At 44.7% G+C, this 143,834-nt stretch overlaps 3 protein-coding genes across 6 annotated transcripts in view; 2 read left to right on the forward strand and 1 right to left on the reverse strand.

Annotated features, from left to right (window-relative positions):
• The first annotated feature begins 6,420 nt into the window (after nt 1-6,420).
• On the forward strand, nt 6,421-96,504 carry Gcnt2 (glucosaminyl (N-acetyl) transferase 2 (I blood group)). 4 transcript variants are annotated; one of them, XM_057787576.1, is made up of 4 exons: nt 6,421-6,448; nt 7,537-8,999; nt 88,831-88,923; nt 92,498-96,504. In XM_057787576.1, exons 2-4 carry the CDS (start codon nt 8,078-8,080, stop codon nt 92,686-92,688), a joined length of 1,206 nt encoding a protein of 401 aa, XP_057643559.1. In that variant the 5' UTR covers nt 6,421-6,448; nt 7,537-8,077; the 3' UTR covers nt 92,689-96,504. The 4 variants fall into 4 exon arrangements, with proteins under 4 accessions (XP_057643559.1, XP_057643558.1, XP_057643560.1 ...); XM_057787575.1 differs by lacking the exon at nt 6,421-6,448 and adding an exon at nt 6,456-6,518; XM_057787577.1 differs by lacking the exons at nt 6,421-6,448; nt 7,537-8,999 and adding an exon at nt 30,794-32,030.
• Nucleotides 96,505-123,072: 26,568 nt separating this feature from the next.
• C13H6orf52 (chromosome 13 C6orf52 homolog) lies at nt 123,073-132,006 on the reverse strand. Its single transcript, XM_057787071.1, has 3 exons — nt 131,992-132,006; nt 128,264-128,531; nt 123,073-123,233 (listed from the first exon to the last, which is right to left on the reverse strand). The coding sequence occupies exons 1-3, from the start codon at nt 132,004-132,006 to the stop codon at nt 123,073-123,075; spliced, it is 444 nt and encodes a 147-aa protein (XP_057643054.1).
• Nucleotides 132,007-135,063: 3,057 nt separating this feature from the next.
• The window catches only part of Pak1ip1 (PAK1 interacting protein 1), a 10,103-nt gene continuing 1,332 nt past the window's right edge, over nt 135,064-143,834 (forward strand). Inside the window, exons 1-8 of the mRNA XM_057787538.1 lie at nt 135,064-135,421; nt 138,404-138,566; nt 139,013-139,133; nt 139,208-139,282; nt 139,866-139,918; nt 140,816-140,961; nt 141,043-141,140; nt 143,104-143,203. Of these exons, the coding sequence (XP_057643521.1) occupies nt 135,338-135,421; nt 138,404-138,566; nt 139,013-139,133; nt 139,208-139,282; nt 139,866-139,918; nt 140,816-140,961; nt 141,043-141,140; nt 143,104-143,203 (840 nt within the window). The 5' untranslated portion in view covers nt 135,064-135,337. The remainder of the gene's footprint in view (nt 135,422-138,403; nt 138,567-139,012; nt 139,134-139,207; nt 139,283-139,865; nt 139,919-140,815; nt 140,962-141,042; nt 141,141-143,103; nt 143,204-143,834) is intronic.

Raw genomic sequence — 143,834 nt, forward strand, 5'->3', positions numbered from 1 at the left:
GTTCCTGGCCTTGCAGGCATTGTCAGGCAGGGGCTCCCTCTCCCAGTATATCAATTCAAACCAGTCATTGGTTGACCACTCCCCCAGGTTCTGCACCACCTTCAACCCCAGCACATTTGGCAGGCAGGACCAATTATAGGTCGGAGGTTTTGTGGCTGACTTAGTTTCCCTATCCCTCCACTGGAAGCCTTGTCTGGTTACAGAAGATGGCCAGATCACCTTCCATGTCTCCTGTTACTGGGGGTCTTTGCTAGGGTCACCCTCATGGATTCCTGGGAGTTTCTGTTGCATTTGGAAATGCCCCCCCCAATTATCTGAGAACTCTCTCCCTCTATCCCACCCCAACCTATTCCTTCCTGTCCCCAGTTAACCCGCAAGGGACATTATTTATTATCTGTCTTACTATGCCATTAGTACCCATTGATATCCTCAGTATGACATTTGACAATTTATGAAGAAGAATGCTTATATTATGTTCCCCAGTTCCCATTTTTGAAAATAAGTTTAAAAAAATTCTAGAAACTAGTAAACAGCCATCTTCCATTTTTCTAACATCAAAGTCAGATTGTGGACTCGATGAGTACCGGAACTTGCCCATATAATACGATGATGGCATGTAAGATATATCCCCATAACAAAACACCAGTGTATAGATATATCTGATGTATAAAATCTATCCAACCTTTAAAACACTTGTGACAGCTAAACCTGGTTAATCAACTTGACATATCTAGAACAGAGAAACCTCAGTTGAAGAATGGTCAGATTGACCGGTGGGCATGTTTATGGCATTTTTCTCTATTGCTAATGATGCAGGAGGGCCTGAATTACTGTGGGTGGTACCACTCTCAGGCAGGTGGGCCTAGATGGTATAAGAAAGGCAAGGCACCAAGGAACACACCTCCGTAGGCTGTGCTTCAGTTTCTGTCTCCGGGTTCTCTTGCTTGAGTTCCTGCCTTGCCTTGCCTTCATGATGGACTGTGTTAGACCTGAGGGAGAAAACATTTCCTTGGCTGTCTGATTAAAACAAGCTGTATTTAGAAGTGCACAAGGAACTGGCCAGACTGCCTCCCCCTAAGTTGGGGTTTTAGAAAGCAGTCCCTCACTGGCTTTTGAGGCCTCTTTTATGAGAAGGGTTAGGTTTGAGATTAATTGGCTAGTAATAACGTGGACAAAAGAATGGGAGACTCAGGGCTCCAGGATGCCTTTGTGGTGGATAAGTTGCTGTGGGATAATGCTCCTGTACACTGGAAAGATTTGTCACTCGTATTAGTTTAATAAAACACTGACTAGACAGTAGCCAGGCAGCAAGTATGCACAGGGCAACCAGACTAAGAGAATTCTAGGAAGAGAAAAGGCAGAGAGTCAGTCCCCAGCCAGATGCAGAGGAAAAAGATGAGAAAGCCTCACTGAGAAAAGGTACCAAGCCATGTGGCTAAACACGGATAAGAATTATGGGTGAATTAATTTAAGTCATAAGAGCTAGTTAGTAATAAACCTGAGCATTAGGCCAAACAGTTGATGATTAACATAAGCCTCTGTGTGTTTATTTGGGACTGAATGGCTGCGGGACTGGGTGGGACAGAAACTTTTCTCTACAATAAGTGCAAGAATATATCATGTAGAAGAATATATATCATGTACAATAATATATCATGTACAATAAGTGCGAGAATATTTCATGTAGAAGGAGGGTAATCACACGTGTTCATGAGTGTAGCAAAGCAAAGGGGGTGGGCATACATCATGGGGTCACAAGTTCAATACAGTGAAAAACATGGTTTGCAGGATACATTAGGCTTAGGTATGGAGAATGAATATCATGGCTAACAATGTGACTCCCGAACAACCATGTGGCTCCTGTTCTGGTTTCACAGAAGCTGTCAGATGAAGTAAACGCTTTCCTCACCACGTTGCTTTTGATCGTGGCATTTATAAACAGCAATTGAAAACTAGAGCAACAGCCAATCTAAAGATAGAAATATACCCAAGTCAAACCTGATTATTTTCTGCAATGAAGTGGGGCTGTCGAAGCTCCTGTGGTTTGGGGCTCACCTCCTTCCTCAGCACTCAGCACATGAAGCCTGCAGAGGAAGACAGGACTCTCACAAGCGCAGAAGACCATGGGTCTTTTGGCTCCAGTTCCAGCCTTGTTTACCTCAGTGACATTTCTTGACTGAACTTGACAAGATGAACTGACTTCTCTCCTCCTTCCCCATTGCTCTGTTTCCAGTCACTTTAAGTTAAATCATGGAACCTGATCATTTTCTGCCCATTATCCTTTTCTTCCCCGTGGCTTGTCTTCAAGGTCTAAAATTAGCTTGGACATCACTGGCCAGCCATGAGCGGGTTGGGGGTGGGGTGGTGTTATAGTCGCCTCGCGGCCACGGTCTTCCCAGTACTGCAGGACATCAGTGTCGGTTAGGTTATTTTAGAACTGAAAGAAAAGAAAAAGAAAAACTGAGACTCGTGGCTGACCTAACTCTGAAGGGAAACCAAATCCCGAAGCAGATAACTGGAGAGTCTTCTCCAGTCTGAGACAGAGCGGGTAGGAAGGGGCTTGCTTGTCTTCTCAAGTTCCACCCAGACGAAGCTTGGGAGCAAGAGAACACATGACTATCGGAGGCTCCAAGCCTGTGGAGAGAGCCACCTCTTTTCACCGAACCCAGGGAACTTTTTAACCAGGCTTCCTGGCTATTTTAAAACCCTGGTGCTTCAGGCTGTTTCCTGTGGCTGCAAACCCCAGGAGAATAAGATAGACAGGGCTCAGAGCTCAGCTGTAGTGGCAAAGTAAGTAACTGAAGAGGAAGGAGAAAGGAGAGCAGGGAATGAGCCCAGCAAGATGCCCACAAACTTCACATTAAAACACGAGTTTAATCTAGGTTCTTATCTTTCTGAAGCCTCACAGGCTTTCCTAGATTCAGAAGTTCCAAGCAGTTTATTTAGCTGCAGATTTAAGCTCAGAGATGATGTCATGATGAAATGAATTGTGGGAAAGCTACCTGGGGTGGCATAGGTGAGCCGGATGAAATCCCCTCCCACAGGCACTGGTATAAATTCAGCTTTCAGTAAAGTCGCCTTGGTGTAATAAAAATTGGTTAATGTCCTTCAGTGAGAGTTTGTGATTATGCCCTAAGGATGTAGCAATCTGTTCTGCTGACCTCTGAAACACCTGAGACCTGAGATTTAGTGAAAGGTTAACAGGTCTATACTGGTTCCTAACTTCTTTATTGTGCTTAGTCACCTCCTGAACTTGGACCGTGGGGTGTCGACTTTAATCTAATGTTCAAGCTGGATTGAACTGTCTCTGATCCTTTGGGTCACTTATTTCCCCGCCCTAATGGGGAGAGCTTCGAAGTCAGAATGGCTGCCTCCGGGGCAATGAATGGCTCCAGATATGACCTGGCTGTAGAGACGGTTCAGGAGGCTAAGGGCACTAGCTGTGCTCACAGAAGACTTGGGTTTCATTGCCAGCACCCATGGGGCAGTGCGCAGCTGGTCTGTAGCTCCAGTCTCAGGGAATTCAACAAGGCCTTCTCCAGCCTCAGGCACACACATGTTACACATTACATAAATGTGGGTGAAATATTATACACATAAAGTAAAAATAAATATAAAAGATGAGAAAGAAAAATACAATCATCTTCATTTTTAATATTTATAAGTATGTGTGCATGCATGAGTATGTACCTCTGTGTACATTTGGAGGTCAAAGGACAACCTATGGACGGACGCCTTCTCTCCTTCTGTCCTGTGGGCTTCCGGGATTGAACTGAGGTGGTCCGGCTGGTTGGCAAGTGCCTTTCCTGGATAGCCATCTTACTGGCCCCTACTCATTCTTCTTGAAGTGACAAGTATTATTCAAAATTATACTGTAAATAATCACAGACATTTCTGGAAGGAGCCTTGTGGCGTTTCAGGTGAGGCATAAGATACCACTGCAACCAAGTACCAACTACTATATCTATGGCTTCGCTAGCCAAACCTAGTGAGCTGAAAAGTCAAGGAACGGCCAGGCGATTGCAGATGTGGCTGTGGCTGTAATCTCTGAAGGGGTAGAATTGAGGTACGTGCCAGAACAAAGGTGACGTCATCGTCTGGCTAAATCAGGAGGCTAGACCGTGAGAATGGTTACCCCAGTTCAGACAAGCACAGTGAGACAATGATGTCTTCATTTCCCCTTCCCTACAGTCAAGTTCATTTAGTGTGTGCAATGTCGGTCTAGAGGGCTACGAAACTTGAAGTACAAAGTAGAGAAATTGTTTTCCTCTTCGGAAAGATTTTTTTTCTGTATCGAGGAAGTGATGTGTTCCAAAGTGGTGGAGGCTGTGGACTCCCAGACCCTGAATTTCTTGTAAACAACTTATTAGACTTACAGATGCTCTGAGCAAAACAACTTGTTTTCTTGTGTTTGCAGCTGCTCTGAGCACAAGACCCTCAGGAGTTCCTGATGGCAGAGGAGTGGTTTCTGGTGGGTTTGGATGGGGCACGGCTATCAGTTAAGGATCGCTATATAAGGTGCCCCTGCCCACAATAAAGGAGGCATTCTTGTTTCAAGGGTGACCAGTGTCTCTCTGTCTCTGTGTGTTTAAATCTCCAGGCCCTTGCCCGAGACTCACTAACCGTCTCGTAGTGCAAGCACCGCACCACAGGCATAGGTCTGTAGTGCATGTAGTACAGGCAGAGAGTACACCAAACATCTGGATGGACACCAGAAAGGCCCTGAAGGAAAGAGCGTAAGTGTTGGAGTCCTGTACAGCTGCATCACAGGAGGCAACAACTAGTTCCTGGAGCAACTAGAGACTGTCACCGTCCTCAGGGTTTGCCCACAGCTCCTTTTCATTCCCTAGGTCCCTGATGCATGTGACACAGAACCAGGAAGGATCTGAATCACATTGCTTCCAGCTGCTGTGGGAAATCAAGCCATCAGTGACCCTGGCCTTGTCTTCTAAAATAGTGTATTCTGAAGTCAGTGACAAGAGCCACTTTGAAGGGTGATGGCCTGGCATCCCTGGTTTAAACAACAGGATAGAAACGTGCACACTCACTTGGTTCGTCATTTCCTTATCTTTTAGTTGAGTTTCTTTATTGCATTTATTTGTTAATTGTGCATGTGTGTGCATACACACAAGTCTACCCAGATGAGCGAATAACTTTCGTTTTTTGTTTTTTTGGGGGTTTTTTTTTGTTGTTGTTTTTCGTTTGTTTGTTTTTGAGACAGGGTTTCTCTAGCTTTGGAGCCTGTCCTGGAAGTAGCTCTGTAGACCAGGCTGGCCTCAAACTCACAGATATCTGCCTGTCTCTATGAGTGCTGGGATTAAAAGGCATGCGCCATCACCGCCTGGCCAAAAATAACTTTCAAGAGTCAATTTTCTCCTACTACTACGTAGGTCCCAGGCACTGAATGCCAGTCGTCAGGTTTGGCAGCAAGCGCCTTCACCGGCTGAGTCACCTCACCAGCCCTTGATATTTTTTTCTTAAGTTGGGAATGAACCAGTGCTAAATGAGTGGTCTACCAATGAGCTACATTGGGGATCCTCTCTGTGTTTTTAATCAAAATGTGTATGTCTGTGAGTGTGTGTGTGTGTGGGGGGGGTCAGATGAAAGTACAAAGTATGAAAACTTAAATTATGAATATTATCATGTTGCCTCTATAATTAAGACACATTGGAAAAGCAGGGATGTTTAGTGCGACATATTTACAGGGACCAAATCTATCTCTCACAAACCAACATTGCCTGGAATCCCTCACTAAAGTGAGCAGGGAAACTGGGACATGAAAGTGTAAGCGTTCAGTCTGTATCTATCTGATTGCTGTGTGCAAAAGATGTGGAGAGTGATAGACAGATGAGGACACAAGTGTGCAAGTCCCTAGAGACGCCCTTTCACACATATGCCGCCGGCTAACCTACGATATATCGCACTCATCAGTGGATTCTAGCATGTAACACACTTGGCTGAGGCTCAAGGAGGAGGTGTATGGGAGGAGGAAGATTTCAAACGAAAGTTAGCAACGATGTCATTTTCTGGAAGTATGGGTGTTAGGGGATCTCCCCCGACCTCTGCTGTGTGTGTGTGTGTGTGTGTGTGTGTGTGTTTCCTGTTCAGTGTGGTATGCTGCTCTTTCCCCTGCCTCAACTTCATTTGGTAAAGAATTCTTTTATACATTATCTAAAGTTTATTCTTATGTTTGACCTACGGTGATAAAAAAATCGTTCCTCCCCCCCCTATGCTCAAAGACACACCCTTTAAACTGTTTACAAATCTGAACTGGGAGTAGTGTCTCCGGCTTGGAGTCCCAGCTCTTGGTGACAGAGGAGGAACTAAACCAAACTCCACCGAGATTAACATGTGAAAGAAGTCGGTTTGTGGAGGAAGACCGAAGACCTGTCAGCGTGTGAATAGCGCATGCGTAGAAACAAAACTCTCAAACTACAACCCAGAGAAGGTGGGGTCTGAAAATGACCATTTGCTGTCAGGATTCTTTCCTCAGCTCCCTAACCCACATCTATCCTTGGGTGAGCAATCCCTTTTTCTGTTTTACCCACCCTGCGCCTAACTTAAAAGGTAATATTCCCCCGCCCGCCACTCCGTGCGCCTCCGCTGTTCCCTCCTCCCCGCCACTGCCCGCGTTTTCACTTGAGCTGTATTATAACCTGCACTGTCCTCTTCTTTTAAACGCTAGCGAAGTAGTCCTGGTGTTTCTTTCCGAGTCTTTTTGTTTTGTTTTGTTGTTTTTGGAGTCCGGGCGAGGCGCGGCGGGCGGTGGGGGGGGGGGGGTTGCAGCCCTCACTATCCTGGAACTCACTCTGTAGACCAGGCTGGCCTCAAGCTCGCAGAGATCCGTCTCCTGAGTGCTGAATTAAAAGCATGTGCCACCACCGTCCGGCTCAGAGTCCATTTCTAAATTCTTGTATGAGTGAGACTAAGAACCTTAAAAGGGAGCCCCAGTTTCCCTAGTAAAACTGAAGAGTCCCAGGAGGAAAAAAAACCAACTGAGGTCTGTCATTAGAAGTCAGCCTGGACAATAAGTAAAATAACTAAAGCTTCAGGACCTGAAAGTCTTTACGCCTGTACTATTTAAAATTGACTTGGCTCCTCCCCCTTCTCTGAGCATCAGAACATTCCGCCCTTATCCTGTGCAGGGAAAACACAGACAAACTTGACATTTAGTAACGTTAGCTTCCATGGAATTTGACAGTGATGGGAAGCTGTTGGTTCTAAACGTTTTCCTGTTTGTTTGTTTGTTTGTTTTGTTTTGTTTTTAAACATTTAGCCTTTATTCCGAATGTCCAGGAGCTTCCTGGGAGTTAGATGGTGAGGTCTGCATAGTAGTTAATATGCCTTTTTAAGGACCTTCTCTAGCAGCACAGAAAATTAAGCCCCAGAAAGAATTTGGCTCAACAGTCAGTCGTCCTCTGCCTTGCTTTAAAGCACACCCAGCCAGAGAGGAAAGGGGCGGGGAGTAAGGGTGGGAAAAGGCTGGGTTAAGCAATTTATTGTCAAGCATGACTTTTTTTTTTTTTTAATTGACAGAGTCTCTCTCCAGGCAGTGTTCACATGCTCAGAACTTTAGCTGGGCAGAGCTGGTTAAGCAAACAAACCCAGTCATTTGAATGCAATGATTAACAGGAAGCCGGGGAAGCAGGCACAGTTACCACCAGCCGTCCACTGGGAGAAGAGGCTTGGCTCAGCGCTCCAGAGCGATGTATCGCCGGAAGGTCACCAATAGTGATTTCCCTGTGGGGACGCGTAGGGTCCCTGACCCCAGTATTCTCCCTGGGGTGGGGCATTTTTGTGTAGTAATTAATTGGATTTTTGTGTAGTAGTTGGTTGTAAGTTGGTTGGAGGCTGGGCAACGGAGCTGCTAAGGAAGTCTGTCAACAAAAAATGAAATTATAAGCAAGCTAAGAAGAGGGAAGAGGAGAGGAGAAAGGACCAAGAAGACATTACACGCTGCTCATTAGAGCCACATCCAGGAGGGACCATGTCTGGACTTGGAGAAAATGTAAGTTAAAAGACACGCCTCTCCAATCCCGTCTGTAAAGACATTTTGCTCGTTTCCTGGCTTTAGACGATGGGCTCCTGGAACTACCGGCGTCTTTTTAGTCTGTCTGTTTTTGTGGCCTTGATGTTTGTATTTATTTACAACAGCAAATTGTGGGAGAACAATCACTTCCCAAGGGTGATTCCCAATGCTTCTGTCTTAGCAGAAGTCTGTTTTCAGATAGTGAGTGAGGAGAATTTTTACCCAGCATACAGCCCGAGGACAACGACCCTGGAAAACTTCACCTGTTCCCAGTACAGGGTTCAAAACCACTACATAACAGAAACTCTCTCCGAAGAAGAAGCTGGCTTTCCTTTGGCTTTCATAATGACTGTCCACAAAGATTTTGACACCTTTGAAAGGCTCTTCAGGGCGATTTACATGCCCCAGAACGTCTACTGTGTGCACGTGGATAAGAAGGCGTCAGAGACTTTTAAAGATGCCGTCCAGCAGTTACTAAGCTGCTTCCCCAATGCCTTCCTGGCCTCTAAGACAGAGGCCGTGGTTTATGCTGGCTTCTCCCGGCTCCAGGCAGACCTGAACTGCATGGAAGATCTGGTGGCTTCTGAGGTCCCCTGGAAGTTTGTCCTCAACACCTGTGGGCAGGACTTCCCCCTGAAAACCAACAGGGAAATAGTTCAGTACCTGAAAGGGTTTATTGGGAAGAATCTCACCCCAGGGGTGCTACCTCCTGCTCATGCCATCGGTAGGACCAAGTACATCCACCAGGAACAATTAAATGCTAAAAATCCCTACGTGCGCTTTACACCAAAATTAAAAACTCCTGCTCCTCACAATATGACTATTTATTTTGGCACTGCCTATGTGGCTCTCACCCGTGAGTTTGCTAACTTTGTCCTCAAAGATCAGCGTTCACTGAACTTACTCTCCTGGTCCAAGGACACCTACAGTCCCGACGAGCATTTCTGGGTGACACTCAATAGGATTCCCGGTATGTATATTCTGTTTCCTCTCACCTTCCTCTCAATGGTGTTATTTATTTATAGTTCAGTTTGCTGTGTTTAGCCCAGGCTGGCCTGGGACTCATGAACTGTCATGACTTCCTGAGTATCTGGGCAATTTTGGTTATAAGTCATTGTATGTATCTGTCTTCATGATCAATCATTGCTGAATAAGCTTCTCAAAAGATGGTAGAAACAAACAACAAAGCAAAACAAAAAGCATGGAGGAGGTAGAATTTCAAGACTGGGTTTCTCTGTGCAGCTCTGGCTGTCCTCGGAACTCACTCCACAGAATTGGCTGGCTGACCTTGAGTTCAGAAATCCACCTGCTAGGATCAAAGGCAGGTGTGCCACGGGGCCCAGAGGTAAATAATTTAAAATAACAAACCTGACAGTTTTCAAATGTTTTTGAGCATGGACGATTTGTAATTTTTTAATTCCTAATTTTATTTGCAAATCGTGATGTTACACATTGATACGAACGAACACTGTGAGATGAACCACAAGCTGCTTGGGATATCTTGCTTGCCTGTCGTTCGTGCGGGGAGGACATGACTCTTGGAGGCTGCTGTCTTAGTTGGTGTCCAGTCATCAGTAGTTACCCTGCTACGCTGCCTTGTCTAGCCTATTCCTCTGTCGGGGATTCCGTACCCTTTGACCAGCAACTCTCTATTATTCCCTTCCTACAGCCATCATTCTGCTCTCCTGTCAATTTCTTTTTTTTTCCTTTAGGGTCCACATATCTGTAAAATCATATAGTATTTTGTCTTTCAGTTTCTGACTTTGATCAGTTTGCATAATATTTTCCTAGCATAAAGGTTTTTCCCCATGAAGTTACAAATGACTGGATTCCCCATTCAAAAGATTTTCTGTCCCATTTCATTCACACACACACACACACACACACACACACACACACACACATCATTGCTGTTAATGTAAATAAAAAATTCTTTACAGGCGTTCTTCTCACAGGCTGGAAGATACGACTCAAGCCTGTTTTATAAATGAACAAATGGACTAGCAGAGCCAAGGTGCAAACTTGATTGCATGGTTTGGTTTTGCCGACCTCCCCAGCCCTGGGCCCGTAGACCCATCCTAGATGTGTATTTTCTCTTGACACAGGCAGGAGATTGAGCAAATACTTAACTACTCAAAAGGAAAAAATTAAAATTACTTCCTATTTTAGTAACAGCACGCTGAGGCAGCCAGAGGGTACGCGTGTCATTAATCTCAGCATTTAGGAAACAAAGGTCATCTGAGGTCTGTAAATTCGAGGACAGCCTGGTTTACATAATGAGTACCTGGCCAACCAGGACTACATTGAGATGGTGGGGGGGGGGAGAGAAAGAGAAAGAAAGGCATTATAGTGTTGGAGAGATGTCTCAACAATTAAGAGCTTGTACTACTCCTTTTTAATTTAAATGTTTAAATAACATTTTTTCATTTATTTTACATACTGGCAGAAGTTTCACCTCCTCCTCCCAGTGCCCCCCACTCCCACCCCCACCCCTACTCCTCCACACCTCCACTCCCAAAACCCTCCCCTTCCACTCCTCCATCTCCATTCAGTAAATGGCAGGTCTTCCGTGGGTTCAAGTTGAGGCAGGACTGAGTTCCTGCCCTTGCCTCAAGACTGGGAAAGGCAAAATCCAGCACGGGGAACAGGTTCCCAAAAGCCAGCCAAGCATCAGGGACAGGTCCTTATCTCACTGCTAGGAGTCCCACAAAGAGACATGGACTCTGAGCTTGTACTACTCTTGCAGAGGACCCAAGTTGAGACCCCAGCACCCACATCAGGCAGCTCACATCTACCTATAACTGAAGCTCCAGTTGATCTGATGCCCTCTTCTGGTACCCAAGAACACCTTAGTCTCATGCAGCGACCCACAGAGAACACACCCACACATACAATAGAGTGAAAACAAAATAGCTTGTTTGAAAAAAGAATAAATTAAGATTAAATAATATAAAAACAATTTGAACAGTGACTTGAATATTTTTACCCCCGTTACCTCATGGTTAAATTCCCATCCTTTTAAATGGGAAGTAACTTGATCACCATGGTCTATGATGCCAGCATTTGGGAGATGGAAGGCTCAGGAATTCAAGGTCATTCTGAGTGACAAGGGGAGTTCAAGGCCAGGCTAGGCTACTTGAGTGCCAGCCTCTAAAACCTGAAACTTAAAAGACAAAGTGGGAGAGGGGATCAGGGGGCTGGAGAGATGGCTCAGCAGTTAAGGGTACTGGCTGCTCTTTCAGAAGTCCAGAGTTCAATTCCCAGCAACCACATGGTGGTTCACAACCATCTATAATGAGATCTGGTGATCTGGTACCCACTTCTGGCCTGCAGGCAGAACAGCATAGAAAATAAATTAACCTTTAAAAAGTGGGAGAAAGAGATAACCTTTCTTTATTTCTCTTCTTTTCTATCCATTCGTTCTCATTCTCTCTCTCTCTCTCTCTCTCTCTCTCTCTCTCTCTCTCTCTCTCGTTCCTTCTTGGAATTGAATTAGAAACATAAATGACCCCAAGGAGTTCCAGATCACTGCCTTAACAGAAACAAAGACATTTCAAAACTGTTAGATCATATACTCATCTCTCAGTAGTGAAGACACAGTGATAAGCCACAGTCTCCTAAACTTCATCTTTTAAAGCTGATTTTTGTTTGTTTGTTTGTTTGTTTGTTTTTCAAGACAAGGTTTCTCCTTGTAGCCCTGGCTATCCTAAAACTCACTTAGTAGACCAGGCTGGCCTTAAACTCAGAAATCTGGCAGCCTATGCCTCCCGAGTGCTGGGGTTAAAGGCGTGTGTCACCACCGCCCAACTAAATCTTTTCTATTTTCTATTGTCTATCAGTTGCTCCTGAATTAACTCTACCTTCCTTGACAAAAGTTCCAAATTATTTGAGTGATCTCAAGTTCCTTATGGTGATTTCAGTCAGTGCTGTTTGAACTCAACCCTAAATAACAGTTCATGAAGAGCAGCTAGAGGTGGACTTGGTGGTACACATCTTTAATCCCAGTGCTCAGGAGGCAGAGGCAGTTGGATTACTGTGAGGCCAACCTAATCTACATAGTGAGAACTTGTCTCTGTGGGTAAATGTAGCTACCATCAAGGTTCTGGTCAGATTAGAGTTTTTTTTTTTAGTTTGGAAATTCAACACATATTAAGAATGTTACTATCACCTGGAGCTTAAGAAGACTGCCCCTCTGAGGTTGGAATGAGTGGGCAGAACTCCCCTGTTGGGTTATGAATCATTGAGAAGGCTTGTTTTAGATCTTTGCCCACAAAGCTTCCTAGATATAGGAAGTGTTCAAAGTCTGAATTTCTCAGAACAGGAAGCAGGCAATGTACTGGGTTAAAAGACTCAGGCTTCAAAGACAGGTTGGAACCCCTAAATATATTTCTCCCCCTTTCTCTCTCTTTTCTCTTCCCTCCCTCCCTCCCTCCCTCCCTCCCTCCCTCCCTCCCTCCCTCCCTCCCTCCCTCTCTCTGGTTTGTCGGAACAGGGTTTTGCATGTAGTCCAGGCTAGCCTCAACCTCTAAGCAGTCTTCCTGCCTCAGTGTCCTCAGCACTGATGGAGGTGTACCTTTGTGCCCAGCCCTCCCTACTTTCAGTGACCAGAATAGGAAAGGTGAAATCCCCACTTCTTCCTCCCACGGTACTTAGACTGTGACATGGGTTCAGGCACACCACCAAACTCTAAAGCATTGTTCCTGGGAGAACAGCCAAGCATTAAAAAAACACCTCATTTCTGGTTTTCTCAGAAAGGACTAAGATAAACAAAAAAAGTACTGTCTGGAAAAAACCTGAAGTTTCTTAATGAAAAACCTTGTCACTAAAGGAAGAACAATCGCTGCAGTGTGGGAAAAAGAATCTGGGGTCAGGTAGACAGAAGATGGTAGAAGCAGAGACGCTGGGAACACAGTGGGCAGCCGTGTGACCCAAACCTAAGCAAGGGGGGTAACAGGCTGAGGAATGTTGTGGGGGAACCCCCTATGTTGGACACATATATGGCCCGGAGACTCTTCCATCCCAACTTGAGAGTCCATAGTTGTTACCGGCTGGTTGAACAGAAACTATTGGCAACATCCTGCTTCTCTGCATGATCCATGCTTTGGACCTGGACTTCTATTTGAACTCTCGTGGGCAGTGGTATCAGCAAAGAAAGGGAAACCAAAGACGCCAATTCAACTTTGCACAGCCCCTGGGTTAAGTAGGTAGACCTTCCTTCCTTGCTGCAGAACAGAGTCTGGTCTTGCCAACTCTTATCCTACTTAAGGGAGGCCTGTAGATAGGTCTGGATCAAGAGAGTAGAGGTGAACCAAAGATCTAGGTATTTGTCTTGTTCAACTGTTAGTCTGCCAATGTGGGAAACGGCAGCATTTTTGTGGCAAGGGCTCTTCTAGTGATGGGTGCAGCTTTGGGCAAGAGGATAAATTATTATTGTTAGGAATATTTCCTAATGCGAGCTCTCTGCTGACTCAAAAATCCTAATCAAGCCAAATCACAACAAGCCAAATTAGGAAATATCCAGGTTTAATGGGATTCGTGTGGTCCCGAGGGGGAACCGGAAGGTCGCAAATGCGACCACCACCAGGAGAAAGGAAAAGAGACCACGTGTTCCTCTTTGGGGAGTTTGTTTAAATACTTTGTGTGTGGGAGTGGGGGGGGTGGTGGTCAGGACCTGGCATCCTGGAATTTGGAGTCCAGACTAATACAACTCTCAAGCCTGGGATAGATGCGAGGGGCTGGGGTCTACGCTCCCAGCTTAACATTTATGTTGGTCATAGTGATCAGAGATTTATAATGAAGATTCTCAGTGATGGCAAAGACAGAGGAAAAGATGTCACAACTGGAAAGGACCAGGGCAAGTGAGTCTAAAGGGCGTAGCCCTTTGGCCGTGGATAGCTATGAGTGTGGCCCAGCGCGTTTGTAGATGACGAGGTCATGCATGTCATGATGTCAAAAGATTGAACACTGTTGAACTGGAGTAGACAAAAAGAATATTCAATTTGAATAGGGCTTGAAGAATCTTAAAGATTTGTTGTTTGAGGAGTCAGAGGCTAGAAGATCAGGAGTTCAAGGCCAGTCTTTGCTATACAGCAAGTTCAAGGCCTATATGAGACTCCAGTTCAAAAATAAAAGTCTGGAGTAGGAGTATGTCTAGGTTTATAAAGTATTTACCATGCAAGCATGAGGACCCGAGCTTGGTCCCTGCCAGCTACATAAAAAAGCTAGGCATGGCTGTGCACACCCAGAATTTCACTGCTTGGGGTTTTCTGGCTGGTTTAGCCAGCCTAGCCAAACCAGGAACTCAAGGTTCAGGCAGAGACCCTGTCTCAAAAAAATAAGGCTCAACTAGCAATTGAAGAAGACAGCATTGACTTCTGGCCTCTACACGCATGTGCTTACGCATGCACACAAACATGTGAGCATAGAAACACACAGTTTGACCAGGCGGTGGTGGCGCACGCCTTTACTGCCAGTACTTGGGAGGCAGTGACAGGTGGATTTCTGAATATGAGACCAGCCTGATCTACAGAGCGAGTTCTAGGACAGGCTCTAAAGCTAACAGAGAAACCCTGTCTCAAACAACAGAAAAAAAACAACAACAAAAAGAAATACACAAATTTTTAAAATTTAGATTAGAATAAATTAAGATTCTCTAATAAATGAAAAATGGAACCAGCCCCAGTTTGGGAAGAAGAATCCAGGATAACAGAGTCTTGAAGCTCGCTTTCATGAAGAACGAGAACACTGCCCAGGAAAAGTGAATGCTGACCACTTGTCTACTTTTAAAGTTCACAGGAGCCACACTAACCCAAACAAAAGGAAACTGAGAAGTTGATATAAATAACATCATAAAGTGTGTTAGTAACATAAATAAGTGTATGAACCAGAAATATCACTTCTCCATGTGGCCAGTGGGTGGGGACTGTCACAGACGGATCACGCTGTCTACATACCAGTTCTCTCTCTCTTTTTTTTTTTGGTTTTTTGAGACAGGGTTCCCTATACCAGTTCTTGCTGCCATGAAGGAACAGTCAGTTTGTCTCTCTCTGCTTGTCTGGTTTTGCCGATTTTCCTCGAATTCCAGAGTTCGTCCCTACTGGGGCAATGCACTAACCTGTGACTCTGAATCTCTTCCCTTCCCTCTAGTGTATGTCTGATTCCATGCCCAGCCATCTCTGAATGCCACCTGCTTTAGATCCTGTAGCAGGAGTGTAGCGAGATGGACGTTAACTTCCTTGCATGCAGCTACCTAAACCTATGTTCCAAGTGGGGCATCTCCTATAAGCCACGTGGTGGTGTCCTGTGCTTTACAAGGAGGAAGCAAAAACATAAACATGGCTACCCGCACACACAACCTTTGAGAAGCTCTTTCCTTGTGTCTACTCAGGTAGACGGGATACCTGATTAGCAGACAGGGAATTCACACCAGGTTTTAGGGCATTACCAAATAAGCTTTGGTCACCATTGTGAAATGGGAATCCCTGAAAACGAAACAGGAGCCATGTTGTTATACACTGTTATTAAACCTCCCTACAAGAGTAAGTTTCTGTTTCCTAAGCCTAATGTATCCAGCAAAGCATGTTTTCCAACCTACACTAAACTTGTGACCCCGTGATGTATGCCCCCCAATTTGTCTTGCTGAACTCTTGAACTCTGAGACATGACTGCCCTTTTGCCCTACTAAAGTGTGTCTTCCCAGGCACCTTGATGACTCTGCTTCCCTGAGATGTATTCCTGTCCTTACCTACCGCACAGACAGCCTTGAGCCCTGAGTACCCGACTCTTCTGTCCGCTTATCTCGACAGCTGATTTCTATCAACCCTAACCCTTCCTCATAAAAGGGACCTAAAAAATAACAAAAACAAACACAAAACAAAAACCAGTAAGGGGCTCCTCCTCTCTGAAACCCTGACTGTTAGGAGAGGCAGCTGGCTGTGGAACTGTGTTTTTCCTCAGATCTAACAGCCTCCTCCACTTCTTCCAGTCCTCTCTAATCCAGTCACAAGATGCTGTTTCACTTTGAGTCCACCACACTACTGGATTGTGAGTGATTTCCACCTGCTGTTTTCCCCTGGGCGACTGCTCATCATCTAAGCTGAATGACTTCACTCCCGATTAGGAAATCATGGTGGGTTAGTTTCTTTGGTCCTGTATCCTTTAGTATTAATGGCTTCCAAACTGGTCAGTGGTTTCTACTTCCTTTGGTACAAATTAGTATTTTGAACCATAGCTTGTTTCAAATTTATGTTAAACTATGAATGAATGAATGAGAGAAGAGCCTTTAGAAACAAATCTTTATGAGAGGCAGGAGGGAAAGAAAAAGAATGCCAAAGTCTTCATCTTAGTCAGCTTTCTGCTGCTGTAACAAAAAATCTTTATTTTTATTGTTTTGTTGTTGTTTGCTTTGGGGACAGGGTCTCCCTATGCAACCCTGGCTGATCTAGAACTATGTAGACCAGGCTGGCCTGAACTCACAGCTGTCAACCTGCCCCAGCCTCCCAGGTGCTGGGATCAAAAGCACGCATCACCAAACACAGTCAAAACTGATGTCTAAACAATGATTGCACAGAATAATTGTTTTTCTGATGTCCCCTTCACACATGGACTTCATGAGCTTTGCTCATTTACCCAGTCACCCATTCTTGTCCTCTCCTCCATCTTCCCACTTGTCCTTGTTCGCCTTCTGTGGCTGCCAGACAAACACTGACCAGAATCAACTTGGGGAAGGGAATGCGTTTATTTGGCTTGCAGACTGCAGTCCACCAGCAAGGGAGCCAAGGCAGGAAACTGAAGGCAGGAACCAAAGCAGAGAGCAAAGAGGAACATTAAACGTCAATCAAGAAAATGCCCCCAAAGACTTGTTTTTGGGCCAATCTGATGGAGACATTTTCTCAGTTGATGCTCCCTCTCTGGAGCAAGATGACTCAAGTTTGTGTCCAGTTGACAAGCAACTAACCCAGCACACCATCAATCCCTCTCACTCCTTTTATACCTTCATGCCTTACATATTTGAAATACATATACACCCATGTGTGTATATGTATATATGTACATACACACACACATATATATTCATTCCCCACATGAGAGAAAACACATAATATTTGTCTTCTAGAGTGTGACATCACTTGGCATAATGATCTCCAGTTCCGTCCATTTTCCTACAAATGACACAACAGATTATCATCCATTCATCTGTTGGTAGACACCTAGGCTGACTTTGTACGTCGGCCCTGGTGAACCACACAGTAATAAACAGATGTGTGCACATCTCTGTTGTATGCTGACTTAGATTCCCTTCCTGTATGGGCCAAAGGTCATATAGCTGGATCACATGATGGTTTTAGTTTTTTGAGGAACTTCCATGCTGATTTGCATAGAGGCTGGACCTTCTCACCCTCTCCAGCAGGGGCAAAGGCTCTTCTTCACCCACGTCTTTACCAGCTTCAGCTTTCCCAATGATTGGCATTCTGACTGGGGGAAATGAAATAGCCATGTAGACTTGATTTGCATTTCCCCAGGAGCATCTATGTAAAGTAGCCAAGATTTAATTCGGCTTGCAGTTTCGGAGGTTTTAGCCCACGGTTGCTTGGCTCTGTTTTTAGATCTGAGGTGAGGCAGAGAGAGTATCATGGCCAGAGGCACACAGTGGAGCAGAGTTGTTTGGCTCGAGGTTACTGGGAAGCAAACTATAGGAGAGAATGGATCCTGGACAAATCATACCCTCCGGTGTGGGGTTCCACCTCCTGACATTTCTACAGTCTTCCAGCCTCCCATTAAACTGTGAAACCATTGATGAGGTCAGAGCCCTCATGACCCCGATCTGTTCCCGAAGGCCTGACCTATGATCATTACTGGCTGAGGGGCAAAGCCTGAAACTTGTGAACTTTTGCGAAGATGCTTCACTTCAAACTAGCACAGTGCCAAAAAGGGAAGGACTAGAGGAAGGAAGAAAGTGGCGATGGTGAGCCCGGGAAACAGACTCCTCTGTTTCTGCGTTCCGTTGCCCTTGAATCTGGGCTCAGAACCAGCACTGCTTCACCCCATAGCAAGTATGTTTCCTAAACCCTGGACATGGCAGGCTTACTGCATTTTCATTTTTAGTGCTGTCTGTTGTAACCAGTTGAGACTGGTGTGTTCCTTGAGCCCAGGTACCAGGACCTGAGATTTAAGTAGTGGAAGCATCTTGCCTCCAAAAAAAACAAGTAGACAGCAATGACAGTCAAGATTGTCCTCTTGCCTCCACAGGCATGCACACACACATACACATATACACATATGTGCACACACCTACACGCACGCATGCACACACACACACACCTGTGTACTCTCACCCACATGACACACAAAGAAAAGGAAAGAAAACATATTGAATAATACAGATTATGCTGTCCCAGGGCTGAAAAGATGGCTCAGTGATTAAGAACATATATTGTTCTCGCAGGGCAGGGGTGGGTCCCGAGTTCAATTCCCAGCATCTACATCAGGCAGCTTACAACTGCTTGTGACTCTAACTCCAGGGGAAGATACTAACCTCAGGTGCGTGCACATGTACAGACATATACAGACACACAGCTTTGGAGCCTGTCCTGGAACTAGCTCTTTTTTTTTTTTTTTTTTTTTTTTTTTTGGTTTTTTTTTTTTTTGGTTTTTTTCGAGACAGGGTTTCTCTGTGGCTTTGGAGCCTGTCCTGGAACTAGCTCTGTAGACCAGGCTGGTCTCGAACTCACAGAGATCTGCCTGCCTCTGCCTCCCGAGTGCTGGGATTAAAGGCGTGCGAACTCTTGAGCAGTTCACATCACTCTTCTAAAACTCCTGTGTAAGGTTAAGAAAAAGAAAACAAAGCCCATGCATGTCTGGTTTGGAAGGCATCAGGTGAAGTTTGTGATTAGGAGGCAGAGGGAATGTGGCCACAGGAGGTCTCAGGGATTTTGTTTTCTCCCTGGGTCACCTGTGTCTGTCTGGTCTTTACTTTCTTAAAGAAGTAACACTCTGGGACTGGTTAAAAGTCTCTCCTAAGAGCTTAGGTCACTTTAGGTTGTTGCTCCCAAGATAAATATTCTGCCCGCCCTCGTACCTGCCCTCCCTTTGTTCTGGAATGTTCTTGACCTTATTCTTCCTTCTTATCAGCTGCCCTTGGGAGCCAACCAGAGTGTCACCACTCCATTCCCTTCTCCTCCCCCAGAACCAGGCCCCACATACTTCCCTTTTGATACCTCTGTGGCATCCAGTGGATCGCAGGTCTGCCTATAGCACATTCCTCTGTCCTCTGGCAATACCAGACGTGAGGAAGTGAAGGGAAAGACTGCAAGCACAGTCTGTATTCACCTAACCTCGTCACGCAGACGGGTGCCAAGAGCTTGTGGAATGAGGAACACGACTAGGGCAGAAAAGATCCATCATTCCTCTAGACAGGCTCGCTTTCCATCCTAGGATTCAACTAATCTCAGGTGGAAAATAGGAAAGAAACAAAAACAGCATCCTGGTCTTTTTCTTCTCATTAATCCCTAAAGGCTAGGCCCTAGACAATGTGGTCTAATCGTATAAGCACTCCTAACACTGTTTTTACCTTGTGTTAGGTATTTAAAGTCATCTAGAATTGGACAGTGGTGGCTCAAGCCTTTAATCCCAGCACTCAGGAGGCAGAGGCAGGTGGATCTCTGAGTTCAAGGCCAGTCTGGTCTACAAAGTGAGTTCTAGGATGGCCAGAACTGTTACACAGAGAGACCCTGTTTTGGAAAACCCTAAATACATACATAATACATACATACATACATACATACATACATACATGTATGTCATCTAGAGCTGATTTAAAATCTACAAAGGATGTTAGGCTCTGTGCAGGCACTGTGCCATGGTATAGAAGGGACCAGAGCCTCTTCAGACCCTGGTTCCATAGAGGGGTCAGAACTAAGCCTCACAGGTACCCAGAGACTGTTGTTCTCTTACACTCGTCTCGAAAAATATTGTCTACAAACACGTTTTTCCCTTCTCTTGCATAAAGTTTATCTAATGATTTTTCAGCCCCTGACTCAAGTTTTTAAGCAGTTCTTAGGGAAGAATTCTATGCTACTGTGCCTACGCCCACGGGCTTCTTCAAAGGCCATACCCTTTGCCACCTCTGTGACACCATTCAGAAGACACTCTCGGGCGGCGCGTGGGTGATCTATGGGGTGGGGGTGACGGGTTCTCAGTCTTCAGACTGCTCAGTATAAACAACCCTCTTTATGAGTCTGAAGATTAAAGTTGTGTGGTTTTTGTTGCTGTCTAGAAAAATGAGGGAATAAAAAAAAGCATTTATGGAATTTTGCTTGAGTGATTTGGGTCCTGCAAGGCTTTGGTTTATAATATCCAGAAAATGTAGTCGAAGTGGGTTGTTTGGCTCTGACTTGGAATCTTGAGTAACTGCTGTTCCCAGATAGACCTTTATGCCAGCTTTTCCCTTAGTCCTTTGCTTAGAAAAAAAAAGCCAATTATTTTTGATGATTATTAAAATCATGAGTTATTTTGTGCTGGTGACTGAGCCCACATGAACTGCTCTGGTGAGCTACCCTCTTTACCCTCTTTATCTCGCTGCCTCTGCTCTTTCCCCACTGAGGGGGCACCACCTTGTTCCCTCTGCCCCTCCCCAAGTTCACATATCCTCCCTACAGGGCTGTGGTTTAGGACTCTGTTAGATACAGGGATTTTCTCTGTGTGAGTTTCCTTATGTTGCAAGAGAATGACCATGAATTCAAAGCTAGCCTGGTCTGCCTGGCAAGTTTCACGACAGTCAGGGTTACACAGTGTGACCCTGCCTCGAAGCGAATCAGTGCTGCTTCCAAGGGAAACCTAGCCAGGTAAGATGGTTCATGCCTGTAATCCCATTCACTGACAGCCACTTCCCACTCTAATCCTAACTTAGGATCACGTTTTCTGGAAGTTGTGTGTGAGTAGAAGCACACAGTTGGGGCTCCTTTGTGCGGTAACAATTTTACTCAGGCATGGTTTTGAGTTCATTGTTGTTGGGGCTTAAATCTGTATCTTGCTCCTCATCTGCTTTGCAGTACTGTTTCATGCAGGAGTGCAGGGCTGCAAGGATGCATGGCTGCAGGGCTGCACGAGTGCAGAGATGCAATGGTGCAGGGATACAGGGGTTCAGGGCTGCAAGGATGCAGGGCTACAGGGGTGTAAGGATGCAGGGTTGCAGGGCTGCACGAGTGCAGAGTTACAAGGGTGCAGGGATGCAGGAGTGCAGGGCTGCAGGGGTGCAGGGCTGCATGAGTGCAGAGATCAAGGGTACAGGGATGGAGGGGTGCAGGAATGTAAGGGTGCAGGGGTGCAGGGCTTTGTGCATCCCTTAGGTTACTGACAGATACTTATGCTGTTCCTGTTTTTATCTCTGAGGAATGCTGCTGTTTTGGACATTGGTGAATAACTTTTGGGGACACATGCTGTCATGTCTCCCTAGCAAATGACAGGAGTGGAGATGCTGATCCATGTTGTACCATTATGCTCAGTGTTTTCAAAATTTTGCAATGGAACCCAGGACCTCACACACAGAAGATAGGGAATCTACTGCCAAGCTTGGGGTCCCCAGATCCTAAGTTAGTCATTCTTCTGTGTCGAATGGCTGCATTTCTGCTCAGTGAGATCCACGAAGGAATGGTCATGCTGGATGGTGGCACCAACTGCAATCCCAGCTATTTTACAGACAAAAGCAGAAAGACAGAACTCAGTGCCAGCCTGGACGGCTTGGAAAGGGAGGAGGGAGAAGGGAAAAAGAGATTAACTGTCCGACGTAATATAGTTAAGGGTGAATCCAAGTTTCTGCCTGACCAGGCAATTAAACAAAAATAAATTAAAGGAAAAAAAAAACAAAGCAGGTCATTTGATGTGAACAGAGCATGTGGCTATAGGAATCAGGTGGTCTGTTCCTTCTTTTCAGGAGGTCCTGTCTCCAGTCTCTTCTGTCTGTCTGTCCCCTCTCCCAGCTCCCTGGCCTGCAGCTCTCAGCCTGTCCTAATATTCTAGGGAGTGTTTGCGACTTTTGCATTTGGTTTCTTTCATCTCACAGTCTGTCCTCTGACTACATTCTGTTGTAGGGGGAAGGCGCTGTCTGAATCTGTCTTATTGTGGAGCTGAAATCCTTTTCTGTCCAGAAGTGCTTTTAAAAATGCTAAGCTGCGTCCTGACTAGAACTGAGGCTGCTTTGCCTTTTGGCTCCGCCCAGTCCAATATGTTGGAGGTCTGGTCATTGCCTCTGAGAGCCATTCTCTCCGCCCCAGATCCAGGGTGGGGTCACAGCAGGTCTGTGTTGCCATTAAGCCAGTTGTAGCACTCTGTTCACAAACCCCATTTATATGCTCCATAGTTGGACCTCCCAAAAGAGTCAGAGTTTGTGCTAGCAGCACTGCCCCAGAAGCCGCTGTTCCAAAACTGCACTTTTGATGATGTTGTTGCTGTTACTGTTGAAACAGAAAGACCTCTCTTAAAGGAGCTGCGGTGCTCCTGCTCACCGCCAGCAAACAGAGCAAGAAGCTGAGGTAGACTCTTGGTGTGTGTGTGTCTAGAATTTCTTTTCAGATATTTTAAAGTGGATTTAGTCAACCCACATTGGTGCACCAATCTGTAGTACTTCCTATACCAACATTTTTTTTCTGTGCATTTATAGTTGGTTTGATTTTTTTTTTTTTTTGAGACAGGCTCCCAGGCTGGCCTCGAGCTCACTATGTGATTAAGGTTGGCCCTAATCTTCTGATGTTCCTGTTATATGCGTGGATAACAGATGTGTGTCCCAATACCCAGCTATGCTTTCTTATGGGTTCTTGCTGCTTTGAAGATTCTTCTGTTACTTAGCTTGTCAAATCTGGGAGAGTGTCTGACAGCATTCCACACACATTTGCATCACTTTGGATAGTCACCAATGTGTTTCTTCCCAGTTTTCTTATTAGGAATGAAACCAGCTTCCTACCATGATTGCAATTCTAACCTTCTAGGGCCACTAGGGTGGTGGTGGCATGTGCCTTTAATCTCAGTACGCAGGAGGCAGAGGGAAGTAGAGTCTGAGCCCAGCCTGGTCTACAGAGAAAATTCCAGAACAGTCAGGGCTACCCAGAGAGGAAAAATGAATTCTAATCTTTTTTTGATGTGGGATGTCCTTTTATTGTGTTACTTTTATTGGTTAATGAATAAAGCTGCTTTGGCCAATGACTTAGCAGAGCAAAATCAGGAGGGAAATCTGAAAAGAGATATAAACAGAGAGTAGGTGGAGTAAAGGAGACACCATGTAGCTGCCGAAGAAGAGAAACGCCAGAACCTTACCCGATAAGCCACAGCCTCCTAGCGATGAACAGATTAATAGAAAGGGCTTAGTTTAAGATATTAGTGCTAGGTAGGAATATGCGTAAGCCATTGACCAGTCTTGTAATTAATATGGTTTCTATGTGATTATTCGGGTCTGAGTGGCCAGAAAATGAACGAGCAGTCTCCATTTACAAAATTATGCCCACACCAGTGGTCAGATTCCAAAGGAGAGAAAGACAGGGACAACTGTGGGGACCTGGAAAGGAAAGCATGAGACAGAAGGTGTGCCTGACCTGCTCACGGAATCAGGAATCTTCAGGCCAAAGTTGCCCACAAAGATGGCTGTGTCTTCCAAAAGACACCTTGTCAAGGGCAATAGCTAACCCGGGCTTACATAGTGCCAGGCTGGTACATCATCTCAATTTTCCAGTACTCCTATCTCATTCTTCAACCTAAACCCTATCCTCATAAATCCACCTGACAGCTTTGTTTGCACAAGAAAAATTCCTGAACTTTTACCATTGCTGTAAACTACATCTCGGAGCAATTTTAAAGTGTGTGTGTGTGTGTGTGGTGCTTTTAGCAACTTTTAGGCAAGTAACTTGGCAGCCACCTAAATCCTATCCTAAAGAAACCTAATTCAGACTCCCTGCTGTGAAGCACACACCACAGGTAGAATTTTTATTCTCTCCTTGACCATCTCTCTCTTCACTTTTGTGCTTAAGACATATCTTAAAATATCTTTTAATAAACAGAGGGACCCGGGTATGCTAACTCTGCCCTCCTGGTCTGGGGTTGGGGTCAGGCTGATAATGCTCCCTGGTCTGGTTCTGTAAGGTGGCCTGAAGAAGTCTTTATCACCGTGGCTGTCATCAGCTGAGGACATCATTCTGATTCTCAAGAGAAGGTTCTTTCCGCTCCAGGGTGCAACCTTATCGTGGGGGACAGTTGCCCTCATCTGGCATGGAGATGTCTGTTTCTGGTATTCAGGGAATCTGAGGTGCCTCAGGAACAGTTCTGGACAATGATTTACATCTGTGCCTCAGCCGAAGGAAAAGAGACAGGCATGAAATGGAGGCAGAAGTGCCAGGCTGTCGTCCTGCACTGAGCTACTTGTGGGCCTGTGCGGGGGGTGGGGGGGGGGTGGGGGGGGTCGATGCTCTTCAGTTCTGTCTGTTTCAGAACAGGGTCACTCACTCATTCATTCCTGTCTGATAAATGCACATGTGTTCAGTGTGATGCGCTCTCATAATACCGCACACACCTATGAGCCGCACTCCAGTGGAAACGTTCATGTTTAACTGACATTCACCTATTTGCGTCCTTATAGAAATAGAGATATACAATATGGCAGGCACTTTTGCCTCAATATTGTGTTCGGAAGATTTCCTTTTTCTTATGACAAGCAGTTGAATTTTTTTTTTTTTTTTTTTTTTGAGACAGGATTTCTCTGTAGCTTTTTGGTTCCTGTCCTGGAACTAGCTCTTGTAGACCAGGCTGGCCTCAAATTTACAGAGATCCGCCTGCCTCTGCCTCCGGAGTGCTGGGATTAAAGGCGTGCGCCACCCAACCGCCCGGCTAAGCAGTTGAATTTTATTCAAGATTTCTCATTACCAAATACAGAGAAGGAACAGGACCTGGAAACCTTTGTGGTGGTCACAGCTGGAGGCTGAGGCAGAGTATGCTACTGGAATCTAGAGGATGGAGGACAAGATTGCTCCTAGGCATCCTACGTTGCACACAAGAGGCCCTTAAGAGGCATTTCAGCCCAGGGTATCAACAGTGCTGGGGTTAAGCAATGAATGCTTTGTGAAGTAGCTGTTAACAGACATTTGGTTGTTTTATTTTAGGTCAAGTATGAGTCACACGTTTGTATAAATGACTGAATTATATGTCATTTGATAAATAAGTATCTTTCTCCTGAATGAGTTCCTGGCATGGGGAGGCGGGACCGAGATGACTGCAGGGTTACTGTCAGCTTTTCTAAGAGGTACTAAATACCCTTCCTTCCCAGCAGGTTCTCAGTGTCTTCGTTAATGCTGGCATTCCCGCCCCCCACTCTCTCTATGTGTATGTGGTGTTCAAGCTTGTGTATGCGTGCTCACATGTGTGTGGGTACATGGGCAGGCCAGCGGCCAACACTGAAGGCTCCCCACTTTATTTGCTGAGCCAGGGTCTCTCTGAACGTGCAGCTCTAAGATGCAGCCAGTTTACCCTACTCTGGCATCGAAGACAGGCTGCCATGCCCACCAGGTTTTTGTGTGCTGGTGCCAGGGAGCTGAACTCCTGTCCTCACACTTGTGTGGTAAGCATTCTGTCCACTGAGTCACAACCTACGGCTCTCAGGCTAGCCTGCAGGACAGCTTTGAACTTGAGATCCTCCTGCCTCCATTGTCTGAGTGCTAGGATTAGAGGAATGGATTACCAGTACTTGGCTTATGTGGAGCTGGGGGTGGAACTAAGGACTTCCTGTGTACCCTACAAGTGCGCTCTAAACTGAACTCCACACCAGCCGTTTTTGGGTTTCACGCTAATTCCCCCAGTCATGCTGGTTGAGTTCTCCTTCCCAGCAGCTTGTGAAGGATGGATTACACACAAGGGTAGCCGCTGTGCATCGTAATCGGAGACGCATCGGGGGATGAGTGGCTGGTAACAAGGGTTCTCTCATTTCAGTGGCAGTGGCCACATGTCTACGTGCTCAGCTTCTCACGTTGTTTGTGTAGTTTGGCCTGTCATATCACGGCTCTGAATCCATGGATTCAACAAACCTCAGATAGGAAATATTCTCTCAAGAGAATATTACATCTGGTAGTTCCTGTGGTGGTGTGTGCCTGTACTCCTAGTATTTGGGAGGTTGAGGCAGGAAGACTAGAAGTTCAAGGTCAACCTCAGCTATGTAGTGAGTTCAAGGCCAGCCAGGGCTATATGAGCTCTTGTCTTAAAAATAATTGTACCTGTACTATGCAAGTACAGACTTTTTCCTTATCATTATTCCCTACATAACAAAGCATGACAACTCTTTATATGACAATTACATTGCATTAGGTATTTGAAGTTATCTAGCGGTGATCTTAAAATATACATGAGGATATACATAGGGTATATGCAAATATTGTCTTTTTCTATAAGTGACTTGGGCATCCCAGATTTTGGTATTCTGGTAGGGAGCAAAGGGTGCCCTACATCACTGATGCTCTGGAACAACCACCTCCATTCATTTTCCATGATAAATTGTGTTGCAAAGATGAGGTTATCTGTCATCTTAGTTCATGATGATTTTTTTCTACATTGCGAGGTAGTTTTTAATCACAAAAGATTTTTTTTTTCTTAGAGCACATTACTCAGTGAAGGAAGTCTGGTGTGACCATGGAGGAAGGGGGGAAATCAAGGAGTTTTGGACTCTGATCCATGGGTTCTCAAACTTTGCTCCAGAGATCTGAACTACCATCATTATGTAGGACTGAAATCCAGGTCATCTGACTCCCCTGGTACCTACTGAACACCTGGAATGAGAATCCTGATCCTTGCATTTTTGCACCCCCACCCCAATCCCAGGAAATGGAAAGAAATTTTGGCAAGCCACTGATTCGTTCTGTCCTCACCCCACAGCTACAGGCAAACCCAGTTTGGCAGAATGCTTGTTTTGGTAACATAGTTAAGAAGTTGCTACCTTCCCAGGGTTAAACAATTAATCTACCTTCCCAGGGTTAAACAATTAATCTCTGCAAGCAAATGAAAGTGATGTCTTGAAATATGATTCAGGAAATATTACCAAGCCTTGCACCAAGACTGAGTGAGCTCCAAGTCAGCCAGCCTGGACTACAGCCCAAGACCCTGTCATTCTCTAAGGCCCCAAAGCCAAAATGGTGTTATTTCTGACTGCTAAATGCTACACTGTTCCTGCATGCCCCTTAACATGAGTTCATCTGGACGCACTGTAAACTGTGTTTTGCAAGTATTTGCTTCAAACCGTCTTGCAGTCAGAAGGTCTTTGCGGTTGACTTTTGCCTCAGCAACATTAGGTTCAGCTCCCTCTAGCTCATGCGTGATGCCATGGACTGGTGACCACTGGGGCCTTTGAAGTTCTGCATGTTAGCTCTGCCCCCACCCACACTTTGACAAGAATTTAAAATAAAATAATGCTTTGGGTTTCTCAGATGAGAGATAACAACTTGTTCTGTTGTTAATTAGATAAAAGGGATAGAAAGCAAAACTGATTGGCCCCAGGAGGATGCTTTTCCCTAGAGGACTTCATTGGAAGATGTTTGAGTTGTGAAAGAATTGTTGTTTTGGTTAAAGATGGGCTTTGGAGAGGTCTTCTTCCTTCTCTTTAGAGCCATGATCATCACAATTGAAACATAAACCAAAAGCATCTTTTCTAAACCATCAGTCAGCCTGGAATGGAGTTACCTAATTGATTAGACAGAGCAATTAGGGACGTCAAAGTCCTCTGCTTTCTCAGCTTCAAAGTGAAAACCCAATCCCTACATTTTAAGTTAAGAAGGAATCCCTGAGTCATTGTTTTCCTTGCATAACAAAGGAGCCAAGCATGGGGGCACGTGTCTGTCATTCCGGCAGTCGGGAGGCTAATGCTAGAGCATCTAGGGTTCTAGGCTGGACTAGGCTCCTCCTAATGGCCCTGCCACAAAATCAAACCAAACCAAACCACCTAAACACGTCCTTCCAAAGAGAAACCCAGGACCTGATTCAAGTTCACCTCATTTTGTGAGCCCTTTCTGCCTGGGTAACTCGACACCCTCAATGCAACTGCATTAAATTTTCAGTCAGTTCTCCCCCAGCCACGCTTCCTGTGCCCCTTTTTGCTATTATTTAACTTTATAATCTGGTGTTTCTGTATGAACCTGCGCCTTCTCTAGCTCTTCCCTGAGTAAAGAATAATGATTAATTGGGGATGAAAAACAAGTCCCAGAACAATTATGAAAGCACAATGAAGCGTGCCTCAGAACTGCAGCTCAGCAGAGGGAAGGTGCGGGAAAGCCTGAAATCTTCCACTAGTTGCCTCAGCTTGCCTGGAGGTGTTCCTGCACTTGATCCTTTGTGTATTTCTGGGCAACAGGATTAAGCCCAAACTGTTTGTTTTGCTTTTGCATAACACCCCGCTCTTTTCTCCCTTACAGTTGATTGGGTGGGGCAAGCAGCAATTTTCTGAGCGATAGGCCTTTATCTTGTTTTTCTCTGCAGCTCATTTCTCTTTTTAAAACCTTTTATTTCTATTTCGAGATAGGGTCTCATTAATTGCCCAGCCTGGCCTTGAACTTGTTATCCTCCCTGCTTTAATCTCTAAAGTGCTGGGATAACAGGACTGTAGTAGGTTCCAAGTCTTGCATGTGTGCTCTCCGTGTTGTACTAGGCATTGAACCCAAGGCCTTATGAGTACTGGACAGATGCTGTACCACTGAGCTCCATACCCAACCCTCAAAAAGACTTGTTGGCTAGTGTTCCCCACATAAGGGGTTCTGTCTGCAGCAGAGAGAATGTCTTTAAGGTGGCCCCAGGGAAGGGCAGGCATGTCTAGCCTGATTCATTGACTAGTTCAGGAGTAATTGCTCTCAAAGAGAGGACCAAGGGCATGGTTGCTAAGCCTGCGGGTATCAACTTTGTTCTTGACTCTAGGAAGGCTGAGACCTCCCTGCTCAACAGCCAAAAGCTCACAGTGTCCACTCTGGATAAACACACTGACTGCAGTCTGTTCAGAAGGAAAAGAAACAGGCAGCTAGCAGCCTCTAATACAATAACCAGGTTCATCAAACATTCTCCTACAAGGTTTTTTAGTTCAGGACCCAAGAATGGGGAATTGGTCCAAGAGCAGACAAAAGAGGAACAACAGCTGTATTTTTAAATACATGAACAGCCCCACTGGTGTGGCACTGGATTAAATTCAGAAGCATTATGTGACTTTTTATTTTGGTCAGTGTCTGTACTTCTTAATAGAGTAATGCCATTAATGTTTATCTCTTCAGTCTGTGTAAATCTGAACTTCCATGTTATTGGCCAGTTGGAGAGGGGAATGAGAACAGATTTACTTACCCTAGTTATGTATCTGTATACTTTGTCAGGCTGCAGCGGTTTCACTGTTCATTCTAAGCCACAAGGCTTCGCCAAAACGAAATTACTGATGCCAAAATTACACTCTGTGTTAGACACAGCAGACGAAATAACCTAATATTTAACAGGGTTATTTTTGGAAAGGGGATGAAGCTGGAGATTGAACTGTCCCTTGCCATGGACCAGAGAAAACACTGGAAGAAATGGGAGCCGCTTTTTGAAAAGGCTGCATTTTCTTTTGCTGCTGACCTAAAGACCCAGGGGAGGACTCCTTAGAACATTTGTTTGAGGCAGGTGCAGAAAGAGGGTAATAAGGGGGAAGAAAAATAATCTGCAAGCAGAAAAACAAAACATGTAAATAATAAAAGCTGGAAGAGTGAAACTCCATCTCAGGACAGGGCACGCCATTGGGCTGGAGTCTGGGTGCTTTGAATCTCAAGTCCTTGTAGGAAGGGATCCGCTGGCTGGTCTGGTCTACCAGCAGACTCTGCAGAGGGACACTGAGAACTGAAGGGCTCTCTTTCTTCACAGGCTGGCATAGAAGCTCATTTTCCACTGGGAGTCAATGCACAGGGCAAAGACTCTGACTTGTGAAGTGCAGACACATAGATTAGGAAAATGGAAAGGCAATCGGCAGCCTAGAGGATGCTTAAAACTGCCTCTAAAGTGTGTCGTGCAAAGTTGGGTATGGGTGAAAGCCAGCACTTGGGAGCTAGAGTCAGGAGGATCAGGAGTTCAAAGCTAACCTCTGCTACCTAGTGAGTTCCAGGCCAGTCTGGCTTGCTTGAGACCCTGTTTTGTTTTGTTTTGTTTTAACGTAAAGTCATGGAAAAGTCCAAGAATGGAGATCGTTAAGCCCTTAACGCTGTTTAGATGCAAATCCGTAACGTTGTTTGTAGCCAGGAGCTCCCGTTCTGCAAAGCCTTCAGGTTTCATCCAAATGAGAGGGTATAGCTTACCACCTGCTCACTAGACCCCAACATTCTGTAACACCAGAGCAGATGCCTGAGTAAGAGGAGAGGGGTTCATGTCAAAGTCGCCCCCCCACCTCTGCCGTGTCAAATCCCCTAGGACCGGAACTCCTCCCCCTGGGAGCTCTTGTTTTGGAAACTGGTGGGGTGGGGCTAGAAAACATTACAATGGAGTGGGGCTGGAGGAGGTGTGCTTTTATTTCAGATTGTGTCATTTGAGCGGACTCTCCCGAAACTGCAGCTCACAGAACGGAGGCTGTGTTAGATCCCCTGGGTTGTTAAGCTGGCACATCCCGGAGAGTAGGCAACAGAGCAGGCGAGAGAGGCAGTAGAGGAGGGCAGGAAGCCGCACGCCTAGCCCGGCTCATCCCTTCAACTTTGGCTTTTGCTGTGCTGATTGTAACAGGAGGAGGAAGGACTAGGAGAAACCCCCTGAGGAAATAGAATTGAAAAAGAGGTAGCAGTGCCAGTAAAACAGCCCGCAGACGCAAACGGGGAGGCCCAAGGAAGAGGAGGAAAAGGCTGGGCTCCGGCAACCTGCTGCTGGATTTTAGACAAAGGAGGTTTGAGAGAGGCGGGATCAGATTCTAATATCAGCTTGAGGCGAGAGCCAGCCGCTGAGCTCGGGAAGATGAAACGGCAGGAATTCACAGTGACTGGAGCATGTACCACAGCGAGAGCTCCCAGGAAAAAGTAAGTCTGGGAAGGGATTGGCGGAGCTTGACGGGAGCTCTGACATCTCGCCCCTCTCGAAGGCATGCCTCCGTCCCTGCGTTACCTCTTCGTAGCCTCTGTGACTACTGTCATCGTTTTTATTGTGCTGTACGTGTTAAGTTTTGGGGGACATCAAAGCTACCAGAAGCTGAACGTCTCGGACTCCGTGATGCTGTCTCAGGTGTGCGCATCCTTTATCAACGGGAAAACCCCTTTCCCATGGAGAAACAAACTGATGATCCATGAGAAGCCTTCTTGCACGGACTATGTGACCCAAAGCCACTATATCACAGCCCCTTTATCTCAGGAAGAAGTCGCGTTTCCTTTGGCCTATGTCATGGTCATTCATCACAATTTTGACACCTTTGCAAGGCTCTTCAGGGCTATCTTCATGCCTCAAAATATCTACTGTATTCATGTGGACGAAAAGGCAACCCCTGAATTCAAAGGTGCGGTGGAACAGTTGGTGAGTTGTTTCCCCAACGCCTTTATGGCTTCTAAGATGGAGCCCGTGGTCTATGGTGGAATATCCCGGCTCCAGGCTGACCTGAACTGCATCAAAGATCTGTCCACCTCCGAGGTCCCCTGGAAATATGCCATCAACACCTGTGGGCAGGACTTCCCCCTAAAAACCAACAAGGAAATAGTTCAGTACCTGAAAGGGCTTAAGGGGCAGAATCTCACCCCAGGGGTGCTGCCTCCAGCACACGCCATAGGAAGGACCAAGTATGTCCACCGGGAACACCTGAGCAAAGAGCTTTCCTATGTGATCAGAACCACTGCACTGAAGCCTCCACCTCCCCACAACCTCACCATTTACTTTGGCTCTGCCTATGTCGCTCTATCAAGAGAGTTTGCCAACTTTGTTCTCCATGACCCCCGGGCAGTTGATTTGCTCCATTGGTCCAAAGACACTTTCAGTCCCGATGAGCATTTCTGGGTGACGCTCAATAGGATTCCAGGTATGTGAGAGTCCGTGTTGCATGCATAGGAATGCCTGCAGGTCATCCTAGGCTGCATTTCAGGGGTCAACCTATTTTGGATGGAAAATATTCATTGAAAAAAAGAATGTGTCTGTGTTGAGTTCATGTAAACTTCCTTCTTATGAGTCCTTAAGGGGCCGGGCGGTGGTGGCGCACGCCTTTAATCCCAGCACTTGGGAGGCAGAGGCTGGCGGATCTCTGTGAGTTCGAGGCCAGCCTGGTCTACAGAGCTAGTTCCAGGACAGGCTCCAAAGCTACAGAGAAACCCTGTCTCGAAAAACCAAAAAAAAAAAAAAAAAAAACCAAAAAAAAAAAAAAAACTTCCTTCTTATGAGTCCTTAAACAATGCAATTTAACAATTATCATGTGGCACTTCCACTGAGTTAGGGGTTACAAGTCATGCGGAGAGCATGCCAATCAATATACAGGAGGTTGTGTGTGCATAGGTCATATGAAAATGTGGCACCATTTGATGTAAAGGACTTATATCCACAGGCTTCCATTACTCCAAGGAGCCCTGGAACCAGTCCCCTAGGGATGCTGAGGGGTGGCTGTGTTTAAAGGACTTTTGAAGTATCTGCTTCTTTAAAAAACAAAAAAAGGAGATAGAGAGAAAGACAAGAAAGAAAGAAAGAAAGAAAGAAAGAAAGAAAGAAAGAAAGAAAGAAAGAAAGAAAGAGGAATTAGGGATGTAGAGCCCTTGGCCTAGTCTCGCCCTAGTCCTTTAGCAGTGCTCGTGGTGCTCTCTGTGGGATCATTCCCAATCAACGCCTTCCCATGTGACGCTGGCAGCTTATGTCTGCCAGTCATCTCTTAGTACCGTGTTTAGTTTGTACTAGAAGTTCTTCTCCACAGATTCATCAGACTTTCTCTTAGCCCAAGATCTTTGCCTGAGCCGCCCTCCTGCCTCCCCCTAGAAGCACACAGCTTCTTTCTCACCCACCAGACCAAAACTCTCCAAGGAGGGCTACTCTGGTCAATTACCTGCCCCTTCCTCACGCACAGCCATGTGCCAGCACACTGCCCAGTTTTCCCTTTAAGGAGTCTCTATGTATAATGATCATGTAGTGATCTGCCTGAATTTGTTCCTGGTCTTTCCTATGGGAGCTCCATGAAGTTGAGGTCATTTTCTATCTCCGTTTGATTGCTGTAGCCCCAATGATTAGATCCCATAGTAAACGTTCAGTAAGTTTGTGTTAGATGAAACAGTGTAAGCAAGCAAGGGATGTGTAAACAAATGGGGAAACATGGGGCTTTACTATGTGTGGGGCCCTAGCAGACTGTGGAAGATGCAGAAGGCTGCGAGATATTTGGATGTATACAAGTACGGGGCTGGAGAGATGACTTAGCCCTTGAGAGCACATACTGCTTGCTCGTCCAGAGAGCCAGAGTTCAGTTCTTTCCCAGCACCCACATAGGATGTCCCAGCAACCATCTGTAACTCCGGCTCTAGAGATCTGACTCTGGCCTCCACAGCCACCTGCGCTCACATGCAGGTACTTGCACCACAGACACGCTTACATACGGGTAATTTAAGAAATAAATTTTTTTTAAAAAAAGAAAACCTTACATCTCACTTCATACAAATAATGAGATCCCAAGACACAGCCCCTTCTTTCTCAGCAAAATGTTTTTGCCTTTGATAATTGACAAGATAAGTTATTTTGATTACAGTTTTATTTATTTTGTGTGTGTCAGTGACAGAGTATGTCACGGCACAGATGCGGATGTCAGAGGGCCGTGTTCTATATCCCAAGAAACCAAACTTGATGACTTGTCCTCAGTAAGCCAACTAGCACAGCCGCATTAACAGTAAAAGGCAAAAAGAGATTTATGTCCTGTGGCCACAGTGGGAAGAGAGGATACAGGGCATCACTAGATCTCTTTAACTTCTTAGGGTACGTACTGTGACCCCCTAAGTTCAATAGTGAGGATGGCTTTGGAGAGTTGGCTTCCTCCTTCCTCCATGAGGGTTCTGGGGCTCAAACTTTAGTCAATCCTGGCAGCAGGTGCCTTAATCTGCTGAGCCATCTCACTAGCCCTGAATCATGCTCCTGGAAACGTATATAAAAACGTGGTAGCGTTTCTCTGGAAGGCAGCAGCACGCCCTGGACTCAGTGGAAAAGGCAAACGGATTGCTAATGGACTAGACAGCACTAGCCGGGGAGAGAAAAGCAATCATTGTTCTGCCACTGGGGGAGTGCCAAGTTGGGAATGCTGGTAAGCTCTCTGGGCAGCAGGGCCGGGCTGGCTGGGTAATAAACATACTCGTGTTCTGGAAAATACCAGGGGGTGTGGTCTCTGAATCCCAGGGTGACTGCCAGAGCCACCTAGCTTGGGTTCAGTGCGCCCTGTCATCTTTTTACCCTTGATCTGTCATTTCCCTTATTGGCGTGTCATTTGGGGACATTAAGCACTTAGAAGCTGATTTCCATATTTAAATATTTATCCCTTTTCTATTTCCAGTATTCTCCTAAAATTCATGAGAATTGGAGTCTGGCCATGTGCACTCTGGGTATGGTACTGAGTGAGATAAGGTCATTATGTGACTCTGACAAAGTAGGGCTTGTCACTTTTTGTAAAATAGCGAAAGAGATGGCTAGGCATGGCAGTATGTGCCTGTACTCTTAGCGCTTAGGAGAGGACCAGCAGGATGTGGCTTCAAAGACAGCTTAGACATATCAGGGTCCTGCCGCAGAAACCAGGGATGGAGGGATGGAGAGACGGAGGGAGGGACCGAGGGAGGCAGCTATGAGACTGAGTTTTGATTTTTGTGAAATATCTCTATTTCAGCAAGGGGTGAACAGTTTGACCCATGCCAAATCAGTACCGCCCCCCCAAAATCGAGAACAGAAGAACTTCCTCTCTCCCTCAGCCTCCTTCCTCTTTCCTGCCAGTCAATAGACAAAAGGAGAAGTAAAGAATAACCAGTGTCACCAGCAAGGTGACATCTACCTGCTATCCTAGTGTGTGGATGCCAGAGGAGGAAGAGACTCCCTTGAGCCTAGAAATTTGAGTCTAATCTGGGCATCATAACAAGACTCCATCTTAGTGGAGTGATCAAATATCAAATATCAAATAGTGATATTTCGTTTTTATTTTATTACATAAAGCTTGCCAGAAGATCAGAGAGTAAAACAGCCCTCCTGGTTAGCTTTCTATAGACCAGGCAGTGGTGACACACACCTTTAATCCCAGTAGCCATTCCAGTTTGCCATAGAAACTGGGCAGTAGTGGCACACACCTTTAATCCCAGCACGAGAGAGGAATATAAAATGGGAGGAGACAGCTCTCACACACAGTCTCATTCTGAGGATTCCTGGAGGCAGGGTCGCCGTTTTGGACTGAGGTAGAGATAAGAGCCAGTGACTGACTGTTTTGCTTTTCTGATCTTCAGGTTGAACCCCTATATCAGTCTCTGGGTTTTAATTAATTGTGCTACACCCATTTTCAAAATAGACTAATTTAGTCCAGGAGAGAAAACCTTTGTGACTGGAGGTCTGTAGTGTGGCTTGCTAGCTTCTACCTTCTCACAGCAAAGTAGAACCGTGAATAAAGTGTGCAAGTTCACCCATCTCCAGCTACCAAATAAGAGGTTCAGCCAGCAAGAGTCCACTTGTCCCTGCAGAAGACACACTGCCCAGAATATAGTACCTGGAGTAATCTGGGTGGCAGAGCTTGGAGCCTAGGGGCTCATACTGCCTGTTAGCTTCATGGACAGTGCTCCGTTCTTTGCAGGAGCTGAGGGAGACAGCTCCTCAGCTGAGCAGCTCCCCGTGGAGGAGGCCAGGGCAGCCCATGCCAATGGCCTGTCCACCCCAATTCTGCATGAGACATGCTACAGGATAATAGGTCACTTCCTAGGGTTCTGCCTTCTTTCTTTCTTGGACAGTTGGGAGAGTTGTGATTTACAGAGAAAGGGAATCCTGTTTGTTAGGTGTAGCATTCCCAAATTACTAGTGAATTCAATCACACACCGCTAAAAGTACTCTCCAATCTTCAAACCAATGTAAAAGTTGAATCGTGCTTGGCTAGCTCTGGCATTTGACTGTGGAGCCATCTTGGTGGTTTACAGTTTGGGGCGTGTGTGCGATTCTCTACTCCCAAGTAGCTTTTAATCACATTAACTCCGTGTTCAGCATTGTCACCTTCTGAAGAGAAGGGCTGTCCAGTGCCAGCTCTTGACGTGCAAGAACAGTGTTATTTCTTCCTTCAGAGCCATCACCCGCTTCTCTCCTGAAGACTTCAGAGTGTAAGCAGTAGTGTTAGGAAGAGGCTGCCCAAATGGATTCACTTCCCCAAAACGTTCCCAAGAGAAATATGAGTGAGAGGCTGAGCTGTATCTGATATGGTGTCAGAAGACGAAGTATGAATCATTTAAGAGGCTGAGAAAGGCTACTCTCAGAGGCAGCCCCGTGTCACGTGACATCACACGGCTCTTGCTTCCTTTTATCTTGAGTTGTCTTTCTATGGGGAGAATGGCTTGTTTCTCAGTTTTTGTTATAGCAGTAGAGGTGGTGTCTGGGTGGGGATGTGGCTTAGTGGTACGACACTTGTCTAGCCTATGCCATCCTCTGGGGTCCATCCCTAGCACAGAAAAACAAAAGAAAAAGTCAAAACAAAACCAAAAGAAAAAAAAGTGTGACTGGAAGTTATCTATAGTCTGTGAACTCACCCTCTTAAAAATTTGAGGAACTTGGGGTTATATAAAAATGAAATATGTAGATTAATTCCTGTACAAAAGAAGTATGAGAAAAGGAAACCACAAGCACCAGAATAATCTCTCTGAAGACAATGAGAACATCCCAAGATGATGATGCGTTCTTTCCAACTCTCTAAAAGACGTGAAGAAAAATGGTCTAAGGCAGGGAAGAACAGCGTGAGTCAGAATGAGAAAAGTGAAAGAACGGGGGATAAAATTGCAATGCTACTTTAAGGTAAGAGAGCTGGGACTGTAGCTTGGTGGTAGGATCCTTGCCAGGCAAGCAAGGCCTTGAGAAAAGGATGGAGGGGGGAGGAGGAAGAAGGGGGACAGGAGGGGAGGGATGGAGAGAGGGACAGAAGAGGAGGAGGGGAAAGGGAGAAGGAGGGAAGAGAAGAGGGAGGGTGATGGAAAGGAGAGGCAGAAGAGAATGGGGGGTCTGAAAGGGGGAGGGGAAGAAAAAGCAGAGGAGAGGCTCCTGGGGGAGGTGAGGGCTGGGAAGAAGTGGGTGGAGGAGGAGGTGAAAGAGCTGAGGGAGAAGATTATTGGGAGGAAGGGAGAGAGAGAGAGAGAGAGAGAGAGAGAGAGAGAGAGAGAGAGAGAGAGAGAGAGAGAGAGAGAGAGAGAGAGAGGAGAGGGTCAGGTAACTGGGAGATCACAAAGAGGTCCAAGGGAGCTCCAGTCTCAGGCCTCCAGAAAGCCAGGGAGCATACTTGTCATTCTGAAGTGGCTCTCTGAGCAGCATTCTCAGAGAAGGCCCAGTGGGACCCCAGGTTGCTCCGACACTAGGCAGTCGCGGGTGCTGAGGCACCGACTGCCTTGACACCCAGCACTTGCCCCGTTCTCACTGAGGGAAGTCACCTTGAAAAAGGACTCTTTTTCCCCTAGCTCTTCTTGTTCTGACATATTTTTGTTTGCCTGCCCATGACAGAGATCTAGAAGCCATGTAACTCTGTGTGGCCATGTAGTGTTGTATGGCATTTTGTTGTATTTGGAAGAGTGTGTGTGAAATGGATCCCCATCTATGGAAGTGTTGGCTGGTCTAGCTTTTCCACAGCCTGCTGGGATAGCTAAGTTATCTTTTCTCCCTTTAGGGCAGGCCAGATTCTAACGAAAAGGGCTTTTGCCCTTCTGCCCCCCTTCCCGCCCCCCACAACAGCCTTGTTTGTTCTTGGGAGTCCTTGCTCATGAGCAAGCTGACCTTTCTCTGCCATGATTGTTTCCGTCCCTAACAATGTTTTCATTTGCTTCTTTTCCGTTTTCTGCCCATTTGTATATGTATTTATTTTCAGTGCTTCTTTGTCAAACAAAATGGTCTCCACCTTAGAAGAGACCACATGATCCCATTTCCTCCTCGTATTTTAAATTCTAAAAATAACTTATTTCCTCCTTTGATTTATTTTGCCATTTTAAACTGTGACACATTCTTTGGGAAAGTGCACTCACATTTTAGGTCGCCAGTGACAGGCATTCAGCTCAAAGTAGCTTAAACAAATCCCAGGGATTTGGCCTCCAAATTGAGGGTGAAACAAGGTGTTCAGTGTCTTCCTTACAAAGCCCTCTATCCAGAGGAGACCAGCCATCCCTCTTTGTCCAAATTCGAGTAGTGGGGGTGGGCTGGGGCAGGGCCTGGGACTTTAGTGCCTAGAACCATACTCGTCCTTGGGCAACATGGATGAGTTTGGTCTCTCTGTCTCTGTCTTACTCTAACTTAGCTTCTCTTGGGCAGATTTTCTCCATGCAATGCCAAACAGGCCAGAAATAGCTCCAACTTTACTTGGTTTGGGTGATTGGCTTTCCTGGGGAAAAGGGAAGATGGTTTCCTGGCAGCTGTAGAACAGATCAAGAAGGGAGGTCCTCACATCGGTACTGCCTGCTCCACATTTCCATCAAAGCCAGGCCTGCAAAGTGCTGACGTATCTTTCCTGGGTTGCTTTCCTGCCCTGAAACTAAAGGCAAAGGACCAGCCCCAGTTCTGAATGGCACTCACTGTGACAGGTGAGGACAGACAGAGGCTCACACCGGTCTCCCTGTCCTATACCAGAGAGCTGTTCATCTTGTCCTCACTTGGTGTTGGAGGGAAACCCTCTATGTGGCTTTAACCACCTGGGAAGTTATAGCTTGGAAATTTATCTTCATAGGGAAGTAGCGAGTGACCTCTTCACCATATCGATTTCCTGCAGAAAATATTTATTTTTAATATATATGATTTAAATTATTTTGCCGGGCGGTGGTGGCGCACGCCTTTAATCCCAGCACTCGGGAGGCAGAGGCAGGCGGATCTCTGTGAGTTCGAGGCCAGCCTGGTCTACAAGAGCTAGTGCCAGGACAGGAACCAAAAGCTACGGAGAAACCCTGTCTCGAAAAATCCAAAAAAAAAAAAAAAAAAAAAAATTATTTCTTTGAGAATTTCAAGCATGCATACAACAATGTATTTCGATCATAATTACCTCCACTCCTCCCCCTAAACTTCTCCCAGAGCCACTCCTTACCTCCATACCTGCTCCCAATTGCATGACTTTTCTTTTTTTTTTTTTTAATAACTTACAGTGTCCAATCTGTGCTTCCTAAATGCTTGCCATTGGGGTCAATCTACTAGAACATGGTCAACCTATCATGAGCCACATCCTTAAAGAACATTGACTCTCTCGCTCCCAAAAAAATCATCACGTATCAATAACTCCTCTGTGAAGGATGTGGTCGGGTGAGTCCCTAACCTGATCCATGCTGGAAAGCGATTGACTTGACCTTGTTCTGGTCTTGTTCAGTCAAACATAGGTGCTGTCAGTTCATGAGTGTAGCTGTCATGTCCCAGGGGCACTGTTCCTTTGAAGTCCATCTACCCCCACCCTCTGACTCTTAGAATTTTTCCATTCTTGCTTCCACAATAGTCCCTGAGCTTAGGTAGGTGGGCGGACGATATAGATGTCTCGTTGCGGCTGAGTACCCCACAGGCATTTATTCCCTGCGCCTACAACTTAACCAGCTGTTTCATCATTAGCCGCAATCCAGTGCACAGAGAAACTTCTCTCATGAGGTCTGAAAGCCATACTCATCTATAAGAGAGCGTATATTCAGAGACTGGTTTGATGCTATGTCAGTGGGTTCACCCCTTGGGCCTGTGCGCTCCCCACGGTGGGTTCTTAGCCAGATTTACAGTTCCAGGTGTGTTTCTTCCTGTGGAATGGCTCTTCAATCCAACCAGAAAGTGGTTGGTTTCTCCATAACATTTCTGCCAATATTATATCCATGGGTGTATCTTACCATGCTAGTCATTATTGTAGCTCACAGAGCTCACAGCTGGATGAGACTGTTGATGAATCCCTCCCACTTCCCAGCAGCCTCCTCAGCAGCTTCTAATACTATGACAGAAGGAAGGAAGGAAGCTTCCATGGGCTCTCCACATCCTGTGACTAAAGTGTGCCTTTAGCAAGAGTCTTACCAATAAGCTTGGTAGGCAACTGAGAGCAAGGACAATTTCCTGTGTTACTCTGAGGGTCTCCAGCATACCCCTGAAACAGCTGGAAGGGTGTAGCCCATACACTGGGTTTCTTATTTGGCAACCTAAATGGGGAGGGAAGCTTAAGTAGGGAGAGGGATGGGGAAGTTAGGGCAGAGATGGAGGAGGTAGGAGGAGGTGTAACTAACACTAAGAATGTTCGAAAAAGCCATATGGAAACCTACTTTATAAGCTTCATATAAATATATATGTGTGTGTGTGTATGTGTATATATATCCGTAAATACAAAACATACATATATCTGTACATTTTCACACACACACACGAGTTTAACTGGAGTTAACCTGCACAGGGGATAATGCTCTTCCCAGAAGCCATAGAAACCTTGGAATCACGGTGTGACTTCATTGTGTATGGACACGCTTAGATTGCAAGAGGATTTCTTCTGCTTGATCTCCTTCAGTACTGATGGTGATGCCATGGAAGGAGGCCTGCTATGCCCAGGGTACAGATGAGGAACTTAACATGATAATGTATGACGGGGGAGGAGTGAAAAGGCCCGACTGTATTGGCCTGAGGCAAGTGGTACAATGGTAGAAGTCTTGCTGAGGATGCTCAAGGCCCTAGGTTTGACCCTGGAAATAGACACACACACACACACACACACACACACACACACACACACAATGATACATGTCTATGAAATATCAGTGACACTCATTTCTTTCTATGCTGCCAAAAAAGATTTTAAAAAAAAGAAGTAAATAACTTATCTGAATACATATATTAAGTATTCCTTAAGAAGAACAAACAGAACTGTATAATAAACAGGGAAAAGCAAATTAACATATTATGTACTAATTTTAAATTAATTCTAGTTTTATTAATCCTTCATTTAGTTATTATAGTAACTCCAAGAGTCCAGACAATGAAAGGGAAAATTCATATTTATTAAACTGTGGAGTGGTTATATAATTGGGCCTACAAGCATTTCCCCCTTTCTTCCTAATGGTCCATTTTCTCAGAGATCTTGGGTTTTTCATGTGAGAGAGCCCAGAAAGGGGAAGGAAATACACACTGACTGAGCATGGTCTCTGTTGAATCTTCACAGGAATCCTATTGGTGGGCACACCAGGAAGATGTCCTCTGGCCTGTGACTACCAGACATAGTGTGATCCAAACACTGGTGTGCTGTTCACACTGATAGATAAACTCATGCCCCTCCCTCTGCAGGTGTCCGAATTCTACCCCTGTAGACTGGGATCTCTCACACTGCCTCTCACCCTCACCGATGGAGATTTGGCTTTGTCTGGGACGCAGGCTTCTGAGACAGAGAATACCAGGACAGGGTCCTGGCTCTTCCAGCCCCAGCCATGCCATCTGCCATCTGTGAAGTTTGCTTAGCAGGTTTATTCCATGTGCTAAAAGCATACGCCCTGTAGCCCCAGGTTTGAATCTGGGTTCTTCTAGGTACAAGATGTGTGACTTTGGATAGGCTACCCAGCTTTTCTATCCCACTTTCTCTGTCTATCAAACACACAATGAGGCTTTAATCATTTAGACCAGTGCTTTGAATAGGGCTGATGTGTCACGGTTTGTGGTAAGTGTAGTTCACGATGTGTATCTCACACCTAAAATGTCTGGATGAAGACCTGTTTCAGATTTTAGAAATTTTTAAGTCCTTTAACAAACATAATGTAGAATCTTAAAGGTGGGACTCAAGTCCAAAGATGAAATTCACCTGTGGTTTTTTTTTTTGTTTGTTTTGTTTTTTTGAGACAGGGTTTCTCTGTGGCTTTGGAGCCTGTCCTGGAACTAGCTCTGTAGACCAGGCTGGCCTCGAACTCACAGAGATCCTCCTGCCTCTGCCTCCCAAGTGCTAGGATTAAAGGCGTGAGCCACCACCACCCGGCTTCACCTGTGGTTTATATACATAGCCATAAGGTATGTATATAAAATTTCACATGGTATTTTTAATAATCTGGTGCACAAATTTCTATGTTGGAATTTTCCACTTGTGCTGCCAATATTTAGAGTACTTCAGATTTTAAACTTTTGGACTAGGAGTGTGCAATGGAGAACATAGTTTCATCTGCAGAGTGGTGATTCTGTCCATAGATGTGTAGGGAGCAGGGTGCCGACCTGGAGTTTAGTCATGTGTTTGACAAGTAAGGCCCCTGCCTTATAAAATGAATGTTTCAGAAGAGACAGGAAGAAACAAGAGAATTAGAGAATTAGGTTAATGCTATGCTACACGAAAGGACCTTCTTCAGGTCAGGTAGGTTACAAAATCCTCTAGGCAGGGATGGCATACCGTCTGCCTCTCCATGAGAGATGGCCACGTACACTCTGGGACAGAAGTAACAGGCAGAGAGAATAGGAGCCACAGAGATCCTGTCTGTGATGGGAGAGCAGGCTGGGGCAGAGGGGTTAAGAGCAAGAGCTGCAGCCGAGGTGAAGTGGGCAGAGCCCGAACGCTATTGGCTCCTGTGCAAATGCTGTAGGGTGATAAACACGAACAGGTCCCGCTCCAGGGAGTAGCGGCAAATGCATCCAGCATTGAGATGCTAAGATGATCACTAGGTACAGGCATCGAGTAAACTGCTTCTAGCCTCCAGCGCCCCAACCACCAGTACCCCAGGCACCAGCTGCCTCCCTATTCCTGCTGTCAATCATCCTGTGAACCTCTCTTAAAATGATATGTCTTCTAAAGCTGACTCCATTCCAAAAATGATTTGAATTTCACTTTTCTTGTGGGTGGGTGTATGTATGCCACAAGTACAAGTGTGGAGGTCTGAGGACAACTTACGGTCAATTCTATCTTCCTCTTCCACTGTGGGTTCTGGACATCAAACTTACCTCATCGGTCTAGTGGGACAAGTGCCTTTATCTGCTAAGCCGTCTCACCTCTCCAAGTCACTTTGGCCTATCCTCCAGTGACAGATGACCTCGATAAAACTATTCCTGGGCATATGGTCACTTCTTTCCTTAGAAACATACGCATTCATCTGCTACAGCATGATATCCCAGCCTCTTTGCTGGGCCCTTGATGCTCACTGCCACCTGGATTGGGGAGTTTCCAGCGCTTCCTCGAACTGGGCCCCAAACTCTTGTACATGTCAGCTCTACCGGCTACCTTGTGGGCCCCAGCTGTGCCGTATCCAGGCCATTCCCTCTGCCAGGATAGGATGTTCTGGGTCGTTCTTCTAGTCTCACCCACACCTGACTGGCAAACTTTTTCTCTTAAAAGACTCTTAAAAGAGTCGCACTGCCTGGAAAGCCTCTTCTCATGCTTGCTCTGGGCTCCCACACTTCGGCTGTCAGTCTGCCACTACTGTCTCGAATGTTCCTAGGTAGCAACTGTTCATGCCCGGCTTTCCCTTAGATAGACCACAACCACTGAGACACACACTAGCGACGCTTAGTACAGTGGCGGCTTACATTCATACCATTTATATACACTCGATGGATGCTGTTTGCATTTTGACTTTCTTTTACTTTTCCTGACGACTGGCCCATTTGCTCCTGGGAGGAGAAAGGATTCCACTCTATTGGGGACTGCAGACCACCAGACCCTGAATTTCTTGTAAACAACTTATTTTCCTCTGCCTGCAGCTGCCCTGAGCACAAGACCCTGATGGCAGGGGCGTGGGTTCTGATGAGTCTGCAGGTGAAAGATCCCGAGAACTGGGGCGTGGCCAGAGCCCTATATAAGCTGCCCCTGAGCACAATAAAGCGGGCATTCTTGGCGTTCTTGTCTCAAGGATGTCCCATGGTCCTGTCTGTCTATCTGTCTCTGTCTGCTTTTAAATTCTCAGTCTAGTTCCTTTAGTGCGTAGCAAGTAGAGCACCGAATGTAACCGGTGTAGTTTCACACCAGTCAAGCAGAAGTATGTGTGGGTCAGGGGCTACATGCAGGAGATTGCTTACAGGAACATAGGAGCTACATCAATGAATCCTAAAAACATGTCCCTGGACTTCCTGTACAATTCCAGAGACCACACGTCTGAAGACCCTCTCCTATATCAACCATTTACTGTTTCTGTAGCATCCTGGAGGGGCCTTTAGAGTTCTGTAAGTTTTACCCAGTGGTGGTGGCACTTGTCTTTAATCTTAGCACTTGGAGGAGACAGAGGCTGGTGTATCTCAGTTCAAGGCAAGCCTGGTCTAAAAGACCAAATTCCAGGATAGCCAGGGATGCAGAGAGGAAAACAAAAAAGCTCCGTAAGTTTCTTATGGGTGTCATAAGCCTCGAAATCTCCCTCCTTTCTCCTGGAGAAGTTTCAATCCTGAGGAAACCCTACAGCATGTGTATACACTTATGCAGATTTATTTCCTTCTTGTATTTGAGTCTTCACTTTGTAATAATCCAGGCCAGCCTCAAACTCATGTTCTACTTTTCTCAGTCCTCCAAGTGCTAGCATTATAGGTGTGCGTCCATGCCTAGATTTTACATAAATTCAAGTGGTGGGAATCATCCCAGCTTGGCCTCCATTGCCTCCCATGAGTCTGGGGTCCAGAGAGAGGTAAGGACTCTGCTTACCACTGCAGTGGTGTGGTCGGTCCCGAGGCTGGTTAATGTTAAAGCGCAGTGTACATCTGTGGCATAAGAGCCCCAGCGCTAGGCAGCTTCCCCATCTGTTGCTCATTAGGAGAAACAAGATTAAAAGGGAAATTGTCTGTGTTGGAATGATGGAAGGCCTGCATGCCATCTTAGTATGACACATTCCCAAGGGATTTTCCCCAAAGGGATTGAGTGTTAACAACACCACTGTTTTCCAGTAAAACCGACTTTGCTCCTGACCCCTGTGAGGATATATAAACTGCCTCGATGATTCGACTCGCTGACTGTATAGAGCAGCTAGCAATTGCCAAAGCCAGGGAAAATTCATTCTCTTTTTCCTGTGCAATTCAGTGTTCTGTCCATTGTCCACAATGCAACATGCAGACTTGTTCTTCTAGAGTTGTGTGGTTGTTGCTGCTGCTTATTTTCTAGAAGGTGTTTCTACTTAAGAAGATGGGATAAAAATGCTAGGGAGAGATGACTCAGCAGCTAAGAGCACTGGCTGCTCTCTCAGAGAACTAAGGTTCTGTTCTCAGTACCTACACGGAGGCTTCTGTTTGTGACTCCGGGGGATCCCATATCATCTTCTAGACTCATTGGCACCAGGCAGGCAGATGATGTACAGACATACCTCAGGCAAAACACCCATATACAGAAAATAAAATTTAAGAAGTTGAAATCAATCTACCAAAGAGAAAGACGGAAGCTAGCTGTCTTTGAATTAAAAATTTGTTGTAAATCTTCCAACTCCAACTTCAAGATCATGACAGGGCTGTCATGCTGCCAAATGGGTCAGAGTTCATGGCTTTGCTAATCCCTCCTTGGGAAACTTTTACTGAAATGGATAATTTTGCCCTTTGTGTATTCTTGGTCGCTAGTGTTTGAAATGACTCTGGGATACCAGCTGAGTTTAGCACAAGCGTTCTCAGGGAAATTGGAATGAAGGAAATTGAGGCTTTGGGTGAACACATTCCTTATTTCTGTTCCGAGTTTCCCCTTTTGACCTCACTGTTTCTTATTTCTATCTCGGTGATCTTGACATTGGCAGAACATCCCTAAAACCGTGCATAGTTCACCTGCCACTCCCCTGTATTTCTCTTTGCTTTGGGGGTGCTGTTTCCAATCTCCTACTCATTCTTTTTATTTTGTATTTGTGGTTTTTCGAGACAGGGTTTCTCCGTAGCTTTTGGTTCCTGTTCCGGAACTAGCTCTTGTAGACCAGGCTGGCCTTGAACTAACAGAGATCCGCCTGTCTCTGCCTCACGAGTGCTGGGATTAAAGGCGTGCGCCACCACCGCCAGGCCTCCTACTCATTCTTACTTGGCAGATTCTCTCTTCCATCTGCCTCCCCCCACACCATTATTCCTGGTAGCCAATTTCCCTGGCCAGAACTCGCTGCCCCATTCCTCCCATCTAATGGCACGTTCTGTGCATCCCGTGAAGGATATCTAGTGAGTTCTGAGTTCTCATAATTACCACCCTTACCTCAGGTCCTTCAGTCCTCATAAGCTGACTACCTTCTTACCCATCCAGATGATCTCTGGCCTGTGTGCCCCTTCAAAATCATCTCTCTGGACACAAGGCATAGCTCTGGCAAAGATGTTTGTCACATCTAAGACTTTCTGTAAATTGTCCCAGCTTATTGAGTCACGTGGGTAGTCTGGACTCTGAGACAGAAGCCCCAGCACCCCGGAAGCTCGGTCTGTTTATTCAGTTGAACAGGGATGTGGGGTTATTATATACAGCCAAACAAAAAGACAGGGTAATTAATCAAGCTAAACAAGGAGGTAGGGTTATTCCACACAGCTGGATTAGGAGGCAGGTTTAGGTAATCTTGGCAGCAACAGTCTCTGAAAGGAAGCAAGCAGCCTTCATGCCACAAACATCCTGTAAAACTCCGTGCTACTACAGTGTACTACGGTACTGTGCCTGTAGCCTGCCCTATGGGACCATTTGCAAGCTAGGCAAGGGGCTGGAGATTGAAACACAAACACAGAGATAGGGACCATCCTTGAATTCCCCAAGAATGCCCCCTTTATTGTGTTCTGGGGCAGCTTATATAGGGATCCTTAACTGAGAGCCACGCCCCAGCCAAACCCACCAGAAACCACTCCCCAGCCATCAGGAACTCCTGAGAGTCTCGTGCTCAGAGCAGCTGCAAACAGAGGAGAACAAGTTGTTTTGTTCAGAGCAGCTGCAAGCATAGCAAAAACAAGTTGTTTACCAGAAATTTAGGGTCTGGGGGTCAACAGTGCCCTAACATATCCAAGGAAAGAAAGGTGGATATTTTCTGCACACACTATCAACGTTTGCCTTCAGACCTTTGGAGTCTTTGAGATCCCTCTGAGCCTCATTCAGGGAAGGCTTTGACCCTCCTGTGGGGCCGAGTCATTAGTCCCTGACTTGGCTGTATCCGTGTCAAACGATAGGACTTACTCCCTACACCAGTTGTGATGGAAAAGGATTCTTATCCCTCTGGAATTATAAGCTCCAAGTAAACCCTTTCTTCTACAAGTTGCCTTGATCATGGTGTTTTCTTCCAGCAACATGAAAGTAGCAAATACAGCATGCTCACCTACTAAGCCACGTTGTGCATTGAAGAAGCAAAAATGGGCAGTCAAGCTTGGTGTAGTGATGCACAACTTTAGTCCTAGCACCGGGGAGGCAGAGGCAGCTGGATCTCTGTGAGTTCAAGGCCAGCATGGTGTACAGAGTGAGTTCCAGGACAGCCAAGGACACATAGAGAAACCCTGTCTTGAAAAAAAAAAAAAAAAGCAGCCAATGGCAAATCAAGTCAAAGGACAAATTTGTGTAGTGGCATTTCAGTTGTATTTTAATACATAAATAAAGCTTGCCTGGGGATCAGGAAAGTAAAACAGCCACACTGGTCAGCCTTACAGCCAGACTGAAAAGATCAAAGTTTAACTGTGTAGATGGGGAGGGTACAACACGGTTCTTTCTCAAGGAAGCCAGAGACTCGGGTTGGCTTAATAGATTTAGCTCCATGCCAAGGTCAGCCTGCTCCCTCTCTGGATGCTTCCTGTTTGACCTCCTCAGTAGCCATCTTTTTTCTGCGCCCCAATCCTTGCATAGCTCCCCCTTCACTGAGCTGTACTGTAGTCAAGTCTGAGTTCTATCTCCATCTTGGGGCTCTGTAGAAAGGAGACCCCTGCCTCGAACTACAGCTCTTCTCGGGCTTCCCACATAGAAACTGCCTTCCCCAGACCCTGCAGTGCCAGGAAAGGCTGACCGCGGCTGACTGCTCCCTGTTTTCCCTTTTTATTCTTCCGCACAGTTGGTGCATGAGCTAGCGGCCCTCTCCCCCACTTCACAGCCTTTTTGGTTTATCTCTATTATCTTACAACTTTTGGACTTCGCCTGGCAACCCCTCAACCTAAACCAAGTCTCCCATTGCAACTTCCCTATAAAAACAGCCCTCCTCTTCGTGACTAGTGACGGCATTTTAAGCCGAAGGGAGCCATAGAGTGCATTTTATTCCAAACTTAATGCACGAATTTGGAAATGATGAGCCAGAGAGATGAAATGACTGTTGATTGGCCTGCCCTTTGAAGTGGTTTTTGAGCCTCTTATCACTTCCTGATCATCTTAGAATAAACATTCTCATTCATAAAATCATCCTCCCCTTTTAATTAATGCCGCACAACATAGCAAGATCTCCAATTCATGTGTAGTGGGGAAAGGGTAGATATGGTATCATTTATGGTAATTATCTTTTTAGGTTTCCCCATCATTTGTGACTAAAACCTCACGTCCACGAGAGGACTGGGGAATTCGTAGTAAGCTTGGTTTAGGTGCAGTCTTCTGGGTTCACTGAGAGCCCATCCTGGGAATGTTCTGCCCCTGTGCCTCACTAGGAAGAAATGCGAAGAAGGTCACATAGACTTGTGTGCTGTAGACACAGCCTTGCCAAGTGGTTCTTCCCCCAGCCTTGCCAGTGGTTTGAGGTTCTCTTTCCCTTTCATTCTGATCAATTAGTGATTGTTCTGCAGTTATACCTTTCCTGCAATGATTCTCAATCTGGGCATAGACAGAGACCGGACACGAGGGACGAGACAGGATGAGGATGGGACACCAGCTCTTTCTGGTTTGCCTAGGACTTACTAGGTTTTAGCACTGAGCATGGCATGTTCTGGGAACACCCTCACTCCTGGACAAACAGGGACACCTGGTCACCCTGAGACTCCTTGGCTCTACTCTTGCTCACCTTTCTTTCCCCAAGGCATGTCAGAATCAAGAATTAGAGACTGAGGATGTAGCCCAGCTGCTAGAGTGCTTGTCTGACATTTGAGACAGCCTGGGTTTGATCCCCGGTACTGTATAAACTGGTGTGGTGGCAGACAGTTGTAATCCGAGATCTCAGCAGGTCAAGACTGGAGGGTCAGAAGTTCAAGGTCATCCTCAGTTACATCGTTTCAGGCCAGACCAGAATCTGTACCTCAAATGTCTCTGTTCTCTTCACGGATGCCTCTTGCAATAACTGCTTAGCACCTGGATGGCTGTTGAGAACAACTCTCATGCAGCTCAGCAACTCCTGTCAGTACAGATAGGCAAGCTTCCAGACCCTTTAAGAACATATTCTGACAGAATAAGCGAATGGTGCTGAATACGTAGCTTCACTGTCTTAGGAAAAGCAAGATTATAAATAAGTTAAGTTCATTTCAAACAGTAGTGACTTCAAATATAGCAACATTGAAGCTGGAGTAAGTGCTCATTTTTATGACAGGGAGCAGAAGAAATACCTGAATTTGGTGATTTGCCCAAGAACTCTGTCCTAATTAACAAAGTGTCTAAACTCAAGCAAATGTCGTCAGACTCTATTGAAAGAGTGGATTGGGTAAGCTAGAAACGAATTAAAAATTTCATAGGGTTATTGAAGTTAGCAGCTGGCGTAAATGGCTCCCTTGTTTTGTTTCCATTTATTTGAAAACGTCCAGACAATGGGATCATGATGACACAGACTCCTGGCTTCAGCTATGTTGTAAAATGTCTCGTCTCCCAGTCTGGTTGGAGCTTGGTGGAGACTTCATGCTTAGCTTGTGGGAGTTGGAGATTCTGTTCCCAGCACCAATACTGTAAGACAAACAAACAACAAACCGAATTAACCAAACCCCCCGTGCGTGTGCCTGGCAACCAGTTGGAAATAGCTGGTGTGAGATGGGACCCCAAGAACATGAAGATTTGGACCCTGGGTGCCGAGAATTGTCTTGGGAATTTGCAACTCTCCCCTCCCTCACAAAGGAGACCTCGGAAGTCAGACAAAGGTTGTTTTAAAAGACAAATAGTTTTACTTCGGCTGTTGTTTGACTGGAACCAAATAGTCACTTATAAAACCTAGGGTTGAGGTTTCCTGTTCACTGCTGGGTTTGGTTTTTGCTTAGGAAGCCTTACAGCTGGCAAAGGGAACAAACACTGCTACCCAGCGGGGTTGGCTAAGGAAGCAGAAAAGTATGGCAGAAAGAATGAACGAGGCAGGGGGGAAGAGAGGGGGAAGACACAGGTGGCTTGTTAGACAGATGCCATTGCTGTTCTCCTAGACTTTTTCTTTCTAACTGGAAGACAGCTGAGTATGAAGGCTCACACCACCTGTGATTCCAGCACGCGCTGGTGGGAGGGGCCAGGCAAGAGGATCAGGAGTTCAAGAACAGTCTAGGCTACATGAGATCCCATCTCAAAAAATAACACTGCCTCAATTATATTTAATAATAGAGAAACTCGGGCACATTGAGGGCAACAAATGCTCTCAGGGTGCACAATTGAGCCACCACCCTGTGCTGTACTTGCCTAGTTCAATCTTGTAATAAGCCTGTAAGACACTCTGAGCTCTTATTTTTAATATTCATATGTATGTGTGTTTGCTTGCATATGTGCCTGGGTACCATATGCATGGCTGGTCCCTGGAGATGCCAGAAGAGGGTGCTCGATCCCTTGGGTCTGGAGTTACCAGTAGTTGTGGGTTGCCATGTGGGTGCTAGGAATAGAATCTGGGTTTTCTGGAAGAGCAGTTAGTGTTCTTAACTACAGAACCATCTCTCCATCTCCATCCAGCTGTGCTTTAATGTCTCCATTTTATAGAAGAAGAAGAAAGAAAACTGAGGCATACAGGAACATCCACCATAAATGACAGCATCAGTCTGCCTGGTCATGTCTAGAGCTGGCCAAACCAACTTGTCCATTCTTGATTCTTCGGTCGCCCTCTTAGGAATGGGTGGCACCAGAATATGTGTGCCAGTGCTTTTGTGCACACTGGCCCATTTCATCTCCGTGACCTTGGAGCTTCTGCTATCTGCATCCTACAGATGAGGAAGTTGAGGTTAAGAGTGTCCGTTACTTGTCAAAACTCTTCCTAAGCCCAGCGCTGCGCCCTGACAAACAGGGTAGGTAAAAGGGCGTCCCTGTTTGTTTGAGGATGATCAAGGTTCCCATCACCCCTTACTTCCTCCTGCGCAAAGATGTACATGGCACAATGGATTTCAGCAACAGGTATGTGTAGTAGTCAGTCTGAGGAGTAGAATAAAAAAACTTAGGGCAGAAATCAGCCTGAGAGCATCTGTGGCCTTACCCTGGCCTGTTCTGGTATTGTCCACTATTTCACTATTTCCTCCCCCCTCCTTTTTTTTGCTTGTTTTCAGTACAAGGCTTCTCTGTGTACCCCTGTCTTAGAGCTCACTATGTAGACCAGGCTGGCCTTATACTCATAGAGACCTGCCTGCCTCTGCTCCTGAGTGATGGGACTAAAGGCATGTGCCACCACGCCTAGCTTCAGTTTTTTTTCTCTTTAAGATTCTTTTAAAATTTTTATATTATGTGTATGAGTGTTTTGTTTACATGTATGCCTGTGTGCCTGATATCTGTGGGGACCAGAAGAGGGTATTAGATTCTCTAGAACTGGGGTTATGGTTGTGAGCTGCCATGTGCATGCTGGGAATAGAACCCAGATCTTCTTTCTGTGGCAATACCCCTTAGCTGCTGAGCTATCTCTCCAGTCCTGATTTGATTTTCTGCAGACCTGCCTCTGCCTCCCCAGTGCTGGGATCAAACTTGTGTGCCACCACCGCTAGCCTGGTTTGATTTTTCAGCCAGTTGAGAGCAGCGTCAAAGAACAGACCGCTTCCTGAAGAGTTATGCTGCTTTCCGATTTCAGTGATTGTGAAAATGTCACTGAATGATGTAGTGACACTTGTGGAGTAACAGCAAGAGAATGAATGAATGAGCTAACCACAGGCTTAAAATAGCCACTACCTGGCCCTTTCAGAGGAGGTAGTATGATGAACATATTTGCCTGGAATTTTTGAAGAAAAAGTTGGATCACGATTGTGAGTTTTCTAGACAACACAAGCCGACTCTCTTAAGCACAAAATTAGTTCAAACACATTGCTCAGCAGTAGAGTGTTTCCCTAGTGTGCCGGAGTCAATGCTCAGCACTTCACACACACACAAAAATGAGTAGATAGCTTTCAAAAGTGTGGGACTTTGGTTGTTTAAGAAACAGGCTTAACTCACTTGGTTTTTCTCTTGTATAAAACACAGCCGGGCCGTGGTGGCGCACACCTTTAATCCCAGCACTTGGGAGGCAGAGGCAGGGGGATCTCTGTGAGTTCGAGACCAGCCTGGTCTACAAGAGCTAGTTCCAGGACAGGCTCCAAAACCACAGAGAAACTCTGTCTCGAAAAACCAAAAAACAAACAAACAAAAAAACACTATAGGGTTGCAGGGCATGTGGCTCAGTTGATAGAGTGCTTGTCCAGGCATGTTGGCTCCTGCCTGGAATCCCAACCTTTAGAAGATATAGGCAAAAGGACCAGATAGTGAGTTCAAGACCAGCCTGGGATACGGGAGAACAAAAGCAACAGAAGCAACAGAATGTATGTGGGTCCTGTATCCTATGCAGGGAGACTCTGGCACAGATTTTCAGAAGACGATCCATGAGTTCCTGATAGGGAGAGTTGATGAAAATGGTGTGGAGTTTCCAGAGGTCAGAGGTCTAGGAGAGAACAAGAGGTCTAGGAGAGAACATCAGAAGTGACCTCAGTGAAGTCACCCAGGTGTCAGTTTAGCGACTGTTGAGGTGGAGCAGTCATTATAACCAGCATCAGCTTCTTGGACACCGAAGGGGAGGAGGGGAAGCAGTGCAGACGTCTGTCCCCTGTCACAGGATGGCATGGACATGACAGTCTTGTCATCTTAGCCTTGTCTGCACAGGATTAGCGGTGATCTTGGTCAAGGTAGAGTAGTTAACACCAAGGCCATCGTGACCATTTTAGTTTCCAATGGTGACAAAATCTTTGGTGGTTGTTGTTTCGAGACAAGTTCTCTCTGCCTAACAGTCCTAGCTGTCCTGGAACTAGCTCTTGTAGACCAGGCTGGCCTCGAACTCACAGAGATCCGCCTGCCTCTGCCTCCCTAGTGCTGGGATTAAAGGCGTGTGCCACCACCTCCCTGCAGGTGACAAAATCTCGAACCTAGTCCAAAGGCTGGTATGAGTCTTCTTATACACCAGCCTGATCTTCAAAGCCTCACCCTTGAGGGTTGCCCTCAGGAAAAAGCCATTATTTTTGAACTCTTTGATGGGCAGAGGGAAAAGACTGACCTTTCCCAGGGACTTGTTCTTTATACTCTTGACTCAGCATCCCAGCTTGGTGATGGAGGCCGTTGCCTGCCTTCACCCCTGCTTTCATGACTCCTGTGGTCTGGCCCCAGGCTGCCATACAGTCCTGGGAAGCCATCATGGTCCCCCGGGGCCACTGCTGAAGCCTCTGTGATCTTTCAAGCCTGGGTCCCTGGAGCATCTGCCGTTTGCTGTTTTCTTAGCGAAGAGGAAAGCAGCTTTTTCAAACAAAATGAGCAGACTGTATGTCTGTTGGTTTGTATTTCTATTTAGCCCTTGTACTCTGCTGCTTTTCAGAGGAACAGCTGGCGCTGTTCTAGACTTGCTGACATAGAGGTTCTTGGTCTTCAAGTCCTTTCACAGCAAAGAATTTACCTCGCTTTGTAAAGACTTGAGATGTCTTACAGAGGAACAAGGCAGTCATGGAAAGGAGGCATGGAGGTGGCAGACAGTTGTAGTCTCGGGCCTCAGGAGGCTGAGACAGGAGGATTGCTGAGAGTCTGAGGACAGCCTGGGTCATCTAAGTGAATTCAAAGCCAGTGTTGGCTACAGAAACAGAGCCTAAATAAAAAGAAGGGTTCTGAGCTCTACCATGATGACTATTTGGAATCTAAATGACCTCACGAGATTTTGAACTTGAACTTGGTTCCTTCTTGAACCATCACCTGTTGCTCACAATAGGGTGCCTCTGTTTGTTGTTCCCACATCCCTACTTGACTTTAAGAAAGTTTGTTATATGGGCTGGAGAGATGGCTCAGAGGTTAAGAGCACTGGCTGCTCTTTCAGAGGCCCTGAGTTCAATTCCCAGCAACCACATGGTGGCTCACAACCTTCTGTAATGAGATCTGGCACTGTATCCTGGAAAGTATATATATAATAAATAAATAAAATTAAAAAAAAATAAAGTTTGTTATGATGGTATGCGAACAAAGAATGAATAAGGCCAGCTTCCAAAGGGACCAATACTGCCCCTGAGTTTTGATGTTAAAAGGGAAGTGGTAAAAGGATCATTCTGAGTACCAAGTACAATTGTGTGTGTGTGTGAGTGTGTATGTACTTTGATTTTAAAATCTGTTAATTATTTGATAGCAATTTAAGAACCGTGAACTGTTCTGATGAAAGTCAGACTATTCTCTTGTTTTGGAACATCAGAAGAGCTGACAGCACCAGGTCCCTGATTCAGTATGGTGTTAGTTGCTAGCATGGCAAGGGAGATGCTTGCTTTGGGAGGGAAGGGGTAGAGGTTCTCATCCCTTCCCACCACCCCTCCCTCTTCCGATGTCCACACACCTCGGCCAGGTGCTAACTGCATCTGTCAGCTCATTGTCAGCTCAGCCTTCCTGCTTCCCCCAGCCGCAGGCTCTCATTTCCCCCTGCACGGGAAAACATAAGGCCTACCCACAACTTTTTTTCATTGTGTTGGTTGCTGAAGGATTTTCTGTTTGCTTTTTGACCTCTTTTTGGGCCAAAGAATTAGAAGTTGCTGGACAGACACAACAGAAGCCTTCCGTGCAGGACAGGATGGAGTGATCTTGCTGGAGTCCGAAGGACTCAATCAAACCATTCCTTTTGGAGCACCCACGAATGAGCGAGGGCATGCAGGATTCAACCTGTGCCTGGGTACAGGTTGTGTGACGTGGCACCGGAGGGTAGCCACGATCAAAAATTAATTCTGCCTTTCAAAGTAACCAGCGCAGGAAGACAGAGGCCTCCTAACAGAAATAATAGTAATTGAGCAATGAAAGTGAAACTCTGATGTGACCGTAGGATGATGCGGGAATGTGCTGAATGACAATGCTGTGCCCTGCAGATGCAAATCTTATATCAGTCAATAAATAAATCAGCATCACCTTGGTTCCACAGCCAACAATCACACCTAGAGTTCTAACCATGTTCTGCTTCTGTTACCTGGAAGAAAAGTTAATGAGAAGTCAGTCCTTGCAGGGCGGACAGTCCTATGTCAGTCTCCCTGATTGCTCAGTTCTTTGCTGGTGTGTGGGTCTAACCCTGTGTGCTGTTAGTTGTCTTCTGTCTCTTTTGTGACCATAAAGGTTATCCCGAGCCATAGAGAGGCAGGATACAAAATGTTCACTGGAGGACAGTTTTTAGTAGTGATATCCAAGAGGCGTAAACAGAGCAGAAATAATGCCCGCGATGGAAATTAATCACTCAGCTCTCCATAGCCCAGCTCTTCATAGAAGAAAAATGCCTGCTCAGTTACCACAGAGACCAGGCCAAACAAAACTACTGATGAGGCTAGTCAAGAAAAAGGCATGGGAGCTTCCTCCCAGCCCATTCATCAGAGCCAGGCCCGATGTGCCTGCACAAACTACAGAAGTGCTTGGTGAAGTATGACTTTGGTAAAATACAGAAATGGTGAGGTATGGTTTTGGTGGTGGTGGCCCTGTACCATGCCTTTAAACCATAAATTGCGTGCCAACATCCCAGCCTCCCACTCTTCCTCCACCCCACTCCCATCTCCCAAGTACAATCTGCTTGATGATAAATTCTTGAATTTACTTTACTTTGACATCCATCGGCACTCCCTTTGTAAGATCAGTTTGGGACAAAGGGAAGGGGCAAAATTAGAACCTCTAATTTCCCCTCTGCCGTTAGCCACTGCCCAGCCAAGGTTATATTTTGTATAAATGAATGAAGCCATCAAAATGGTCTTTTTGGGTGTTCCCTTTATATAGCATTCTCTCACTCCCTGTCTCTGTTTTTTCTCTGTCTGTCTCTCTCTCTGTGATTATTTTTTTCTTGAGCCAAATTGGGGAGGGGGGGCGATGATAAAGGAAGAAAAAGGGTCTTGTTTGTTTTTGTGTGTGTGTTTGCTTGAGACAGGCTTTCTCTATGTAACTCCAACTGTCCTGGAACTTTCTATATAAACCAGACTGGCCTCAAACTCCCAGAGATCCACCTCCTCTGTCTCCCAAGTACTGGGATTAAAGGACTGCACCACCACACCCAGTCTGATTGCTTTGCCGAGACACGATCTCAGACACGATCTCATTTGTAGCCTGAGCTAGCCTAGAGCTTGGAATTTGCAATCTTCCTGTCTCAGCCTGCCAAATGCTGAGGTTACAGGGATTAAACTGCCACACCCTGTTCAAGGTGTGAGTTTGGGGGATTAATTAACCCACTTAAGAGCTTTAAGGTTAAACCAGGAAGCAGTGGCACACGTCTTTAATCCCAGCACTCAGGAGGCAGAGACAGGCGGATTGCTGTGAGTTCGAGGCCAGTCTGATCTATAAAATGAGTTCCAGGACCGGCTCCAAAGCTATACAGAGAAACCCTGTCTTGAAATGCTCCACCCCCCAAAAGAGCTGTAACGTAAAAATTTTCTTTTATATTATTAGACACAGAAATCAAAATATCAGTTCATTAGTAGGATCAGAAGTATAGGCTACTTTTCAAAAGAGGAAAAAGTAACCAAAGGCAACACTTTCTGAATCCACACCCAGAAAGGAGTCTGCTTCCTCCTGGGGTATGAGCAGGAGGAGTGTCACTTAATCAAAGGGATCTGCAGTGAAGCTCTTGTGCCATCGCATAGAGGGAGGGCCTGGTGCTTGCAGAGGCAAGGAACTTCTCCCTGGAGCAGCTGCCAATGTCTCCCAGCTTTGTTTGCCTAGAAATCCCATCGGACCAGCCTGGGTCCCCCAAGCACTCCACATTCCCTGTGAGCTGGCAGGCCATACCAGGGTGCGCAGGTAAACTAAAGGAATTTGGAGCCCTGTAACCAGACCTGCTCTTCCTGGTTTCCCTGAGTCACAATGACTGATACTTCCAGGAATTTTACAACAGCCCAGAAGCATTTGTTCTTTCTTCAGAGTCCAGGAAGGGCGAGAGTAGGGTGGGCGGGACTGAGAATAGAGAATCCCGGGAGTTTTATGAAATGACCCCAAAAGCGATGGCATCCTGCTGTTAAAGGAGACTTGGTGGCTAGGTGCTTGGACATTGCGAATAATGCTGTGTTGACAGTTCAAGACATCTGAAGCTCATGGTGAAACAGAAACTAGTGGCTATCACATCTCGCCACAGTGTCATCAGCTCAGACCCTCTGATATGAGAAGTCTCCTCAAATCGCGTTTGATTCTTAGTTCCCTCTTCTCGTCAGATTGAGCTTAACACAGGCAATGATTTAATCCAGCAGGGCTCACCACAAAGTTTTTCTTTCTTTCTTACTGTTGATTATCTATTTAGGCGTGTTGCAAAGCCCTTTTTCCTTATTTCTGCCTCTGCCCAGGGCAGAGATAACTCGGAAATGAAAAAAATAAACTAGAAAGAAGAGAAACAAACACCTAGGAACCATTGCCCTAAGACAGGCCAGAAAACAGAGCCACCTCTTCTGGAAGGCCCGGGGTGTGCAAGAATAAAGAGCAGTTTAGAAGGTAGGAGGGAAGGTGGGTGGGGTTGATGCTTGAGAAAGTCGGTTCCTGGTCCCGTCACTCGGTTCCAGAACGCAGCTTACTTGGAGGCGCCTCTTGCTTTTCCTTTGCATACGAAAAGGCTTCTCGGAGGCTGGGCGGGGCTGGGCTCCTCCTGGCGTGGATTTGGCAGCTGGGGGCTTCGGGCTTCGGCTGGCTGCGAGCGCGCTGTGGGAAAGCTGCGCATCTCCAGCCCATCCCGGAGTATGGACCAGACTTAGCTCTGGAGACCTGCGCCTTGAGAACTGGGGAGCGCGAGCCCGCAACTCTGCGGGAGAAGCCAGCGAATCTGGGGGAACCAGGTCCGCCTCTGGCGCCTAGGCTTTCAGAACTGTGAGCGCTTCTCAGTCTCCGGAGATAATTCTTCCCGCCTGGAACTGAAAATAATGAACCTATGGATGAGTTGCGTTTTCGCTTTCACTGCGCTCACCGTGGTGATTTTTGTGGTCTTTTATCACAGCCAGCTAAGCCCGTACAGCCTCTATCAGCCGCTCAACAGCTCCAGCGAAAAGACGTCTGTCATTGCCTGTGATTACGGTCTACGAAATCATACGTTCTCTATGTGGGGGAATACATTGCCACATCCTTTGGGAAGAAGAATCTCTTGCCAACTGTACCAGACTCAGAGCCACTATATCACCAGACCCCTGTCGGAAGAAGAGGCTGCCTTCCCCCTGGCCTACATCATGGTGATCCACAAAGACTTCAACACCTTTGAAAGGCTCTTCAGGGCCATTTACACGCCCCAGAATGTCTACTGCGTGCACGTGGATGAGAAAGCCCCCGGGAAGTTTAAAAAAGCGGTGTGGCAGTTACTTGAGTGCTTCCCCAACGCTTTTCTGGCTTCTAAGACTAAGAAGGTGGTCTATGGTGGCTTCTCCCGGCTCCAGGCAGACCTGAACTGCATGGAAGATCTGTTGGCCTCCAAGGTCCCCTGGAAATACGTCCTCAATACCTGCGGGCAGGACTTCCCCCTGAAAACCAACAAGGAAATAATTCGCCATCTGAAAAGATTTAAGGGGAAAAACATCACCCCAGGGGTGCTGCCTCCAGAGCACGCAATTGTACGGACTAAGTATGTCTTCCAAGAACATACAGGCAAGGGCGGATTTTTTATGAGAAAAACAAACACTTTGAAAACTCCACCTCCTCACCAGCTGACCATATACTTTGGCACGGCCTACGTGGCCCTCACCAGAGACTTTGTCAGCTTTATCATGAATGACCAAAGGGCCCTTGATCTCTTAGAGTGGTCTAAAGATACCTATAGCCCTGATGAGCATTTCTGGGTGACACTCAATAGGATTCCAGGTCAGTGCCCAATTGTCATTGACAATGCTTCTTAAAATGTCATATTTATTCTTTATTTTCAGATTGCAAGTGTGTGTGTGTGTGTGTGTGTGTGTGTGTGTGAGGTCAGGAGAGCTCGAGGGGGTCATTCTCTTCTTCCACTACACGGGTGCCAGGGATTGAACCCAGGCCTGAGGCTGGGTGGCAATTGCTTTTACCTGCCCATCCATCTCAATGGCCCCTTTGCTACCTCTTACTTACTGAGCTATAAGAACTCATTCATTTAAGTTACTTGAAAGAAATTATTTTATGTTCTTGAAAATGATGAGTTTGGTTGCGTTTACGGACAGTTTTGTGCTGGTTCTGTGGTTGTATAAATATCCAAGAAGCTGTGATCTAAGGGATACCTCAGCAACCGGCAACGCTGTGGTTCTACTTTCTACTGTGTGCTAGATGCGAGTTAGGGTTTCATCCCATCTTTAGAGTTTACACTGGTCATAGTCCATCATAAGGACTGAAGTCTCAAGTGCTGGGAGATGGGGTTTTAAGTCAGCATTCTAGAACTAGAACACGTGAGGTGGAACAGGCCGTGTTTCTATCTGAAGGAAGTCATTGAGCAAATTCGATGTAAGGTTGTGGGCGGGGCTGTTTCTACACATTGGGACACCTGCTTGGATGTTCACAAAGCTTCGCTCTGATTCACTCTGGTGCCCAGGTCTCAATTAGGCTGAACAAACGCAGCCTGACGTTTCGTTGCCTAGAGGAGCGGGTAACGGTTTGGAGAAGGACATGGACATACACGGGGAGTGCGGCCGGAGTGGGTCCATGCAGAATTCTCACCTTTCAGTTCACAGTGTTCTTTGTACTAGCCATTCCTGTTTACAGCCTTGTGCCTTCACCCAGGGGAAGTCTGTTTGATGGTTTATGGTGATTTGGAAACGGAGCCAAGGTATGCCAGGCAGCTGTCAGCCAATGACAGTAACAAACTCCCCCTTTGATTCAGACCTGGGCTGCTTTCCAAAATTGCTGCCCATAAGTCGTGTGAGCTGCAGGGGAGCGTCCCTGCATGCTGGTTTCCAGTATTGCATCAGATGACTGGAGGGTGTCAGTTCTAGCTAAAGATGGCCATATACCTGCCATTTTTAAAATAGTTCCTGGCTTTCTGAGTTGCAGCCTTATCTTTGGCATATTTTTCAAGTGCTGTTGGAAGCTACCATCATACTAGACTCAAGGCAGTTATACATATTTAGGTCTCTCATAATTCAGCATTCCTAATGGCTGAACTAGAAGGGGAGTCCCAGACTTTTCTGCGACTGTTCCTTAGAGGCAGAAAGTGAAGAAGAGAAGCCCGGTGGCCAGGGACAGACACATAAGCTGTCCTGTAAGAGTTTATTTCAGAGACACCAGGTTTTCAGTTCACAGAGATTCCCAGAAGGATACACCATCTATTAGGGTGCATTAGTAACTCTATTCTATACCCATTTCTTTTTTTTTTTAAATGTTTTATTTTGACATTATTGTGTTCATGCTTACAATGAGTGTGGGCCCATGTGTGGAGGTCAAAAGGTTGTGGAGTTCTTTCCAGGGACTGTACTCAGATCGCTGTGCCCCTATACTTGCTGGGCTATCTTGCTAGTTTGACTGATTTCTGTTTAAAACACATGTCAATATTCCGCACGTGGCAACTGGTATTGTGTTTGTCGGTACAGTTTTTACCAGATGTTAGGTCCTCTTTCGCTATTCCCATGTGGGGATGAGTGGAGCCTTAGTTTGGAGGAGTGCTTGTGCTTATGTGGGCCACACTGTTGGCCCCAGATCAAGCTGGAGTCTGGTAGCCCAAAGCTTCAGCTATTTCTGCTGCAGCGGGAAAAGGAATAATCATTTTTCTTCCCTGCATATCAGAAAGAAATGTCCTACCAGAAAGGACAAAGGATGCAGGAAAATGAGGAGATTCGCAAGTGTGTGTGTGTGTGTGTGTGTTGGAAAGCAAACACATGAGACATTTTTGGTCTACTATGTTACCCAGAGTCATAAGGTATCCCTTTAGGAATTAAGTATCCTCTCTCTCTCTCTCTCTCTCTCTCTCTCTCTCTCTCTCTCTCTCTCTCACACACACACACACACACACACACACAGGCTTCTGTGCCTGTTTCCTTGTGTCCCCTGAAGCACGCTTTGGTCTGACTCCTCTTCTCTAAGCCAGTCAGTGGACATGCAGAGTAGCCATCAGTGAACGTTCTTAGCGGCTGGGAGTGGGAACAGCAACTGGGCTAAGACTCTGCAATCACTATGGCAATAAGAGAAATGGAGTTTACCCCCTCGCCATGGCCTCTCACGTTTTCCCCATCACTGTGGTGTGTGCACCTGACTGCCTGCTTCACCGTGGTCTCTTAACAGACTTTCAGGATCAAGAAACAAGAGCAAGGTTGGCCAATTTCTCCTGCCTTCTCAGTCTCTGTGTGTGTGTGTCTCTCTCTCTGGTGATCCACCCCTTCTCGACCCAGCCCCCGCAGTGTAATCAAACCAGTTAGGTTTCCAAAAGGAGCTATTGGAAGCCAGGAAGTGGGTTTCTGAGGAATTTCACACAAGATAACTGACACGTGGGTTTAAGCTGTTACAGGTCACTGTCATCTCACCACACCAAGCTGGCGATGTCACTGCCCTCAGACCGTGAACACTTCTTAGGGCGAAAGATTCTTTCCTTTGTCTCTATGCTCAGCATTTGTAGGTTGCTTCAGTAATAAGTATGAGACATCTCTTCCTTCCTTTCTCTCTCTTTCTTTCTTTCTTCCTTCCTTCCTTTCTTTTTTTCTTCCTTCCTTTCTTTCTTTTTTTTATTTATTTATTTTGAGACAGTTTTATGCAGTACAGGCTGACTTTAAATTTGTGTGGTGGCCTGATGATGACCATGGACTTTTGATTCTCCTTCTTCCACCTCAGAGGCTGGGATTGCAGGCTTCTGATATTATGCCTACTTTCTGAGGTGCTAGGGATTGAACCCAGGACCTGGTGCTTGAGAGGCAGGCACTCTGATCAACTGGCCTGCATCCCTAGCCCTCGGGAGATCTTGGTAAAGAAGAAAGGAAATGAAGTGTCTTGAGGACTTCACACTCACACAGAGTGGAAAAGAAATTTTTCTGAGTAATGACCTAGCTGCCTTTATCTCTTCATGGCAACGCATGTGCACACGCACGCCTACACGCGTGCCGCGGCATGTCAGATGACAGGAGTTAGTGCTCTTCTTCTACCACGTGTGTCCTGGAGAGTGGAACACGAGCTGTCAGTCTTGGCAGCAAGCACCTTTCAGTGAACTAGACTGACTCGACGTTTTCAGACATCAACAGCTTCTTTAGTTCTTCATTGTGACAAGCACTGTTCTATGTGCTGAGGGAGCAGCCAGGAGCAGACAGAACTCCATACTATTTGTGTTTGTGGTTGTTTTGATTTGGAGCTAATTGCCCCCACCTTAACCCCTCAAATTTCTTTGTTTTGCTTTTTGTTGGGGGAAAGGGAGCTGGGGCTTGTTGTTGGTTTGGGTTTTGTTTGTTGTTATTTTCTTTGAATATGTTTCTATTTTGAAAATATTGAGCTGCAGCCAGGTGGTGGTAGCACACGCCTTCCATCCCAGCACTCTGGAGGCAGAGGCAGGTGGATCTCTGTGAGTTCAAGGCCAGCCTGGTCTACGAGAGCTAGTTCCAGGACAGGCTTGGACAGACTCCAAAACTACAGAGAAACCTTGTCTCAAAAAACAAAAAACAACACTGCAGAGCTGTAGAAATGGTTCAGAGAGGTTAAGAGTACTGGCTTCTCTTTTAGGGATTCAATTCCCAGCACTCAAATGGTGGTTCACAACCATCTACAGCTATAGTCTCGTCATCTGATGACCTCTTCTGGCAGGCAAATAGATGTACATGTAGACAAAACATCCATATACATAATATACATCGATATACATAAAATAATATGTATATATAAATAATACACACACACACACATTTGGTTTAAAAATAGGAAGGGCTAACGGTGTAGCTCATGGACCAGAGTACATGCTCAACATACACAAAGCCCTGGGTCCAATTCTCAATGCAAAAACAATTTTGAAAAAATATCCAAAGGCTCAGGGTTGTAAAGGCTGTGTTCTGTCCGCCACTGAACTTACTATTTCTTGGCATTTCCTCCCAGAGGTATTTTATTATGTTTTGGAATAATAATACCACTAACAAAACACTGTAGGAAACACTCAAGTAAGTGTTTTATAAGCTCACTACAAATATATCCAGCTTAAAAAAAAACAAAAAAAGGTCTTTCTTTTAGGCCCCACGCTGTGTGCTAGGAACAAAATTCTGCATGGTGTATTTGTTATTTAAACAGGTGGTAGGCAGACGTGTTGGGGGAGCTATTTCCAATTCAAAAACCAATTCCTTATTTTAAAGCATTTTAAAATCCAGGTCTACAGAGTTCTGTGAGGTTTGGCAGGTCTACAGAGTTCTGTGAGGTTTGGTGACTAAGGATCTTTCAGCCAGTGTGATCAGGCAGCCTTGTGAACAAATCCATCCCTGCTTAAAGCTTTGCCATGGCTTCCCATTACCATCGGGGCCACGACCTCCATTCCCCGCACCTCACCCATACCCCTACCCTCATCTCTTTTTATAAAATGACCCACACTTTATACACCAACGACTTCTGGACCCTAACATTTCTGCAGTCTATACCTTTCTATTTAGCATTGTTTGATGACACCCTGTCATTAAGGATTCCCTTTCTACCAATCAGATCCAACTTCTCTTTGTGCTGTGTGACCGCAGCAGATGACATGTCTTCTTTGGCCTTTCTGATGCCCTTCTCCAGAACAGCTGGGTGTCCCATATTTGGCTCTCCTATCTCCAAGACTGCTTCTTCCAGCACCAAGTCATGGTGACCTGGTAGTAAACGTCTCCTTACCCCACCTACTCGGAATTTGCGCCTCTAAGAGCAAGCAACGTGACCTCCATCTTTGTGTTCCTTGTCTCTGCCACACACTGGACACTGTCACTTGTCATCCTGCTCACAGAAAAAAAAAAAAAAACAAACAAACCAGAATGCTGGATGGTTGCAGAGCTTGGGGAAGGTCAGAGAGGAGCTGAACAGTCAAAGACAGGAATTGTGTAAGAACGTGCCCTGTGCCGTGCCCTCTGCGGTGCCTGAGGCGGGGATGGATTTTGATAGTGAAGAGATAAAGAGAACAGTAGGTCAAACGCCATGTGGTAATATGTTCCAGTTAGGCAGACAAATGGAATCTGTCAATAAGGAAAGGAAAAGAGAGAGAAAGAGGGCATACTTAGTAAGCTCCAAAGCTCCAGATGGAATGCTAAAAGGGCCGAATACTTTGTTAGACTATATGATTCTCAGGGGGCTGGAGAGATGACTCAGTAGTTAAGAGCACTGGCTGTTCTCCCAGAGGACCTGGGTTCCATTCCCGGCACCCACATGACAGCCCACAAATGCCTGTAATTCTACCTCCAGGGGATCTGACACCCTCACACAGACATATACGCAGGCAAAAGACTAATGTACATTAGGTAAAATAAAGTTAGAATAATTAAAGTCATTAAAAAAAATGTGGTTCTAAGTAGCCACCCTAGGACAGTGATGCAGTCAGTAGGCATCCGATACCAAGGCAGGGCACCAGCGGGCAGTGCGTGCAGACGCCTCCACCGAGTATCTGCCTTACACACACCTGCACACACACCTGCTTTGAGTTTCTCCCACACCTGGCACTGTGTCCACCCTGCTGTTGGGACCATTCTGCACTACTCCCTGGTTCCTACACTGTCTGCTCTTGAGAATGCTGGCTTAGGAAATAAGCCAAGAGTGTGAAAGGTTGAGAAAAGACCATGCCCAAGCGTAAGGCAGAAGCTTAACACAGACGTACCTCTCACCAAGTCTAGACACTGACCATGTTCTTGACAGGAAGCTTCCTGGAGCCTTAAACAAGGTGGACCTGGATCTGTTCCAGACCTTTTCAGATCATGTATTGTGTTCTCTGTGCATCAGCCTGGATTTCAAATGCAATTTCTGGAATAACACAGGATGTGATCATTGGTGTCCACTGTCCTCATGGGAATGATAACCCCCAAGGGTCAGTAGAGTCCAATTTTAATCAGTAGTTCCAAACACTCAGGTCTGTTTTTGTGTCTAGAAGACAGTTGTTTGGTCAATGTGGAAATAAAGTCAGTACAGTTAAAGGAGAAATTTCACAACATGTGTCCATGTGTTTCTATCTACTGAATAGTTTCAAAATATCATTTTTTGCATAGCTAGATCGTATCAAATTCGTATAATAAAATGAAAACATGGTTTCAAAATACCACATTGGTGATGGGTGACCTATTTGGCTTCTTCTTTGGTAAGCGACTGGAGGTTCTTCTCTGGCCAGAAATCCAGATAGGTTCATGAGGCTCTTGGGGAAAGATTTATATCTGCACTGTTCCCAGATATTCTGTAATTTAGACTTATGGGTCAAACACCATTAAAATGCTGAGGGCTTGGTAGAGAAGCCATGGATAGATCATAGCATCTTAGATAAGCAAACTGTGTTGACATCGTGGCTGTTTATGGAGTCATTGTAATCTGTCCAGCCTTGAGCTCCAATGAAAGAATGTGCCACTCCTTTAGTGGGCAGTCTGCCCAAGCATCTTTGCTTTCTACCCATGCTGAAGGAAACTATTAGGAAGCACTTCTCTTAATTAACATTAAATTCCGAATGGCTAGACTATTTTATAAGATAAGAAAATTCGGAAATCGGACATAATCCTGTTCACCTATAATCTCAGCACTGCAGAGGAGGAGGAAGAGGCAGTGGGAAGGACATGAGTTCAAGGCCAGCTTGGGTCTCCTCGAGAGCTGTTGTCTACAAAGTGGATTAAAACATATGTGAATATTCATTATGTACAAATGCAGCTATAATTGGCAAGCATCTGCCAAATTGAATTTAACATGAATTCAATCCCAGTAGGAAAGTCCGCTACAGTTGCTGCTTTAGAACTGGCTACATTGTTTTCTTTCCCACTCTGCCATCCATCCATCATTCTCTAACAATTGTACAGCACAGACCTTTCCTGGAAGCTGAAGACCTCTTTTTTTTTTTTTTTTTTTTTTTTTTTTTGTCAACAACAATACAAATGTAATTACATTTCAATGACTCCTCAGAATGATTTGATTTTAATTGTATACGAAAGTCACAGATAGTTGATATAGGTACATTTCAGTTTATACAGTGATTGATATATATTTGATATCTTAATTATCTCTGTAACAGAAATAGCTATACCTTATTCCTATGAACTGAACACATGAGCATTTCTTTCCATTCCTTGTGTTCACATGGTACCACAAAGAAAGTTTGTCCTGTTTTCTCTAATGCAGAGTCTATACTTAAATTTATACATGCATATATAGTATGTATAGCTGTATGTAGGACATCATAAGGGAAGAGGCCTAAGGGAGGGTGGAGGGCATGGTTCAGCACATCTTTAATTTTAGTACTCAGGAGGACGGGGAAAGAGGCAAGAGGATCATAAGTTCAAGACCACTATCAATATCTGTTCTCAAACATAAATTGAGGACAGCCCATTTTGGGGACCCCTCCTTGCCATAGGGACAACTTTCAGGGGTTAGTTTTCTTCATTGCTACTTCTTAATAAAACCTTGCCTCACCTTCAAAATTGGATTAAACTACACATGACTTTGTTAAGTAGAAGTCCATTCTTATTGGTCAGGAGAAGGTAGCAGAGGGCTTGTGGCATGAAAATAGGAGGAGGAGCAATTGGGGGAAGGAAAGGGACCTGCAAGTGTGGAGTGAAGGGGTGGGGACAAAGTAAGAAAGCATAGAAAGACACATACATGTGAAAACGTCACATTGTATATTTATTGGCATTCTATTATTTGTTTTTATTCTGTTATCTGTTATTTGGTATTCTAACTGAAATTAAAATTAAAAAGGATGTGCAAATATGTAGAAAGAAGTTTAGAAAGCTGTATGGCAGATTTACATGAGATATACGTGTTAATAGCTAAGGGTCCTGTGAGATGGCTTAATGGGCAGAGGCGCTTGCTGCCAAGACTGTTGGCCTGAGTTCGATCCCCAGAACCCCTATGATGGGAGAACCAACTCCTAGAGTTGGCCCATATGACCTCCATATGTACACATGCTCACACACACAATAGATAAATGTAATAAAAATAGTACATTGAATATTAGCATATGCTTCATACCTTAAGTATGGACTTCTTTGAATTGTGAGACTAAAAAAATATTTTTTCCAGCAAACGGGGGGAGGAGGTGGAAACCAGAAAAACATTGTTTAAATCCTTCTTTCCAGTGTTTGCTAAATGGGTGATGCTAGCCTAAGATGCTGTTGAGCCTTAGGATGGTGACTCTATGGAGTTACCAAGGCGTGCATGTGGTCCTGGGGTTGCCAGAGCTCTGCCTTCCTCAGAATCCCCCCCCCAAGAGCCGTTCCAGCACAGGTTCCCGGGTCTTTGCTACAGCAGCTTCGGCATCTATATATCTCCAGCAGGTGCCGTGGAGTTCTTTCTCTGGGACACATGAGAACTGCTGGGCTACCCCAGCCTTCACAGACCCTGGCACATTAAAATTTGCAGCAGATTTTTGGGCTGGTATCTTAAAGGCTATTGGCTGAAGGAGCGGAAGGAGCTGCCGTGGCACTGTCCAGCAAGGGATGAGCTGGCTGAGGGAAAGGTAGCCACGGGTAAAAAGGAAGCAGGCTTCCGTAAGAGAAAACTTGATGGTGTTGAGTGCCCGTGGCAGGCTTTCTGACAGCCACGGACAAGTGGCTACTGTCTGGAAAATGCCCTTATTAAGGACATAACAAAGGCTTTGATGGTAGGGAAATATAGCCGTGAGGTTGGTTTTGTCTCTGTCAGCAGCGCAACCTTGCCTGACAATCTGAGTTCAACCCGGGACCCACACTGTGGAAGGAGAGAAAGAACCCCTGAAGGTTGTTGTCTGACACCCTGTGCTCTCAGTAGCCATCCAAACACAAAATAAATAAATGAATGTCTAAAAAAATATATTTAAAGAACTAACAGCGAGCATAAAGTGTCAACTGACTAACATAAAGAAAGCCTGAAAATGGTCTAAGTTCCTATACTGCAGAGACGCTGAAGATATTCTTTTTAAAAAGACATTAATTTTAGTCTTTGTTTCACTACCAAAGGATGTGTGTGCTTTGGCTTACCCACCATGTAAAACTATGTTTAAATATTCCCCCCATCCAAAAAAATAGCAGAGATTCAGGGAAACTTTTTTGATTGCTTTGACTTCCTTGAATGTTATTAGTGGTTTTGTTTTGTCTTGAGACAGGATTTCTCTATGTAGCCTTGGCTGTCCTGGAACTCACTCTGTAGACCAGGCTGGCCTTGACTTCAGAGAGATCTGCCTGCCTCTGCCTCCCGAGTGCTGGGATGAAGGCGTGCACCACCACCACCTGGCTATTGGTGTGATTTTTCTAAGACTCCTAAAAGCCCGGCTGAGTCTGCACCACACAGCAGTGTTTTAGACACCAGAGCAGCCTGTCCACTGCCACGTCTGCCTGAAAGGAGCAGGGACTGGGGTTAACTGGCAGCTGTGTTTTCTTTCGTTTCTTGTTTGTGTAGAGTATAACAATTGCTTGGAAGAGGAAATTCACACAGCCAGGTCACAGAGGCTTCCCAGAGCCCTTGACATGGATCACATGGGCTCACAGTTGGGGTTGCGGGGGACAGTGGCGGAAAGCCACTGTTGTAGAAGGAGCCTGTGGGGTCACACTGCATCCACAGTCAGAGAAGAGAGCAAACGGATGCTTGTATTCAACTCACTTTCTATTTATTTATTTCAATTTTTGAAATGTTAGTATAATTACGTTACTCCTTTCTTTTCACTAAACACTTTCATATAACCCTCCACACTCTCCTTCAAATTCATGATCTCTTTTCACTAGTTGTTATTGTGGGCACATTTGTGCGTGCGTGTGTGTATGTGTGTGCACATGTGTGTGCACATGCACATATATTCTTAAATATAACCTGTTCAGGCTATATAATGTTACTTGCATGTATGTTTTCAGGGCTGACCTTTGACGCTGGGCAATCAATCGGTGTATTCTTTCCTGAAAAGGACCACATCTGCTCCCAGCTTTAAACCAATTGCCTGTAATTCCTTGGTATGGTTAAGGCCTCGTGGGCTTTTTCCCGTCCAGTTTGGCGTGTCCATTAATGTCGTCCTTGTTTGGGCAGTCATGCTGGTGCGACTTCGCGGGTAAAGGAGACACAATTTCATAGCAATCTCCCTGGTCCCCTGGCTCTTACACTCTTTCTGGTCCTTCTTTCACAGTGTTCCATGAGTCTTTGAAGTGTTTTGTAGATATGTAAGTTGGAACTGGGCTCCCAACTCTGCATTTTGATTAGCTGTGGTTTTCTGTGTTTTTTCCCCCTGTAGTTTTTCTGTCTGTTGCAAAGAGAAGTTTCCTTGATGAGGCATGAAGACGACAATTCTCTGTGGGTATAAGGACAAACGTCTATGGATTGTTGTCAGGGGTTATTCTGGTTCAATAGATAAGTAGTTATAGATTCTCCTCCAATAGCTATGACTTAAGTAGCATCGAGTAGTTGGCTAGCCTTCCAATACTAAGTATGATATCCTTCTTGTTGAATGGGTCTTAAGTCTAATGAGAGAACTGTTGGCTCCCACAATGTTATATGCATCACTCTGCACTCTTAAGGTTATCATGCCATGCTGGTCGTTGATATGGTTCATAGGCATCATAGAGGGAGGACTTTTGCTTGCCTTCCTCCTTTGGAAGCTTGCATGGTGCCTTCTGGTCCTCAGGGAGGAGGCATTCAGGTCAGTTCCAGCTCAGTCGCCTTTGAGTCCTGGTGTCTTCAGCAATAGGAACTTATCTTCCACCTCTGGGGGGGAACCAAGGCAAAGGCAATAGGTTGTATGTTTTGGGAGTCTCTTGGGCAGCCCTGACCAACAACTCAAAAGAGGCTTCTCATGTATGGTGTTGGAGGTTTTGTTAGATGGCATTTGACTCTGAAGGGAGCACTTTTGGTTTGTTTGTCTGTTGTAAATAGTAATATGATTCCTTGTGCCTTTTTCAGACATTCTTATTGTTATTTCACCTCCCTCCTGTATTCATCTTCTTCTTGGTTCCCTAAAGAGCATCCCTTTTCCTATCTCCTACCAGCTTGCGTGTATTTGCTATTATCGCTTTTTACTCTCCTATCTTCTGTATTTACACCCCTTCCCCTCCCTAAAGAGCCCCTCTTTCCTATTTCCTTGATCAGATTGCTTGTACCCTGCTTTCTCCCTGACTTTTTCTCCCCAGCTCCCCTGTCCTGGCAATGGTCTCGGGTTTTGTTTCGTTTGTTTTGTTTTTTTCTGGTTTCTATAGTTACCACAGGCTATGTATTCACACCTGAAGATTTGAAGTAAGAGCTTCCATTGAGGGGGAACATTCAGCATCATTTGTCTTTTTGGGTCTGGGTTACCTCATTCAATATGATCTCACTTTCTCTTTTTTGTATTTAAGGATCTCAGCCCCGTGGGTCTGTCTCTTAGGTGATACTAAATCTCATTAAGTGAAAAACTGAGATGGGGTGTGTTTGTGTGTAAAATGTATATATATATGTTTATATCTATATATTTATGTGTAGGTATTATGTATGCATGTGTTTATATGTGTATGTACAAATGCATATGCATATATCTGTATTAGGTATACATTTATATGTATATAGGATATGTATGCATATATATGTTTACATATATTGAAAAATAAAACCAAAGCCTTGACCCACTGTGTGACTCTTAGATTATCAGTTCTATTTTTATTAGAAGTAGAATATTCAATATAAAGAAAAAAGACACCCCTAAACAGCACACTGTCCTTAGTCTTCCCTCTCTTCCCCAATATCACAATAAGAAGGCAGAGGCCAAGAGACTGGGAATCTCAAGCAGAATTCTGACTCCCCTAATTCATAAAGAGGTGTGCTGGCAGATTCAACTTTTAATAAAGAAGACAAAGGAATGCAGTCTGGCCGGGCGGTGGTGGCGCACGCCTTTAATCCCAGCACTTGGGAGGCAGAGGCAGGGGGATCTCTGTGAGTTCGAGACCAGCCTGGTCTACAAGAGCTAGTTCCAGGACAGGCTCCAAAGCCACAGAGAAACCCTGTCTCGAAAAACCAAAAAAAAAAAGAAAGAAAGAAATACAGTCTGATCTATTCCCTAAATATTTAAGTTGGTATTTTCACTTTTCAACCAATTGTTGTGATTGGATTTACAAGAGGTCCATGTAGAATACTCATGGGAAAAGAGAAAGCTGCTCATTTCTGACAATCATAGCAACTCACAGGTTTGTCATACATGTTACGTTTTTTTATAAATTGTAACATGAGGATAATTCATGAGCCTGGCAGATGATGGGTTTATCAGTATCCACTATCCTGTAATGTGCTTATATATTTACAGTAAGGCTTGACAATTTTCCCCGCAAGAAGCTACAGTTAACATTCATGTTAGTTTTGAGGAGTCTGAATACCCACAATGGGCAGGATGTGGCTGGACCAGCAAAAACCTGTATAGAGTGCTTATGGGAAGGGCTCCGTCACGCTAACGTTTGAGGCCCTGTATCAAGATTCAGTGCTTTCCCTGAGGTTCTCTGCCCTTGCGGCGGGGTATAGAGAGTCTGGAGTAGGAAAGACCTTTGGAGTCCTCTCCTCATTGCTTCATGGTTTGTCTGACCCTGGACAAATCACACAACTGATGCAAATACAGCATGAGAGGTTTGGAGCAAGGTATGGTGCAACCTCTGTGTGCAACCTCAGCTCTCGGAGGGTAGAACAGGAGGATGTCGGGGCCACCCGGGGGTTTGAAGTGGAAGAAAAAGAAGTTCAGATGGTGTTTGTTAAAAAGTAGGAATTGTTTGAATTCAACTTCATCCCCATAAAGCCTATCTAAGATAGGTCTGGAGACAAAGCGCTGGGTGGATGTGTTCATGTGTTTATATTTTCTTTCTTGTCTTGTCTTGCCTTTTATCTGTTATTTTTTCTTCTTTCTTTTCCTTTCTTTTCTTTCTTTTTTTTTTTTTTTTTTTTTTTTGAGATAAGGATTCTCTGTGTGGCCTTGCCCATCCTGGAACTTGCTCTGTAGACCAGGCTGGTCTCTATCTTAGGGATCCACTTGCCTCTTCCTCCCAAGTGCTGGGATTAAAGGCATGTACCACCATGCCTGGATCATATTTCTTTTAACAGATGTTTATAGAGTGATGGGGATTGCCAGGTAGCTGTAAGAGACCCCAAAGACTGTCAGGATTGGAACAGTGGCTTGTAATTTTTTTTACAGACCCTCTTTCCTTCGTTCCTTCCTCCCTGCCTCCCTCCCTCTTCCCTCCCTTCCTCTTCTTTTCTTTGTCTTAGTTTGCAGTGCCAGCAAGTGAACCATAGCCCCTGCTTGCTATCACTTGAGCTACAACTCACACCCAGCACGTCTTTGACTTGTGTGGATATGTGTGCATATACATTTCTCTGTGTACACAGGTTTAAGTCCTCGTATGTCCGAGTGTGACGTAAGTGCTTTCAAGGCCCTAAGCAGTGGGGAAGCAAGCAAAGGCAAGGACCAGATGACTGGTGTTTCTACGAAGGCTCACAGTTATTTTGTAGACTTATGTAAATATTGGATTCCTGATCCTTCAGCACTAGAAGTATTATTGTGGGGTGTTCTCCAAAGAAGACTGCATAGACATGGGATCGAGTTAGTAGAAACACTGGCTGACTAGCCAGTGGCTACCCTGGGCATCTGCGATCCCAGCGTAGCTCTGAGCCTTTCTCAGGATGAATTTTTTTAAGCACAAAAAGATATGTTTTGGGTTGACACACTGTAGACGGATTTTGTGTGTGTGTGGGGGGGGAGAACTCACTAAAAATGACGAGGAGACTCATATTAATTATGAAAGCTCAGCCTTAGCTTAGGCTTGTTTCTAACTACCTCTTATAGCTTAAATTAACCAATTTTTTTTTAACATACTTCTTCCTCATGACTTTATTACCTCATCTCCGTAGTGCCCATCCTGCTTGCTCTGCGGCCCCGGCATCTCTGCCTTCTTCTTCCCAGCATCCTCTTTGCCTGGAAATCTTGCCTAGTCTTTGCCCAGTCAGCTTTTTATTAAACCAGAGTGACTCATCTTCACAGTGTACAAAAAGATTATTCCACAACGACACACCTCAGTTAAAAAGAACAGTCAGCCGGAAGCAGAACTGCAGAAGCCAGGAAGCAAGGCTAGACATTTAGAGACTCCCCCAGAGCTATGGATGTTGACGGATTAGGTCTTTGTTTCATCTTGGCAGGTGATACTACCATCTATATGCTGAGTTTTATGACCTGCATGGTACTTCCATCATGGAGTCAGTTGTGCCAAGGTCTGGGCTCTGGTACAGTATTACATATGCAAACTGTACACATCAGAATGGAACAGAGCACTGTTTGAGGCTGCTGAGAAGGGCTGAGATGCAGTTATCCCTGGACGAGGGTCATGTGTGTGTGCTGCCACACCCAGTTTAATGCAGTGCTGGGGTTTGAACCCAGTGCCTTATGCATGCTAAGCACAGACTCTATCAACTGAGCTATAACAGCCTCAGCTCACTGAAGTTTCACTGCTTCTTACCTGTTTAGCCCATGTGAGAAAGCATATTCTCAGTACTTCTGGCACCGTTGAGGGTTCCCTTTGAATCTCTTCCCACTGAAATGACTGTTCTGACTCCATACATTAGATGTCTCATCTTGTGTTGCTGTATAAGTTCTTTTAAAATTTTACTTATTTTTATTTTATGTGAAGTATGTTTGTACCCTTCTATCCCACATTTGTGTTGTGTCCTCAGAGGTTAGAAGGCATGGCATCCCCCAGGATGGAGTTACAGGTGACTCTAAGCTCCCCTGTGGGTGCTAGGAACTGAACCCAGTGCTCTCAACTGCGGAGCCACCTCTCCAGGCCCCCTGCTATATAACTTCTAATTGAAACCGTTGCTTTTCATCCAAATGTTCAGACTAAATGAGGAAAATAGAGGCCTAGGTTTCTTCATTGCTGCATCTTCCTGAGGACTGGGCATAAGCAAGGGCACCCGTGTATCCAAGGCCCAGGGCAAGACCTTTCCCTCACGGTTCTTCTCTTCAGTTAGCTGACAGAACACTCCAAATAGACCCGGACTGCTGTTCTGCAGGAAAGGCGAGGCTCGTTATAGACAGCGGCTCGGTTCCCAGAACTAACAACCTATATATACCCCAGTTTGTGCAACAATAAATGGAGCTCACCGCTGACCTTCAGCAACGTTTGACCAGGGTTGGCCTGCCAATCAGGACTAAAATTAGACAACCACCCTGTGTGTGCGAGTTTTTATTGGACTGTTTGGCATGGATGGGGAGGAGTGCTGGTTACAGGTTGTAGCTGAGTTCTTGAGTTGCAGCCCAACCCCGGGTAGCCTGTTGCCTTCTTTTGAAGGTGAAGAAGGCACTGCGAATAGAGTAAAAATGACAATCCGCTAACGAGTCAGGAAAGGCTTTACCCGGGGTAGTAAAACAAACCGCACCAGCCAGGCCGGGCCGTTCTGATGACTTTAGGAAAGCAGGACTCTGCTGCAGGAGGTAAATCAACACTGCACTTGTAATTGAAAGTCACATAAAACCTAGTCAGTACCACATGAACTGAAAACACCCAACCCCAGCTGTATATAAACATTCGAGCTGTTTCTAAAGACAGAGGCTGCAGGAAAATCTTAGCTAGCAGAGTCTCCCAGGTTTCCAGAACCTGGTCAGATTTATGTTCTTAGGAAATAGGAATTTTGTTTTGTTTTGTTTTGTTTTGTTTTGGTTTTGCTCACAAGCCCAGCAATCAGAGATGCCTGAACTCTGAGTTAAAGAAACCCAAGACAGCTGGGCAGTGGTGACGCACGCCTTTCACGCCTTTAATCCCAGCATTTGGGAGGCAGAGGCAGTGGCAGAGGCAGGCCAACCTTGTCTACAGAGTGAGTTCTAGGACAGCCAGGCCTACACAGAGGAAACCCTGTGTCTAAAAAATAGAAACAACCTCCTAAAAAACCCAACATGCATTTCTAATCTTAAAGACAACTTGCCTGCTGGGTGTGGTGGCACGAGCTTTTAATCCCAGCACTTGGGAGGTAGAGGCAGGTGGATCTCTGTGAGTTCAAGGTCATTTTGTCTACATAGTAAGTTTCAGGCCAGACTTGGATTCAAAATAGAGACACCTTGCCTCAACCCTGTCCACTAAAGGTGGCTTTAGAAAGGTTATTTGCCACCTGTGTTCAGTGTAGACTAGTTAGCTAGTTAATAGCCGTGTAGTTTGGGTTGGGAGTGTAGATCAGTGATAAGCAATGTGCTAAGCAAATATAAGGCCCTGGGTTCAACACCCAATATATCAGATCACAACATATATATATATATATATATATATATATATATATATATATATATATATACATATACATATATAACTTACGTTCTGATCTTAAAGTGACATAGGGGTATTTATTTGTGCAAAATACATACTTTATGAAATAGCATTCTCTCGTGTATCTACTCTGTCATATATGGATATATTTTAGGAAGTTTCTACTGTATTAGGTATCCATACTGCCTCTCAAATGCCCTTAATTTTAGATCTCTCCCTAATATTCCCCCTTGTATCTCCCTCTCCTTTCCCTCTCCACATTTGATCCTCCTATTCCAGCCCCCCATCCATCCATATCTATCTATTCTATCTCCCTTTCCTAACGAGACCTATATGGTCTTTTTAGTTCCTTACTCTATACCCACCCTCTGTGGGTCTGCAGAATATAGTTTGACTTAATACCTAATATCCACATATAAGTGAACACATACCATATTTGTTTTTCTGGGTCTGGGATACCTCACTCAGGATGATTTTATTTAATTCATCATTCATTTGCCTGTACCTTTCATGACGTCATTTTTTAATGGCTGAGTAATACTCCACTGTGTAAGTGTACATTTTCTTTATCCATTCTTCTGTTGTGGGACATCTAAGTTGTTTCCAATATCTGGCTATTATAAATAGAGAAGCAATGAACAAATGTCTGAGCAAGTGTCTCTGTGGCAGGATGAAGCATCCTTTGGTTATACGCCCACAAGTGGTATAGCTGGATCTTGAAGTAGATCTGATTCCCAGCTTCCTGAGGAATCGCCACTCTGATTTCCATAGTGGCTGTATGAATTTGCACTCCCACCATCCGTGTTTGAGTGTTCCTCTTATTCCACATGTCACTTGTTTTATTGATCTTACCTATTCTAGCAGGCGTAAGGTGAAATCTCAAAGTAGTTTTGATTTGCACTTTCCTGATGGTTAAAGATGTCCTGATGGTTAAAGATGTCCTGATGGTTAAAGATGTCCTGATGGTTAAAGATGTCCTAATGTTTAAAGATGTCCTGATGGTTAAAGATGTCCTGATGGTTAAAGATGTCCTGATGGTTAAGCGTCTCTCAGACATCTGACTTTTCTCTTTTGAGAATTCTCTGTTTAGATCTGTAACTCATTTTAAGATTAGATTTGTTTTCTTGGTATTTAGTGTCTTGAGTTCTTTATATATTTTGGATGTAAGCCCTCTATCAGATGTGTAGTTAGTCAAAATCTTTTTCCATTCTGTAGGCTGATGCTTTGTCTGAATGATGGTGTCCTTTGCTGTGCAGAAGTTTCTCAGTTTCACGAATTCCCACTTGTGAATTGTTGACCTTAGTGCCTGGGCTATCAGTGTTCTGTTCAGGAAATTGTGTCTTGTGCCAATGTATTCATGGCTGTTCCCCACTTTCTCTTCCTTCAGGCTCAGTGGATCTGGTTTTATGTTGAGGTCTTTGGTCTACTTGGATCTGAGTTTTGTGCAGGGTGATAAGAATGGATTTATTTGGGTTCTTTTTCGTGAAGCCATCCAGTTTGACCAGCACCGTTCATTGAAGATGCTGACTTTTTTCCTGTGTCTATTTCTAGTTTCTTTACCAAAAATCAGGAGTCCATGAGTCTTTGAATTTATATCTGGGTCTTCAATTTGATTCCACTGATGAATGTATATGTTTTTGTGCCAATACCATGTTGTTTTTATTACTATAGTTTTATATTACAACTTGAAATTGGTGATAGTGATACCTTTGGTAGTTTTTTTTATTATTCTGGATTATTTTAGCTATCCTGGGATTTTTTTTTGTTTTTCCATATGAAGCTGAGAATTGTCCTTTCTAGATCTGTGACAAATTATGTTGGAATTTTGATAGGAATTGCATTGGATCTGTAGATTGCTTTTGGTAGGATGGCCATTTTTACTATGTTAACCCTACTGATCCATGAGCACAAGAGATCTATTTTCTGATATCTTTTTCAATTTCTTTCTTCAATGTCTTGAAGTTTTCATCATATTTCTTTCACTTGCTTGTTTGGAGTTATATTATTTGAGGCTATTGTGAAAGGTGATGTTTCCCTGACTTTTTTCTCAGTTTGTCATCTGTATATAGGAAGGCTATTGACTTGTGATTTAATTTTGTATCCAGCTACTTTGCTGAAAATGTTTACCAGCTATAGGAGTTTCATGGTGGAATTTTTAGGGTCACTTGTGTATACTCTCATATCATCTGCAAATAAAGATACTTTTACTTCTTTTACAATTTGTATCCCTTGTTCTCCTCCAGTTAGTTGTCTTGATGTTCTAGCTAAGACTTCAAGTACTGTATTGAATAGATTGGAGAGAGAGGGCAACCTTGTCTTATTGCTGACTTTAGCAGAATTGCTCTGAGTTTCTCTCCATTTAAGTTGACGTTGGCTACTATAAACTGCCTTTATTATGTATAGGTATGTTCCTTGGATATCTACTCTCTCCAGGACTTTTATTATGAAGGGGTGAGAGATTTTTGTCAAGGGCCTTTTCTGCATCTAATGAGATGATCATGTGGCTTTTGTCTTTTAGTTTGTTTATCTGGTGGGTTGCATTTATCAATGTCTTGTTTGTAGGTATTAGGCTTTGTAGTATATGTGTATTTTCACTTTGATCTGTTTATACTTTTATGCATTATTTAACTCAACCCTTATTGCCGTTTCTTTTCTCAAACCGTAGAGTAACCCCTTGAGAGGGGAAGAGAAGATTCCTAAAGCAATGTAAAGCTAGGAGTAGCTAATTTGGGTAAACTGAAAAATCAGCAACTGCTTCTTCAAACTTTACTTTTTAAATTCCTGAAACTTGAAAATAAAAATTTCCAAGGTTAAATTAAAAATAAATAAATAAATAAATAAATAAACTCTCTCCTCACTGAGGCTCTGTACTTAGGGCTGCGGAAAGGTCATAGACAATACTGCAGGGTGTGCCTGTCCTGGGCACTCAGGGAAAGAGGTCTGTAAAGCACAGGCAGGATGTGGTGGCAAGCGCCCGTAATCCCAGCAATCTGGAGGCTGGAGCAGAGGGTCCTTCACATTTTGAGGTCAGAGTGGCCTACACAGTGAGGCTTGGATCAGCCTAGGGTACAAAGTTAGACCCTAAGTATATCCCCTTTCAAACAAACAAACAAAAACACCAACCCAGGAAGTGTCGCTAGGGACACTTACTAGCATGTGTAAGATCTGAGTTGATTTCTCAGTACCTCAGGAGAAAACATCCAAGTGAGTTCCATTTTGGCCTTTAGAAAAGAAAGGGGGAGCTGGGAGGGGAGGGCTCAGTAGGCAAAACACTTAGCTACTGTGAGTTTGACATGATGAGTTCCAAGACAACCCAGGCCACATAAGTCTTTTCTAGATAGGTAAACAGATAAATAATCAACTGATCGATCACTCTGAGGTGAGGCCTGCTTGTACTCTCAGTCCTGGAGTAGCAGTGACCAGAGTGGTGTCACAGGCCAGGCAGATTAGCATAACAGGTGAACTCCAGGCCTATAGGAGTGGTGGCATGTAAGGATGTCCTCTGGCTGCCACAGGCACACATGCACACAAATAAATAATTAGAAATAACAGTGGTTGGTCCTAGTCCAGATCCCCAAAAGGAAGTTTAGGCTTTGTTTGTGACAGGGTCTCTGAGTGTGTTTAGTCCAGGCAGGCCTGGGAACTGACAATCCTCCTGCCTCACCCTCTCTGGTGCTGGGATCACATTCTTGCGCAACACCAACACCCACCAGTGGGGAGGTGCTGGGGTTGTTCTGTTTTTCAGAGTTCCTCGGATGTTTCTAACACTGCCAGAGGGATGAAACACCTGTGTGTAGAAGCTAGCTGCAGATAAATAAAAGATAGGTAGCTAGGAGCACGTCAGATCCCTCTGGCCTCCCCCACCCATGCACAACCCACCCCGTGCACATAATTAAAAATAACAAAAATGCAGTAAAATTGTAAACACTGTAAAAACGGGACCTCCCGGCTGGTCTGCTTCACCCTTCTTCAGTCTCATCACCTGCTGCTGTTGTGAAAGGTCAGGGAAGGGTTTGCTAGAAAACAAACTAAAACCTTCCCCTGGAAGAACGCTTTTGAGATTCTGTGTGTTGTTCTTCTGAGTACTGCCAGAGCTCTGGGTGGTCTTTCCCCAGCATGAACTCATCCCTTCCCCACTTGGTTCTTTAGCAGACATCCTCCCTTAGCCTTAACCACCCCATTCTGATTCTTTTGGTAGGCTGAAGGGAGAGCCAAGATCAGCAACTTGTGGGATTTTTTGTTGTTGTTGTTTTGTTGTTGTTGTTTTGAGACAGGGTTTCTCTGTGTAACAGCCCTGGCTGTCCTGTAACTCGTTCTTGTAGACCAGGCTAGCCTCTATTTCGTCATTTTGTTGGTTTTTGAGACAGAGCCTTGAAACCCTGTCTCAAAAAACAAGGTGGATGATGCCTAAGGTTGCCTTCACACACACACACACACACACACACTTACATACACACTCTCTCTCTCTTACACACACACATACACACACACCACATTCAGCACTAAGGCATTTGACTAGTTTAGCACTGAATTCACTTCCCACTGCTGGTAAAAGAGAGTGTGTATGTGTGTGTGTGTGGGGGGGGCTGTCTGCTTGTCTTTCTTTCTGCGTCTGTGTACCACCAGCATCTACTCTAGGATATAGGTGTTTTACTGGAAGCCCAGGCCCTGGCATCTGCACACCCAAAGGATCTGAAATGTGGTGGAAGCTCCACCCCAAGCCCCTCCCCCATCTCTCTCCAAACCCTGTTGCATCTCAGAAAGCCTGCCAAATGACGACCCCTCCACCTGAGATGCTCAAGGCCATTCCCAGGGGGTACTTAAACTGCCCCCCAGAAAACAGACACGTGGTTTTCCAGTCTTCCTTTCCCATCTCCTCTCTGATGGCTGGAAAATCATCCCGGGAGCATTTTATCCATTAAACCTGGGCTTTTTCTAATTCAATTTAGTTTGGTCTGATTTGGATTGTTGCATCGGCAGAGAGGCTTATGGGGTGCAGAAACTTTTCCATAGGAAGTATGTAAGAAAGAATTTAGATACGTTTTATTTTAAGATAAATTTTTAATCTTGAAGTAAAATCAACAAGTTGGGCTGAGCTGCAGTTCAGTGGCTGTTTAGCATGTATAGAAACACAGCAAACTCTCACCCCATCCCAAGCGATCCTTTCCACACTCCTGACTCACTTCCTTCTGTTTTCTGGTTCCAGTTTATACAGATTGGCAACAAGGTGGGATGTATCCGTACGTTTATAAAGTGGCTTAGGTTCTGAAACTCTTGTGGAGGTTTTTCCTTTCTCTGTTTTGCCCTTCCCCGTTTACAGTCAGAGAAGAGTTCATTCCTTATCAGTGATCAGATAAATGAAAAATCATTCCACTGTGGATGCTCGGTGACTGTTTAGGGACAGAACAGCTGTAGAATACGCACCCACAGTAAACAAAGTAGGCCCTAATCAGATGCTAACTGATGATGTTTATAATCAGGACAGGGTTGAGGTGCCTTGACAGCACAGCCCCCTGCTATTAGCATTCAACCTGTTTACCATTAAAGATAATCAGCAGTGATGTTTTTCTATATTTTTCTTTTGTTGAATTATTAAAATAGTCACAGGCCCAATTACTAAATCAATGTTTTATATATATATATATATCAATAAACTTTGTTATTAAGTCTTAACATCACAAATATTTTTCAAAATAAACTATTTCCTTGACATTTTTTTTTTGCTTTTGTTTATTTTCAAGACAGGGTTTCTCTGTGTAGCCCTGGCTGTCCTGAAACCCACTCTGTAGACCAGGCTGGCCTCTAGATCTGCTTTCCTCTGCCTCCTGAGTGCCAGGATTAAAGGCGTGGGCCACCCCTGCCAACCTGACTCACATTCTTTTAAAGATTTATTTATTTTTATTTTATTTGTGTTTTGACTGCGTGTATGTCTGTGTGAGGGGTGCCAGATCCCCTGGAACTGGAGTTAGAGACAATTGTGAATTGTGAGCTGTCTTGTGGGCGCGCTGGGAATTGAACCTGAGTCCTCTGGAAGAGCAGCCAGGGTTCTTAACCGCTGAGCCATCTCTTTTATACAAGTTGCTAGTCTGGGTGTATGGGCTGCTTTGTTTGTTGTTTTTCCATCTTATATAATGAAGGGTGATCTTGGGCCTCAGGGGACATCTGGCAGTATGTGTAGAGATGTTTAATTGGCACACTGGGATTAGAGGATTGTTACTGGGTCGTGGCCAGGGCTGCTGCTAAATTTCCTGCAATATACCAGACATCCCACCATAGAGAATCATATGTAAGTTGTTGTGGTTTGATAGTCAGATGTGATGAAACACTTGGTCCCCAGCTGGTGTCGCAGTTTGAAGACTGTGGAACCCTTAGGGGTTGGAGACTTGATAGAGGAAGTGCATCTTTGGGGTGGGCTTGGAGGTTTTATAGCCTGTCCAACTTGCTGTTCCCTCTCTGCTTCCTGAGTGTGGTTGCAGCCAAAATGATCTTTTTCTCTGTGAAGTAGTTTTTAGTCTTTGTATTTCATCACAGCAGTGGAAAAGAAACACGCGTGGCTCCCGAGATTCTAATGGAAGGATTATGTTTTCAAACTTCCATGAAGTATCAATTACTAAACACCATACATGCATTGTATTTCTTACTGGTTGCCTCTCTACCCTCATTGCTTCCACATCTGCAAAGCCAACCAACTACAGACTAGAAGAACAAAACAATCAGATATCTATGGAGCATGGACAGATGCTCATTCCCTCGACAGCACAGGATGAGAACTGTGGACACAGCATTACATTCTGCTAGTATTTTACATCTCGGAAGTTGCTGGAGCTCCCAGAGCCTGAGCTCTGACCCCTTAGGCCTGACTCAGCTGACCACTCTCCGTCAGCCAGTTAAATAGCTGTGAACAGCAGCGAAAGGAGATTTAGTCCATGCTGGCCACATTCTGAAGGACAAAGAGGCTCACCCTAACCCCTTCTTCCCCTGTTGGTATGAGGGTTAGGTTGAAGTAGAGAGCCCGAGGCTCACAAAGCTAAGCAGACCCTGGACAAGGTGTGGTTTGGTCCATCATTGTCTCTGCTCCGAGTCCTCCTACAAGGTGGTGTGCCGTTGCTGGAACCTGTTTCTGGGTGCCAAGTTCTCCCTCTGGCTGGCACCAGGTTCTGCCAGCAGTGTCTTTAGAAAATCCTCCTTAGGTCCTCCTTAGGCCGGCCATGGTGGTACACGCCTCTAATCCCAGCATTTGGGAGGCAGAGGCAGGTGGATCCCTGTGAGTTGGAGGATAGTCTGGTCAACACAGAGAGTTCCAGGACAGCCAGGACTACACAGACAGATCCTGTGTGGAAAAATAAACAAACAAAAATGAAACAATAACAACGACAAAAATAGACCATCCTCTTTCATGCCGGGCAGGATATCATATGGACAGATCCTACACCATTTTCTATGAGGGACTTGAACATCTTCAGATTTTGGTATCCAAAGAAGCAGGGGGAGGGGATCCTTGATCCAGTGCCCCAAGGATAGCTAGAAATGGCTGTGCTGACCAAATTTGGCCAGGATTTGTTACACTTCGTCTTCAAGAGAATAATTGGTTGTTTAAAGTCAAACAACTAATTGTAGCAGACAGACTTAAATCCTGACTTCAGAATTCCGTGTCAGTCAGTATAATGTCATAGTCAACAGCCTCAGATAGAGAGCTATATCTTACAAAAAATATTTTTCTTATCTTATTTTGATATTTCGTTTGTACTGTAAACAAAGTTTGCCTGAAGATCACAGTGCAGAGCTAGCCACACTAGCTGGCCTTAGAGGTCAGGCAGTGGTGGCACACACCTTTAATCTCAACACCCAGGAGGCAGAGGCAGAGGCAGATGGATCTCTATGAGTCCAAGGGCACCCTTGGCTACTCAAGATTGATCCAGCCTCAAAGAGAAACAGCCAGGCTGTGGTGGCTCAAGCTTTTAATACCAGTACTTGGGAGTCACATGCCTTTAATACCAACACTAGTGAGGTGGAGACTGGAAGGGATATGGCCAGGTAGAGAGAAGAATATAAAGCGAGACAGGAGCTCCAGGCATTCAGTCTGAGGACTTGTAGAGACAGGATACCCACTTCTGTCTGAGGATTTTTTCTAGAGGTAACAACTAGTGACTGGCTGCTCTGCTTCTCTGACCTTTCAGCTTTCACCCCCTAATATCTGCCTCTGGGTTTTTATTAGTAAGACCAATTCGAGTTCACGCTACAGAATTGGTTTGAATGGATAAAAGCAGGGTGCAGTTAAGGTAGCTTTTCCACCTTGTTAGTCAAGCTCCTTCTACAGCTGTCTCATGTCTAGCACCATCTTTAAACTATGAGACATCTCTTTCCATATTTGATATTTAAATTCCTTGTGTGTCTAACAAGTGTCAGGGGACATTCTGAGCTTGAATCAAGCAATTGCTGGAACTCGTTATCACGCACGAGTCTCCCCACATGAGGAGGACGCTCTGGGAAGATGATGAGGAGAAATGAGGTTCATATAAATCGAGCTCGTATTTCAAAGAATCTTATTCATTCATTTAACAAACACAGTTATTGACCGGTAAAGGCTGAGACCCAAGAAAAACATTCCAGGTCACTCTGCAAACCGTATCTCGAATGTTCTATTTACAGACGCCTGTGAAGAGCAAATGAGAGAATTGGATTTTTTGGTGAAAATGTTTTCTCTGATAACATTGACAATCTTCTTTTTGCCTTACCCTGGAAATAATGAGAAAAATGAACCTTTGTTAGGTTTCATGTGAGTCAAAGATAAACTCTTACCTAGAAGCCCTGTGAAGATCCTCCCAGATCCCTGACCAATAAGCACAATAATGACAATTATAGAAGCAGCAACAATAGAATTGAAGCCTGCATATAGCATTTATTTCCCATCATAGTATTGAGAAGATATGTGTGTGTGTGTGTGTGTGTGTTTTACAGCATCTCATATATCCCAGGTCAGCCCCCAACTCACTATGTGGTAGAGGATAATCTTGAACTTCTGGTTCCTCCTGCCACTGCCTCCTGAGTGGTGGGATTACCAGCATCCAGGCATTTGCCACCACACTCAGCTTATTCGGTGCTGAGGATCAAACCCGGGGCTGTGTGTATGCTAGGTGAGCATTCTACCACCTGGGCTAAGCCTCCAACCCCCACTTTTTGACCGGAATTTCCTAAAGGAAGCTAGATAGCAGTATAAACAAATGTCACGCGTGTAAGAAGCCCGAGTGCTGTTTTATGAAACTTCTGTTTGTATTGTATGAATGTGTGAGAGAGACAGGGGTAGATGATGTCATTTCCCTCTCTGGGGTTTGCATACAGTCTAAACTAAAAAGCCACTGGCTTCATTTACTCACTTCCCTGGCACAGAAACTCTCAGACTTTAAAAAATGCCATGTAATACTAAGAAGAGGACCTGGGTTTGGTTCCTAGGACCCACGTGGCAGCTCACAACTCCAGTAACTCCAGTTTCGGGGGATCCAGTGCTCTCTTCTGGCTCCTAAGATACCAGACACATATATACATGGAGATATACATGCAAGCAAAACACACATATGCATAAAATAAAAATAAATGAAAAACAAATACATATGTCCCAAAGACACAGTTAAACTGAAGAAAGGATATAAGAATAGCAACTTTTGACTAGTTGGGCAGATTTGAGTGGGATAGGATAGAAAGAACTGGATTAAGCTTAAAATGAGATGAAGGATCTCAGAGAAGGAGGGGAAGGGAAGGTGCCATTGTGGCCTCTTCACGATGTCCCTGTCCCTCATCTTTTCTTACACTTAGCCTTGCAGAGGATTCTGCTATTCTAGGGAGGTGCTGGTCCTCTTCCAGGAAGTCTGGGTGGAGCCCAAGATTCTGCATTTCTAGTGAGTTTCCAGGTAATGCCAATGTTTCAGTCCAAGAACCACATTGGAACAGCTCGCTTTATGCCAGGAACTACACCCATTTCTTCCAGACTTCTCTATGCCCCAGGAGTGTATGGGAAATGTCTCTGTGTGTAGGGGGAACAAAGTGGAGTTGCTCCCTCTTCGGTTAATAAATGTCATTTTATGCACAAATATGAACCACAGATAATATTTAAGCGGTCATGTTTGAGGCCTGCCATCAGACAGAAAGTATGGGAGTTTGCAATTTCATTTGCTAGAGATTAATGAGTGCATTAATGTGTCTATTCAAAAGGTAGGGCGTTCTTGTAAATGTGCTGATCCTATCGCGGGGATAATGGGATGTGTTTCTCAGTTTGTGCAATCAATATTGATGAGCGTGAAAGAGAAAAATGCCTTCTCAGAAGTGTACGTGCTTAAAGATTAAGGGCTGTATTGTCAGGAAGGTGTTTTATGTCATTGTCTGGTGTGTTTATTTAATCTAAATAGGCTCATAAACATCACACACGGATTACCTTGAGAGAGTAAAATAAATTGAATTCCCTCCTGGCTTTCTACACTCCCCAGGCAAGTTTTAATATACATTCTTTTACTTTTAATCTAGGTTATTTAAGAGTATGTATCAAGAGCAAAATAAGGAAGCTTCCTTTTGGATAAGTAGGTACTATAATAACCTTTAAGGTGTTTAAGCACAAAGCAGAAGGAAGTGGTACCACTGTGGTGTTTCTGTTGAATGCTTTCAAGTTTCGGAGACAAAACCAAAAAGAAAAAAGAAAAAAAATCTTGGGGTAGAGAACCCCAAGGGTTAAAGATCCACCCTATTTACAGGAAAGGTTGTGACACCATTTCATTTTAGTTGGGAGACTTGGTTCATAATAATCATGTGTCAACAGGTCGGCAGAACAGCGCTGTTTTCTTATGAAATGTACATTTTTATTACTTTTTTAATAGATAGCTTAGTTTTAAATGCTTAATTCTATTCAATTTCTTTCAAAGTTTGGGTCTTAGACCTTCCTTCCATCCCCACCCCCTTATTGAAAAATGCCGTCTTCTTCGGTCAGTTTTCCTTTTGAGACTATAATAAGTCACATTCTAGCTGTCCTGGCAGGGAAAAGTAATCCAGAGATACACAGGGCCCTCCTTTCAGCCATCAGACTTCAAAGTAGAGGAATCCCAGAGCGATAAAATCTGCCCCCAGGAAATCCTCCACAGGAGACAGGAAAAGCTGAGGACCTGGTGCCACCGAGGGGGACCTCACCTCCCAGGAAGGGATTTCCCAAAGTTCTGACCACCTTACAGAACAGAGAGAAAGTCAGTGATAGGTGAGACCACACCATACCCAAGGCTGCTGAATTATACACAATCCTTGCTCTCTACTTAAGCCTAAACCTCACGTCAGGACACTAAAGACTGGCTTCAGGGTAAAGACTGGCTTCCGGGTTGGGTCGGGACCTTATGATCTGCTCTTCCCAGTGTGGCCACATTGAATAAACCTTTCTCTGCTTTTCACTATTGCTTTTGTCCAATCATGCCAAGGACAGGTAGACAGTCCTAGCTTGTGGGAGCACCAGAACCCAAGCCTTTCCCCTAAAAAGCCCAGGAAGATTACCACAAAATCGAGAGTTTAAGCAGCACAGAGATTGTCTTGCTGTTCTGAGCTTGGCAGTAACACTGACTGGACCGTGGCCCCATCTGCTTCTGAGCACCCTTCATTTCCTTGCCTTTGCACCTTAAGTCCTCACGGGGGGGAGGGGGGGCAGAGTTCTTCCCCTACCTTCAAACCACCCTGGCTGACCACGTCTTCAGCCTTCCCCGTCCACTGTTACTATAAACCGGATCCCGAGAAGCTCTGAATCCTCATCCTGGAGAAACTAAGAGTGAGTAAAAGGGTGGCTTTTTTTTTTTTCTGCACCTAAGGAGTGTCTGTCTAAAATCCGAGGCTACTAAAACTATTTCATCTCCCTGAGGATCAAAAGGCATAAAGATAAGAAGAGCAGGCACCTCCCTGTCAGATTCCTGCTCTAGGGCCCCACTCCAATGCTCCACCCAAAGTGGCTGGAAGTCTCTAGTGATTGTCCTGAACCTACACTTGTGCTGAGTTCTAGGAACAGCAGAGCCTCAGAGATCTGCTTATCCCGTGGTGAGGTCACACCTAAGCAGAGGCAATCATCTGGGAACTGCCTTGGCCCGGCAAGCACTCAGGATTTCTTCCAGCTACTAGCTACCTTGCATAACCAAAAGGGAGATTAGGATCAGCCAGATCAGGCCTTGTGAAGACTAGTTTAATCTGCCTGCCTCTTGCCTCCATCCCGCCCTCTAAATATTTGTCCTTCTATTTAAACTCAAAGCTCTCATGTCTGTACCCCAAAGATGAAGATGGACACGGGGTTATTTTGTACTTCCCAATATGCATGAAATCCTTATTCCCTGCCTTTGGCCACTGATCTTATCTTTGATTGGTCCCCTGGAGTGAAAGGCTGAGTCTAGTGTAACCACGCCTCCCAGGGCTAGGGCCTTTGCCCTAAAACTGGTAGCGTTACTGCCTACCCGTGATGAAATTGCACCCATCCAAATAATTCAGGATAACCTATGGAAGCCCAGCTGAAGAGCAGTCCCATTCCTCTTTGCCATGTAATATAACATATCCACAGGTTCCAGTGTTTAGAATGTGGAAGAGTGTGTGTGTGTGTGTGTGTGTGTGTGTGTGTGTGTGTATAGAAGGGACATTATCCTTCATCATCTTAGAATTTCCTAAGAGAGGACTCTTGCATTTGGGGCACAGATATTTGCACAGCATCTTTACCTCTGAATAACATTCTGTATAAATTAAATTATAAATTGTATTCGTCGTGGTGAAAATGCCACAACTCTTGCAAAGCATGTCTTTCATGCCTGTGTTGATTCCATACACTCTCAAATGCTTTGGAGGTCTGGATTCTAAAACCCTCCACCATTTCCAGTCATGAGTTCTGTATTATTTGAGGGTATAACTGCCCTGTATGGCTAAGGGGGCCCTTTCATGACTTATCCAGAGCGTATTGAGATGAATGGAGTCTGTTGAGATAGCTTGCCACTGTGTTGCTTGAATGGGGCAGTGTTGTTTCCCCATAGGACATGAGGCAATGCTTGCAGACATTGGTTGTCACATTTGGGAAGAGAGTGCTGTTGTTGTCTGGTGTGTAGAACCCCAGGGGACCGGCTGTCGTGCGGTACCCAACAGCCTGAAGGACAAAGAAGAGCTGTGGAGACTGAACTGAGATTGAGCTCCTGGTTCTTATTGCTCGTTTATCACCATTTCAGGAGTTCCTGGTGCCATGCCAAATGCCTCCTGGACGGGCAACCTCAGAGCTATCAAGTGGAATGATATGGAAGCTATGCACGGAGGCTGCCATGGTAAGGTCTCCCGTTCTGAGCTCTGTTGCCTGTTGCTGTAGGCATGAGGATGACTGTAAACATAATAGAGGGGGTTCTTGCACAGAGAAGGCTGGAGTACACAGACTGATGGGGGTTGTTAGAGACGCCTGACGCCGCGTCACTATCGTTGTCTCCTGACGATAAGTTTCCATTTCTCAGACATTCTCAATCTCAGAGCAGCCAAGGAGAGACAGTACTTTCAAGTTAAAGTGAACTTTGTCCTTGCTAATTTCTGCCTTCTCATTGCCCCTTGCTTACCATTCCTTTTGGGAGTATAGGGGCTGGGACAGGTGATGTCACGTCCTTGTGACAGTGCATGCTCACACCTTGTCGCACATCACAGGTCAGGAGTGACTTGGTGTTTGTGACCCCTCTGGCGCAGGGCAGATGATGCCAAGGAGAAAGGACTCTTCCTGAAATAGACAAGAACCCTAAGTTATTGCCTTTTGCAGCAGGGTGGGGGATGGGATGAGACAGGGTCTTAGGTAGCCTAGAGTAACCCAGAACTTGCTACGTAGCCAAGGAAGACCTTGGAATCTGGATTCTCCGCTTCTGTCTCCTAAGTGCTGGAGTTGCAGAAATGTGCCCCGCACTCCGCTAGTCATGGTCATTTCTGTAGACCCGTATGAAGAAGGAATCCACCAGGCATCATGCACTCCAGACACCACCTAGCACCTAGTGAGCCAGTGCATCTACCTCCCTGTGCTGCTGTATCAAAGCAGCACAGGTTGGACAACTTATACAGCAGAAACTTCCTCATTTTTCTCAATACTGGATCACGGGTCACAGAATTGGCTTTTATCTTAGCCTTTCTCCTGTGGCTTTTAAATGACCTCGTCTCCCTGTGTCTGCGTGTGTCTTTTTACTGCATCCTGTTTTCCTCTCACAACAGCCCAGTCAGAGCTGGGCGTAGTGGTACACGCCTTTAATCCCAGAATTTGGGAAGCAGAGACAAATACATCTCTGTGAGTTTAAAGCCAGCCAAGTCTGCATAGTGAGTTTCAGGACAGTCAGAGATACATAGTGAGACCCTGCCTCAAAAAAAACAAAACAAAAAAAACCCAGTCAGTTCCCGTTGTCTATATACATCACCCTCACCATTTCATCAAGCCAGCCACACTCTGCCTCCCCCCAGTATATATACAGTCTCCTCTGATCTGCCTCATCCACACCAGCCACCCAGGTGGCATCATTACCTTGAATTATGGCCTTCCCCTGTCAGAGAAGCTACTGCCCCAATCGCACAGGCTTGCCTGCAGCCTCTCCTCTCTGCTTTCTCCCATGCCCTGTCCTTCCTTAGTGGACACAAAATACAGCCTTGTATTTTTGTAGGTACCCTTCTTGCTCACCAGCTAGGAACCAAGCTAACTGTACAGAACCTGAGCAGCCCAAGCCCACCCCAGACTCATATTTCATCTTTCAACGTTAAATACCTGCTATGCCAATGAACGCTGGAAAGCTTCATGCCGTGAAGGGTGTAAATACTGCCCTCCAAACCAGAATGTAGAGAGAAAAGAGAGGCGGAATCCAGAGGGACTGGGGCATTGCGTGCCATCACTACAGTGACTCAGTAGCATAACAAAGAGGTTCTGGAAGGACACTCAAGTGTCCACCCTTTCTTTAGACTCTTGAAACAAAGCACCCCCAGGCATTGGGGGGTCCCCAAGAATCCCCTGCTGGAGAAGGAAAAGGCTGAAACCTGGTGCCAGTCAGTGGGAGAACTTGTCGCCCTGGTAGATGTTTCACATAGGCCTGACAGCTTGCCTGACTGCCGTGCTGAGTGGAACCACACCGTGACCGGGACTGTTTCACACCTCTGGTCCTTTAAACCTCAAAGATGGGTGTGAAGCGAGTCACTGGGTCTCCTGGCTCCTCTCCTCAATGTAACCACATTTGATACATTTCCTTTGTCTGCTTCTCATCATTTTTTGTTTGGCTTACTAATGACAGGTGGTTGAACCTGACTTACTGCAGCGGGGACCCTGGCTCTGACCCTTAATGATTCTCATAACACTGTCATGGAACTCTGGGGACCAATCCAACTTTCCGTCCTTCCTGTTTCCAACTCATCTCCAGCAGAATCCCGACTCAAACAGAAATGTCCCCTCTCTACAGTGTTTCCAGAGGCATTGCCTTCAGTTTTTCCACAACCACTACCAGTCACCCTGTGCTTCCCAGGTGAACCCATCCACGCCCCTCCCTCCCTGCTGCCTCCATTCCTACACTCAGCAGTTATGACTGTAATAGAAATATTTACCAGCCACTGTTCCAGAGGCAGAGGATGCAGAAGGGGGCAACATGGTCTGAAATCCCTGCTTTTCTGGAGCATGTAGTCTAGCCCAAGAGTAGCAAGGCCTTGTCTAGAAAGAAGGACCAGAAATAGTATCTCCCTTCCTTTCAAAAATGTGTAAAACATTGCAAATAGATAAATGTTACATGTATCATAAAATATTCATGTGTGTCATTTATAGTCTTAACACATTTTAAGATACTTATGACACATAAAAATGAATGTATATGTGAAATAATAAATGTGTAAGGTTTGGGTATAATTGTATGATATTTATATGTATATCACCTATACGATACACACATCTATCCATGTGTTCCTTTTTGCACACACACCAATTGGTGGTAAACACCAAAACACGAGTGAATGAGGGAAATGTGGTAGGGAGGGTCTTACTGAGAAAGTGACCTTGAGGTGGTGATCAATGATGGGCTGTGTGTTATCTGGGAGAGAACAGGGTTATAGAGGTATAGGGGAGCCCCTGGGAGAGTCAGGGGGAGTGAGGCTGCTGTGCTTGAGGCTAGCAGGGAGGACAATGTGCCTGAAGTAGTTGGAGAAGAACAAAGAGTGACCAGAGTCAGGAGTCTCAAATGCCAGACTCTGAGCAGAGAAGATCTATCCCACCTGTGTGGTAACACAACCTCTCTGGTTTCTGCGCTGTGTGTGTGTGTGTGTGTGTGTGTGTGTGTGTGTGTGTGTAGGTGGTGGCTGCAGAGTATGGTGGGGACAGTTTGGGGAGGGGCAGTTGTGAAAGGCGACGATTAAGAACTTTCGTGCTAGCCTGGCACATGGAATTGCAGCACTCAGGAGACATGGCAATTGGGTTGCTAATTGAAGACCAGCCTGCGCTACATAGAGAAACTCTGTCTCAGAGTTCACTGCTGATTGACATGCTACATTGGTGAGGCTACTGTAGCACTCAGAGATGAAAGCTAGATTCCATCAGAGCTCAGAGAAGATACAATACAAGCCGAAAGGGCCTCTTTGACCCCTGCGCTTCTAGAACTTACCTGTAACTCTCATGTGCTCACACAGGAACTGCTTTAGGATCCTGTTTTCGTAGTCTTCAATGCTCATCTTATTCAAGTGCGTATTTGTGTCATTTGTCCTAAGCGCTTTAAGCTCCTAGCGGGCTAGGGCAGTCCAGTCTTGTTTCCTTGGCATCTCACCATACTTGATCAGGTTTCTGCTACCTCCAGTTCACCGCTCTAAAGACAGGTATGTCTAACTGTTTTTCCGCCCACCCCCCATCTCCCCTAACAGGTCACTATGTGCATGGCATCTGCATCTATGGAAACGGAGACTTAAAATGGCTAATAAATTCACAGAGCCTATTTGCTAACAAATTTGAGGTCAACACGTACCCTTTCACTGTGGAATGCCTGGAGCTGTGGCTTCGAGAGAGAACCCTCAATCAGAGTGAGACCGCCATACAACCCAGCTGGTATTTTTGATCCATAGCAGCTTGGCCGGAAGGGAAACAGAAGGCGTAAAGCAGAGCCTTCCTCTCCAAGAGACCCTCGCCTTGGCTATGCAGGAGGCTTCAAGAACTGGTTTCAGGAAAATATCAGGACCTGGCTTCACAACTATGCTTAAATTATCCACTGGACACTGTGATACACTGACAGGGTGGCAGGGTGTAGCTGTCCTGTCATTTTTAGCTAGTCTGGTCATTTCTTTTGAACGTCTCTTCTGAGTCTTCTTTTTTTCTTCTTTTTAAAAGACAGGCTCTTACTGTATATCTCTGGCTACCTTGCTTCTTGCCAGGTAGCCCAGGATGGCCTTGAACTCTCACCTCGCACCCACCAAGTGCTGCTATTACAAGTGTGTACAAACACACCTGGCTCTGCTATCTGGCAGTCACCTGATGCTACTGTTGTGGTCGATGATAAATTTAAATGCATCAGCTCTTTGTGCCAGATACTCATATTAGTATATCCTGCTGGAAAGGAGAATGATGGGTGGTACTATCTAAGGAAATCAAAACTTGGTTTATTGGAGGAGGAAGCGTTCATAACCATCTTCGCAGCAACTATGTGCCTAGCCACACATAGGCGTAGAGATGGCTTTCTAGTAACTCATCGATTTCATTTAATCAGGAATGGATCGACTACGGTGGTGCACACCTTTAATTTCAACACTCCGGAGGCAGAGGCAGGCAGATCTCTGAGTTTGAATCCAGCTTGGTCTATGGAGAAAGTTCCAGGACAGCAAGGGCTACACAGAGAATCCCTGTCTTGAAAAACAAAAACAAATAAAAGGAACTGATCTTGAAGAGCTGAGGAACTATGTAGTTCAGTGTCTGAGCATTTAACGGACACATGTGTGGACTTGAACTCCGTCTCTAGCATCACAAACAGACCTGTGAACACGGACATTCTCAGTTTACTTGTGTCTGAAGTTGTGTGTATAGTACAAAAGCCATTAACATGTGATAGAACATGTCCTGAAGACAGGAGACGCTCTGTGGCTGCAGGAAGAGGACCTCAGGGATGCCGGGCGTTTCCATGTTCTATTCCAGAATGTTCTCTTTCCCACCGAGAACCCCGAATCAGCCTCAGAGGAATGAAGGGATTCTTTCTTCCCCACAGGAAAGGTGCTAGTGTGTGGATCTGGAGACCGTGAATAGCTCACTTCTGGGGTTCCATTTCTATGTGAGAGATAGGGACCCAGTTCTCTTGTACATGGCTTTAACCACACCAGGACAGCCTCCAGGTAGCTTGCAATGATTGGTGCTGACAGGAGTTCCTGAACACTTAAGAACTTGAATGTAGGTGGGCATCTGTGTCATTTTTCAGTCATTCATTCATTCATCCATTAGTTTAGTCTGCCTTCACTAAATGCCTCTCGGACGTCTGTGATCTTCTGGGCACATGTTGACCCAAGATGGAAGCCAGACAGATATTTTCTCTGCTGTAAAACTGGGGAGTATATCAGCCTCTGAACCCCTGCTCTAGAGTCTTACAAAAAGACTGCACTGCGCATGTGCCCTGGCCTGGCTATATATAACATCAGACCATAGGGATCAGTAATTACAGTCAGGTTAATCCAGAGATGTGGGGAAGGAGAAACAAAAACTGAAGCCTGTTGGCCCCCACCAGCTCCTGCTTATCTCATTTTATTCAAAAGTCACAGCCCTCTCTCTCAAGGATGACGTGAGCATCCACATCTCTCAAATGATATAACGAGCCTTAGGGTGACTTGTTATAAATTCTTTATTTGCTCCTTCACAATCGTAAGTGTCCTTCTGATCCTCTCAGCTCATTTCCTTAGGGCTGTTGAGAGAAGATAAAATAAAAACCATACGTAGTATCTCCAGAGAAGGCAGAGCTTAAGAATGGACTCTTAATTTGGAGAAAAGGTTACATCATTCAGAAAAATGTGAGGCTAGGACTCAGCATGTGGGGGTGCTTGCCACGAAGCCTAACAACCTGAGTTTAATTCCTGGGACCCACAGGATGAAGGAAAAAGAGTTCACGCCCACAGGATGGAGGGAGAGGGTTCATGCCCACAAGATGGAGGGAGAGAGTTCACGCCCACAAGTTACTCTATGACCCCAACACACATGTTGTTGCACATAGTCACTCCCCAATACACAAATAAGTATGATTTTTAAAATGTGACCATCTTTGCTAGCTCTCTTGTATTCATAACTATTTATTTGTTCTAATGAAGAAAGCCCTTGCTGTAAATGGCATCACTTAGCACAATTTCATACTTGCACTGTAATTGTACCTGCTGAGTTCTGTTGTCTTTAAAGGGAATCATGTTCATGTAAACCTTTCTTTTTCCTTCTACCGAAAAATAAAACGGCACTGTATCGAGGACTCAGGGGTTGAAAGCAGGGATATGTGTGGTCAAGGTCAAGTCTCAGACTGGTCTCTTTTTTGTTACTCAGATGATAGCACCTGAAAAGAAATGTTTTACACTGGATCTCTCCTGGGCAATGAGAAATGTTTTCTGGAATAGAAGTTTACATGCCCATTGCTGGTAACCTCTTTCTTGTAAATACTTTAATATTGGAAGAGAGTAACATCTGAGCTAGTGTGCTAGCTGGGAAGGTACCCTCATCTACGATATCCATTTTGGTTTTGATGTTTTCTGTTTTTATTTTCTTAGAAATAAATTAATATATTGTTTTCCACCTTCAGGGATAGTGTGTGTACTTATTTGATAACTGATTAATATGCATTAAAGAACATGCATTAAAAAAACCTCAATGGCTCAGTCTCCCCAGCTTTTAAGAGGAGGAAATAAACATTTATATATGTGTAGCTGCATAAAATCATCTGCCCACTTAAAAAAAAATAAGTGACCTTTCCCTTTATGGAGTGAGGGGAGAGTGATTGAGAATAAAGATGAAATAGGAAATTGGTTTTATATGTGCAATTGTGTGCGTTGTACGTATGGACACTGTCATTCCTAGAATTTTGAGCTTGCCCTTTGGACTGGATTGGCTGGCCCCAAGGATCCACCTACCTTCACTCCTCCCTTGCATTGGAGTTATGGACACGACCTCTTCCCTTCTTTGGATTATACCGTGGGTACTAGGGATCCTAACTCAAGTATTCAAGTTTACCAAGCAAACATTTTACCAGGCATAAGTCATCTTAAAATTGTCTGCTGTGTTGATCAGGCTTTCAGTCAATAGTCAACTATAACCAAAGGCTCCAGGGAAGCAGTTTAACTGCAGGAGCATTTGTTTAGGGTCACAGTATTTGGAAGTGTCAGTCTGGCGTGGAAGAAAAGGCATGGCAGAGTATCTGGGAAACGGAAAGCTTTGTTTTGTTTTGATTCAGGAGGGAGCCGGAACAAGAGAAAGATCCCAAAGATCCAGTCCCAGCAATCTACTTCCTTCAAGGAGTCCCCACCTCCTATGCAGAAAGTTGTGCATCTGTTCTGGCTCCCTTCAGAGACAACTGCTTCCTGCCTGATAGGCACTGAACTAGTAGTTACGTTGGAGACTATCCGACAAAGCCCTGCCTCACAGGGCGTACCACAAGTAAGTTAGCGATTTTTCAGGAGCCATTTGCATCAGGTTGTCTAGCAACAGGAAGTGAATGACACCAAGCAATCTACCTTTGACATTTGTCACCTGTCAAATGTGATACCTGAACCAAGTCCTATGTGATCTCTTCTAGTCGCCTGTTCTGTTGGGGGCTGCAGACCCCTGGCCCCTTGACTTTCTTTGCCTGCCTCAGACCCTTTGCCTGCTGGAGTGAACAGTGTAAACAATTTGTTTTCCTGGCCTGCAGCTGCTCTGAGCCCGAGACCCTCATGAGTTCCTGATGGCAGGGGAGTGGTTTCTGGTGGGTTTTACAGCTGGAAATCCCAAGAGCTGGGGCATGGCTACCAGTTAAGGATCCCTGTATAAGCTTCCCTGGAGCACAATAAAGTTGTCATTCTTGTTTCAAGGATGACCCCTGTCTCTGTGTCTCTGTCTGTCTGTGTGCATGTGTTTTTAAATCTCCAGCCTAGTTCCCGGCTCACGTACTGTCCTATAATGTAGGCGTTGTACTGTTCTAAATGGAGAAAGCAAAATTCTGAAATAAGCCAATGAAGTTTTAACAGTGCTACCAGAACAGTGTGGTGGCACAGGGGCACAGATGGAGGGCAGGGGTGAGGGCTTCATTAGATGAGGTCTCAGGAAGTTCTGCCTAATGGGATACTTTACACTGCAATTTTGCCATCTGCAGGTGAACACAAAGACTGTAGCTGGACATTAGAGTTTGCTTTCATCATTTTTCTTTCTGGTCTTGGGATAATTCCAGCCAGTTACAGACTCCTTGGAGCATAGCTGGTTCCAGAGCTTAGGCAGGGAAGACCAGACATGAGCCGGGAACACGCTGTTGCAAAGTGTGGCACAAGAGTCCTAGAAGGCCAGCATCGTGTGTCGCAGGTTCAGGGGCTGACTTGAACTCTCCTACCCCATCACAATTATGACAGTAATATACTGTGACCCAATAACTAAAATAAGAAACCATGCATGAATAATACATGCATATGCCCACACATGCATATATATGTGCATGTATAAAATATACATATTATGAAAATGTGTTAAGAAGCTCTTGACTTGAAGTGAGTTCTTGCTCTTGATTCCGACAATCAGCCAACAAGTCAGGCATGGTTCTTTCCCTTACCCAGGGCTGAAGAAACTGATTCTGTGATGAGCTAGGGAGTAAATGTGCCACAACAGCTCCCTCCACCCCCCACCCAGTCCAAGGGCTACTTACTAAGCACTTTGACGATACATGCAGAGTCAATGGATTAGACACATCAACCAGGCATGGAGTGGTGCGCTCAAATCTCAGAACGCAGGCAGTAAGAAAACGGTTCAGTTGAGGCCTGTCTAGGTTACAGAGTAAGACTCTGATCTGGTCTGGGACTCAGTAAGAGGGTATAGCCCAGGCTCACTAGATGGTTAAGAAGTGAGTTAAGGTGCCACATGATGAGGCTGCAATTGTAACCCCAGCCACTGGGGTGCCGGCAAGATTCAGTAGCCAACCGGGGCACTGCAAAGTTTGCTGGGCAGGCTCTCCCCCCCGCCCCCCCCCCATAAAACAATGGGAAGCCCTTCTGCAGGATGACGTGAACCCTCTGTAAACATAACAGCTAGGACGCTGTCAGCATCCTCTCAGAAACTGCTTTCTGGTTCGCCCACAGAGTTCTCCAGAGGCGAACAGCACTGGGCGTCTTTTAACCTCATTAGAGTGCCCAAGTGACGCTTACCCAGAAGCCACCGGCAGGGCATTACTGAAACTCCCTGGGAATCCGCCCTCCCACCTGCTAAGTTTAGCTGAGAAGAAGGTCAGCTCTGAGCTACCAAACTCAAGGCAAAGGCCTACAATGACCGGAAAGGAAATTACTTCCTCTTACAGAAGTCCTCGTTCTGCCTTTGCTGCTGAAATGCCCTGTGTGCTGGCAAAGAAGTGTTTCAATGGCCCAGCTCTGTATTGGAACGAAACACACATTGGAGCTGAAAGGGAAGAAACTGTCCAGCACTGTCCGCCTCCATTGTGTTTCCATTGCTTGTCAGCTCCCGGCAGAGCATCACAGGATCTCAGGAAGATGGCACGGGGGGGGGGGGGGGGTAGGGGGAATGGATACAGTCCGCAGTGCCGCCTAAGTGAAGACATGTAGCAAGTTTTTGTTGTTGTTGTTGGACTATCTTTGGACTGTCTTATTATTAATTCTGAAAGCTTGGCCTTAGCGTAGGCTTTTTCCTAACTCATACTTTAATTAACCCATATTTTTTAATTTACGTTTTGCCATGTGGCTTAGTTACCTCTTAGTACAGCACGTCCGACTTGCTCCCAGTCCACAGCCGAAATTCCGTCTAGACTCCTTCTCCCACCCCCACCCCCCCCACCCCGAGTCCCGCCTATACCTCCTGCTAGCTAGCTATTGGCCATTCAGCCTTTTACTACACCAATCACAGTCGTACATCTTCCCACAGTGTACAAATATCCCACAAAAGAACCGCTCCCCCCCCCCCAACTGGAAGATAGGTTGCCCTCTAGTCTGGTCTGGTCCCTTGTACAGCAATTTCCTCCACGCTGAAACATCCTTGTCAGGAGGAGGGATGCTCACAGGACTCAGGCAGTTATAGAAAACCAGCATGCTCGGGTGTGGAAAGTTACAAGACTCGAGTCTCTCCCCGCATTCACATGGGCAGTAAGCAATGGCGGTGGGAAAGGACCCTCTTCTGTGAGGTTGCCTGCAATGTGAACAGGCAGCTCCAGGGACGCAGCCTTTTGTAGTCTTCACGGTTCTTCAATGATGCAAGGTGCGCCTTTAGGTGCGCGCCCACCCCCACCATGCTCCTGGAAATAACCAGAACACACTAATTGGCTCACAGAGCTATTAAGTGTGGTGTGTCATCACACCACACTTTCTCCCCAGGAACTCATGCAGTAGTCCAACTACACAATTACAGCCCAATGGGATGCTCTGTTACCATACAGCACAAATCTAAAGTGGATCTCCCATAACTGACATAGAAAGTAGCAGTGAGGAGAGAGATTAGAAATGGTTACCACGTGCACAGATATGCACACAAATAGGAAGCACGCAAAGCTACTAAGTCCTTACTTTTATAACCCACCAGAAGGCTGTAGGATATATCTGTGAATTTCTTCCACCATTCATGTTCCGCTTCAGCCTTTTCTGAATTGTATGACCCTCAATAGTTTTGTTTCCTTTGGGCCGCCATAGTCTTCAATTAACCTTTGTGATTGGGCTTGGATATACTGAGAGATATCCTATCTGAGTTCCAGTGTTTGATTTGCACCCACTTTCCATTGGGTGTGTAATCTCCTTCTTGAAAAATTTGATTAATTATTTTCACCAGTAGTTTTGGTTAATTGGGATTATCAACTTGGAATAGCCAAGCAAACCTCATCTTTGGAAGCTGGGGGTGTATTGTGCGTCTGATGACCACACTGAAAAACCACCTGCCTCCATCTTAGGCTTAAAAGACATCTTATAGTGAACACAAGCTAGTTTCATTCCTGTTTATGATTAAACTTCTATTTCTCAAGGATTGGGCTATGCCCCACCTGTACCCTTAACTACAAATGGTTCTGTACTGCCTATTCCAGGAATGACAATCATATTTTTGTTTCAAAATGTTATTTATAACCATCTTGCAACCCTACCTTTGTTTCAAAAGATTTTATGACCACCTATGACTACATCATTATGACTACCTATTGTTATGACTACTTTGTTACGCCCACCTTGCAATTCATGTCTTTGTTTCGAGAGGTTGTGAGGACTAACTTGTTTGTCCTGCTCCTATAGCTCCACCTGTTTTGTCTGCCACCCCCCCACACACACATTTGGAAACCCCCTGCCCTGAGCTATGAAAGTCTTCCTCACATTTAATGCTGACCTCTCAACCCATGCCTTAGGGGGAGGCAGCCTGTGTACACAAATAAAAAAGCTTGCTTTAGTTAATTGCTTGCTTTAATTAATTTGGTCATGATGATTGACATTGATGGTCTTTCTCCTCCCATCTTTGAAGTTAACACACAACTCCCCTGCTGAATTCCAAGGTCTACTGATCAGCTAAATTCCAGCATGAAAACAGTGAAAGTGAATTAATAAACACAACTATGGAGCCATTCCCATTAAAGGTTCTGATTCCCTGATCCATGTGTTATGGGTTCAGAGAATGTAGTAGACAGAGTGTAGTCCACATTCCAAGTAACAGTAAAGAGACATTCTCCTACAGTCAATATTTCGGGCAATATGGTGGGTAGTCAAGACGGTTAATCTCAAATGTCAACTTAATGAGTCCACAGTTACCTGGGAGATGGGCTTCTGGGCATATCCTGGGGGATTATCTTTTTTTTTTTTTTTTTTTTTTTTTTTTGGTTTTTCGAGATAGGGTTTCTCTGTGGTTTTGGAGCCTGTCCTGGAACTAGCTCTTGTAGACCAGGCACAGAGATCTGCCTGCCTCTGCCTCCCAAGTGCTGGGATTAAAGGCGTGCGCCACCACTGCCCAGCTCTGGGGTATTATCTTAATTAGACTGAGTTAGGAAGACCCCACCACCCCTTCTGTGTGCAATATCCAAGACTACAAAGAAAAGAGAAGTGAGCTGGGCATAAGCATTCATTGGCCTCTACTTTCCGAATGCAGCAGCAGTGTGACCAGCTGCCTCAGGCTCCCGTTGCCATGACTTTCCTGTCATGGTTGACTATGCCCTTGTTGTGTGACTCTGTTCCTGAGGAGACATGAACAAACGTCTTCTCAGACAGGAAGTGACCCCAGATAGGAAGCTGACCACAGGCCAAAATGATTACACAGCTGAAGTCAAATTTGGTGAACCAATGAGTTCCTCCAGGAGTATGTGCGACAGCTTACTCAGAGGAGCCGGGATGATCAAAGGCAGCTGCATCACTGAAAGTCTACCCGATGGTGGCTGGTGATTCACCAAAGCGGGACTTCTCAAGAGCCCCCTGCATCTTGCAGGCATCTTGACAAGAGGGACTCTCCTTAGTTGTCCTTACTAGTGTCTACCATGAGGAGAGTGCGGTTGTGCTAACTTACATACAGGGACTTCTTGAGACTTGCGAACGTTTTACTTCCTGAGTCTTAATGAGCTTTCCTCAGGGAAGAGATATTTCAATTCAGAGGAAATTGCTATACAAGGAGCCTTGACCTGTGAGCCCAATCACACCCTTTCTTAAGTTGCTGTCAGCAGGGGATTTTATCAGAGCAACAGGAAAAGGGCAGGACTCTGCTTTGGGGAATGCATAGGAGCACCTAAATCAGCTCATTGCGTAGGCACACTAGAAAATTGATAGCAACAAAATCTTGTTACCAGGTGGGCACTAGACAGCTTCAGTTGGTCGCTCTAACAACACCAGCGGGGCACACACACCAAGGAACTCTCCCTTGGAGCAGCTTCTCAAGCCTGCAATTCCATCATTAGCCATGCCTTCTCTCCTCCTGTCAATGCTACATCTTTGTTCAGATGTCTCCTACATTTAATGTTGTAATGCGAAGCTTCCCAGCATCCTTTCAAATAGAATTCAGTGAACTCTCACAACCCTATCAAGCAACTTCACAACTGTCTGTATGATACTATACTGATCCCCTTCCACCTAGAAACACAACTGGAATACTTCAAAGCATATCTAGGGCTTTATGTAATTTTACCTCAAAGTATTTCATTGTGCATCTTACAGGGAGAAAAAACTAGGACATTTCTCACCAAACATAATGCCATCCTCACCCAGGTAAGATCAAGCCCTTTAGTTAATTGAATTCCCACTTCAACATTCTCTAAATATTAAAAAAAAAATTAAAGAGTTGGGGCTGGAGAGATGGCTCAGCAATTAAGAGCACTGGCTGCTCTTACAGAGGACTCAGGTTCAATTCCCAGCAGTCACACAGCAGCTCACGGCTGTCTGTAACTCCAGTTCCGGGGGATCCCGCACTTCACACAGACGTTCATGCAGGCAAAACACCAATCAATGCACATAAAAATAAAAATAAATAAGTCATTGAAAATGTATAAAGTTAACTCAAGAAAATTGTAATGGTCTGTCTGTCCTTTTAAGAGACAAACCCTGCCCACTCACTCCTTCCACGGCGGCAAGCTCATCTTCCTTCCTCTTCCAGCCTGCTGTTTTCTCTCTCTCTCTCTCTCTCTCTCTCTCTCTCTCTCTCTCTCTCTCTCTCTCCTCTCTTTAGAAGGGGTGGCTGTGGCCTCTCCTCTCCCCACCTTCTTCTCTCTCTCTTTTTCTCTGTCTCTGTCTGTCTCTCCCCCACTTCCCTTTTACTGAATAAATTATACCACTTTCTCTGCATGGCGTCTACCCATCTCTCACCCGCCCTGACTCCTCAGGGCTCACTACCACCCCTTGGGGAACTGTGCCAGTTTACCTAAACCATTATAGAAATAGGAACCTGAACTAGATTCCTCGTTGAATTTGTTCATAATCTCTTTGAAATTCATTTTCTTTAGCTTTTTCATTGTAGACTATCTCACACTCAAAAACTGACTGATTGCGTTCTTATTTTATTTTTTTGTTTTGTCACTGTGTCACTTCCTGCAAACCAAGAATCAGATGGCAAGTCACGTTTGTATTAAGATTTGATAGGCTGGGAGGGCAGGGGACTCTCTAGGTCGAGCTGAGTGCTTTACCTGCATCCTGATCCCTTGTATCTAGTTACTAGCTGTCCTATTTTAGTATGCTATAGTCGCTGAGTGATTTCCAACACACGCTTCTTTCAGACACCCACGAGTGTACCCTGGGAGAATCTCCCCGCTCCTACACTGCTCCTTCCGCATCCGCCTGTCTTCCTTCCAGGCAGGACCTTCTGAGACAATACAGTCTACATATTTCTTTTGGGTTGGCTCCCACGTTCCAGAATTCTCGTTTGTCTTTAATTCTTCTTCTCCATTCCTTAAGCAGAGAGACATTTGAATAGTCTTAAACAGAACTACTGAAGGACAGGTTCATTTCTTTGATTTTTCCCAGGCAGACTAGCCAACCCTTCTTCTCTTCCTAGTCACTTTTGTTTTTCCTCTAAGATCGGGTTTCTCGTGTTACAGTTAATGTGTGGTTCTCTTCATATCCAGGTTGACTACCTTCTGGAAGACATGAAGTTCTTATTCAGTTTCTTAATTTCCTAATGCAAGCCGGGCAGTGATGGTACACACCTTAAATCCCAGCACTCGGGAGTCAGAGGCAGACAGACTTCTGTGAGTTTAAGGTCAGCATTGTCTACAAATGGAGGACAACCAGGGCCGGCACACAGAGAAACCCTGTCTCAAAAAATAAGAAAGAAAGAAAAAAAGAAATGATGTTTATTGTTGAATAACAATAACTCCTTACAGGTAACAATAAATATTTGAATAAAGTTAATAAAAGGTATTTCCCATTATAACTTTAGTGTGCTTATGTTATACTTAAATGTTTAGACAGTAGTTTTATGTTAGTAATTTTATGTAGCTATAAGATATATTTACAGGGGCTAGAGAGACGATAGTTCATCAGTTAGATCACTTGCTGTTCTCACAAAGGACCTGGGCTCAATTTCCATCATCCATCTACAACTTGAGTTTCAGGATACAGGATGGGCTCTTTGGGCCTTTTTGGGCACCAGGCATGACAATGGTACAGATACATACATACATAGAGGGCAAAAAAAAAAAAAAAAAAAAAAAAAAAACAACCCTCACACCCATAATTAAAAATGATTAATCTTGTTTTAAAAGAAAGAAAGAAAAATTGTAATCCACTATTTAAGACTAGAGTGATGATGCTTATGGGAATTTGGGGTGAGGGGCATGCTTATAGTAGCCATTAACAACAAGGCCCCCGTGACTGCCATAAAATTTGTGTTGATGTCCAAAGATAAATTAGGGATACTGGGAAATCAGTTGTATATGTACAAAAGAGTTACTTGTGGTGCTCCAAATATCACTGTATATTAGTGTTCTCTAGAGTAACAGAACTGGTAGAATAAATATATATTCTAGAATACACACACACACATAGACACACACACACACGATTTATTGGAGTGACTTACAGGCTGTAGTCTTGCTAGTCCAACAATGGCTTTCTCCTGACAAAAGGCCAAGAACCCGGTAGTTGTTCAGTCCAAGAGGCTGGTGTCTCAGCTTGTCTTCCGTGTGTTTTGGCATCGTGAAGTAGGTTCTAATGCCAGTGAATGGATGTCTCAGCAGCAGGATAGATGAAACTGCCAGCAACAGCAAGGGCAAGCAGGCAAGAAGCAAAACTTCCATGTTTCCAAGTCCTTTTATGTAGACTATCACCAGAAGGTGTTACCAGATTCAATGTGGGTTTCTCACGTCAAATGATCCAATCAAGTAAATTCTCTCTCTCTCTCTCTCTCTCTCTCTCTCTCTCTCTCTCTCTCTCTCTCTCTCTCTCTCTGTCTTTTGAGACAGAGTTTCTCTGTAGCTTTGGAGCCTGTCCTGGAACTAGCTTTTAAAGACCAGGCTGGCCTTGAACTCACAGAGATCTGCCTGCCTTTACCTTCTGAGTACTGGGATTAAAGGCATGAGCCACCACTGCCTGACCCGACATTATGATTCTTAACAGTAATAAAATTACAGTGATGAAGTAGCCACGAAATAATTTTACAGCTAGAGATCATGGCAACATGAGAAACCGTGAATTAAAGGGCCACAACATTAGGAAGGGTGAGAAACCAGCACTAAGAACTTTCGGTAGTTGGTCTCGGTTTATCACAAGAGAGCCACGATCCAAGCCCTATTATGATTTTGTCTTTGTATTTTAACACAGATCTTAGTACATCTTAGCACAGTGACAAGACAAAGGAAAGGAGCAAGCAACTTCAGATCTCCACACAGGAGAACTCTGGGAAAGCAGGTGTTTCCAGAGATTCCTGTTGACACCATCTCCAAGCTGCTAACAGCCCAGCCCAGCAGCCAGTAAACACAGAACCTACATCTAATCTCAGGCAGGCACTGAAGAGGAGAGAGGAAACTTTGCTTTTCTGTTTGGTCATCATGAAAATGAGCAAGACAAGCACTCCTCCTCCTTCTTTTCTTTTCTCCTCCTCCTTCTCCTTTTCTCCCTTTCCTTCCTTCCTTCCTTCCTTTCTTTCTTTCTTTCTTTCTTTCTTTCTTTCTTTCTTTCTTTCTTTCTTTCTTCTTTCTTTCTTTTTTTTTTTTTTTTGTTTTTTTCAAGACAGGGTTTCTCTTTGTAACAGCCCTGGCTATCGTGAAACTCGCACTATAGACCAGGCTGCCCTGAAACTCACAGAGATTCACCTGCCCTGTCTCTGCCCCTCCACTCTCACCCAAGTACTGGGATTAAAGATGTGCACCACCTCCCAGCTGAGACATGCATGGTTTTTTTTGTTTGTTTTTTGCTTTGTTTCGTTTTTTGAGACAGGGTTTCTCTGTAGCTTTGAAGCCTGTCCTGGAACTCACTCTGTAGATCAAGCTGACCTCAAACTCACAGAGATCTACCTGTCTTTGCCTCCCGAGTGCTGGGATTAAAGGCGTGCGCCACCAGGCGACACCCACTTCTTCAAATAGCCTCCCACTCCATTTTTAGGGAAAATGAATGGTTCAATTTCCTTCTGATGATCTCTCACACAAACCTTTCTTGGGGCAACCTTTCCAAGGTTTCTTCTTTTACCTCCTGGTTATATCAATCTGGACATAAGTCTCAGAATGGAATCAGGCATCCAGCATTTCCATTCCTGCCCTAAGTACTGCTGTATCAAGCTGGGCACCATCACTGCCTGCTGCCTCACTTGACCTTGCTATCATCCAAGCTCTAACAGGGATACTTTGTTGCCTGAACATTTCCACCGCCTTGCAATGACTACTTCAGATTTTTTTTTTCAACTCCCAAACTGCCAGCCTCCTCTGTCAATCTCACTATGAAGATGATCTTTCTTCCAAAATCAGAGTAGCAGAAAATAAGCAGATGGGGATATCTTTAGTTTCTTGCCTGCAGTTATACGTAGATTTTTGTCCCATAAGCTTCCCAGTTAACGACTTGTACCATATGACATAGCTGGGCTGTCCCTGCTCTATTACTTCACAAAGGACTTGCTTTCCTGTCACAGAGGCAACTCCCCATGTCGAAATGCTGGCACATCTGGAGTCATGATGTTATGATTAACAAGGGACCGCACAGAGTTGCACATGCTAACTCTCGCCACAATGCCAGCACTCAGGAGGCTGAGGTAAGAGGATTGCTAAAGGTTCAAGACCAGCCTGTGCTACCAAGTGAGACTTGATCTCAACACAACAGTGGGCTGAACACAGAGACTCTAGAAGGTTGTAATGAAGTTGGAAAGTTCTTACTGCTTAGTGACTTTAACAGTCATCCTAGCATCTCAGATTTGGGGCTCAGAGCCTGTGCCCTAACCCAGGTTCAGTCACCCATCCTTGATTAGCCTATTTTTTAATAAGTCTAATAAGTGTGAAAATCGGAAAAGGAGATTCATTCAATGCGACCACACTGGATGGACAAGTGAGCTGGTGAACCCTCCCAAGTCCATCTTTGGGGTCCTGACTGACTAAGAGTAAAGCTCAAATAGAGGGCCAAGGATATGCAGTCCTTAACAAGGTATGGCCCATGGCTGTCTGGGCTTCAGGCTCACCTTGTAAGGTGGTTTGTCAAGTTGTTAGAACCCTGTGAAATCTCTTTCTGGGAGACAAGTTCCCCTCTGACTGGGGCCCTCTCCCCCCAAGTGAGATTTGGAGCGGGGAAATTCTCATTTCTTTAGAGGCTAATGTTTCAATAGTTTGATAGACTGGGAGACACAGTTTCTCTTTAGAATACTTTCCTTTTTTTTTTCCAGGCCTGTTACATCAGCTCTTGTGTGTGTCAATGAGGCACAAACACCCTTTACATTGTAGAGAACTACAGCAATACAGAGATGGACATATACAATAATCTGCTATTCGTTTGTTCATTTACTATGCCATCTTTAACTTTTGTGTTGTTACTTTAAAGTGCAGATATTCTAACTTAAAAAAAGGAAAAGGCCACATTACGTGGGTGGCAGCCTTGAACACCTCATGTTTACCATATCTTATTGGCATCAAGAGCAGGGGTAGTGATTGACCTAGGCCATCCAGGTTACATAAATCACTCTGTGGTGTTTGCACAAAGATGAACCTGCTTGGTGACACATTTTACGGCCCATCCCTGGATGATAAGTGGCATGTGCCCGTACTTTTATCTGTGCTCTAGATCTAATTCATTCACCCATCCAAGGTGGTTTAGATAGAGGGGGTAGGATGAGACCAAAGATGAAATGGAAATAACCCCCAAAACCAGCAGAAGGGCAAATGGAGGCTGAGCCAGATAAAACAAAAGGTGGGGGTATCTTAAAACACCACTGGGTAAAGGATTCTATGTCCTACTACATACTGTGTTTATTTCAACTTTATTCACAATAGCAAGGAAATGCAACCAGACTAGATGTTCATTGAAGGATGAATGGCTAATGAAAATAAGTAATAGAATTTGTTTTGTCAAAAAGGGAAAAGAAATTTATAGAAAAACAAATCGACACTCTTATTTTAAGAGATACAGAAAGATAAATACCATATGATATCTCTCCTATGTGGATCCTAGCATCTAAGTTATGTATATAAATTATATGTATGAGTATGAGCCTGGATAGCTGTCATATAGCCAGAAAGGGACTACAGATGGGGTAAAAGAGGTTTCAAGTCAGGGGATGGGGTACAATAGAACACCTGTAACATGAAAGCTGAAAAGGGGGCGGGTGAAGAGATGACTCAGTGGTTAATAGCACAGACTGCTCTTCTAGAGGACATGGGTTCAATTTCCAGCATCCACATGGAAGCTCACAACTGTCTGTAACTCAGGATCTGACCCTTTACACCGGTGCACATAGAATAAATTTTTTTTTAAAAAAAGAAAGCTGAAAAGGTACTGCTTACGATGGAAGGGTACAAGACAGGGGTAAGGGCATAGTAGAGAAGAGGGTCCTAGTTTGCTTTCCATTGCTGTAGTAAACACTATGGCCAAAGCAAATACGGAGGTGGAAAGCAGGGTACAGACAGTCCATCATCTAGGAGAGTTGGGGCAGGAGCTCACAGCAGGAACCTGGAGGTAGCTGCTGAAACAGAGACCCCAGAGGAGCATTGGTTGCTGGTTTCATTTCATGGCTTGCCCAGCTTCTTTTCATAGATAACCCAGGATTATGTGCTTAGAAGTGGTATCACCCACAGTGAGCCATGTCCTCCCACATTTGTCATCAATCAAGAAAGTACCCCCACAGTCGTGCCCACAGGCCGGTTGGGTGGAGGCCGTCCCTCTTCTCAGGTGACTCTAGTTTATGTCAAGTGGACAAGAACTTGTAAGTGTTCATTTCCCAGCTGCTCAGACCTGAATAATGACACAGAAACTATATTAATTCTAACACTGTTTGAACAATGACTCGGGTGTATTTCTAGCTAGCCCTTACATCTTAAATTAACCCATTTCTATTATTTTGTATTTTACCACGAGACTCATGGTTTGTTACCTCTTGCTTTCTTGGGCAGCTCCATGGCATCTGCCTTCTTGGGCAGATACATAGCATTTCTCTGACTCTTCCTACTCTATGTATCTCTTTTCGGATTTCTCACCTGGTTCTACTCTGCTAAACCATTAGCCAAAAGAGCTTTATTCATTAACCAATTAAAGCAACACATATACAGAAGGACTTCCCACATTAAGAAATGACCAGGACAAGGGGAAAAGGAGAATAAACAAAATCAAAGTATGAAAATGACATATATAGGGCCAGTGAGATGGCTCAGACAGCAGGGGCTCTTGCTACCAAATATGATGTCCTTGAGTTAGAACCCTGGAACTCATATAGCGGGAGAGACATGACACCCCTAAGTTGTCCACTGACCTCCGTATATACACTATAGCATATATACCTAAATTCCCCATACCCCATAAATAAATAGCTTTGAAAATTGCAGATAAGGCTGTAATGAAATTTATTTCTTTATATGCTAAGAATAACAACAACAACAAAAAAACTCAAAACCAAAAAGCATTAGTGAGCTGTAAACTAGAGGCTCACATTGTGATCCCAGCACTCAGTAGCTGAGGCTGGAATACCAGTATGTGTCCAGAGGCGGAGACAAGAGAATCAGAAGTTCAAGGTAACCCTTAGCTACATAGCAAGTTGAAGCCTGGGTTCCATGAGACCCGGCCCAGCACACGCACGGACACACGTGTGCTTGTGCACACACACAGCCCACTCTGGAGTGCTTCCTCAACCATCCAAACCTATGAAGTGGATTGTGTGGTGCTTTGAATGAGAAAGGCCCCCTTAGACTCATATATTTGAATGCTTGCTCCCTCTTTTGCTTGCTTGTTTCTTTCTTTCATAACCAAATCAGGGCCTCAAGCAGGCTAGGCAAGCGCTCTTCCACTGAACTACATGCGCAGCCCAAATGATTGCTCTCCTAAGGGATCTGGCCAAAGGTGTTAGACTCAGTGGTGGAAACAGGCTGATACAGGCCATAGTGAGCTTGTAGGCTGGGTAGAGAACACTGCCAGCCCCAAGGCTAGAGTGTCTGCCTGATATAAGTGACTTCCCCACAGCTGCAACCCATACACAGCAACTCCCTACATTTAAAAACAATTGTAATTATTTATGACGTAAGTGTGTTTGGGCACGTGCACGCCATGGTTTGGAGGCCAGAGGATGATGTGTGAGAGTCACCTCTCTTTTTCCAGCACAGGCTCCAGGAATCAAACTCAGGTTGTCATATGGGTTCCAGGGATGGGACTCAGGTGGTCAGACTTGACACCAAGTGCTATTACCCACTGAGCCATCTCCTCAATGCAGTAAACCCCAAATTTAAAACTGCTCACCTTTAATTCCCCTTCCAACAAGTGTGTCTATCCTTGGAAGAACCGGGCACAGTGGGCATGCCTTTAGGTCCAGCAGAGGCTAGTGGATCTTTGTGAGTTCAAGGACAGCCTGGCCTATAGGGCTGTGCACGGTGAGGAATTTGTCTCAACACCTCCTCTTGGATATCCCATTGGGATCTTAAAGTCAACATATTCCAAGGTAACCCAGACCCTCTCTCACCCCACAAGCCAGGTCACACTAAATCTGCCTCCTGCTTCCCTCCTGGCACCACTCTTTTCTCACCACTGTGCAACCATCATTTGGCCTCCTGCAAGCATATTCCAAATGGGCTCCTAAGACTTCCTTTTGTCCCGTTATCTAGTTTGACATCAGTGTGATGCTAGAAAGCCACAGATCTGCTATTTTCAGGCCTCAAGAACCTTTGTCTTTTTTTTGTTGTTTTGTTTTTTTTGTTTTTTTTGGTTTTTCGAGACAGGGTTTCTCTGTGGTTTTGGAGCCTGTCCTGGAACTAGCTCTTGTAGACCAGGCTGGTCTCGAACTCACAGAGATCCGCCTGCCTCTGCCTCCCGAGTGCTGGGATTAAAGGCGTGCGCCACCACCGCCCAGCGAACCTTTGTCTTTTTATGTAAAAGTCATGAACTCAGATTAAAGTGTGCAACCTTGACAGAATCTTCAGCTCCCCCGTCTCTTCTTTCTCCAGCTGTATTGATGTCTGTGTGTGTACATATATATGTATAAATGTGTAAACATGGCATATACATCCCATGTATATCTATGTTTGTGTGTATGTATATATATATATAAAATCTTTGTGTATGTATTTCATAATCAAAAACATGAACATTTACTCATTAGACAGGATGTGGGCCTCATGCTCCACACAGGAACGGGAAGGCATTACAGGTTCCCTAAGTATCACACAGTCTGGGAAAAAAATTTAGAAAAGAGTGGGGAGGGTGGGAAAAAAAATCACACAATATTGGGAACCATCTCATATTATGAGAAATCTACCAAGAAGCATCTCTAAAAGAAAAGCCTTTGTTTCTACAGTAGCTTTAGGTTGTGGTTTTGGATCGTCAGTTCCACTGACAACATCTTGGTATCAGGAAGCTTTGTTTGAGCAATCCCATGTCCATTTCTACACACTTCAGGAAGACTTTTCTTTTCTTTCTTTCTTTCTTTCTTTTTTTTTTTTTTTTTGTTTTTTTTTTTGTTTTTTTGTTTTTTTGTTTTTCGAGACAGGGTTTCTCTGTAGCTTTGGTGCCTGTCCTGGAACTAGCTCTTGTAGACCAGGCTGGTCTCGAACTCACAGAGATCCGCCTGCCTCTGCCTCCCAAGTGCTGGGATTAAAGGAGTGCGCCACCGCCGCCCGGCTCAGGAAGACTTCTCTAAGGTGAAAGAACAAGTAACAAAAGTCCACAGCCCTCCCCTGTGACGGCAGCAAGATCAGGCTGTCTGAAATGCCTGTCAGGATTCCATGGATTTTGTTTTGTTCCGAAGCAGGGCTCGTGAGGCAATTTTCACGAAAGTCAGTTACAACCACTCACCCAAGCTCTACCAGGAACGCATTATTTTTTAAGATAATTTATCTACTTGTATTTTATGTACATCAGTGTATTGACCATATTTATGTCTGTGTGAGGGTGTCAGATCCCCTGGAACAGGAGTTACAGACAGTTGTGAGCTGCCATGTGGGTGCCGGGAACTGAAGCCATGTCTTCCAAAAGAGCAGCCAGTGCTCTTAACTGCTGAGCCATCTCCTCAGCTTCTGAACATGTTCTTCTAAAAAGTGAAATTTCTGAAGGCAATGGTAAGGCTGTCCATCATCAGTCTTTGAGTCAGCATAGACATGGTACTGTAGCTAGACTAATAGGGAAATTAAACCATTGTAAGACTTAGAAAAGAGGAGCTAAAGAGATGGCTCGTGGCTAAGAGCGCTAGCTATGCCATCCTGAAGATGGGTTCAGATAGCTGGCACCCACATAGCCAGCTGGGCATTCTGTGCATGGCTGTAACCCCAACACCAAGGAGGGTGAAGGCAGGAGAATCTCTGAGGCTCATTTTTTTCAGCCTAGCAGAGCCCCAAGTTCAAGGAGAGATTCTGCATCAAAGGATCCTGTGGAAAGTGGTAGAGAAAGAGGTACCGGGTGCTTTCTTCCAGTCTTTGTGCATAGGCTCAGGTGTTCGTGCATGTGCACACACATGTGCACACACACAAACATGTATACATGTTCATAATTTTAAAAGCATCTTTTTAAAAAAATTAGAAAAAGGAGCTTTTCTCCCATATGTATTTTTTAAGCTTATTTTAAATTTGACATTCACAGGTGTTTCCCTGCATGTATGGCTGTGCACAGAATGGATGCTTAGTGTCCACAGAGGCCAGAGGAGTTGGAAGTTACACTGTGAATCACCATGTAGGTGTTGGGAATCAAATCTGAGTCCTCTGGAAGAGCAATGAGTGCTCTTAGTTGTCGAGTCATCTCTCCAGCCCCTCATATGTAGAATTTAAGGCAAGAAGGAAAGCTTTGTTATATTTACCCAGTCTGTGCCTGGACTTTTAGGGACATTTTCTTCATTATTAGCAGAAGCTTCAAAGCAATGCCATTAGTACTACTTAGGCTTAGCTATGAGTTTCCATTATTTATTTGCTGCATTTTTATATCCCATTTATCTTTCCTTGAATTAATATTTTATATGGTTGGAGTACATCTTTGAGTAATCATTTAATAAATGTTTTGGAAGTGGTGCAAACTGCTCGTGGTTTTCATTTTCATTCTTAAATTATAGATAAATATAAATTTAAAATAATCTCCATTACAACTTTGCTTTGGTCACTGTTAGTATCAAGTGCCCCTAATGAGGAATTTGGCACCAATGAGATTTTTCTCTTTTCCAATGGATGCATTCTAGTCTTTCTCTTTAGGATCTTTGTAGTTCTCTCCTTGTGTTTGAAAGCATGGAATTCACTAGGAAGTATGCAATGTATGGCTTTTTAAAAGAATTAATATGCTTGCCCCTCAATACTGTTTCCAATGAGAAGATTCATTTGTCCTAAGTTCTTAAAAACAATTTTCTCACCAGGTAGTGGTGGCACATGCCTTTAATCCCAGCACTTGGGAAGCTGAGACAGGTGCATCTCTGCTCTGTGAGTTCGAGGCCAGCCTGGTCTACAAAGCTACAAAGCTAGTCCCAGGGACAGCCAGAGCTGTAACACAGAGTGGTGTGTGAGAATTGTCTGTATTCTGTCAATCATGTTTTAAATAAACGCTGATTGGCCAGTAGCCAGGCAGGGAGTATAGGCAAGACAACCAGACAGGAGGTAGAGGCGGAGTATTCTGAATAGGTTAATATAAGCTACAAGAGCTAATAAGAAGCCTGAGCTAATGGGCCAATCAGTTTGTAAGTTATGGAGACCTCTGTGTGATTTTCAGGACTAAAATGGGTGGAGGACCGGGCGGGACAGAAACCCCAACAAGCCAGTTCCTCCTGCTACAACAGAGAAACCCTGTCTAGAAAAACCAAAAGTGTGTGTGTGGGGGGGGGGGCGCCTGGAGAGATGGCTCAGTGGTTAAGAGCACTGACTGCTCTTCCAGAGGCCCTGAGTTCAATTCCCAGCAACCACATGGTGGCTCACAGTCATCTATGATGAGACCTGGTGCCCTCTTCTGGCATGCGGGCACACATGGAAGGAATGCTGAACACATAATAAATAAATCTTTAAAAAAATGATTTTCTCAATGCCTTTGGAAGGCTCTTGTCAATTCATATTGACCCTGGGATCTTTCCCTCTGGGAAAGAAAGCCCCCAAGCCATAGTGACAGGAACCAGGGCTCAGTTTCTCTAAGCAAATATCTGTTTTTTAGTCTGCATGGCTCTTCCTTCAAGCTTCTTGGCACTCTGAGTCCCTATTTGGGTCTCAGAGGCATCCAGCAGAGGCAACTCTGCACATGGCCTTGAACATCTATATGTAGCTTTGTTGGTAACACCTACAGCATCGCACCTGATGCCACAGGCCCTACAGTTCTTTGGGCCCACCTGAAATCAGTATGTCTTACTCATCAAACTTGGCACATACCACCACTTGAACCTTTTCTTCTTGGTTGCTTACAGTTTCCATCTGGGTAGAGCAAACTGCCCCCAGTCCACTGACTGACAACAATCCCAGCAAGAACCGTTCATCTTTACAATCACACAGGCATTAAAGAGTTCCATTGAATCATCTCTTCCCTCCCAAGGTGTCCCTGGACCACAGTTGTGCCATAGTGAATGTTCATGGTTTATATTGTTGTTACGCACATTTTAATAGAGGGCTCTTTCCACACTGTGTTTCCTGACATTTATAAGAAAGCTAGGAAATATCTTATGGTTTACTTTTATTTGACCAACTTCATAAACATTCTGGTTATTTCTAACATGAATAAGTTAACCTAGTTAACTGTATTCAGGTCTAGCTGTTTAGGAAGTCACATAAGAATGAGAAGAAACAGATATTTTCTTGAGTTCTAGATACATTAGAGAGCGTCCAGATGTCTCTACCCAGCTTTGAGACAATCATTTGGTCAGTCTCTGTCTTTGAAAAAAGGAAGACTAGTCAATGGACTTTGCAGAAAAGAAATACATTAAGGAATGTAATGAGTCTTTCTCTGTTCCACTAGCCAGTTCCCTAATAATGACATGGAAACTGATTATTTATTATGAAAGTTCAGCCTATAGCTTAGGTTTGTTTCTAACTAGCTCTTATAACTTAACATTAACCCATTTCTATTAATTGACTTTTTACCCTGTGGCTTTTTTTTTTACCCTTCTTTCATTCTGTATGTCTCACTCCCTCCATATCTTGTTAGCATTCTCTCCTTTCTTCTTCCCAGAACTCTCTCTGCCCCAAAGTCCCACCTAAACCTTCTGCCCAGATATTGACTGTTCAGCTTTTTATGACACCATTCACAGCAATACACCTTCACACAGTGTAAAAATATCCCACAACAAAAGAAGGGGTAATTTACATCCTGATACTCTGGCTAGGGAAGTAACTGGGTGGCAGAGCTTGTGGTTAGCATGCACAAGGCTATGTGTTCTACTTCAGACACTAGCATCAGGAAAGGAAATTCTGGTGTATCTCCATGTTTACTAGGGTTAAAGACTCAGAGGAAGATCATACCAGAGCTCCCCAGTCCTGGGATTAAAGGCGTGTACCACCACACCCGGTTCTTTACAGTTGTCTGGTTTTTCACTCTCAGCTCTTCATGCTCTCTCTGCCTCCACTGTCCCCTTTGCTCCCACCTGGCCATTTCCTCAGACTGCTCAGCAGCCTCCTGGGCAGCTAATGGCTGGGCTTCTCCAACTCTCCAAATGAACAGAAGTTCTTCTGTGACTAGAAAGGGGAAGGAGGATGTCATACCAATCACAGCAAATCTCCCAAGCAAATGTAGGTTTGTGTGGCAGCATTCACTACAGGATCCTTTTAGAACCCATAGCAGCAGTATGGGAAGCGCCTCCTCTCTGGCCAGAGTAGACAACATGGCTACAATGTTATTCACACGGTTACAATGTTATTCAGCGTTCACTAAGGCTGGTTGTCACAGCAAAACTTCTGGTGCTGTTTAAAATAGCCAGGCCTGCCTCTCCCAAGGACTGCTCGCTCTTCCTTCAGGAATCAGAGCAAACGATGGTGCTAGCTGCATAGTGTTTCTAAGAGTCCATGGAATGTTCCAAACAGCTGGTATTGGCACAACAGTAGTCAAGCTGGCTAATTAACTGAAAGTCCTTTTCCAGAAGGCATCCAGGGAAGCAAGACACAACTGCCAATTAGGAAGTCATAGCGCCCCTCCCTACCCCACCAAGCATATATAAAAATGAGCATCAGAAGCAACAAGAATAGAAGTTATGTATTGCTAGCAGGAATTTTCTAATTAATTAATTATTTTTTTGTGGATCAGCATAAGAGCCAGAGTCCCTAGAACTGGAGTTACAGACAGTTGTGAGCTGCCACGTGGGTGCTGGCAATTGAATCCAGGTCCATCTGGAAGAGCAGCCAGTGCCCTTCACCGCTCTCTCAGCCATTTCTCCAGCCCACTGCTAATAGGGATTTAAACAGATTTTAAAGAATGATTCCATCGTAGCAATGCTAACACCTGCCCAGTGCCCAGGGGGAGGTGGGCTCCTCTCTCTCTCAGTCCAGTCCTCATCCTCTATAGACATTCAGTCATGTACTGCATGACTGCCAGCGGGAGCCTTCTTGTTCTTTGGCAGTTCCCATGGTGTTCAATGTGATTCCGGAACTTGTTGTAAATGCAAATTCTGGCGCTTCATCTAAGACCTACAGAATCCAAACCCCTGCGAGGTGGAAAGTTGAGACTCTCAGGTTCTTTTTGTGGAGAGGATCCTGATGCATCCTCACTTTTGAATGAGGAAATGCATGAGTTTTAATTTAATTATTAATCTAGTTTTAGAAATTTAGATAAGTAGTTCATTTGAAACCTTACTGTAAATATGGAATGAGCTGGGCCTAGTGGGCACACTCTTGTAATCCCAGCTATTTTGGAGGCTGAGACAAGAGGATTGAAAGTTGAAGGCCTGTCCGGGCTACACAGTGAGTTCAAGACCAGACTGGGCAAATTAATAAGATCCTGTCTCAGAGCTCTTTAAAAAAATTTCAAAGGGCTGGGATCCATCTTAGCAGTAGTGTTTTCCCATCGTACGTGAGGCCATCAGTACAATCTCCAGGACTCAAAAGAGGAAATGTAGTAAATGCCAGCCTGGCAATGCTGTAGGCATGCAGCTCCCACATGGGGAGCCAGCCAGCTACAGACAGGAAACGTTCAACAACGACAACAACAACAAAAGTCATTTTGTCTGCATTGAACATGTTCAGACTTCTGGTCATTGTTCCAGAACCAGACAGGGTGGTGATGACTCACAGAGCATTTGCTTGGCGTTAGGTGGTATAAGTGACTCCAAAAATGATTTAGAGTGTGCAGATAACAGTACTTGTGGGTAGAGGCAGAAGGATCCCAAGTAAGAGGCTATCCTGGGCTATGGAGCAAGACCCTGTCTCCACAGAGAATAGAATATATAGGCGAGTACTGCAACTGCTTCCTTCCTCTTAGTGCTCAGATCGGTCTAAAACTCCCACTTGGGACTCATGTGAGCAAGTTGCTGACCTCTTCTTTCTGGGACTTTCCGAGAACAGTGTGTGGAGAAATCTTCACTTTCTCTTTCCCTCGCACCAGCAGACAAGAACTTTTCCTTTAACCTCCCTAACCCCCCAAAAAAAGAAGAAGAAGAAAAAAAAGAAAAGCCAGGTGGTGATGGTGCACGCCTTTAATCCCAGCACTCGGGAGACAGGGGCAGGGCGGATCTCTGTGAGTTCGAGACCAGCCTGGTCTACAAGAGCTAGTTCCAGGACAGGCTCCAAAGCCACAGAGAAACCCTGTCTCGAAAAGAAAAAAAAAAAAAAAAGAAAGAAAGAAAAGCTGACTAGAAACAGGCCAAGCTAAGACCGGGCAATCATTAGAAAGAATAAGTTTCTGTGTGTTTATTTGGGAGCTCGGTGGTGGGCACCAAAAGAGCAAATAAAAAAAAAGCAAACAAACCAACCACACTGTGGTCATACCACATTGCTAGAGGGGTTTCTATTATGGGCCTGATTTTTACATCAACTTAATGTGAACAGCCCATTCCCTCTGCAGAACACACCTTCAGTGCATGCATTAGAACACTCTTTCCAATACCAGCGAGGTATGTGAGGTAAGGGGCTTCTACTACAGTCTGGCCCATTTGGGAAATGCTTAGAATCAGCCCATTGTCAGTCAGAGCCTTTCATCCGAAAACAGATAGGAAAATACAGCCTTTCTTGAATGAATTTGAGCATAGAACCACTGCCTGTGATTTGAGTTGTTCATCTCTTTATAGAACTCATGTGTTCCATTAACCACAATTTGGGACCATCATGGTCTAAAAAAAAACACATCTGCCTGGTCCCTGAAGACAGTTTATGTCTTCTCCCTCCACACTAAGTTTCTACCAGACAAGAGTGGTCCACCCTGGAATGTGTGTATATTGCTTGCCCACACATCTCAGATTTTAAGTAGCCCATCTTGGGCACCATGTCTAAGCATTAACAGCAGCATCACTCATAATTACCAACAGTTAGAAAAAATCCAAATGCTCACCCATGAATAAATAAAGTACAGTGTGGTAAGTATATTCAATGCAATGCTATTCGTAGAAAATAAATTCCCTCGTGCTGCAACACAGACAAACTTTGAAACTATTTATACCAACTGAAAATTCATCAGACACAAAGGCTGACAAACTGCAGCTTGTCTGATGTTATTTGTATGAAAAGTCCAACATAAGCAAGCCCGTTACTAAAGAATCACTGAGAATTCTGGTTGTGGGGTTGAGACAGAGAGAGCATGAGCAGCTATCGTCCAGGGGATGTGGACTTTCGTTATGGAGAGAGGAAGAATTCTGGATGTAGGTGGTGGTGATAATTACACAATAACACATGTATCAAACTACTGAAATGTATCTTAAAATGGCTAGCAATAAGTCTTACCTTATGTATGTTTTACTGACCCAAAAATTTTAGCTGGGCATGGTGACACATAAACCTGTAATCCCAGCACTAAGGAGGTTGAGGCAGAAATATTAAGAGTTTACCATCAACCTGGAATACAAAAATCCAAAGGACAAAGGAACTTTTTTCTTCATGCATTTACTTACGTGTTTGTGTGTGTGCGTGTGGTGTGTGTGTGTGTTCTCTCCACTACAGTGTTTGTGTGGAGATCGGAGGACAGCCTTTAGGACGTGGGTTACTGCAGTCTAAACATACAAAAATGGTACATACGATTGGCTGAGGCTGGGCAGTAGACATGATCAGCTTAGGGTGTCTTCTGCTAAAACTTGAATTCCAGTCCATTGAGGGAAAGCTGAGAATACCATTAGATTTCTGCCATGGGTCATTTCCATTCTCAAAATGGTTGGATTTGGAACCACCACGGAAACATATCTCTGGTATGGCTGTGAGAGGATTTCCAAAAAGGTCTACCAGAAGATAGAAGAGCCACATAAAATGTGGATAACACCATCCTGTGGGCTAGGATCCTGTACTGAAGAAAGGAGAAATCCGATTGGGCACCAGCATTCTTCCTCCTCCTGTCCCTTCTTCACCCTCCTTCTCTTCTTCCCCTCTAGACACACCATGACTAACCACCTCATGCTCCTGCTACACCTCCTGCACCATGATGGATTATATTCTCTAGAAGCGTAAGCCAAAATAATCCCTTTCCTCCCTGTCTGTCAGGCATTCTGTCATATCCACGAGGAAAGGAGCTAAAGCGGTCTCAGAGCATTTGGTCACACCAGAGAGATGGGGTGGCTCTCAGCAGTCTCCCCTTCCATCTCCGTGGTAGGATTTCAGTGAACTCTCCTCCACACATTTGTGTGTTTAAGGCTTGGTACCCCGATAGTATTGCTGTTTGACAAGGTTCTGGAAACTTTAAGAGCTAGCACTGAAGGAAGTTTGTCACTGGGAATACTCTTTGAAGGTCATCTGTAGTCCTCAGCTCCTTCCTCATCCTCTGCTTCCTGTCTGGTGGGGGGGGGAGGATGAACCTCATGTCACATGATTTGATCACGGTGAGGTTCTGCTCAAGCACGTGTAGCTAACCGAGTATGGTCCGAACCCTCTGAAAACTGTGAGCCAAGACAAGTCCTCTGTCCTAAAATAGTTTCCTCAAACATTTTGGTCACAAACACTCAAAAAGTATCTCTAGCTTCCCAAAGGGAGTAAACAAGGACCTATTGGTCCACACCTTCCTCGGTCTGCCTCATCAGGTACTGGGAATTCCATCTTAGCCTCTTCAGATACTTGGAATTCCATCCTATGGGCTCGATGATTTTCTCCTTCTTAATAAAGCAAAATGCATTTGCACCAAGAAAGAGCAGTTTTCCAGGCCTTGGTCGTCAACCCGTTGGGCTAGACATCTTCTATTTTCCATTTCAACTCACCCCAAAGCACTGCCTGTCCTTGATCTCACAGATGACTAACTACAGGCAGAACAATGGCTTCCATAGCTGGTTATCTATGACCTACCCTGCTTCCAAGGTAGGAGTTTGTCACTGTCAACGAGGTAAGTCCCTGCTAACTTACCACAAAAGTAGTCCCCACAGGCCCAAGGACTTCATAGACCTGGCAATAAGTGGTCATCAGTGGACTCAGTGTGTTCAGTCAGATCTCAGAGTCCTTCCTTCTCTCCACACCAGAGATGGTCACAGCACCAACAGCACACAGCACCTGGCTGTGGTTAATCTCTCCCCTCCCCCAGAACCATGGCTAGCTGGCTTTTGTTTCCCTCTGCAGTCACCTACGCTTCCATTAGCTGAAACCACCCCTTCTCATCGTCTGCTGCTACTGTCTGGCCACTGCCTTCCAAGGGAGCCTCTCTACCCACCCAAGGTTCCTTAGTTTGGGAGTGGAATTTTACTAGAACTCCATTGTCTCTTTGTCTCCTTAAACATTTGTTCTTCAAGAGCGAAGCAAAACAGGATGGCCTACAGAGTGAAAAGCACTTATCTGGACCCAGGTGTGGGGTTTTACACCCATAATCCCAGCCTTAGGAGGCAGAGGGATGAGCGCGGCTTCTGGCTCCAGGCTGGCCTGAGCTGCGTACAATGTGAAGACCTCCATCTGTTAGGAAAAAAATCTTAAGACAATCTCCGCCCCGCAAAGAAATCCAATCAGACCAGATAAGCCAAATTAAATGCCCATCCTGGGTGATGAGGGAAAGACGAGGGAACATACATACAAACCCCAAACCACATGCTTTTCTTTTTGGCGTGAGTTTAAATACCCTATGGGGTCAGCGCTTGGCAGCCTGGGAGTTGGAGTCCAAGCGCAAAGCACTTGGCAGGCTAGGAGTGATACTTCTCACTCAATATTACAGTGAGACTCAAAAAGCCAAGAGGAAAAAAAGTTTCTCTTGTTCTAGCTTCATTATCCATATCTTAAAAAGCTCTATTTTCTAAGTGTTAGGAATATTTCCTAACCGAGCTCTCTGACGATGCAAAAATTCCCAATCAAGCCAAATCAAAACAAGCCAAATTAAGAAATATCCAGGTTTAATGGGAGATCTGCGCTCTCGGGTGGCCCTGAGGGGGAGACGGGAAGCCGCAGAAAAGCGACCCCAGGAGGAAGAAAGGGGGACCACGTGTTCTTCTTTTGGGGGATCACTTAAGTACCCTGGGGAGTGGTCCTGACCCCACACCCAGGGAGGGGTCAGGACTGGCCTGCTAGGATTTGAAGTCCAGACCAAGCCTGGGGGCTGAGATAGATGCCAGGGACTGGGGCCTAGGCTCCCAGCCTAACACTAAGCACTTGGGAAGCCAAGGCAAAAAGATCACAACCTTGAGCCCAGCTTGGACTGTATAGCAAGACCATGTCTCAGAAACTCAACCCAACCCAAAGAGCAGCCACCAAAAGAAACTGTTTATTTTCCCCTCCATCTCCAGCGCTGGGAGGAAAGGATGCACCGTCATACCCCGTTTAAAGAGGATCAAACCCTGCTTCATGCGTGCTAGGCAAGCATTTGGCTGAGCCATATCCCTAGCCCTCCTTTTCATTTATACACAAGACAGATGTAAATGAGGTTAAATTGGTTGTTCCTTTAAAACACATATGGAAACAGTATAGATTTGTGGTCATTTCTCTAACAAAGAATTACTTGACTAAATTCAAATCTTTGCCCGGCTGATTTGTGTCTGTGTCTTTTTCATTTTACTGTCAAATCCCAGAGCGAGCTTTCTGACTCAGTCTGAACACATCTTCCTGGAGTCCGGTAATCACAGACCTGTTCTCGTCTTCTTAGAGGAGGGCACAGTTTCACCCCTAGGGGGCAGGTGGCTATGTCTGGGGACACTTCAGTCACATTAAGGTGCAAGAGTGCCAAGGGCATCTTATGGCAGAGGCCGGGAAAAATGCTCAAGGTTGGGGCTGGAGAGATGGCTCAGTGGTTAAGAGCATTGCCTGTTCTTCCAAAGGTCCTGAGCTCAATTCCCGGCAACCACATGGTGGCTCACAACCATCTGTAATGAGGTCTGGTGACCTCTTCTGGCCCACAGGCATACACACTGACAGAATATTGTATATATAATAAATAAATAAATATTTTTTAAAAATGCTGAAGGTCATCCTTACAGAAAGGAGCATCTGGGCTCAAAGAGCAAATGGAGACAGGGTGGGGTAGGGAAGCCCTATCCCTGCCTCATTTGCAGCTACAGCTCACCAGACTTCCCGTGGGTCTTTCTAAGGCCGGTGATGTTTGTGTTAGCATACACTAAGTACCTTTAGAAAGGTACTGATTCCTTTGCTTGTGGTCTGAGCAACCCTCCTAAGCATGTGTGTTTAGCTCTCAAATCCATGACCTCAGCCCAGGGAGTCTCCCTTAAGTGTCTGAAGCAAAGCAATAAACTGGAGCACAACAATAAAACCTATTTGAGTTTTTATATCCTGTGTGCATCTGATTTCTCCCCATGAGTTTACTATTGTGAGAAGTCAGGAAAAGGCAGTGGCAAAGGTCGCCAACCCTTGAGCTCAACCCATCTCTTTAAAATCTATCTTCCAATGTCATTTCATAACCTCTGCCTTGTCCGTCATGTGAATTCTTCCGGAACTGACTTAAGATAACATACTTCCTGGAATGGCTGCTGGTAATCTTTATTTACATCATATTCCATCCTGTCAGTCTCACTGCAGTCCTAGAAATTGATATTTACATACAGTTTCTGAGGGTGGGGGCATAACTCAGTGGTTGACTGTTTTCCTAACACCCATATGACTCTGTGCGTAATCCCAGTACTAGGAAAAAGGTTAATAATATATTCATAATCTGATAAATTTCTGGATTTTTTTCCTTCAAAACCAAAGCAAGATACAATTAACAGGTCAGCTGGACGGCACGGTGAACACTTGTTTCACATTGGGGGTGGGGGTGGGGCTCACTGGGGATGTTAGACAGTGACAGCTCATGAGGGAGTCATACAGTTCTTTGCTTTCTGCCATAAATTCCTTGTTTGATTCTTCAATATTCAAATGAAGGTCTGGGTCTGCAGAAGCCAATCACAGACATGAGAAAGACAGTTTCACATAACACATACTGGTAATGGCTGAAAACTAGAGACTTTGTTTTGATAAAAAAAAAAAAGCATCAGTGGATGTATTACAGACATTATATCTAAAATTTTTATTTGTGGGAAATATGCTCAGTGTACAATATATATTCTTTACATAGCATAATACCATGCACAATGAATATACACAGAAAATAACGAAAGGTATTTGGGGGGAAATGAATTCTGTTTCCTCCCACCAAAACTTGAAACCAACCATTGAAACTGTAAAAGTGGCATCATCGGGCTCAGCAGAAGCCTAGACAGTTGGAGAAGATGGTGGAAAACAGAAATGCAAAGATGTTTGGGGGACTCTACTTAGGAGAAAGGCAAAGTCAAGGATAAGACTGGAGCTTCTGGCCTGAGAACCCAAGAGGATGCTTTGTACTTGTCCCTGTCTGCTTACCAAACAGCCTGACGAGAGTGAACGAGCTTCATGGACCAAGGAATTCTAAAGCAGAGGAGACCCTGGGGTTCTCTTTCAAAAGCCTGGGACCCGTGATAAGGAGATTATACCATGATCATAAATAACTGTACCTGGGTTTTCCATCCAAGTGGTCAGGCTTCCTGAGGCTCCCGGAGCTCCAAAGTCACTTTTCTTTTTAAGCTAATTCTTTTTTTTTTTTCCTTCTTGCACCAAATGTAACTGAAGAAGTTCTCTGTGCTGCTTTGTGATTTTTTGCGAGTCTAAATGCATCCAGGACCATAATTGGCCTCCTATGGTGATGGAGGAAGGTCATTGGTTAATTAAGAAACTGCCTTGGCCCATTTGATTGGCCAGCCTTTAAGTGGGTGGAGTAAACAGAATAGAATGCTAGGAGGAAGAGGAAGTGAGCTCAGATGCAGGGCAGCTCCTTTCAGAGCCAGACGGGATGAAGCAAGCCACCAGGTCAGAAATGCTGATTCTTTCCTGGTAAGACTGGTGCTACACAGATTATTAGAGATGGGTTGATCGGGATATGAGAATTAGCCAGTAAGGGCTAGAGCTAATGGGCCAAGCAGTGTTTACATGAATACAGTTTGTGTGTTGTTATTTCGGGGCATAAGCTAGCCAGGCGGCCGGGAGCCGGGGCAGCAGGAACACAGCCCGCAGCTCCCCACAACACCATGGGTTCCTATTCCTTGGCAAGGCTCTCAGGAACTGAATGCTGTGTTTCACATACTGAGGTCTTAGCACCTGTTTTGATAGTTTGTTGGAGTGGGTCCACGGGGTAGGATCCCGGTCTGAGAGGATTAATGCCCTTGAGTTTGGAGAAAGCAGAGCTTACTCCCTAAGTTTTATTCTCAACACCAAGAAGAGATCAGGTGAGAGGAATACCACCTACATGGAAGAGAGAATCGGAGCATGGAACCTCCAGTCTCCGGAGCTGTGTGGCTAGATGTATGGCCAGGGCTGGAAAATTGGTGGGAGGAGCTCCCCTCCCACTGACACCACCTAGGGCTATGCTGAAAACCAGCAGGTTAGGTACCTCCAAAGTCACAGAGGACGCCTAGCGGTGAAACAATCAACCACATTTTTACCAAATGAGAAAAGTAACTCCCAGAAGCATCTCAAGCATAGATTTTGGTTGATTAATCCAAACTGTGTTGGCTTTGGGGTGGCACACAGGGACATTTTTGTTTCTGTATGTATGTACACATGCATGTATGTGGAGGTTAGAAGCTGACATGGGTGTCTTCCGTGGTCACTGGGTGTCTTCCTTGGTCACCGAACTTTATTTTTAAAAATGTGTTTAATTTTATTCATATGCATGTTTTACCTGCATGTATGTCTGTGTACCATATGCATGCCTGTTGACAATGAAGATGAGAAGATTCCCGGAACTGGAGTTATGGATGGTTGCGAGCCACTATGTGGGTGCTGAGAATTGCACCATGTCTTCTGCAAGAACAAGTTCTCTAAACTGCTAACCTGCCTCTCCATCCTCTCTGCCCACTTTACTTTTTGAGATGAAGTCTCTTACAGAATCTGGAACTCACCAATTTGGCTGGACTGACAGGCCACCCAGCCTCAGAGAGCCTCCTGTTTCTAGATGCTGGAATCACAGGTATGCATCACCATGCCCAGCTTTTTACCTGGGTTCTGGGGCCTCTGAACTTATCTCCTGGCTTGCCTGCTAAGTACTTTATTCAGGGTTGGGGGGGCATCCCCAACTCTAGACACTGTAGCAGAAATCTAGTAGAATCTTTGTATCTAGGGTGAACATTAGAATGAAGTGGTTGTTTTCTGGAAGTATTTAGATCTTGAAGAACTCATTGTGGAAAACAGTGATTGTTTGCTGTTGTCTCCAGAGCTGTTTTTCTGAAGCAGCTCTTCGGCCTTTGCATGACTCTGGTCACAAGACGGTCCTGGGACACCGGGAGCATCCTACATTATTGGGTACTGCAAACAGGGCACAGTAAGGACTAAAGTGGCAGAGGAGTGATGTTTTCTTCACAAAACGTATAGATTAGATCAGGGGCTTTGGTATGAGGAACTTGGTTTACCCAGAAAACAACTCTTGCATAACAATCAATAAATATGGTTTTGCATGGCTGTTCAGGATTCAGTTTATAGAAACGGTTCCTCCCTGCTGTGACAGAGCCTGAATACATCTTGGAGTGACCTTCTTCCTTCAACTGACCTGAACAAAACAGAACACCCGACAAGATGCCTTCCCTTTTAACAATATACAGCTGTTTCATGGAACCACCCGGCGGGGAAAGGCTACATTAGGTCCAGGCATCAGTAAACTTAAACTGCTCTTGGTAATAAGTAATAATATTGGGAGGGAAGATACATTATCTCCCTAAAGGCAGTCTCCTCTTCACTCTGGAACATGTCCTGGTTTGGAAGGAAATGATTCAGTAACAAACGTCAGCACACCAGCTATGCCTTTTCTTCCTGTTGATGGATGGATAAGCCACCAGAATCTGATCATAAAGGGGTCTTTCCCTTACATGATCTCATGTTCTGTCCTTTCCTACCTCACTCTGAGAGATGTGAATTCTAAAGAGTTTGGGAAGCAGAAAATTCCTGCCGGGAGAGCACCTGTGTGACATGAGGGTCCCTGGCCAGGAGCTACCAGTAGTCCTTAACAGAAAGGGTTCAGTCAACCCCAGCATCCACACAGCAGCTCACAACCTTCTATAAGTCTTGTCCCGGAGGATCTTACACCCTCCTCTGACCTCCATGGGTACTGGCACACACATGACGAACAGACATACATGCAGGGGAAATAAAACAGGCACACAAAATAAAAAACAAACCTAAAAAATAGAAATAGCTAAGTGTGATGGCTTACACCTTTAGTCCAATAATAATAATAAATAAAAATAAAACAAACTGTTAGAACAGAGGGAAGGGTCAGTAAGGTGAAGGAATCTGTTAATTATTGTAGTGTTTTCATGAATAGAAAAAAAGTAGTTTCCAAAGTTGATTAGCATGAATACCTACATCTGTCTTCTTAAAGTTACATAGGCAATTACCAAACAGGGAGGGTAAAAGAACAAAATGTGAATTCAAACCTCAGATGACAACTTTTTTTTTTTAGGATTTATTTATTTTGTATATATATATATATATATATATACATACATACATACATATATATATATATATATATATATATATATATATGATTGCTCAATCTGCAAGTACACTTTTATGCCAGAAGAGGGCATCAGATCCCACTATAAATGGTTGTGAACCACTGTGTGTGTTCTGGGAACTGAACTCAGGTCCTCCGGAAGAGCAGCCAAAGCTTTTAGCCACTGAGTCATCTCTCCAGTCCCAACGGGCAACTTTTAAAAAAACATACAAACAGAGTATCTGGTAAAAGGAAGCCCTGCCACCCCCAAACACTGGGACGGGGGAAGAGGTTGGAGGTGTGTGTGGGGGGGGAGGGACAAGTTATCATATATAAAAGGCACACCTGAAAGACTTTAACTGTCGAAGGTGAAAGTGTTTATCAGAAAATTGAATTCTCAAAATGAAATATAAATGAAAAGATACTAAGTTTTAGAAACCAAAGGCCTAGGTATAAGTTCAACCTTGGTGTTAATAAGAGGCCTTCATCACTGTGCACAGCAGGACACAATTCAAGTGAACAGCCATCACCTTTCAGTTGTGAAGCTCCTCTTTCCTCACTGCCTGGTCACTGAGGCGGTTAAGCAAACAGGACACCATCCAAAAGGAGAAAACTGACATGACAGCATGGGACACAGGCACAATTAACACTTATTTATTTATTTACTCACTTTTTATTTGAGACAAGGCTCCCCTGTGTAGCCCATGCTAGCCCCAACTCTGCTCCTCTGGCCACAGCCCCCCGAAGTGTTAGGACTGCGGGTGTGTACCATCACACCGTCACTTCGCAGAACGTTTTAGAAGCTGTATACCCTTGGTCATTAGTAGACCCGTGCTTTCCTTGTCTGTGTGATTGGTTACTCACACACACAAGAACCCAAAGAAGCCAGCACTTCCACCTCAGCAGCAATGAAGTGTAAACTCAAGGTTTTTGAGGAGCAATCAAAAGTCCTTTCCAATCCTAGTTTAAGAATCAGCAAAATCTATTTCCACGATCATCTAAAACTTAGTAGCAAGAAATTTTAGGTCAAGATTTGATTGAGTTTATTTCTTCAGTTTCAGAGGAGTCAGAAAGAATTTAAATCACTTGCCTGTCCAAAATGAAGAAGAAGAAGAAGAAGAAGAAGAAGAAGAAGAAGAAGAAGAAGAAGAAGAAGAAGAAGAAGAAGAAGAAGAAGAAGAAGAAGAAGAAGAAGAAGAAAGAGAAGGAGAAGGAGAAGGAGGAGAAGGAGAAGAAGAAGGAGGAGAAGGAGAAGAAGAAGAAGAAAGAAAAAAAGGAAAAAAGATAAAGGAAGAGAGAGAGAGAGAGATTAGGAGGGGAGGGGGGAAGACAAGGAAATAAATGATGGTTGCATTATCAGGTACATAGATGGCCAAGATTTATTTCAACAAGCGTTACCTCTGGAGCCAGCTAGGGGTTCCGGATTCTCATACACAGGCAGAGGGCTGGGCCCGTTTCCTTGCCATGTGGAATCACTGCCATAGTAGGAAAGATGGTAAAAGCTGTGTGGCTGTTCATTACTGTTGTCACCGTGGTAGCCGAGGCTGTAATGGGACCTCAGCTGCTCCCTGATAACAGACAGAAGAGGACAAGTAGGGACAGTCATCACCAATAGTGGCAGCACCACACACTCACTCTTTTCCAGAAGTTTCAAGTAAGGATGACTCTGTTTCGACCATTTAAAATGAAATCGCCTGTGTACCAAGTAACAAGCTGGCAGTTGGCAAAGGGTTTGTATTAAATAACACTGGTGTATTCATCCAAAGTATAAACTAAATTAGACCTCACTCGCCTTTGCCAGATGAAGTAATAGTTGTTTTGTTGAGCCATGCCAAAGCCTACAGCATTCTTCCATCTGGCCATTTCTCCAGACACTGAAGAAAACGACGTGACCACTTTTATTTCTGGGTCTGAAATTACGTCAGCTGGGTCAACCCTTACAAATACCTCTTATAAACAACCATGAAATAGGACAATTACATTTAGTGCCAATTCCTGCTAGGCAATTGTTTCCTGACAAAGAGGCAAAGGTACGAGTGGAGGCAGTGGTATCTGCAAGCACCCGGGGAAACTTGTGCAAACTTCCCCAGCTTCAGCTGCCAGTACCTCCCAGAATTGCTGGGACTGGGAAAACCTGCAGAATTCCCTGTGCATTTGTGTGTGAACCTTGAAGAAGCCAGACTTCTACATTACCTACTCCCCACAACCCCTTACAAGGCAAAATGTCGTTTTCAATAGCCACAATCTAAACAAATACCACAATCTGACCAGCTCTCCCCCTCATCGATCTACTAACTCCTGGAGTCAACGCCGTGTGGCTTTCTCTTTAGATCTAAATATAGAAACCATTATTTCAGCCACCTGCAGAATCATCAAGAGGGAACTGCATATCACATACACGTTACACTAATACAGGCTCAAGCTAAGGTTTTATATTTTTAAGACAGGATCTTTATATAGGAAGCTGGCCTCAAACTCATGGTCTTCTGCCTCAGTGTCCTGAGCGCTGGGTTACGGTTGTATCTGTAGTTTTCAGAATGACAAAGTGTGAGAAAGCAAGCAGTACGCAAGCTTTAATGTGAATAAAACCCTCTGATGTTTCCTTAGTGACCAAAAAGATATATTGATTTTAGTGTATGTGAGTGAGCCTTGCGTTTCTTATGCTCCACGTGCATACAGGAGGCAGTGGAGTCAAGAAGAGGGCAATGAACCACTGGAACTGGAGTTACAGTGGTTGTGGGCAAGCATGTTAGGGCTGGGAAATCAAACCTTAGCCCTCCACAAGAATACCAAGAATACGGCTAAAGCATCTATCTCTTCAGCCCCCTCTTAGTGATTTGCTCAGGATGTCCTCACACTTTGTCTCTTGTTAAGACAGTAATAGTTATTGCACCCAAGATCTACTATTGTAAGACCCAGATGCAGTGGTCTCTATGTCCCCCAATAAAGGTCACATTACCCCACTCTGACAAATATCGGGGAATAACCTTTTCTCTAACGTTCTGAAGACTGGGCCTGGTGTCTGTTGATTGACTGTGGACTCCTCCCAGCACTAAACTGCCTGCTGTCAGGGTCACCTGGCTAAACAGATGTCGTCTGTCTGAGTCACTGTTGCTTCCATCAAATTACTTCATCAAATTCTACACAATTCCTAACTCGTGTAGCACTTAATCGTTGGTTAAGGATTCTTTGTATTAGAAGAAGAAAGACAACCTTATTCCCTTCTCATTTAGAACGTTTTATAGAAAGACGATCAGAACCATGGCTGCGAATGGATGAGAGTTGAGGCCGAAAACAGGGATATGGAAACTGAGCATCGCCAAGGGGGTCAGAAAGCTAAGGGAGAGGCCAACATGCCATGTTATATCTATGCAGAAAGATGTCAGGAGCTGAGGGATGAAGCTGGGCATTCTGAGGACTTGTAGGTGAAAACGACAAGGGCAGGCTCAAAAGTAGTGCTTTGTCCTTTTTCCCCAAATGCAGAACAAACCTAGTTCAGTTGGATTGAACACACAAAGAAAGCTGTCTGTGCCTGTTAGAGCCCGGGGAAGTTGACCGCAATCTTGGCTCGTGTTAGCCCAGAAATGCAAAGGTACCAAACACCTCTGGGCATACAGCTATCTACAACCCCACAGTCCAAGAATCTAACAGAAGTGCCCCTTTTAACGTGGAAGAAGGAAGGTGAATGGGTGGGAATATTACACTCTTGTGATTTTTCTGAACAAGCCTAATTTTCCTCCACACTATTTACTTATCATTGCTACTCCAAAAAGGGAAAGCTGCTGTCCAAAGAGGAATGCAGTCAACAACTGTACTCTAGTTTCTTTTTTTGGCAAATCAAACAAAGCCAGGTTCTCAATAAATATTTACCGGATGGATGAATGAATGAAGGCATGGCTCAAGTGCAAAGAGCTTCGCAATCAATCATTTTAAAGCACAATAAAAAATCCTGTTAGTGTGTTATTGATCTCTCAACAGTTGGTTCGCTCCCTGGCAACTTCAGTTTCATACTGAGATTAAGTGGCCGTTTACAGCCTGTTTGGAGAGAACAGGAGGTCTTAGAAGTATGTCCCATTTGAATTTAGTTGAACAGGTATATAATTCACAGTGGTTGGCTTCAGACAATGAGTACCGCAGCCTGAGCTAGTTAAGACGCTGCTGATCTTGCTGGGGGTGAAATAAAAAGTTGGAGCTTTGTTCTCTGTGGACCAGAAAGTTCAAGGTCAAGAGTGTATAAAACACCGGAGCCGTAATTGGCTGCCACTTAGCTGTGTGGTCTTGGAAATGTCATTCTTCTAGGCGTGTTTCAGCATTTATAATCTAAAACCAAATTAGGATATTTTAGTCTGGGCTTCATTGTTTTTATTTTCGAGTTTCATTTCTTGATGACATGTAAGTACATAAAAATGTATCTAAGAGTGTAAAATCCGATTTTACTTCACTGAAGCAGTAATCTCAATAAAAAAGGTTAAGTTTTATCAGTGTTTTCCAAAAATTTAGATCCACGGATTTTCATATACTTTTAAGGAATGAAATACCCTAGACATTTATCAATGTGCCTTTATCCACCCTATACTGAACTTTTGGCTGACACACTCCTAAGTCTTCTGAGCCTGGGCTTGCCTGGAACTGTGTTCCTCCCACCTCTGCCCCTTTGTACCGGGTGACAAGTCATGTTTGCTTTGTTCACATAAACTCTGCTTCACTTCACCGATCGCAATAATCATTTATTTTTATTAAAACTTTAATATAAGGAGCTTGCAAATAAAAAGAAAATTACAGTCAAATTAACCAAGTAAAAAGTCTCTACACCTCAATGGAACTGCATATTGGGTTTTACACTTTTAAATACACTTTTATGTAGTTACATGCCACAAAAAGTGAAAAATCCATGAGAGTTAAAACTAAAAACACAAGCCAGGAGGTGGTGGTGCACATCTTTAGTCCCAGCACTCGGGAGGCAGAAACAGGCAGATCTCTGCGAGTTGGAGGCCAAATTGGTTTAGAGTTCCAGGACAGCCAACACTACCAAAGAAACCCTGTCTCAATAAACCAAAACAAAAGCCAAAATAACAAAACCAAAACACCCAACTAGAAAAACCTTTATACCCTCTTTCATGACTCACCTGTCCATTCTTCATTATTTGCATTTAGTCTTTCCTCACCACCTAATGTTCACCCTTTGTTTCCCTCTCTACATGTTATACTACGCCCACATGTACATTTGTTTACATGTCTATATACATATACATACACATTTATATGCTATGAGCCACATGAGGAAAAATTGTCTTTTTTTCCTGAGATTGTGTGACCCTGCTTAATAATATATATTCTAAGCCGATCCATTTTCCCTCAAAATTTTATTTTCTTTAGAGCTGAAGAGTATTCCATTTTATATATGTGCCAGATTTTCTTTGATTCATCTGTTGATAGACAACTTGGTTTCCTTGCCATAGTGAATAAAGCAGCAATAAAAATGTTGGTGCAAATGTCTCTGAGGTAGGATTGGAGATCCCTGGGTGTATTCCTAGGAGTGAAACGAAACAGTGGGGTCATATAAGTTCTATTTTAACTTTTTGAAGAAACTCCAAGCTGATTTCCATAATGGCTGTGTTAACTTGCCCTTCCACCAGCAATGAGTTAAGGTTCCTCTTCACATCCTCTCCAATATTTGGTATTCTGGGGTGAGGCGGTATCTCAAAGTAATTTTAATTGGCATTTCCCCGATGTTAAACACATTAAATGTTCATTCAATTAATTCACTGCTCTGTTTGTTGGCAGGTTTATTTCCGTGGTATCTACTTTCTGGGATTCCTGGTAAATTCTGGGTATTAGTCACTTGTCTGCAGTTAGCTGGTGGATCTTCTCCCATTCTGTGGGCTGTTTGCTCTGATGGTTTCCTTTGTTGTGCAGAAACTTTTATTTCCATGTAGTCAAACCTGTTGATGAGTAGGGACAGTTCCCGTGCTATAGGTGGTCTATGCAGAAAGTTCTTGTCTACACCAACACTCGGTATTCCATTTTCTCCTAGGTGCTCCAGCATTTCAGGTTGTAAATTCTTTGATCCATTTTGAATTGATTTTTGTACAAGGTTAAAGAGATGAACTAGTTTCATTCTTCTACAAGTAGATATCTAATTTTGCTAGCACTAATTAGTGAACATATTATCTCCCCCACCAAAGTGCATTTTTGCTTCCTTTGTCAAAAATTAAGTGGGCATAATTCTGATATTTTATTTCCAGTCCTCTATTCCATTAGTCTGTTTGTACAGCAGTACCAGGCTGTCTTTATCACTATAGCTCTATAGCATATTAATAACGTGGGGCAGTCTGCTGACAAGATGACTCCTGTAGTGTAATGAATAACACTCTGGACTCTGAATCCAGTGATCCGAGTTCGTATCTTGGTGAAACCTGTTCCTTGAGGCCATGAGACCCAATATAAACGGGCTGCCCACGTTTCACTTTTTTTGGTTATAATACCCCCAGCAGTGTTCTTACGCCTTAGGATTGGTTTGGCTATTCTTTGCGTGTGTGAGGTTTCATAGGAACTCTTGCATTGTTTTTTTTTTCAAAACTCTTGAATTATGACATAACAATTGATATTGTGTTAAATCTGTAGATTAATTTTGGCAGTAAAGTAATTTTCACAATACCAATTCTACCAATCCAGGAGCATGGAAGGTTTTCCCCTAACTTTCTCTAATAAAGATTAGGAAAATTAATGAAACAGAGATGAAGAACTTTTAACAATTATACTTCCTCTGTTGTAATTTCAAAAATACCCACACTTAAATTTCTCCAGCAGCAACTGGTATTTCCCTGGACGTAATGAGACAAAGGGGAAGAAGGGATTTCCAGGAACAACAGATTAAATAAAGCACAGGATTCTGAAACAGTTTTATTCATTTCCTCCCTATTTTGGATACTATGTCTTAAAATGATGATGAGCTGAAGTAAAACACTACAAACCATGTATAGGGAGAAATGAGACTTTCTCACTTGGTTCCAAATCAAGGGGGCATATTCCTACTTTAGTGGTTCTCGGGAGAAAATGATTAAGTTTAAAAAACATCCTCAGTGCACGCCTTTGATTCCAGCACTGGGAAGGCTGAGGCAGACAGACGTTTGTGAGTTCCCGGTCAGTCTGGTCTACAGAGCTAGTTCCAAGACAGCCAGGGGCACCCGAGAGCACCACGCTCAGAAAAATTAGCTCTAACCGAAGATGCATAAATTAGTTAACACAAGGGTTTCAACTGGACTGTGTGCGGGCTTGCGAGTGGAGTATTCCAAGCTGGAAAAATACAGGCCTTCCCACAACTGAAAGATCATCAGAAACCTCCAAAGTGAAATCGTTTTCCCATTCTCAAGCAAAACCTTAACTGGTTAACTATGTTGACAATTTGTACCTTAGAGAACAAGTGTCTCAAAAAAAAAAAAAAAGTCTAAGCACTGAAGGACTTTATTAGTTCACATGCCTGTGTAAAAATCAGACATAAGCTCTAACTAACCCACCTGCAATAGCGTATGCCCTGACCCTGCCTGCCTAAAACTTATGGAAACCTAAGTGTCGGCGGGGGTGTGGGGGGTTATTATTGCTTCCATTAATCTTTGCTCTTTTCCTTTCATGACTGGTGGAGGAGGTGCACACTAGAATAAACATTTCGAACGTTACTGTCCTCAAGATATTTTCTCGTGCCTAGCATGTGTCCTAACGCGAGCCAGTCTCAGGAGCGTTTAGATCCGAGAACCGTGCTGGCAAGAAGAGCTGCGTACGGCATGGCTTGGCTTGCGGCTTGGACATGGACTGGCAGGCCCGGGCACTCAGTCCAGCGAGGGGACACGGTCAGCTCGGGCAGCCCGGATCGACACGGTCCCGATCCGACAGAAAGGGTCCCAAAGTGCTTTCTGCCCCCAAACGAAACCCGTCGCTTTGTAATCGGAGCCACGGGAAACTGCAGAAGGAAAATAGGCGCGAGGAGGCGGCAGGCCTGGGTGATGTGGCGAGACCCAGTGCCCAAATAACAAGAAAACCGCAAAAGGAGAAAACTTAACTTCTGAATCCATAATCACCGCAACACGCCAGGAACCTCAACCACTAACACCCACCGAAGCCGGAAGTGGATCCGCCCCTTCCATAGATGCACCGGAAATTGGGGCTTGCGCGGAGTATTTCCCGCCTACTTCCCAAGGCCCGCCTAGGTCACAGCGTCCCTGGAGTTGCCTGTTTGCAACAACATTATTTTCTCTCTGCTGTGAGACCCTCTCTCTACCTGCGGCTTCATACCTCCAGCTCCACGTAGAAGGATCACGTGACCTTCGAGAATGCACTCAGTTGCTGCAGACACAGGCGCCTAAAAGGTGCCCCCTACGTGATGACGTGTAATTCGCGCGCCGAAGCCGAAAGCGCCTGCCTCCTCCTCCGGGGGCTCCTCACGCCGGCTTGTTTGCACGGCACGTGTGTTGCTGAATGGAGCTGGTCGCTGGCAGCTACGAGCAGGTCCTGTTTGGGTTCAGAGTGAACCGCGAGCCCGCGACGAGTGGCGACCGGGAGGTGAGGCGCCGCGAGCCCGGGGCGGCTGCGGGGGGGGGGGGCGGGCTGGTTCCCTCCCGGGCCGACACTGCGGCGCCTGCTGTAAATGCTGGGTCTCCGTGGATAGTTAGAGGATTTGCATGGATAACGGGTAAGCTTATGCCGGGAATCCAGGCTCTCGAGAGACTGAGGTAGGATAGAGAGCTCAAAGCCTGTGTAGAAAGACCCTGCTCTTTACAGAGTAAAGGATTTTCAGGAGATAACTACTTGTTATAGTAAATAAAAATGTCTATAGACGGAAACGAAAAAGTTGATCTCAGTGTGGAAAGCTGGAGCCAGGGTAAGGAGGTAACGAAGAGAGGATGGCTAATGCTTGCAGAGATGCAGTTGGATGGGAGGAATGAGGAATGACTTCTCATTTATTTGCCTAGTAAGGTTGAATGTTGTCAACTCAAAGACATGACACGTGATTGAGGGGGATAGATAGGTTGCTTTTTTCACATCTGCTCGACGTATGTATTGAAATATGTATTGTATGTATTGAAATATGTATTGTGCTCCATAAAAATGCAGTCATTATATGTTAATTCGAAGGAAAGAAAACTTAAAGCATTCTCGGGGCATGAAAAAGCTGGCTTTTTTTTTTTTTTTTTTTTTTTTGATTTTTCGAGACAGGGTTTTTCCGTAGCTTTTGGTTCCTGTCCTGGAACTAGCTCTTTTTTTTTTTTTTTTTTTTTTCCCGAGACAGGGTTTCTCTGTGGTTTTGGAGCCTTGTCCTGGAACTAGCTCTTGTAGACCAGGCTGGCCTCGAACTCACAGAGATCCGCCTGCCTCTGCCTCCCGAGTGCTGGGATTAAAGGCGTGCGCCACCACCGCCCGGCTGGAACTAGCTCTTGTAGACCAGGCTGGCCTCGAACTCACAGAGATCCGCCTGTCTCTGCCTCCCGAAAAAGCTGGCATTTTTAACACATATACAAAAACGAGGTGTCCATTTAAACTGACAAAAACGTTAGCTATTCAAGGTCTAACGTAAAAGTAACTTTATCATTCCCTGAGTTTCTGTCCTAATGAACAAAATACTACGTCTGGATTGGGATCAAGAAAGTAATACAAATTCATCATTTATTGTGAATTACTGGTAGGGTGAAAAGGTGCCGGAGGTGTGGTTCCTGCTCTAGCAACCTTCCAGATTGAAGGGCTGGCAAACAAGAAAGAGAAATCCTTGGCGTGTAGCACAGTATAAGATTTACTTTTATTAGGTATGAAAATAAGGTACAGATCATTGGCAACACAGTAGTCAAACAGAAAACACGGCCATATACAGGACTAGGAATGTGATCTCCTAATACTCCAGATGATCACTTCTGAACGATTCCACTATCACTCACAAATCCATTCTGTTGGGCACTTCCTTGGTGTGTTTTCTTTGTAGTGTACTTATTTCCGATCCACAACAACCCTGACACAGATTCAGCCATTCTCATTTACAGACAGCAATTGGGAGGTTTCTCACAGGGCAAGAGACTGTTCAAGGCCAGACACTATAAGTACAAGTCAGGGCCCACCAGGCGTTTCCCAGGCTTATGGTTTTCACATTACCAGATGCTGCTTCTAAATCTAGCCAATAGCCAAGGTAACCAGTATTATTTATGTAATTTGAATAAACAAGTAGTACTTTGATACGAAACTTGCATGGTTAAGTCCGGTGGCTCATGTCTGTACTCAAAAGGCTTAGGCAGGAAAATTAAGAGTTTAATGTTTCAGCCACCTGTCGTGGCGCATGCCTTTAATCCCAGTACTCTGGAGGCAGAGGCTGGAAGATCTCTGAGTCCTGGGGCAATCTGGTTTGCATAGTGAGTTCTAGAACAGCAGTAACTACACAGCGAGATCCTGTCTCAAAGGAAAGAAGACAGAGAAAAAAGGATAAAATTAGCCTGGCTCACACAGTTACTTCAAGACTAGCCTGGGGTTACTTTTTTTTTTTTAAAGAGGCTGGGTGGGGATGGTGCACACCTTTAATCCCAGCACTTGGGAGGCAGAGGCAGGCGAATATCTGAGTTCGAGGCCAGTGTGATCTACAGAGTGAGTTTTAAGACAAGCTCCAAAGCTACAGAGAAACCCTGTCTTGAAAAACAAAAAACAAAACAAAAAGGAGACTAGGAAAGAAAGAAACAAACTTAGAAGAAGTAAAGCCACATGTCCCAGGCATGTTGTGTCTTGAGTCCAAGGAGTGCTGTTCCTGACTGATGGAGGACTGCTGTAGTTCTTTAGGACGACCGTGATTCACCGTGGGCATCTTCAAAGAGCTTTGCTGGGGTTTCTGTTTTGTTTTCTCCTTCCTGCCTTGGTTAATAACACTTTCCACATAGTTTCTTCAATTCAAGAGTACTGTATGTGTGCGCATGTGTTCTATAATTTGTACTTATTCAATCACGTTTCTCAAACTAAAAATCATGCAGTAATGAGCACCTGGTCCCTGAGTCTTATTATTAGCAGTTCTCAAGGACTCATATTGGTACTAACGAAAATTTACCCATAGGTCTTATTTTTCTTTATAGGGCTTACCCTGTCTTTATCTCTGTGTAACATCACATTCGTTTTGTATTTCTTTCCTTGGGGTGAAAGTTGTACTTGAATACAGACCTCTTGCTTCATTGTTATTTCTACCAAGCATATATAATAGACTAGTTACATAGATACCAATTAGAGAGAACAGGCAGTTGTTACTGGAATTCATTCTCATAAAACAGCTGAGCATTTGAATGAATTACTGATATGAAAGCCTCTATGAAAGACTCCATTATTGGGATCTGGAGATATGCTAACGAGTTTAACTTACAGTCCTCATTCGGGTCTCCAGTCATTTTGCTTTAATCTCTGTGTTAGTACCTAGTTTTTCTCCATTTGCAGGATACACTGGTTGATTCTGTAGATTGTAGAACTGTATTTTCAGAGAACTGTGATGTGACTGTGGTGTTGATCGTATGTTTCATTCTTTCTTAGACATGGACTCCTGTGGCTGACTTCACTCACCATGCCCACACTGCCTCCTTGTCGGCGGTGGCAGCCAACAGTCGCTTTGTGGTCACTGGGAGCAAAGATGAAACAATTCATATCTATGACTTGAAAAAGAAGATAGAGCATGGGGCTCTGCTGCACCACAGTGGTGAGTGTGTCTTCGTCACTATTCTATTGCTATGAAAAGACGCCGTGACCAAAGCAGCTCTTACAAATAGAAAGTGTTTAATTGGGGCTGGAAGAGCAGCCAGTGGCTTTTTGGCCTTTGCACCATCTCTCTAGCTCCTAAAGCTGTATTCTTACAGCTCAGCATACACAGAGACTCTTGAGTTTAATTTTCCAGAGGCACCAAAATAAATGAAAACTGTTGGTTTTAATAAGAAGAACGCGGATTCCTATCCCCACACTTGTAAGGTGTAATTCAGTAGTGCCAAGGCACTGGCTTTCCCTGCTTTCCTGGTGCTGGCGTTCACCCTGCATGCTGTCTGTGCTAGGCAGAGCCACTCAGACTGCGTTCATCCTTTTGTACTTCCAACCAGATATAGAATTTGTGTTCAAAGTCAGTATGATTGTTGCCTGTCTTCCTTTTCATAGGCACCGTAACTTGCCTAAAATTCTATGGCACTCGACACTTAATTAGTGGCGCAGAAGACGGACTCATCTGTGTCTGGGACGCAAAGAAATGGGAATGCCTGAAGTCCATTAAAGCTCACAAGTGAGTCGCTGTGGCCCTATTGGCATTCTACTTGTGCCAGTCAAGCTGAGGGCTAACTGTCCCTTTCCTTTTAGAGGACATGTGACTTTCCTTTCTATCCATCCATCCGGCAAGTTGGCCCTGTCTGTTGGTACTGATAAGACATTAAGGTAAGTTATAAATTCCCCAGGGCATCTTTACTAATGTATCTTTTACTTAGCAATAACAAGATACTGTTTCCATATTGGTCCAAAGTTTTCAACCATTTTAAGTTGTTGTGATAACAAGGATAACAAGAGCAAAGCAGAAAGTAAGTCAGCAGAAACTATTTTGTAATGCTGCTGTAAAAATGATCTATATTGACCAGGCAAGATGGTTCATGCCTTTAACCCCGGCCTTTAGGAGGCGGAGGCAGATGGATCTCTGAATATGAGGCCAGCCTGGTCTACATAGCAAGTTCCAGACTGAGACCCTGTAAGAAAAAAAACACAGCCCATGTTTCTGTTACTGTACGGTGAATGGGGAGGAGAGTGACCCTGAAGAGAAATGCCTGACTAGATGAAAGTGCAGTGACAACATGTTTAAAGTGTCAGGAAAGGAAGGAAACATTTGTCCACATTGCTACAATGTAAAGGGCAGCTGCTTTTTAAGTATATAGTATGTAGTGGAATTGCCCTGTGTGGAGGCCTGGTATGCATTTTTTTTTTCCCTACTTAGTGGCATCATGCTCTAAACAAACCTCCTGTTTTGCAGAACATGGAATCTTGTAGAGGGAAGATCCGCTTTCATAAAAAATATAAAACAAAGTGAGTATTTTGTACATTTTATAATAACTAGCTAGACTATGAATGTTCATAGGTACATTTTTTTATATATTATTTTATGTGTATGAGTATTTTGCATCCATGAACGTCTGTGTACTGCTTGGATTTTTGATGCCCTTGGAGGTCAAAAATGACATTGAATCCCCTGGAACTCAAGTTACAGATGGTTGTGTGGGTGCTGGGAATCAAGCCCAGGTCCCCTGGAAGAGAAGTCTATGTTCTTAACTGCTGAGCCGTCTCTCCAGCCCCTTTATAAAAAGATGTACTTGGTTTTTATTTAATGCGCCTGAGTGCTTTGCTTGCATGTAGATAGGAGGGCATGTGTGCCTGGTGCTGTTCGAGCCAGGAAAGGGTGTTTATTCCCCTGAACCACGTGCTGGGAAATGAACATGGGTCCCCCTGCACGAGTGGGAAAAGCTGCTAACGCTGAGCCATTCCTCCAGCCCATGGGCACCATTCTCTGTCCGTGTGTGTACATGTGTACTTCCTGATCAGGTGGTGGAACAAGTGTTCACATTACTTTCTCTCCTGTGTTCGCTCTGGGTTCTGCCACACACCATCTTTAGGACTCAGTAGTTCCTTAAACTACATTTGCCTACAGTTAACTTCTGAAGTATGTGTAGGGATTTGTTGTGAGATTACGACCATTTCCCCTTGGTAAAAATGCATTTTTCCTTTTTTTTTTATTACCTTTTTTTTTTTTTTTTTTTTTTTAATGTCTTTGTAAGATGGGATAGGGCTGTTGAGACAAGTCTCATATGGGCTAGTGTGACTTCAAATTGCTGTTGCTGAGGCTGGCCTTAAACTCCTGAATTCTCCTTTTTCTACCTCCCAAGCACTGAGGTGGCCCGGTAAGATAAAGATGGTTTTGCCCTACAGATGCTCACATAGTGGAGTGGTCCCCAAGTGGAGAGAAGTACATAGTAGTTGTACTGAATAAAGTGGATGTCTATCAGCTGGACACGGCGTCTGTGAGCGGCACCATCACAAATGGAAAGAGAATCTCGTCGGTCACGTTTCTTTCAGTGAGTTCCGGAAAGCAGGGGTGGAAGTTTTGAGGTGTCATAATTCCTGGGGACATTCAGAGTAGTTTTTCTTTCTCTTAGGACTCTGTCCTTGCAGTAGCTGGAGATGAAGAAATTGTAAGGTTTTTTGACTGTGATTCCCTAGAGTGCCTCTGTGAATTTAAAGCTCATGAAAACAGGTATGTTTTTTTCTAAAGCAGTCTGTGTCTTACTGAATGTCAACAGGCAATAACTTCATAAATCTGTGGGTGCATGTGTGTGTCTGAATAACACCAAGGGGACTCAGACATGTCACATGGCTGTGATGCCTGGTATCTAAGAAGATGATGGGAAGTGTTATTATTTCCCTGGATTTCATAATGCAAGAGGAGGGAAGTGACTGCGACTTGTCGATTTGCACTTTTAAAATAACTCTTAGGCCTGGCAGTGGTGGCGCATTCCTTTAATCCCAGTACTCGGGAGGCAGAGGCAGGCGGATCTCTGTGAGTTTGAGGGCAGCCTGGTCTGCATAGCAAGTTCCAGGACAGGCTTCAAAGCTACAGAGAAACCCTGTTTTGAAAAACAAAAACCAACAAACGAAATAATAATAATAATAATAATAATAAAATTACTCTTAGACTTGGAGCCTAATATCAAGCATATTTGAGCAAAGCAAAAGCTTTGTTCTCGACTACTGTTCTTCCTTTTCTTAATCTCTTTGCCCACTGCCCCCATTCCCTGCAATTTTCCTTCATAGGAAAAATGAAATAACATTAACATTATCGAGCTCCATCTCCAAGTGTTGGTGTATGTCTAAAAGGGGGTAGATAGTGAGTCTCAGAGTAAGTAGATCATTAACTTGGCCAGGATCATTCCACACTGAAGTAAGGGAGCTCTCCTAAATCCAGGCCAGCTGATGCTTGATGTGCTTTTTTTTTTTTTTTTTAAGTATAATTTTGAGAAAGGCAGTAGCATACAGCATTTTACTCCAGTGTAGTTCATCAGCTTGTTCTTTCATGTCTCAAGTAAGTCTTAAATCTTGCTTTCTGGGAATGGTTGTTTTGAGAAACCTGTCTTTGTAAACCTTCAGTCCTGCAGTTGGTGTACAGTGTTTTCCCCCAGTATTAGGAAGTAAAATCATTTTAGGAAAGCCGTTTCTAATGTATTCACGACAGTTCTACTTCGCCATTCTTTTTCCGTGATGAGCAAAACATTTGGGAGCTTGTGCTCCCATGGCCCACAGTGTAGCAAGGCCGGGGGTACTTTGGCGGATGCTTTAGCTGAGCTTCCTCCCCAGCCTGTCTTACTAGAGAAAATTGAAAGGCTGGCAGGTCAGTTGGGGAGCCTATTTGTAGAGCCACCTCAGGACCAGCCTGTGCTCCATTCTTATCCCCAGGCACTTCCTCCTCCATGATGCTTTAATTATTATTGTTTAATTGTGTGCTGTGTGTCTGTGAAGTGCGTATGGGGGTGGGGCACCCGCAGTGAGTGTGTGGAGGTCAGGACAACTCTGGGAGGCCATTCTTTCCTTCCACGTTTATGTGGTTCTAGAGTTTGAACTCTGGCCAGCCGGCTTAGCTAGCAGGTGCTTTTACTGACGGAGCCATTGTGCCGGTTCCATCCATGTTATTTTAAAGTAAATTATAGTTTTGAGGTTTTTAGGCCTGGTGATGGCGTGGTTTTACTTCTGTCTGAAACATCTATCCAGCAGAAGTGGAAGGTGAATTGGGCAATAGCCACAATCCAGAAACAAAAAGACAGCTTAGACTGGAAGTGGTGATTGCCCTGGAGTTGGAGAAATTTGTTTTTCTCTTCCTCTTGGTGAGCCTGAAGTCAGCATCTTTCCTTTCTGGATATGTAGTTGGTTGGGTTAACAGGCTTCATCTTGTACATCCTCATCAGGATTGTAGGACCTAGGAGGTAGCGTGAGTGTTTGTTCCGTCCTTGCGGTTTGTTTCTACGATACAGACAGTTTTATCCCGTATTTGGCCTGAAAATAACTTACTGTTGGATGGGAATGTGCAGCACTTGTTGTATCTTAGCTTGCTGTTTATTGGACACTTTGAAAACACTTGAAACATTGGAAAGCAGGAGACTGTTGTAGTTTTATAATATCACACCCTCCAGAAGAAATGATCTCTGGCATTAATGTTTCTATCCTAGGGTAAAAGACATACTCAGTTTTGAAATTCCAGGACACCATGTTCTTGTCACAGCATCAAATGATGGTTTCATCAAAATGTGGACGCTTAAGCAGGATAAGGTCAGTGTCTTCCCCCAGTGTCAACTCAGTACATAAGACAGTACTGTATTAAAGTATTACTTTAACAGTCTGTTTAATGAGATTAATAAAACATAGATCCTTAAGCTTTTAAAATCTCTTCCAATCATGGTCTGTATTGGTAGTTTTAAAGTTAGGGTTACTGCAGAGCTGCCTGGAGGCTTTGGGCTGATTAAGATGAGGTCTCAGACCTGTTGCCCTTCTGTTCCTTTTACTATGCCTTGCTTTTTGGTGTCACCTTTATCTTTTAAAAAATACTAGAGAAAAAAAGATTGCCATTACTAAAAACAGTTTGAAAGATGTTGATCAATTGTGGAACTACTACTGATTTCCCTTCTTCAGTCTCCTTCACTCTCAGTTTAGTATTGTTTATTTTCAACTCTGCGGCTGTAATTTGTCTACGTAAGACATTGGCTTTGTGAACGGCCTAGTGAGATCAATTATAAACTATGGTAGTCAGCGGACTCTGATATTGTATGTCCAGGAAAATACAAGCTCGCAGCACTGACGGGCTATGTTACGAAAGCCATTGCTGGGCAGTGCTCATGTAAATCCTGGTGGAACATGTCTATGCGTGGGTTCTGTGATGCGTGGGATTGTACACTCATTCTGG

This window comes from Chionomys nivalis, chromosome 13 (assembly GCF_950005125.1).
Source record: "Chionomys nivalis chromosome 13, mChiNiv1.1, whole genome shotgun sequence".
In the NCBI taxonomy this organism is placed as follows: domain Eukaryota; kingdom Metazoa; phylum Chordata; class Mammalia; order Rodentia; family Cricetidae; genus Chionomys; species Chionomys nivalis.

Coding starts and splice junctions, on each gene's coding strand:
- Gcnt2 (XM_057787574.1), top strand. CDS start 58,217: ATGAACCTATGGATGAGTTGCGTTTTCGCTTTCACTGCGCTCACCGTG. Junction 59,142..88,830: donor GACACTCAATAGGATTCCAG/GTCAGTGCCCAA, acceptor TCACCATTTCAG/GAGTTCCTGGTGCCATGCCA. Junction 88,924..92,497: donor TATGCACGGAGGCTGCCATG/GTAAGGTCTCCC, acceptor CTCCCCTAACAG/GTCACTATGTGCATGGCATC.
- C13H6orf52 (XM_057787071.1), bottom strand. Junction 123,234..128,263: donor ACCCCTAGCTGGCTCCAGAG/GTAACGCTTGTT, acceptor TGGCTTCTGCAG/ACCCAGACCTTCATTTGAAT.